Raw genomic sequence first — 106,064 nt, forward strand, 5'->3', positions numbered from 1 at the left:
ATCCTGTGTGTCACTGCTGCCTCTGGTACAGGGATGGTGCCACTCACCCTCTGTCACAGCTGACACCAGTGCCAAAGGGAGGAGAGCAGGGAGAAACTGGGCAGGTTTGCCTTTGCAGAAGTGCCACACACTGCCTAGCAGAGAAGGACCTGGGGGTGCTGGTTGTCAGCAAGCTGAACATGAGCCAGGATGTGCCCAGGTGGGCAAGAAGGCCACCAGCATCCTGGCCTGGACCAGCAATGGTGTGGCCAGCAGGAGCAGGGCAGGGATTGTCCTCCTGTGCTGGGCACTGGGGAGGCCACACCTTCAGTTTGGGCTCAGTTTTGAGCCCCTCACTCCAAGAAGGATATTGAGAGGCTGGAGCAGGGCCAGAGAAGGGCAACAAAGCTGGGGAAGGGTCTGGAGAACAGGGCTGGGGAGGAGCAGCTGAGGGAGCTGGGGGTGTTCAATGTGGAGAAGAGGAGGCTGAGGGAGACCTCATTGCTCTCTACAGCTCCCTGAAGGGAGGCTGCAGTGAGGTGGGGGTTGGGCTCTTTTCCAAGTAACAATTGATAGGAAGCTGTCCCAGGGGAGGTTCAGGTTGAACGTTAGAAGAAACCCTGGAACAGGAGGCCCTGACACAGCCTGTCCAGGTCACCTGTGCTCAGGGAAGGTTTATTAAGCCAATGGGAAGAGATGCAAAAAGTGGCCAGGGGAAACAGAGAGCAGAGAGCTCAGCTCACAGCAGGACCCCACACAGCTCCTGGGTGCACAGCCCAGCACAGAGAACAGGACTGCAGCAGGGAGGGCACCAGGCCCTGTCCATCTGGACCTCACAGGGCCAGGAGAAGAGATTCAAGCTGATGAACAAAGCTGGCACGAGGACAAGAGGGAAAAACTGGGTGTGAGCAAGCACAAGATGGTAATCAAGCAGGGTCCTACCCATGAGAGAAGTTTGCCAGGCTAAGGCAGGGGACACATGAATGTTGTCCTTGGGGAGCAGACCCAGCAGGCAGGAAAATCTGCTCCTTGCTGATGGCCTGAGAGATGGAAACTGGGGGTTCTGCTCCTCACTGCAGGAAAAACACAGGTTTTGTCCTGGCTGGGGCAGCCAAGAGCCATTGGTGCACACACCAGGGAGATTCCTACCAGAGAAAAGCTGTCAAATAACAGCCTGGGCATGTGCACAAGGTGGAGCACCCCAAGATGACCATGGGCCCTGGCACCAGCCCTTTGAAAACCCTCTCCTTGGCCACCCACATGCAGAGGGCTGTGCTAGCCCTGTCATGCCTCTGCCCTCCTGCTCAGAGCACCAACGTGACACCAGAGATGGGCAGTCCACGAAGGCAACTGTGCCTGCAGAAATGTTTGGTTACAGAGCCAATGGCACCACACAGCTCTCATGCTTGGCACACATGAGTCCAACAGAAGCCAGGAGGCCTTTGGGTTCCAGGCTGTGCTCAGCCAATGAATGGTCCCAAGCCAAAAGGGGGAAGCAGCAGATCCCTGGCTGCCCAGGGAGGGAACACCCTGCTCCTCCCTGCTCCCTGAGGCCTCTCTAACCACTCATTGCCCCACTGCCAGCCCTGCTCCCTGGCACAAGCAAAAGCTTTGGAAGAAAACTGCTTTTTCCAAGTGGCACTCAGGAAGGGCAAACAGCTTCCCAGAGAGCTGCTGACAAACCACCACCCACCACAAGCAACAGCCATGACTTCTGCTGCCCAATGCACCTGTTGGCAGGGTGGGTAACCATAGCCCAACCATTGCTGTGCCAGCTCCAGCCTGCAGTGCTCAGCCACCACTGCCCACAGGTTCCTTCCAGCCCTTGCTGCCAAACTGAGGTAGCCACAGAAATACCCCCAAAGAGCAGAGATGCTGCTCTAAGAGGGGTCACAGCTCCAGCCAGCCCTACACAATGACCCCAGCTTGTGCCCATCCAGGGGACAGAGTGACCAGGCTGTTGGGCACCTGGCTGCCTGCTACAGTGGCCACAGCTTGGCTTCAGGGCACTTGGCAGTGCCCCAGCTCGATGCAGCCAGGTTTTATTCCAGCTCAGTAAGCTGCTGCTCAGCCTTCAGGGAGCAGCTCTGCAGCTGATGCATTCCATGCTGGACTTTGGCCATGACTTGCTGCAGCCCCTGTGCCACACCAGCCAGGGGCACAGCCACGGCCCCCCGGCTCCAGGCTTACCGAACGTGGCGAGGCAGAAGGGACCTCCCAGGGGCTCAGCCGGGCGGGGGCAGAGTGACACTCTGTGGGCACTGCCAGCCTCCATGGCAGGACAGCTCCAGCGAGCCGGGAGCTGGAGCCCTCCCAGCGTGGCACAGGAATGCTGGGAGCCGTTGGAGCCAGGAGGGACAGCAGCCCCGGGCCGGGTTCCCATGGGACACGCTCCAACTGCCACAGTTTGAACAGCGTCACTCCCGTGGGCCCGCGGGGCACGATGGGCACCACGCCTGGCTGGGCACATGGGCATGGCCACAGCCAAGGGCAGCGCTCTGCCCTCCCCTGCACAGCCCAGACCCACCCCAGCACCACCCCCACTGCACACCCCAGACCCACCCCAGCACCACCCCCACTGCACACCCCAGACCCACCCCAGCACCACCCCACTGCACACCCCAGACCCACCCCAGCACCATCCCCACTGCACACCCCAGACCCACCCCAGCACCACCCCCACTGCACACCCCAGACCCACCCCAGCACCACCCCCACTGCACACCCCAGACCCACCCCAGCACCACCCCCACTGCACACCCCAGACCCACCCCAGCACCACCCCCACTGCACACCCCAGACCCACCCCAGCACCATCCCCACTGCACACCCCAGACCCACCCCAGCACCACCCCCACTGCACACCCCAGACCCACCCCAGCACCACCCCCACTGCACACCCCAGACCCACCCCAGCACCACCCCCACTGCACACCCCAGACCCACCCCAGCACCACCCCCACTGCACACCCCAGACCCACCCCAGCACCACCCCCACTGCACACCCCAGACCCACCCCAGCACCATCCCCACTGCACACCCCAGACCCACCCCAGCACCATCCCCACTGCACACCCCAGACCCACCCCAGCACCACCCCCACTGCACACCCCAGACCCACCTCAGCACCATCCCCACTGCACAGCCCATACCCACCCCAGCACCATCCCCACTGCACACCCCAGACCCACCCAGCACCACCCCACTGCACACCCCAGACCCACCCCAGCACCACCCCCACTGCACACCCCAGACCCACCCCAGCACCACCCCCACTGCACACCCCAGACCCACCCCAGCACCACCCCACTGCACACCCCAGACCCACCCCAGCACCATCCCCACTGCACACCCCAGACCCACCCCAGCACCATCCCATGGCCACCCTGTTGATGCTTTCCCCAGCTTCTGGGGAAAGGATGAAAATCTTGCAGTGCCCCTGTCCTCCACAGTGTGCCAGGCCGTAAGGAGTGCCCATGACTGCTGGTGCCACCAGCACACAGATGCCATGCTCCTGGGCTCACTCCAACAGCCTCACACCAAAGTTTCTCCTTTTGTTGGGGTTATGCCAATTGTTCCCTGACATTGCTCTTCTCCAGGCTCAACAGCCCCAGGGCTCTCAGCCTTTCCTCCTCACAGAGATGCTCCAGGCCCCTCTCTGTAGCCTGCACTGGACTCTATCCAGCAGTTCCCTGTCTCTCTTGAACTGGGGAGCCCAGAACTGGCCCCAGTATTCCAGATGTGGTGTCACTAGGGCAGAGACCCTCCCCTGACCTGCTTGTCACACTCTAATGCTGTGCCACCCCTTACCAGGAGGTGCCCAGAGCTCAGCACAAGATGTGGACAGTGTGGAGAAATGATGGGAGATGTTTTCTCTGAAAACCCCCAAACCCTCCCCAAAGACTGCCCCAGAACTCTCTGCTTCCCACCCATGGATCCATGCAGCCCTCATGGTGCAGGATCCCACTAGGGCTGTTCTCCAGCAGAGCCCCCAGGCTGCAGGACACTCAATGAGTTTGGTTCCTGTGGCACTGCTGGGAGGCTGCAGGGTCCACAGCAGCGTTGGGGGCCTGTGGTGAGCCTGGATCAGCCCCACAGAGGCTCTTTGGGTGAGAGCATGGAGGTGCCAATGTGGGTGGCTGCTGCCTGTGGTGTGCAGGCACCTTCATTGCCAGGAGAGCACATGTCCAGCTCTCCTGTGGGTGCTGGGGTACTGGACACACACCTCACCCCTGCTCCCCATGGTCACCTCTCCACACACTCATGGAGAGGATGGAGCTGCTGGCTGGCCCATAGCCCCTCACACCCCCATCCCTTACCTTTCCCCTTCACTTGTGCGGGGCTGATCTTCCTCCTGCTCCCCAGTGGTCTCCACTGCTTCTTCAGGGAGGCCCTCACAACCCCACATTGCTCCGTTGTCAGGGCTGGTGGCTGCTCCAGCAGCTGGGGACTCTGCCCTGTCCATGACAGAGAAAAGAGAAGATAGGAACAAGACATGGCAGGATGAAGAGCTGGGGGACAGACTCACAGAATGGCTCCAGGGATGGGACATCTCCCACCTCTCTGAGCAACCTGGGCCAGGCTCTCCCCACCCTCAGTGTCAAACACTTCTCCCTTCTCTCCAGTCTGAATCTCTCTCTTTGAGTTCAAACCATCACCCCTTGTCCAGTCACAACAGGGCCTGCTCAGAAGCTAGCAGACCTTTAAGCCCTGAAAGACCACCAGAAGCTCTGCCTGGAGCCTTCCCTTCTCCAGACTGAACAACCCCAACTCTCTCAGCCTGGCCTCACACCAGAGAGCTTCCAGCCTTGCCAGCATTAGTGCAGGACAAGTGTCTGATGCTGCCCTTATGCAGACTCAGTGCAAACACAACCCAAGCCCTGGAAACACAGCTCAGGTCCCCAGTGAAGCCAGCAGGGCAGAGCTGTGCCCCTCATCCCAGGACGGACTCATGCCACACACCCTAGAAGCAAAAGAGCCTGACCTGTGATTTCCATGTGAGATGGAGCCCTCTGAAGCCAGGATGTATCACTCAGCCCTGTGATGTGACTGTGCCCCAGGACACACAGCACCTAGCACACACTGCCCAAGGCCTTCAGGTACCCCAGAAGGCCCCCACCCCGAGCTCCATCTTCAGAGTCTCTGGCAGAAGCTCCTGGCACAGAGAGGCAGGGAGGCAGCCAGGCTGTTTGCTCACTGAGAAGCTGCCCTGTCCCCCAGAGCCTGGCTCCTCTGGCAGGGGCACTGCCTCCAGTCAGCTGAATTTGCACCAGCAAAACAGTCACAAACTGCAGGAGAAGCATCAGCCGGGACAGAGAGTGAGCAAGGAAGGGAAGGAAGGAGGAATGTTCTCCAGACAGCCCCATCCATCACTGCCAACAGACACCTTTTGTACTGCTGCCATAAATCACAGCCCCTCTGGGCATCAGGGGGCAGACAGATAATGTCCCAGCAGCCTCCAAAGGGCTCCAGACAAAGAGCACAGCTCTGTTTGGGCTGCCTGCCCCTGCACTGCTTGGGGCATAACCTTGGCAACCTACAGGGACCTCGAGAAGGCATCCAGCAAGCAGCCAACAAATGTCACTCTCGGTTTTCCTTGTCTCCTGAGATATTTAGAGCTTGTGCAGGCCTAGCAGGACTTTCTGCTGGCAGCTCCGACACAAAGCTCCTGGTTCACAGTGGAAAGGAGCCAGGTGCCTCCCTATCTGTGGGTGTTGGTCTCTTCTTCCTAGCAATCATCTATAGGATGAGAGGAAGTGGCCCAAGTTCACAGAAGCAGAGAATGCCAGGGGCTGGAAGGGACCTCCAAAGCTCATCCAGTCCAACCCCCCTGCCAGAGCAGGAGCACCCAGGGCAGGTCACACAGGAACACATCCAGGTGGGTCTTGAATATCTCCAGAGGGAGACTCCACAACCCCCTGGGCAGCCTGTTCCACGGCTCTGTCACCCTCACAGGGAAAACATTTTCCTCCTGTTTCCATGGAACTTCCTATGGCTCAACTCCCACCACTGCCCCTTGTGCTGGCATTGGGCATCACCCAGCAGAGCCTGGCTCCAGCCTCTGGGCACTCATCCTGCACATCTTTATCAACAGCAATGAGGTCAAGTTGCATCAGGGGAGGTTTAGGTTGGACATTAGAAGAAACTTCTTCACTGCAAGGGTTCTCAAACACTGGCACAGGCTGCCCAGGGAGGTGGTTGAATTCCCATTTGTGGAGGTGTTTAAAAGAGGCAGAGATGTGGTGCTGAGGGCCATGGTTTGGCACCAGGCTTGGTAGAGTTATAGGATGGTTGGACTGGATGATCCTAAAGGGTTTTTCCAAGCAAAATGCCTCTGTGAGTGCATGGTTCTATCCCTTCTCCACACAGCATGGCAGTGAGGCACGAGCCAGAGGGTGAGCTCTGTGATAGGAGCTCAGCCATCAGTGGAGCAGAAGGACCCAGAGCTGAGTCCACGTCAGGTGCAAGCATCTGGGAAGCACCAGCTCCAGCCCCATGGACACTCTGTTACTGCACCCAGGGGACTGCACATGAGGAGAGACCTCATTGCTCTCTACAGCTCCCTGAAAGGAGGCTGCAGTGAGCTGGGGGTTGGTCTCCTCTCCCTAGTGTCAGGTGACAGAAGGAAAGAAAGTGGCCTGAAATTGTGCCAGGGGAGGGTTAGGTTGGAGATGAGGAAAAAATCTTTGCTGCAAGAGTGGTCAGGGATTGGCACAGGCTGCCCAGGGAGGTGGTGGAGTCCCCATCCCTGGAGGTGTTTATGGCATGTGTGGCCATGGCACTTGCGGCCATGGTTTAGTGGCCATGGTGGAGTTAGGTCTATGGCTGGACTGGCTGATCTTAGAGAGCTTTCCCAACCAGAACAGTTCTAGCATTCTATGATTCCTTCACTGCACATCCTCACCCCAGCACCAAGACATTGCCTTGAGCTGGTCCTCCCCAAGCCTGCAGCTCTGCCCAGCAGCAAGTGGTGCGAGTGGCTCAAGTGCCACCCTGTCTCCTAGGAGCTCCCCAGCCTCACACAAAGCCTCCCCTCTCCAGCTCTTTATTGCTTTGAAGAGACAAAAGGGAAGGCAAACAGGGCAGAAACAAAATGCACTGTCTCTGGCTCTGGAGCAGGCACTCTCACAGGGTGGGGTAAAAAATCCTCTGGGATATGGGGGGCAGGGGAAAGGGAGGGTTCAAGTTCAAACATAAATAAATAGTAAAGGTAAAGAAGAGTCTCTGTGGGGCTCTGGGACTCCAAAGGCCTTGAAAATTATAGAATCATGGAAGGGGTTTGGGTGGAAGGGATGTTCAAAGGTCATCCAGTCCAACCTCTCTGCACTCAGCAGGGCCATCTGCAACTAGAGCAGGATAAATCCAAACAACCTGACCTGGAATGGTTCCAGCCCTGGGGCATCTCCCACCTCTCTGGGCAGCCTGGGCCAGGGTCTCACCACTCTCACGGTAGAAAATCTCTTCCTTCTCTCTCATTTAAATCTCCTTTCAGTTTCAGGCCATCACCCCTTGTCCTGTCACAGTCTGCCCCCAGCTTTCTCGTTGGTCCCTTTAAGCATTGAAAGGCCATGAGAAGGTTTCCCTGGAGCCTTCTCCAGGCTGCACAACCCCAACTCTCTCAGCCTGGCTTCACAGCAGAGGGTTCCAGCCCTGCCAGCATTGCTGTGGCCTCCTCTGGCCCTGCTCCAACATGTCCCTGTCTGTGCTGAGCACTCCAGAGCTGCCCCAGCACTGCAGGGGGGGTCTCAGCAGAGCACAAAAGAAGAGCAGAATCCCCTCCCTGCCCCTGCTGCCCACACTGCTGGGGAGGCAGCAGTGGATGTGACTGAGACCCACTGCAAAAATCATTCCTAACTCTCAGACCCAGCAGATTCAAGCCTGTTCCATCCTGCAGCACAAGGTGCTAGCAGAAAGCTCTCAGATCAAGCACAGTCCCCCAAGGATCTGGGCATCTCCAGCACCCCATGAAGAGCACATTGGAGGGAGATACAGTTCCTCATCTCCTCTGAGTGCCAGGGTCTGGTTCAGTGGTGATAACCAAGCACCTGCCGTGCCCTACTCCATCCTGCCCCACGAGACAGAGCAGCAGCCCTGCAGACCACGCTGGGGAATCCCCTGAGCACTCACCTGTGAGCCTGGGCTCTCCTGCCTGCTCCGTCATTCCCCGGGGGTGGTCACTCTCCAGCACCGTCCAAGCACCAGCGTCCTGCACCCAGCCTCTGATTTGGCTGCCACAAGCCTTTGACCTTGGGAAAGGAGTGGGGAAAAGCCCAGTATGTGAATGTCCCACGTCAGCTGCACGGCTGCAGCACTAGGGAGTCACAACTTAAATGGCACTCTGGGAGGAGATGGTGGCAGCAGCCCCTTTCTCACCTGGCTCCCAACAGCGAGCTCCCAACTCCTTCCGAGGTCCCTCTAACATTCCAGCCCCTGGGAACTGACCTCAGCTGTGTTTCTGCTCCAGTCCCCAGCACTCTGCACCTTCAGCTGGTTGCTTTTGGAGATAATGGCTTTAGTTTAAAATTTAACATGGCTCTCCTCACACACCTCAGCGGCCAGCACTCCGCTCTGCCTCTGTCTGCGTGGCCAGATCCAGACACAGGCTTAGGCAGGGTTCTTGTGACTCAAGTCACAGCATTTGGCCTTGGTCAGCCTCATCTCATCCAGCCAGCCTGCCCAGGTCCCAGGATGTCAGAGTCTCTGCAATGTCAGAGCTTTACAAGAAATTTGTCTTCACATCTTTCTAGGAGCTGGGTCCAGAGGAGGCCACAGAAAGAATCAGGGATGGAGCAGCTCCACTATAAGGACAGGCTGAGGAAGCTGGGGGTGTCCAGTCTGGAGAAGACTCCAGGGAGACCTTAGAGCAGCCTTCCAGTACCTGAAGGGGCTCCAGGAGAGCTGGGGAGGGACTTTGGACAAGGGCTGGGAGTGCCAGGATGAGGGACAATGGCTTTGAGCTGGGAGAGAGGAGATTGAGACTGGAGATGAGGAAGAAATTGTTAAGAGTGAGGCTGGGGAGAGACTGGCACAGGTTGCCCAGGCAGGCTGTGGCTGCCCCCTCCCTGGGGGTGTTGAAGGCCAGGCTGGATGAGGCCTTGAGCAAGCTGGATGAGGCTGGTGGGAGGTACCTGAAGGGGCTACAAGAAGGCTGCAGAGAGACTGTTTCAAAGGCCTGCAGTGACAGGACAAGGGACAATGGTTTGAAATGAGAGAACAGATTGAGATTGGATGTGAGGAACAAGTTCTGCACCATCAGGGTGGTGAAACACTGCAACAGGTTGCCCATGGAGAGAGTTGAGGCTCCATCCCTGGAGACATTCAAGGTCAGGCTCAACAAGGCTATGGGCAACCTGACCCAGTGGAGGTGTCCCTGCTGACTGCAGGGGGGTTGGACTGGATGACCTTTGGAGGTCGCTTCCAGCCCAGACTATTCCATGGTTCCTTTTTTAAATCTCTTTGTCCATTCCCCACACCATCACCACTCTGCACGTGCTAAAGGTCTCACCCACACAGTTCCTGGCCCCTGCACTGGTGAGGCACTGCCTCAATAGCTCAGGATGCCTGTGACTGAAAGCACAGAGAGTGCTTCTAGGGCAGGCAAAGCAGCTGTAAGAAATTCCACGTGAGCAGGAGCTGTTCCAAACATCCTCAGCTGCTCACCAGCAGTGCAGAGCACAGAACACCCTGCCTGCACAGCCACTTGTTCTGTGCCCATCTGTCAGCAGGGCCAAGCCTCAGCTCTGGAAACAGTGCATCTTGTCCCTCACCCCCTCCTACTGCTGGGGATAAACTGGGGCTGAAAGCATTCAGACTAAGGTAGCTACAACTAGGTTGAGGCTGGTGCTAGGAGCTTCTCCTTAAAGCAGCTCCTCTCCATTAGAGAGTGCACAGCAGAGGAACAGGAGGGAGAGGGAGCTCTTCTTTTTTCACTTTTTGAAGATTTTCACCTGTCTTGAACACTCTGAGACTGCAGAAACTGCCTGGCTGCTTCCCTTGCCTGCCCTGTGTCTGCTTAATGGAGACACAGAATTACAGAATGTTAGGGGGGGAAAGGAACCTTTGGAGATCATCCAGTCCAACCTCAGGCTGCTCTTTTCCAGACTAAAACACCCCAATTCTCTCAGCCTTTCCTCATCAGAGAGCTGCCCTACTCCCCTGATCATCCTTGGTCAACTCAACTTTGGAAGCCCAGCAATGCTGCCTGAGCACTCCACAAGCAAATGTTTCCTCCAGAGGCTGGCAGAGGCTTCCACAGCCACCCTCTGCAATAAGGCAAGAGCAACCCATGAGCTGTCCTCAGGAGCAGGGCACAGTCAGTTCACTCTTGGAGGGGATGCTGCCCCATGGGCCACAGGAAATGATTCTTTTTTTATTTCCCTTTTTCCTTTGGCCGTTTCTAGCCTGCAGAATAGCAGCAGGCTGGGCACACCCCTGACTCAGGAACATCACACAGGCACCTCACCATCTTACCAAGGCTTTGTCCTTGCCATTCTGTTTCTGTAAGGCACTGAGACCATTCACATGGTTCTAGGATTCTGTGACTCTCACAGCAAGGTGTTCAGCATGGACCTGGCCCACAGGCCCTAACCTGACTGACAGCACAGCTCACGACAGCACCACATCAACTCCCAGCACCATTCTTCCCCAAGCCCTCTCTGAACTCTTGCTGACACTAGCACAGAGCAGCATTATAAGACATCCCAGATTATAGATTCAGGGAATGGTTTGAGTTGGAAGAGATCTTCAAGATCATCCAGTTCCAACCCCCTGCCATGGGCAGGTACACCTCCCACTAGCCCAAATTGCTCAAGGCCTCATCCAGCCTGGCCTTGAACACCTCCAGGGAGGGGACAGCCACAGCCTCCCTGTTCCAGTGTCTCCCCACCCTCACTGCAAAGATTCTCCATCTCCAGTCTCAATCTCTCCTCTCCCAGCTCAAAACCATTCTCCCTCATCCTGTCATTCCCAGCCCTTGTCAGAAGTCCCTCCCCAGATCTCCTGGAGTCCTCATCAGGTACTGGAAGGCTGGTCTGAGGTCTCCCTGGAGCCTTCTCTTCTCCATCCATCCACCACAGCACTGCAGGCTCAGAGGAGTGTACCTCTGTATGATGAAGGAGATAGTGGCCAGCAAAAAGGACAACCTAACCCTTTCCATTGTGCCAGAATTTGATCTGTGTCTCACCCATAATAAGCCAAATCTTCTTGCTGTGCCATTACCAGAAAGAATTCATTTCCTGGGACTGTAGTGAGCTGTCCTGGCTCACTGAGAGGTTGAAGAGTGACAGACCCTGGGGGAAGGCCTGGAAAGCAGTGGCTGGGTGCATGGTGTCTGTGGCTAGCTGGTGGAGCAGCTGGCAGAGCAGCTTGGTCAGTTCATGCAGCTTCAGCCCATGCATGCAGCTCAGCCCAGGTGACAGGCAATCACTCTCTAAGCTGCTGTAACTTGATTACTTTGATCCACATGACCACACTAAGGCCACAATCATAGTTCCCAAGAGATCTCTGGCTATATTCAAACTTCTCTCTTTTATGTAAAGTGTCACTCCAATTGTTAAAGCCCCAGCTTGATTATTACATTATCTTTATTGCATTGAAATAAATCAGCAGTGGGTTAATGCTTAGCATTTGTCAGAAGCCAGCAGCACTGCAGGCTCAGAGGTGGTTACCTCCTCAAGGGTCCAGCTGTACCCTAGCTGTGTGCTACCTTGGGCTGGCTCATTTTCCCAAGGAAGCTGCTCCTAAGCAGGGTTACTGCTCAGACAGTGTGAACCTGGTTAAGCTGGGCCCAAACTGCCACGGGTCAGGGCTGAGCTGGACACCAAACAAGTGCCAGAGGCTCTGCATGAACCCCTCTGCTTCCCAGAGAGAAGAGAGGGAATGAAGGAGAGAGGCTGATCAAGTGGGAAAGAAACTGAACCAGCTGGGATGGAAATGAGATCAATCCAATGAGAGACACAAACCAATGTGGAACCCAATCCTGATGGCAATGATGGCATCATTGGCACCACTGATGCTGGGGGAAGGCACTGGGGAAGTGCCAGACTGGACTCAGCAGCAGATGGGAGCTGGATTCAGGAGCTGGATTTAGAATCAGGATCAAAGGCAGAACAGAGTCCTCTTTGGACATTGGGAATTGAAGAAGAGGCTTAACCTGGTGATCCCTCAGCTTTCTCCTGAAGATGCCCTCCATGGGCTGCATCCCTTGCTGGGCAGTTGAGGGTCACCTGTTCTGTCCTCTCCTCCCTACAGGTGCCACCTCTGCCTCCCTGCACCCCAGAGTGGGGCACAAGCTGTGGCAGTGCCCTTGGTCTGCAGAGAAATCTCAGGCAGAGCCTTTCTAGAGCCCAGCCCTTGGCAGGAACATTCCCCATCAGCTTTTTCCTGCCAGGAGCAGCCCCTGGCTGTGCAAACCTGCCCTGAATTTCATTCAGATGCTCCTTGAACTCTGATGGCTTGGTGCTGTGACTACTTCCCAGGGAAGTCAGTGTCAGTGAAGAGCCTTTTCCTGATAGAGTCCAAGAATACTGAAGGCAATAGAAGCAGATCCACTAGGCCAGGGCCAGGCTGGCAGCTCAGTGCCCTGGTTTGACAGTGGGCAGGAGGTGATGCCTAGCACAGGACACAAAGACACAGCAGGCACAGGAGGCATTTCCCCAGAACAGCTGCCCAGCCCCTGACAATTCTCAGTTTCAGCCACTGCAGCAGGGGCACTGTGACCTTACTGCACAGCCACAGAAGGAGTTGGATCCAGGTTGGGCAGTGGTAACCAGGAGCTGAGCCTTAATCATGGAATGGTTTCAGTTGGAAAAGACCTTTAAGACCATCGAGTCCAACCATCCTCTAGCTCTACGAAGGCTGGTGCCAAACCATGTCCCTCAGCACCACATCTCTGCCTCTTTTAAACACCTCCAGGGATGGGGATTCAACCACCTCCGTGTGGAGCCTATTCCAGGGTTTGAGAACCCTTTCAGTGAAGAAGTTTTTTCTCATATCCAACCTAAGCCACCCCTGGTGAAACTCGAGGCCGTTTCCTCTTGTGCTGTCACTTGTCACTAGAGAGAAGAGACCAATTCCCAACTCACCTCCTTTCATACAGTTGTAGAGAACAATCATGTGGCCACTTTCACAGACTCACAGGATCCCAGCATGGAGGGGCTTGGAAGGGACCTCTGGAGATCATCCAGTCCAAACCCCATGCTAAAGCAGGGCACCCACAGCAGCTTGCCCAAGAGCACAATGGCCAGGGGGGATTGGAATCTTTTCAGAAAAGGAGACTCCACAACCTCTCTGGACAGCCTGCTCCAGGCCTCCAGCACCCTCACACCAAACAAGTTTCTCCTTCTGTTCAGATGGAACCTTCTGGGTTCCAGTTTGTGCCCAGTGCCCCTTGTCCTGCCTCTGGGCCTCACTGACAAGAGCCTGGCCCCAGCCTCTTGCCCCCCACCCTTTAGCTCTTGCTGAGCATTGCTCAGATCCCCTCTGGGGCTGCTCTTCTCCAGGCTCAGCACGCCCAGGGCTCTCAGCCTTTGCTCCTCACAGAGCTGCTCCAGGCCCCTCAGCAGCTTTAAGCCCCCTCAGTGGATCAATTAGCATTCCCAATCAATCAGCAGAGCACAGATTGATTGGTACATAAATTGTTTGTGCTAGTTTTGGGTTAAATTAACAAGGTGTGGATTATAAAATCTGGTTATTTTTATTTTCCCAAAACCCCACCCCAAAACTCTGTACAAAACTGATAGAATTATTGACAGGTTCTATTGGGTCATGAATTCTTCCAGGATGCTTGTGGCAATTTTGATACAATTTAGAGAGTTCAGAGACTGGAAAAGCTATGACACAAATAGCTTCACCCACTGATGAACCAAAGGCCAACCAATAACCCTTAGGAAAATATGATCAAGCCAGGGTTTACTCATGAGGATTAGAGTGGGAATTTGGAGATGGTCCCTAGCTCGCTCTCTCTGCTGTCAGTTTGTAATCCACTTGCAGGCTCAGGCTTTATCCCAGGGCTCTGGAGCAGGCACTGGAAGCAAGGCAGGACACTGGAGACGACAAGGCTGGAAGTGAGGAGAGGCTGCAGCAGATGTGAGCAAGGCTTGAGCAAGGCAGAGTTGAGTGAGGAGGATCTGAGCAAGGGGATCTGAGCAGGAGCCCCCAGGCTCCCCATCCACTTGTATAGATACAAAATGCCAGAAGTCACTTGGGCCCATGGGCACTAAAGCTAACATGCAGCCACCCAATGGAAAGCCTTCTGCCAGGCTATGACTATAAAGGCAGAGGCCAGGACCTCGTCTCTGGGGGAGCTTTTGTGCTCTGACCCCAGCTGGCATCTTGTGTACCAGACAGGGAAGGGCCTGGCCCCTTTGTTCCTTTTCCCACCTTGCCCTGTTGTTGTGGCAGGAAGGAGGGGAGACAAAGGACCTGTCTAGACATCTTGAGGCCTGTCTGGATTTGTACTGGGACATGTGTCATGGCCTACCACCACATTGTTTCACCAGCACTATCTTACCTGTAGTCAGAAAGGTCTCCTCTCTGCAAGCTGTTTCCACTGTTATTAAAGCTTCTAAGGTTCATCTGTCCAGGGCACTGACACCTGACCCTGTGCAGGGTTCAGCCCTGGTCCTTGTGAACCGCAATGCAAACAGAAACAAAATTCACAGTGAAACAAATCCAAATGAACACTATGAAAGGCAACCCAGAGGTTACCCTCCAGGTTTCCTCTTTCCAAAGTGAATTAACAAGGTTACCATTAATGCAACAGTGGCTCCGAGCAGCTTAGGTCAGAGAGGAAAGTCCACCTCATCAGCAGAACTTTAGGCCAGCAGGTTTTGGATATGCAAAACTGCTGAATTAGTTTATGGTGAAAAAGGATCCTGGAAGATATTGTGATGATGAAACTGCTGTATTGGGAGGACTCAGCCTCATCCAGTCTCACCTCGAATGTCTCCAGGGACAGGGCCTCAACCACCTCCCTGGGCAGCCTGTTCCAGTCTCTCCCCACCCTCACTGTGCAGAACTTCCTCCTGATGTCCAACCTAACTCTGCCCTGCTCCACTTTCAAACCATTGCCTCTTGTCCTATCCCCACAGCCCTTCTGAACAGTCCCTCCCCAGCCTGCCTGCAGGTCCCCTGCAGATATTGAAATGCAGCATTGAGGTCTCCCTGGAGCCTTCTCTTCTCCAGGCTGAACAGCCCCAACTCTCCCAGCCTGTCCTCATAGCACAGGTGCTCCGCATTTACTTTTCCAACCTGAAAGCATTCCCAGCTGACCCAACAGGATTGGTTTTGGTGTCCAGAATGAAGGTTCTGCAGATCAAAACATCATCTTGCTCCTTCTGACATGCTTCCTACCCTATGTTCAAAAGAGGAAGAGGTTAACCCAGTTCAGCAACAGCCTCTTTACCACAGGACTTAGACAATCCTTGAGGTCCCTTCCAGACCTGACAATTCTTTTCTAGTAACTTGTATTGCACTATCCTAATGCAGCTTCAGGAATGATGGAAACAGTGAAGGTTTTAGTCTTCAGAAGAGGAGGTTGAGGGGAGACCTCATCATCCCCTACCTCAAAGGAGGGTAGAGCCAGGGTCAGCCTCTTGTCACATGCAACAGGTGACAGGACAAGAGCAAACAACCTCAAGCTGCCCCAGGGGAGGTTTAGGTGGGACAGGAGGAACAATTTCTTCCTCAAAAGGGTTGCCAAGGCCTAGCCTAGGCTGCCCAGAGCAGTAGTGGAGTCTCCATCGCTCAAGGTGTTTAAAAGCCTCATGGCCCTGGTGCTGAGGGATGTGGTTAAGTGGCAGTGGCTCAGCAGCAATGATGGGGTTGTGAGCTGTGGGTGAGTGGTTGGACCTGATGAGCTCAAAGGTCTCTTCCAGCCTCTACAGCTCTATGATTCTAAGGTGCTCTACAAGCCTGTGTGGGAAAAATAAGGACATTTTGTTATTATTTCTTTGGCTATCATGATACTGAGGTTATCATTGTCATGGAAGTCAAGTTAAGCCTGATTCAGACCCATCTGGGCTCACAGTCCTGCATAGTGTGTCCTGCATAGCACAAACACTATGTAGAGAGCTCCCTGTCTGCTGCAGCTGGACCAGAAATGTCACATTCTTGTGGAAAACAAGCAGGTTGCTACTGGAGTTCACACCCTCACTGCAGGCTTGAAGTGCACAGACAGGCTGCAGTCTAATTCTCCTGACATCAAGATCTTCCTCAGAGTTTTCTCAGAATCATGGAATTGTTTTGGTTGGAAAAGAACATTAAGATCATCCAGTCCAACCCTTAACCCAGCAATGCCAGGGCACCACTAACTCATGGCCCTCAGCACCACATCTACACAGCTCTGGAACCCCTCCAGGGATGGGGACTCCACCACTGCCCTGGGAAGCCTGGGCCAGGCCTTGACAATCATTTTGGGAAAGAAATTGTTCCTCATGTCCAACCTAAACCTCCCTCAAAAGGGAAAACTGATTCCCACCTCACTGCAGCCTCCTTTCAGGAAGCTGTAGAGAGCAATGAGGTCTCCCTCAGCCTCTTCTTCTCCAGGCTGAACACCCCTGGGCCCTCAGCTGCTCCTCCCCAGCCCTGTTCTCCAGACTCTTCCCCAGCTTCATTGCCCTTCTCTGGACATGCTCCAGCCCTCAATGTCCTTCTTGGAGTGAGTGGCCCAAACCTGAATCTAGGATTCAAGGTGTGGCCTCACCAGTGCTGAGTGCAGGAGGACAATCCTTATCCTGTGCTGTAGTCCTGCTGGCCACACTATTGCTTGAATCCCAAACACAGGAGAGTGCAGCAGAGGTGGAAGGAGTCCTAAGACACCTGCACATCTCATTACCTCCTGAGGGAGACATTGCCCATAGCATCAGTGGTACCAACGGTGCCATCATTGCCATCAGGGGTTGGGCTCCCCATTGGTTTGTGTCTGTCTCTATTTCATGGGATTGTTCTCATTCCCACCCCAACTGGTGCAGTTTCTTTCCCACCTCATTCATCTCTCTCCCTCATTCCCCTTCTCATTCCTTTGGGAAGAGAGGGAGGTTCATAGAGAGCCTCCGGGCACTCATCTGGTGGCTGGCCCAGCCCTGACCCTTAAGCACTGGGGCTGTTGACAAGCAGTTTCATCCCACTGCCTCCCATCTGCCATCACCATCTTTGCAAGCTCTCCAGCAGGGAGGACAGGGAGGTGGAATCATCTGTCTCAATACTCCGTGAGAGAGAAAATTTGTGCAAATTCACTTAGCAGGAAAAAACCCAAAACACTGAGCACATACAGGGTATGAAATAAAGTCAGGAGAACAGCGTGGTGGAGGAATGAGGTTGTCCTCAGCTACGGGTCCCTTCTGGGTCACAGTAGTGTGAGAACCTGCCCAGACATCCTCTAGCTCCAGAGCTTTTACGTTAAAACAGCTTTCTAGTCGCATGTAGCTGATATTTAAAACATGAAACATGTAGCACAGGTTTAAATCCAGCAGGACACGAGGAGCAGCTGGGCTAAGCCAGAGTGGGAAAACAAAGAGCAGGAGACAACATTGTCCTTCTGCACCTCACGATGTCAGACTCTTGTCAGTGCTGCCCAGTGACAGGACAAAGGGCACAAACTGGAACCCAGGAGGTTCCGTCTGAACAGGAGGAGAAACTTCTTTGGTGTGAGGCTTCTGGAGGCCTGGAGCAGGCTGCCCAGAGAGGTTGTGGAGTCTCCTTGTGTGGAGAGCTTCCAACCCCCCCTGGGCATTGTGCTCCTGGGCAAGCTGCTGTGGGTGCCCTGCTGGAGAAGGGGGGTTGGACTGGATGAGCTCCAGAGATCCCTTCCTACCCTCACCATGCTGGGGGTCAGGAAAACATACATTAATATTTAATAAATGTAGTTCAGTCTTCCAGGTACTGGAACTAAAGCCAAGCACATGCACACGGCCGAGACCAAAGCACCCAGGGAAGAGGAGAGCCTCGCAGGTCAGGACATGCACACAACCCCAGTCAGAGCCCAGCACTTGGTCATCAGTGGGGCACCTTGGGCCACACTGTGGCTGAGGACCAGCATCATCTGTGCTCCTGCTCCATCCTACCCTTTCCCCAGGCAGTAGCCCAAAACTCTCTTGACTTTATTCATGGATCCATGAAATCATAGAATGGTTTAGGTTGGAAGGGGCCATAAAGATCACCCAATGCACCTCCACTGCCTACAGCCCAACACACACTCCAGGCCTCCATTCTCAGCCACTACACCCTCTCAGACTCCCACTAACCCCTCAGTCACTCCAGTATCACAGAATGCCAGGAGCTGGAAGGAACCTCAAAAGCTCATCCAGTCCAACCCCCCCTGCCGGAGCAAAGGCACACAGAGCAGGTCGCACGGGAATGGATCCAGGTGGGTTTTGACTATCTCCAGAGAGGGAGACTTCACAACCCCCCCAGGCAGCCTGCTCCACTGTTCTGTCACCCTCACAGGGAAAAAGTTTTTCCTCCTGTATACCACAGACTACAGCCCAAAACACACTCTAGGCTCCTTTCCCAGCCCCTGCACACAGCAACGGGGGCCTTGCCCCTGCCCGCACAGCCCCAGGGTTACCCTCAGGCCCGGGGGCTCTCCTCAGGCCCGGAGGCTCTCCTCAGGCCCGGAGGCTCTCCTCAGGCCCGGAACTCCCCTCAGGCCCGGACTCCCCTCAGGCCCGGAGGCTCTCCTCAGGCCCGGAGGCTCTCCTCAGGCCCGGCGCTCGCCGCTCCAGGCGCCGCTGTTTTCCCGCCGCCGCGGTGCCTGCCGGGACGGCCGCGGTGGCCGCCGGGAGGGGCTGACGGTTGCGGCGCTGCGCTGGGGCCGCTCCGGCTGAGGGAGGGACTGGACCAGCAGCGTCCCGCCGGCTCCTCCCGGCTTCTTCGCCCCCCATCGCGGCCCGGGACGCGCCGCTTTGCCTCGCAGGCGGCCCAGGATGGCGGAGAGACCGGAGGACCTGAACCTGCCCAACGCCGTCATCACCCGCATCATCAAGGAGGCGGTGGGTGCCGGCCCGGGGCCTCCCGCCGCGGCCATCCGGGGGGTTAACGGCCATGGCGGGTGGGGGGATGGGGACGCGGGGCGGCTGCGAACGGGCCAGCTCTGCCCGGGCTGCCCCCGCAACGGTTCGGTTTACGTCGTATGGTTGCCCCAGACGTGCCCCGGTCCCGGGAGTAGCCTCCTCGGGAAGGCGGCTGCCGGCCAGTGTCGTGGTCTTCGAGGAGATGTGCCTCCGGTGTAGGTCTTAGGGTGCCTCGAAACCGTGTCAGGAATGTGACATTCATGGGATGAATTGTCGCAGCGATGGTGGCCAGATCTGCTGCTGGTGCAGGAGTCCCTGTGTTCCTGTGTAGCTTCTAGTGTTGGGAGAACAAAGTCAAACTACGGCTGGTTCTCAGCTGCTGTCAAAGCAGCCTCTGATAGCATCTGAGATCAACGTTTGGTTTCATGGAATCACAGAATGGTTTAGGTTGGAAGGGACCTCAAAGACCATCCAGTTCCAACCCCTGCCATGGGCAGGGACACCTCCCACCAGCCCAGGTTGCTCAAGGCCTCATCCAGCCTGGCCTTCAACACCTCCAGGGAGGGGACAGCCACAGCCTCCCTGGGCAACCTGTGCCAGTGTCTCCCCAGCCTCACTCTCAACAATTTCTTCCTCGTCTCCATCTCCCCTCTCCCAGCTCAAAGCCATTCTCCCTCATCCTGGCACTCCCAGCCCTTGTCCAAAGTCCCTCCCCAGCTCTCCTGGAGCCCTTTCAGGTACTGGAAGGTTGCTCTAAGTTCTGCCTGGAGCCTTCTCTTCTGCAGGCTGAACAGCCCCAACGCTCCCAGCCTGTCCCCACAGGGGAGGTGCTGCAGCCATTCCAGTTGTCCCTCTGAATGCCATGACAGAGCTGACAGCCAAGCTAGCCAAGTTTAAGTTACTTTCTAGCAGCAGCTGGTAAAGGTTGGATTTGTTTGTTTTGCAGCTTCCTGATGGGGTGAACATTTCCAAAGAAGCTCGGAGCGCGATATCCCGGGCAGCAAGTGTGTTTGTGCTCTATGCCACATCATGGTAAGGGATGGTTGCATGAGGTACCCAGTGCAGCTGGTTACTCACCTCTCTGCTAGCTGGGCCTGAAGATCTTTTTTCCAACATTTCCTTCCATATTGTGGGTTATATATGAATAAAACAATCCTTAATGTAGACCAGGCAGCAGCAGCTAGATTTGAGCTGCTCTTAAACTGTGAGGAAAGCAGCTTGGCTCTAGAGAGAGGTGTCCCAACCCCACTGGGGACAAAAGAGATCCCAAACTGCCATTAGCTTTAGAAAATGTCTGTGTGGCCTTTCCTGGCAAGGCAAGAGCACTCTGCTCACGTTCCAGGCCACTCACCACCTAGGGCAAGGCTGAGCCAAGCATGAGTCAGCCTTGGAAGCTGGTTACAGAGGACTCAGCAATGCCTTTAGGGTGGGTATCTCTTGGCTATCTCAAGATATGCCATGCAGGCAGTCACTGTGCTAGGGTTATGTCCTCACATGGCTTTGTGGGATTGACAGAGCCAACATTCAGGTTTTCACCTTCCTCCCCAGTTTAGAAAAGGTCCAGGCAAGCAGAAAACTAGTGTGGGAAAGCAGCACAAAGAGCCAGTGAGAGCAAGAAGGTAGCTTAAACTGCTGTTAGGAGAAGGAGAGAATCATTTTGGTTGGAAAAGACCTTAAAGATCACTGAGTCCAACCATTCTCTAACTACCAAGTCTGGTGCTAACCTATGCCCTCAGCACCATGTCTCTGTGCCTTTTAAACCCCTCCAGGAATGGGGATTCAACCAGTTCCAGGGTTTGAGAAACCTTTCAGTGAAGAAGTTTCTTCCAATGTTTAACCTAAACGTCCCCACATGCAACTTGAGGCTGTTTCCTCTTGTAATAGAATCATAGAATTGTTTTAGTTGGAAAAGCCCTCTGAGATCAGCAAGGCCAGCCTGTCACTTGTCATAGAATCATTTAGGTTGGAAAAGACCTTCAAGATCCAGCCATTAACCCTACTCTACCAAGTCCACCACTGAGCCATATCCCCCAAGCTCCACATCTAAAGGGCTTTTAAACACCTCCAGGGATGGAGAGTCCACCACCCTGGGCAGCCTGTTCTAGTTCCTGACGTCCATTTCAGTGAAAAACCTTTCCCAATTTCTGCTTAAAAGATGGAACTGGGCACAGTTTGTCTCTTCTTGGGGTTGGAGGATATGGCAGGATTCCACTTCGTAAAGATGGAGAAAATTGTTTATGTGGGCACACAGTGCCTGGCATCTCCACCAGGTGGTTCCCAGAGGAGGAGCAGCTGCAGGCAGCCGTTTTCACAGCAGAGAGGAATCTTTGTCCTATCATTTGTTCCTTGGGAGAAAAGACCAACCCCCACTTTCCTCCAGCCTCCTCTCAGTTGTAGAGAGCAATGAAGTCTTTTCTGAGCCTCCTCTTGTGCAGACTAAACACCCCCAGCTCCCTCAGCTGCTCCTCCCCAGCCCTGTTCTCCAGACCCTTCCCCAGCTTTGTTGCCCTTCTCCAGCCCTCGATGTCCTTTGAGTCAATCGCTTCCTAGTGATTCAATGCCCTCCCCCACCCTGAAGTTTAGGAGATGGGGTTTTTATTCCCCTGAAGTTGCTTGTGCCTTACTAAAGAAGCCTAAACTGGTGACAGCTAGCAGTTAACTCTCCTTTCCTCCTTGTTTTTACCCAGTGCAAATAACTTTGCCATGAAGGGGAAGAGGAAAACGCTGAACGCTGGTGATGTTCTCTCTGCCATGGAGGAGATGGAGTTCCAGCGATTCGTAGCCCCTCTGAAAGAGTCCCTGGAAGGTATCATCCACACTTCACATCCAGGGAGCCTAGTGAGCACCTCCAACACTGGACAAGCAACACTTACTTGCCTGTCTTGTTTCTCTTCTCTTTGCCCAGCCTCCTACACTGCAGTTTGCCTGGGGAATAAGTAATGTGCACCTTAACGGGACTGGGATAACATTGAGGATTGGGAAACTGAGGAGGAATTGGGAAGGTCTCACCTGCTCTCACCCCCCTAGCATGTTTATCTAAGGAAGGCCCTGGGTGCTGCCTCTAATGCCAACTCCTGCGTCCTTTTCAGCAGTTTTCTGCTGAAACCTAACCTGAGTTCCCATGGAGCTGCTCAGCACAGCTCAGATAATAGGGTGAGTTGTTGCTCTCTGAGTTCACTGCTCCCTTGTAAGCCTGCAGAGCCAGTGGACCTTGGATTTCAGCCACTGTCCTGTTCCTGCCATGGAGACACCAGCTGGCAGCGTGTCAGTGTCCTCTCTTTGTCCTTTGTAGTTTACAGGCGTGAGCAGAAAGGGAAGAAAGAAGCGAGGAAAGATAAGGACAAGAAGACAGACTCAGAGGAGCAAGATAAGAGCCGAGAGGAAGAGAATGAGGATGACGACGAAAGGATGGAGGAAGAAGAGCAAAATGATGAGGAAGAGGTGGACAACTGAGCCTGCTGAGGAGGGAGGTGTGCACAGGGGCTGGGGGTTGTTTGGAGGACTGTAAATGAGCCTTGCAGGGTCCCCTCCTGTTTCCAGGGGAGCTTTGGGCTGTTCCTCCACAGCCTTTTTGGCTCTCACCTGTACATAGAAGACTTCTGCTCACACTTTCTCCTGGAGGAACGTGTGCTCCCAGCTCACAGGGGCTTGGCACTGGTTCTGGACAGACTGGGCTGTTTATACTGGGTTGGCTGTGAAAGAGGGAGGAAGAAACATCAGGTGCTGAGTACAGAAGCAGCCAGAAGATCTTGAGAGACTTGAATAAGCTGAAACCAAGTCAGGGGCTGAACCAAACAGATCATTAAACCCCTGGGGTTTGGAATCTACACAATGATGTTGGGAGGCTTGGAAGCTGATAACTGAAGCTTTTTATCCAAGTGATTTGGGTTCTTTCTTAATTTTCTTGCATTCTGGCTGTGCCTTCTCTTCCTGCTCCAGCTGTGACAGTGATCCTGCGTCCTTCAGCCGTGCCAGCTGTGTGCAGCTGCACAAGGAGCAGTGGGCTGCTTGGCTGACTCGTGCCCAAATCAACTTAAATCAGCAAAATTCACAGCACTTGATGTAAATGAAATACCAAAAAGTTCTTGGTTTGCGTCTTGAAAGGCAGCAGAGGTCCCCTTTGACCTCTGACAGTCATTCCAGAGATGCAGGCAGGCCCCAAGAGGGTGGTGACAACAGAAGGCTCCTTCCTGGGGCCAGCTTCAGACCTGTGGATTGCAGAACGACTGCTGCCAGAAGGATGGGCTGAAAGCAGCTGTTTGTGTTCCTGGGGCTGGTGGAATGTGGAATTTGTTCTTTTATACTTGAAGTGGTGGTTCTGATGCCTTCTCTTTCTCTTATCTGAGGAAGTATCTATTAGAATAGGCTCCTTTGGGGGGAAAAATGCTTTAGTGTCTGACCTTGTGTAGGACTGAAAACTAACGCTGAGCTTAACCCAAGGCTGCTGAAGGAATCCTGAGGAAAGTTTCAGGAAAACACAGGAATTTGGCTGCTGTGCAGTTCTACAGTGGCCCTTGTGAAGAACAGTTTTTCCTTTTTTACCAAAATCTTGCTGCCCCCAAGATCTGCCCAGCCCTCCTGCTGTGGCTTTTCACACAGCAGCAGCCCAGCTCCTGGGAGGGAACTGAATCAACAGAGATTTTCTGCTGTTTAGTTTCTGTGGCATGCAGTCAGTGATAGATGAAAAGACCAAGCTGCCAATGTCTTCCTGAGGTCCCCAGTAACTGAAAGGCCTCCTCCTAGCTCCTCTTCCTCTTTTTTTCCTCTACATACCTGGGGTGCATATTTGGGATGGGAACAATATCTAAATAAATGCCAGGTTTTTGTACAGAAATGGAGTTTCTTTGGGGCACTGATTGGAGTGACCTGGGCACAAGTCCGAGTGTGCAGCCAAGGCACAACCTTCACCAGAAGATGTTTAGAGAGCAGCTGATGGCAAAGGGAGGCTGGAGGCAGCTGCAACCCAGCCTTTATGTGAGGGGAGCATGGAGACAGGAAAGAACTGGAGAGTTGGGGTTGTTCAGCCTGCAGAAGAGACCTTGTGGCCTTTCAGTACTTTAAGGAGGCCAGTGAGGAAGCTGGGGACAGAGGCAGGGCCTGTTGTGACAGGACAAGGGGTGGTGGTTTGAAACTAAACCAGGGAGATTCAGTCTGAAGAGAAGGAAGAAATGTTTGACAGAGGGTGGTGAGACCCTGGCCCGGGTTGCCCAGAGAGGTGGGAGATGCCCCATCCCCAGAAACCATTCCAGGTCAGTAGTTTTGGACGGAGCAACCTGCTGCAATTGCAGATGTCCCTGCTGACTGCAAGGGGGTTGGACTTGATGGTCTTTAATTGTCCCTTCAAACCAAACCAGTCTGGGATTCCATGATTTCCAGTTCCTGGAGGAGTGGGCCTTGGGGCTGGCATTTGTATCCCAGAGGAAGGAGCCTTTGGCTCCTGGAGAGAGGCATGGGGCTTGGGGGCAAGAGGAGACATAGGGTTGATGTTTGTATGCTGCAGCAAAGCCCTAGGTGACAAAACCCATCTGACAACCCCCATTGGGCATCTCCTGTGCTCTGACAATACCAAGGAACCACTGTGCCACCAGGCCTGCCGTAGGGTCTAGCTTCCCTCGGCCTGGCAGCATCCCCAGCACCCCAAAGCTCTGCCCCATATCCTCCACTACTCAAAAGCACTGCTCCAGTCCCACGGACACCCCAAATCCTGGCTCCAAGTCCCCCTGCAGCACACCAAAACCCAGCTGTATGGCCCCACAGTGACTGTCTGCCTCCTGTGCTACCCAGCACCACAAAACCCTGCTCCATGACCCCCACCCTGTTCCAGTGCTTTTCCAACATCCCCAGCTGCGTGCCATGCCCCTCTAGCACCCAAAGGCTGTGCCACATACCCTCCAGCACCCAAAAACCAAGCTGTGTGACCCTCCAGCACCTCAAAACCTAGCTCCAAGTCCCTTGCAGCACCCCAAAACTGGACTGCATGCCCCACCCAGCATCCCAATGCCCTGCTCCAGCCCCTTCCCAGCACCTCAAAGTCACACTCCAGCCACTTCCCTGCACCTCCATCTTCTGAGCATCCCAAAACCTGCCTCCTAACCCCGCCCCCAGCACCTCAAAACCATGCCCCGGCTTCCTCCAGCTCCCCCATCTCTGCTCCACGTCCCCCCCACCCCAAGCACCCCCAAACCATGCCCTGGCTCCCTCCAGCACCCCCATCCCCGCTCCACGTCCACGTCCCGCCCCAAGCACCCCAAAACTGAACTGCATGGTCCCCCTGCACCCCAAACCGCTCCTCCAACATCCTCATCCCTGCTCCAGCTCCCACAGCCTCCCAAAACCCTACTCCGGGCTCCTACACCCCTTAAGATCTCCGATACCACCACCCCAGCACCGCCTCCAGCCCGTTCCCGCGCTCCGCCGCGCGAGATTTCCCGCCTCCGTCCCTCGGTGGGTGCGGTTATGTTAGTATAGGGGTGGGGTTATGCAAATCACCCGGGCCCGGAGCAGCGGGACGCAGCGAGCGGTGAGTGCTAGAGGCCGGGGTCGGGAACCAAGGGGGACTGGAGCCAGGGCGACCGCCCCGGCTCCGGTCCCCCCTGGTTCTCGACCCCGGCTTTCTATAAGACCTCCCGGGAGATCGGGACGACTCCAGGGGCCGGGAATTGGGGCAGGGAAGGAGGAAGGGCAGCCCTCGGCAACACGGCAAGGACAGCCCTGTGTCTTGCTCGGTTACCGCGGCAAGGATGGCACCGAGCAGCGCCAAGCCCCTGCTTATCGTAACCCCGCTGAGCAGGCAGCCCTTTTCCTAAATCCCAGCTGGAAGATAAACCTTTCCATGACCTCTTGAGCTTGGTTAATGATAGTTAATTAACCCGCTGTTAATTACAGCTCTGCTGTATCCCTGGGGGGAGTTTGTTTTCCTAGTCAGCTCTGGGATTTGGGGAGCTTGAGAGTCTCTAGGGTGATGGTCATAGAGTCATAGAACTGCTTGGGTTGGAAAAGCCCTCTAAGATCATCCTGTCCAACCATCAACTTAAGACCACCATGGGCATTAAACCACATCCCCAAGTGCCATGCCGTGTCCCACAGGATGAGGTTGTGTCCATTTTTTATGTCCCAGAATGTTTGGGAAGCAGCTTCCCCGTGGCAGGGTGGCGAGCAGTCAGCTGGAGCAGACCTTGGCAGCTCCTCTTGGTATGTTTTGGGTCTGGCTGCAGCCTGGCCACCAGTTTTGTCTCGTTTGTGGCGGTGTGAAGGGACAGCAGCGTGTGTGTGGCTCTCGTGGTGCTTCTTTGCCCTTGTCACACCAAAGGCCCCAGGCCACCACAGTGAGATGGGCTGGGTGAAGGTGCAGGGTTTGGGTGCTGTGGGTTGGGCTGGGCCTTGAGCAATCCTGGCATGGAGGAGCAAAGGTGAAGCCGCTCTGCACCAGGGCCCTTTGCTGGGCAGGGAGCTGCAGGGCTGCTCTGGAAGTGCTCTGTGCTGAGGCTCTGGTGTGCCTGAAGAAAGGTGCTTCAAGAAGACAGGTTTGGGCCTTCACGTTGGAGGAGGCTCTGCCAGGAGCCCTGAGGAGATCTGGGCAGAAGCAGCCCAGTTCTAGGGGCTGGAGCAGCTCTCCTATGGGGACTGGCTGAAAGAATTGGGGCTGCTCAGCCTGGAGAAGGCTCCAGGGAGACCTCAGAGCTGCATTTCAATATCTGAAGGAGACCTACAGGCAGGCTGGGGAGGGACTGTTCAGAAGGGCTGTGGGGATAGGACAAGAGGCAATGGTTTGAAAGTGGAGCAGGGCAGGGTTAGGTTGGACATCAGGAGGAAGTTCTGCACAGTGAGGGTGGGGAGAGACTGGAACAGGCTGCCCAGGGAGGTGGCTGAGGCCCTGTTCCTGGGAACATTTAAGACCAGACTTGATGTGGCTCTGAGCAACCTGCCCTAGTTGGAGATGTCCCTGCTGCCTGCAGGGGGGTTGGACAAGATGAGCTTTGAGGGTCCCTTTGTGTTCTGGGGTTGTGGTGCAGAACCTCATCACAGCACTCACAGCCCTTGCTCTGCACCCCCCAGCTGGGGTATCTGGGGAGGCTCTGTGGCTGTAGGACCATAATGGCCATGTCCAACCAGGTGAGAGGAGCCTGTGGCTGATGGCAGCTTCTGCTGCACATGAGGCTGTAGAGAGGCTCCCCAGGCCTTGCAGCAGAGGAGTGCTCCCCTGGGCCCACCCATCCCTGCCATTATCTCTGCTCTGCAACTCCCAGGGGTGCCCATCTCCTCGTTCCCTGAGGGGACAGTGGCTGGAGCTGTGGCCTCTATCTGTGCCATACAGTCAGGTGCCTCTGCACCCCCCCCATCCCTCCTCCCCTTCCTCCTGGGGGATTAACAGCTTAAAGCCTTGGTTTGGATTCTCGAGGTGGGGTTTGTTCACTGAGCCCTTTGTTCTCCATTGCTGCCTGCCTGGAGCCCTGCCCAGGGCTGTGCCCAGAGCCATGCCCGGAGCCATGCCCAGAGTCCTGCCTGGAGCTGCCCACCCCAGTTCACCCAGGGCTGTCCCTTCCCTGCTGTGGTGACACTGTTCCAGGGCTAAAAATTACTTGCCCAGTGGTGCTGTGGCACTGCCAGCGTTCCTGGCAGCTGCTCTGAGCACCCCCCAAGCCCCATCTGATTTTTTATGGTGTTTGTAGTAATCAAGAGGTGCCTTTTCCCCCCATCATCAGCAGAGGTGGTTGCCAGGGGTGTGAGATACTCAGCTCAAGCTCTGGACTGATCATGATGCCCCTACAAGTGCCCTATGCACTGGGGTGACCCGATTCAGACTGAGAATTTGGCTCAGCATTAGGTCTGGAGTGTATACATTAAAGTTCTCCAGAAGAATGGAGCTGCCCAGCTGCACTGCTGACTGGTGTCCTGGGTGGCAGTGGCAAAGCTGCTGCCCTGGACTGTGTCCTGGGATGCTCTGAGCTGTGTCTGCTCCCCAGAGAGGATTACTGCTGGGGAATCCCTCTTGGGATGGGACTGAGGACAGCAGAGCTGCTGCTCCAAGAGGGGTCCCATCCTTGTGGCCACTGTCTCCCATGGTAAGCCCTGCCTTGCCCAGCTGGAGTGGAGGAATCCCACTTGCTCTTGGCAGAAGCCCATCTCCAGCTCTCCTGCCACCTGCCTCCCTCTGATTTCAGCTCTCAAAACAAAATCTGTGCCCTCCAGGAGGGCCTTTGCTGTTTGTCTGACAGGGCACCCTGGCTGCTCTCTGTGTGGTGCCGGTGGGAAGCAGCCAGCAGAGCTCTCTGCAGCTGCTCTCTGCAGCAGCCCTGCTCCAGCAACTCACAGCTCCCCTCTCACAGCCTTCTCCCAGCCCCTTCATCACACTCCCACCAATGACATCTTGGGGAGAGTTCAGTGCTGGTGGAAATAATAGAATCATGGAATTGTTGGGGTTGGAAAAGGCCTCTGAGATCATCCAGTCCAACATCAACCCAGCACCACCATGGCCACCAAACCATGTCCCACAGTGCCATGGCCACAGGTTTCTTGGACACCTCCAGGGATGGGGACTCCACCACCTCCCTGGGCAGCCTGTGCCAATCCCTGACCACTCTTGCAGCAAAGAACTTTTTCCTAATCTCCAACCTAACCCTCCCCTGGCACAATTTCAGGCTGTTTCCTCTTATTCTGTCACCTGAGACTAAGGAGAAGAGACCAACCCCAGCTCACTGCAACCTCCTCTCAGGGAGCTGTAGAGAGCAGTGAGGTCTCCCTCAAACTCCTCGTCTCCAGACTGAGCACCCCCAGGTCCCTTAGCCTACAAAAAGAAAATATTGCTGCAGTGGGGTTTCAGTTATGATGTAGCTGACTCTGGGTATGAGTTGAGTCATTGCTCTTTGTTACCCCTGAAGCCAGCCTTGCCGAACTCCTCAGTTCTCTTTAACCAGCAGTAAGTGGCCTCTGGAGCTGTGTGACCACAGAGTTTAAAGCCCTGGTGTCCTCTGGATGATCCTGCACCTCTCTCACATCTGTAACCACATCTGTACACTGTGGTCACAAGTGCCTTGTGCTGCCCAGAGCAGCCTTTAAGTACAAAACCTGTGTCAGAGTTCTGCAGAGGTTCAACAAGGCCCAAGGGCAAGGTACTGCACACGGGGCAGGGCAGTCCCAAGCACAGCTACAGGCTGCAGAGCAGCCCTGTGGGGCAGGACTTGGGGGTGCAAAGCTGGACATGAGCCAGCACTGAGTGCTGCCAGCCCAGCCCCAGCCTGTCCTGGGCTGATCCCCAGCAGTGTGGGCAGCAGGGGCAGGGAGGGGATTCTGCCCCTCTGCTGTGCTCTGCTCAGACCCCCCCTGCAGTGCTGGGGCAGCTCTGGAGTGCTCAGCACAGCACAGACAGGGACCTGGTGGAGCAGGGCCAGAGGAGGCCACAGCAATGCTGGCAGGGCTGGAAGCTCTCTGCTTGAGGCCAGGCTGAGAGAGTTGGGGTTGTGCAGCCTGGAGAAGAGAAGGCTCCAGGGAGACCTTCTGGTGGCCTTGCAGTGCTTCAAGGGCTGAGCAGAAAGCTGGGGACAGACTTTGAGCAGGGCCTGTTGTGACAGCACAAGGGGTGATGGTTTGAAACTAAAAGAGGGAGATTCAGACTGGAGAGAAGGGAGAAATGTTTGGCACTGAGGGTGCTGAGAGCCTGGCTTGGGTTGCCCAGAGAGGTGGGAGATGTCCCATGGCTGGAACCATTCCAGATGAGGTTGTTTGGGGCTCTGAATGCAGTGAAGGGTGTCCTTGTCCATGGCAGGGGCTTGGAACTAGATGATCTTTAGGGTCTCTTCCAACCCAAACCATTCTGTGGTTAAGCAAATTCAGATGATTTAAGCAATCACCACCTGGCTGGTAGAAAGCTGCTGAAGCAGAGGGGGCCTCAGGAGGGTGCTTGTGTTGAACCATGTGAACCTGGTTCTGCTGCAGGAGGACACTGCTGGCTGTAATTTGTGGTTTCACACTCAGGATTGGGAGGTTGTGTGGGGAGGAGGTGGCATCATCCCTGTTTGTGGAATGCTGTGCTGTGTGTGTCCTGCAACACTCACCCAGCACCCAGGAGGATTGGATGGAGCTGGCTGGGCTGCAGCTTGTGCTCCCCACATGTGCCTGGGGCGGGACAGGGGCAGGCCTGCAGTGGAGCCTGGAAATCAGCTCCTCCTTGCCTGTGCCAGTAGCAGCAGCTAACCAGGACACCTTTGGTGTTTCAGAGTCTCCTTCCACAGGCTCTTGGTGAAGGCCCAAGATGCAGGCAGACTCCATCCTTCACAGTGGCTACTTCCACCCCGTGCTGCGCTCCTGGCAGTGCACCACAACTACCTTTGATGCCTCCAACCTCATCTACCCCATTTTTGTCACGTGAGTGAGCCCTGGCTCCCTAGCTCAGGGGTGGCCAAGTTCAGACTGCCTGGCTTAGGCACTCCCTAAGCTCTTGGACAGGTTCTGATTCCCTGTGGGCAACCCTGAGATGGGAGCTTCCTTCTCACACCTCTGTCCCACCCACCCCTACAGTGACAGCCCTGATGCAGTGGAGCCTATCCCCAGCCTCCCTGGACAAGCCAGGTAAGACCCCAGCCCCACCAGGCTCCGTGCCAATTGCTGCCATGCCCCAGGCCTGAGCAGGGTTGGTGAAAGGCCTGAGATGAGCATGAGCCAGGGGTAATGCTTCCAGCCCTCTGCAGTCCCTGCTTTGGGGATCCCCTGGCACTGGGCAGCACAGGAGCATTCAGCTACTAAGGGGGTGGAGGGAATCACACTGGGAATGCTGGGAATATACCCAGCAGTACTGGCAGGGGTAGTGCCAGGGCCTCATGATGTCTCAGAGCTCTCACAAATGTGGGCTGGGCTGGGCACACAGCAGCTGGAAGCAAATGGAGTTTCCAGCAGCAGCCAAAATTGTGCCAGGCTGTGGGCTCCTGTCCTGCCTTAGATCTTGCTGGGCTGGCAGCCCCCATTTCCTGCTGCTCCATCAGTGTGTGCTCAGAGCAGCCCCAGGGGTGGTACTGTGGGGAGGTGAGCCTGGATCTGCAACAAGGACACCGAGATAAGGGCTCCAAGGGCAGGGCACACAGAGTGGCCATGCTGGCTGGATAAGGCCCCTGCAGTCCCAGATAAGCTGCTGGATTGTTCCTCCCAGTGTTCAGGCAACACCTCCTCTGTATCTCCAGATACTGCTTGGTGGGGATGCTTGGGGATGCTGAATCACTCCAGGCACACCTCCTGAGTCACGGAGCAGCTCCCAAGAGACAGAGCAGCTCCCAAGAGACAGAGCAGCTCCCAAGTCACAGAGGAGCTCCCAGGTTACAGAGCAGAACCCAAGTCACAGAGCAGCTCCCAAGAGACAGAGCAGCTCCCAAGAGACAGAGCAGCTCCCAAGAGACAGAGCAGCTCCCAAGTCACAGAGCAGCTCCCAAGGCACAGAACAGCTCCCAAGGCACAGAGCAGCTCCCAAGAGACAGAGCAGCTCCCAAGAGACAGAGCAGCTCCCAAGAGACAGAGCAGCTCCCAAGTCACAGAGCAGCTCCCAAGTCACAGAGCAGCTCCCAAGTCACAGCTCCCAAGTCACTCCCAGGTTACAGAGCAGAACCCAAGAGACAGAGCACAATCCAAGTCACAGAGCAGCTCCCAGGTTACAGAGCAGAACCCAAGAGACAGAGCAGAACCCAAGGCACAGAGCAGCTCCCAAGGCACAGAGCAGAACCCAAGTCACAGAGCAGCTCCCAAGGCACAGAGCAGATCCCAGGTTACAGAGCAGATCCCAAGTCACAGAGCAGCTTACAGCTCACAGAGCAGCTCCCAAGAGATCGAGCAGAATCCAAGTTACAGAGCAGCTCCCAAGTCAGAGAGCAGCTCCCAAAAGACAGAGCAGCTCACAGAGCAGCTCCCACCTCACAGAGCAGCTCCCAAGACACAGAGCAGAACCCAAAACAGAGCAGCTCCCAGCTCACAGAGGAGCTCCCAAGGCACAGAACAGCTCCCAGCTCACCCCCCGGAGCAGCTCTGCAGGGCTCTCACTTTGCTCTTCTCAGGTATGGAGTCAACAAGCTGGAGGGGATGCTGCGTCCCCTCGTCAGGGATGGTCTCAAGTGTGTGCTCATCTTCGGGGTGCCCAGCAAGGTCCACAAGGTCAGTGAGTGTGGTGCTGGCAAGGGGCCTGGGGGGGAGCAATGTGGGGCCGGGGGGGGTCTCCTGGTTAAGGAGGAGTAATTCAGGGTCTCAGCAGAGCAGGACAGGGATGGGAGACTGTAGTGACACCCAAAAAGCTCCTGGAGCACTTGCAGGTGGCCCTGAGCCCTGCACTCAGTGCTCAGAGCCACTGCTCCATTCCCTTTTCGATCTCTGGTGGCCACAGCAGGGTCTCAGCATTCAGAAATCCTCTCCTGGGCTGAACTGCAGCCATGGAGGAGCTGCTGGGAAGGCCTTGGCTGTGTGTGCTGAGACATCTCTCCTCTCACAGGATGAGAGGGGCTCTGCTGCTGATGCAGAGGACACCCCTGCCATCCAGGCCATCAGGAAGATCTGCTCCACCTTCCCAGAGCTGCTCATTGCCTGTGATGTCTGCTTGTGCCCTTACACCTCCCACGGCCACTGCGGTGAGCACAGCCTGGGCTGCTCCTCAGCCATTCCCCTGGCACTGGCAGCCTGGGAGGGTTTGCCATGTTCTGCTGAGGGGCTCCATGTGCTGGGGGGTCTAGCCAGCTCCAGCCCAAAGACTTCGTTCCCCAGGACTGGTGGAGTTGAGTCTGGAAGAGCTCTCCTGGGTTTTGACAGCAAAATGTGAGGCACAGGTGTTTAAGGCTCCAACTGCCTGCTCATCTGAATCTGTCTGAGCTCCCATCTGTGTCCTCCATCTCTGCCTTCCCTTCCTGGGAGCTCCCACCTGTTGTGTCCCGTCCCTGGAGGGCTGCATCACTGCTGTCCTGGTCCTTACTCAGCTCTCTTAACAAGTTCCTACATCCTGCAAGAAGGATGGAGAGAGACTGTTCACAAAGGCCTGCAGTGACAGGACAAGGGGCAATGGTTTCAAAGTAAAGAGCAGATTTAGATTGGCTGTTAGGAACAGGTTGCCCAGGGACATAGTTGAGGCCCCATCCCTGGAGATACTCAAGGTGAGGCTGGACAGGGCTCTGAACAACCTGATCTAGTTGGGGATGTCCCTACTGCCTGCAGGGGGTTGGACTGGATGAGCCTTGGAGGTCCCTTCCAGCCCAACCCATTCTATGAGTCTGTGTTCTCCACTGTTGCTCTGAGCATCTGTGTAGCAAGAACCATCATAGGGATGAAGGCAACCAGCCCCCAGCCCCTCACCTGACCCCAGGGCTCTCTCCCAGGCATCCTGCGGGAAGATGGCACCATCCAGAACGAGCTCAGCTGCCAGCGGCTGGCAGAAGTGGCCCTGGCCTACGCCAGAGCAGGTGAGGAGACTCCTGGCAGCAGTACCCAGCCTGACCCTCAGCCTTGCCCCCTCTCGCTCGCAGTGGGCACAAAGGCAGACTGGGCCTGGCTCCACCTGGGAGTGCTTTGGCTCTGAGCAAGGGGAAGCTCCCCACGCTGGCCCAGCAGAGCTGCCAGCCCTGGGGTCACCTCCTGCTGCGGGCAGAGCCACAGCCCGGGGCAGTGTCTGGCACCTGTGGTGTTTCCCTGCAGGCTGCCACATCGTTGCCCCCTCAGACATGATGGACGGGCGCGTGGCCGCCATGAGGAAGGCTCTGGTCTCCAGTGACCTGGGCAACAAGGTGAGCTGGGGGGGCCAGAGCTGCCAGTGCAGCACCACAGGACCTGAACAAACCCCCACCTTGCCCAGAGTGTTCCACAGGCATTGCCCTGCCCCAGCACAGACAGGAAGGGAATCTCCTTGGCTGGACTCCAGCACAGCAAGGTGCCAGGCCTCTGGCAGGGGAAGGAGTCCAAAATCCTACTGCTCTGTGCTGCTGAGGCCTCACCAGTGTCCAGTTCTGGGCTTCCCAGCTAAAGAAGGACAAAGAACTACTGGAGAGAATCCAGCAGAGGGCAATGAGATGCTGAGGGCACTGGAACAGCTCTCATGAGGAGATGTTGAGAGCTGGGGCTGCTTAGCCTGCAGGAGGCTGAGGATCTTCTCAGTGCTTACAAGTAGCTAAGGGGTGGGTGGCAGGAAGATGAGGCCAGACTCTTCTCAGTAATCCCAGTGACAGGACAAGAAGCACTGGGCACAAACTTGAACACAGAATGTTCCATCTAAACATGAGGAGAAACTTCTTTACTGTGAGGGTGGCAGAGCCCTGGAGCAGGCTGCCCAGAGAGGTGGTGGAGTTTCCACCTCTGGAGTCTTTCAAGCCCCTCCTAGACATATTCCTGTGTGACTTGCCCTGGGTGACCATGCTCTGGCAGGGGGGTTGGACTGGGTGATCTCTGGAGGTCCCTTCCATCCCCTGCCATTCTGTGAAGACAGCCACAGGAGGAAATGGCTCCTGCCCTGGTTCCAGGGTGCAGCACCCACCTTGTGGCACTCACAGCTCCACTCTCCTCTGCAGGTCTCAGTGATGAGCTACAGTGCCAAGTTTGCTTCGTGCTTCTATGGGCCTTTCAGGTGGGTGTCCCTCAGCCAGGAGTGTCCCTATCTAGGGCTGGGCTGGCCAGGATGTGTTCCCCCATGATAGTTACTTGCAAACAGGCCTGGGTCAGAGCCTGGGCCACAGCTGAAGCCATGCTGATCACTTTGGAGCACTGCCCTCCTATTTCCTAAGGCAAAAGGGAGACCTGTACCTTGCTCAGGAGAGGCTGGCTGGTGGGAAGATCAGCTTGGGTGACCTTCTGTCCCACCCCTTCAACCTTCTGTCCTGGGTGCTTGTAGCAAGGCAAGCAGAGAGGGGAGATGCAGGAGCCAGTGTTGCCCCAAAGGGAACCCACAGGTACAAGCCTCAGCGCAGTCAGCTGGTGGAGGCCTTGGCCCAAGAACATCCTGACCCCAACAGGGTGTACCTGAGGGATCTGCCTGAGAAAAGAGGGAAAGGAAACTGCCTGACATGATGTTTTCCCAGCCTCTGGGCACGGGGAGGGCAGTGGGTGTTGGAAGGACAGCTCCCAGGAACAGCCTGGGCCTGACAGACTTCCCAACGCAATCCTGAGGCAGGTCAGGAGGTTCCCCTTTTCCCCAGCCCTGGTGGCTCAGGTGCTTGCCCTCACATTTGTGAAGTTGCACAAGGTGAGAGCCATCCTGGTCCTCATGCCCTGCCCTCTGCCTGTCCCACCCCCAGGGATGCTGCTCAGTCCAAGCCTGCCTTCGGAGACCGCCGATGCTACCAGCTGCCCCCGGGCGCCAGGGGCCTGGCCCTGCGTGCTGTGGTGAGAGCCAGGGCCAGCCGTGGGGACAGTGCCAGGGGAGGGGGCGCTGTGGCTGTGGGGACTGGGAAACCACCACATGGTGCCCAGGGGACAAACATTCACAGCCAGCAGTGCAGCAGTCTGGGAGAGCAAGGTCAGGGGTGTTGGGGGTGCAAAGAGGGAAGGAGGCACATCAGCCAAAATGGTCAAGGGTCTTCTTTTTTGTGTCAAGAGGCTGGGGCCAGACTCCTCTCAGTGGTGCCCAGCTACAGGACCAGGGGCAAGGGCCACAAACTGGAACCCAGGAGGGTCCATCTGACCAGGAGACAAAACATCTTTCCTGTGATGGTGCTGGAGACCTGGAGCAGGCTGCCCAGAGAGGTTGTGAAGTCTCCTCCTCTGGAGAGCTTCCAACCCCCCCTGGCCATTGTGCTCCTGGGCAAGCTGCTGTGGGTGCCCTGCTTTAGCAGAGAGTTGGACTGGATGATCTCCAGAGGTCCCTTCCAACCCCCACTGTGTTGGTATTCTGTGATTCCCTCTCCACAAGCAAGAGAAACTTGACACCCACCAGCCTGCCAGAGAGCTGCCCCCCAGTTTGGGCCCAAGAACCCTCTGCTGGAACCTGTGATGACCTCATACCCTGCTGTGGCTTGGGGCATCAGGTTCAAGGACCTCCAGCCCTCAGCTTTTCCCCAAGGTGTCTGGTGGGGGGAGTTGGCTCTCCGTCAGCTTGTGTGGCCACTAGTTCACCAAAACCTCCTGTGATCCCTCCCGGGAAAATCAACCACCAGTTCAAACCTGCTGGGGAAACCTAACCATAGAGTTGCTGGAAAATGTTCTTGTGCCCTGAGCAGGGGGGGGGCGTGTGTGTGTTCCCCTGACAGGACCGGGACGTGCGGGAGGGAGCAGATATGCTGATGGTGAAGCCAGGGATGCCCTACCTGGACCTCGTGAGGGACGTCAAGGATCGAGTAAGCTCGTTCTGTACCAGCAAAGGCACAGGGTGTGCCAGGGGCATGGCCAGCTTGGGTATTCGAAGTGGAGGGTCTGTCATTTGGTTTTACGTTTCCGGTGGGCGCTGCTGGGAGTAGTGGGGTGTGAGGGGAAGGGACGTGGGTCACTGCGAGGGCTGTACCCCGCCGGCTCACCTCTCCCCCCGCCGCTGCCCTCAGCACCCCACGCACCCGCTGGCCGTGTACCACGTCTCGGGAGAGTTCGCCATGCTGTGGCACGGGGCCCAGGCCGGGGCCTTCAGCCTGGAGGCCGCAGTCAAGGAGGCGATGACGGCCTTCAGGCGTGCAGGTGAGGTGGCGGGCCCGGGGCCTGCTCCATCCCCGTGCCCCTGTCCCCGCCGTGGCGGCTACAGCAGCTCCTTCCTCCGCAGGGGCCGACATCATCATCACCTACTTCACGCCACAGCTCCTGCGCTGGCTCAGGGAGGAGGCGGCGGCAGGGCGGGCCTGACCGTGGGGCTTCCGGGTGCGGGGCGGGACTTCCGCTGCGGGGGCGGAACTTCCTGTGGCGAGGGCGGGGCAGTCGGGGAGCGGCGCAGGTGGGTACGGGCCGGGGTACGGCTACGGAACTGCGTGTACCTGCCCCAGGGCTCCGGGAACTCGGCGAGCCCCGTTGTGCCCCACGTTTCCCGCCTTGCACCCACGCCAGCACCGCGGGTGGAGTCCCGGCTACGCTCTGCACACCCCCCCAGCACCGCGGGTACAGGCCCGGCTGTGCCCTGCTACACGCACTTCAAGCACCGCGGGTGCACCCCCACATACACATCCTCCTAAACACCCCAGGTGCGGCCCCACGTGTGCCCTGTACACCCACCCCACACCCTGGGTACACCCCTGTGTGCCCCCCAGCAGCCCCATGCAGGGGCTCTGCTGCAGCACCCGTGGAGTGCCCCAGCCTGGGAGGCTTCCCCCCACGAGACTCAGCGCAGGGCCTGGCCTTCCTCACCGTTTCTCTATCCTAGAGGGGGCCTGAGCCACCCGCGAAGGACGCTAAAAGCAGTGGGTGTGATAAGGGCACAGGGCCAGTGCCCGCACCCCTCTGTCAACCCCGCTGAGAGCGCAGGCTCCGGGCCGAGCACTGGGCTCTCCCCCGCCTTTGTTGTAGGTTCCCCTCAGCCTGAGCTGTGCTGCAGCCATGCTTAGGCTCCGCTTGCTAACATGGGATGTGAAGGACACCCTGCTGCGGATGCGGCAGCCGGTGGGGGAGAGCTACGCAGCCGAGGCCCGGGCTTACGGGGTGCAGGTGCAGCCAGAGGCTCTGGCTCGGTCGTTCCGGGAGGCGTACGGAGAACAGAGCCGGCAGTTCCCCAACTACGGCCGGGGCCAGGGCCTCAGCTCCCGGCAGTGGTGGGTCGACGTCGTGAAGCAGACCTTCAGGCTCTCGGGTGTGCACGAAGACAAAGTGCTGACGCTGATGGCAGAAAAGCTCTACCAGGACTTCTGCAGCGCCGGCAACTGGGAGCTGCTGCCGGGCGCCAGCGAGACCCTGAGGCAGTGCCGCCAGCGAGGCTTCCGCATGGGGGTCGTCTCCAACTTCGACCAGAGGCTGGAAACCATCCTCTGCCAGTGCAACCTGCGGCACCACTTCGACTTTGTCCTCACCTCCGAGGGCACAGGCTTTGCCAAGCCGGATGGGAGGATCTTCCAGCAGGCTCTGGGCCTCGGCGGGGTGCCCCCGGGGCAGGCGGCTCATGTCGGGGACGACTATAGCCGGGATTACCGAGCAGCCAGGGCCGTGGGCATGCACAGCTTCCTGCTCTGCACTGCCCAGCAGGGTGTGCAGCCGGACGTGCTTCCCGAGCACGTCCTGCCCACACTCAGCCACCTCCTGGCTCTCATTGAGAAGGGGTAACTGCGTGCTAGAGGAGGACCAGCACTGCTGCTGAGCCCTGCACTGCTCCTGGGGGAAATTTCTCACTGCTGGTTGGGCCGGGAAAGGCAACTGGTGCTTGTGGAACTGTGCTGCCAGTGTAGCAGGAAGGTAGTGATGAAATAAAATGCATCTGGCACTCAGCATCACTGCTGATGTCCTTCAGAACTCTAAGAACACCATGGAAGAGGGGCACTGGTGGTGTCTTCCTCTAATGGAGGTAGGGACTAGGTCAAGCTGTGCTCCAGAAGGTTCATTCTGGCAGGAGGGTTGGAGGCAGACGTTGAAGTTTAGCCCTTCGTGGTCACCTCAGGAAGAAGCTCAACCATCTCCCTGTGTAAACCTAGCAGCAGGGGTGGGGTTGGTCATGTTCCAGGGAAGATCTGCTCACGTAGAGCACCCAGGAGACCTGCACACAGGCCCTGCATGCCCATGCATGTTTGTCACCTCAGCAGCATCCTCTTCTCCAGCTGTTGCAGGAGGCAGCTGTAAGCCTCCTGCTGCAGGAAAACTGGTCTAGAACTGGGCAATTCCACTTAACATACCTTAACATACTGCTAATTAAGAAACTTTACTTATCTGAGTATTATGAAATAAAGACAGATTTTAAACAGCTGCCCTTCTCCCTGACTTAGCTTCAGTCCACCACATCTACACATCTCTGAAGCCCCTCCAGGGATGGAGACTCCACCACTGCCCTGGGCAGCCTGTACCAGGCTGTGACAACCCTTTTGGGGAAGAAATTGTTCCTCATGTCTAACCTAAACCTCCCCTGGGGCAATCTGAGACATTCCCATGTTGCACTCAAACCCTCCTCACTGCCACCACCACCTTTGGCAGGGCAAAGAGTAGCTCAGGTTGGTTTCTTTCTGCTGCTCCTTGCTTCTTCCTCCTCTGCTCTTCACATCAGCCACTCCATTGTCAACAGCCCCTCAGGGGTGCCTCTGCCCTGGTGTGGGCCCCCTGTGAGCAAGAGCCCCTTCACACTGGCCTAGGAGAGCTCTTCCCACAAGTGTCTCTCCAGCTGTGTCCCAGTGATGCCCCTTTCCCTATGCCTCCTCCCTGCCATTTCTCCCAACACATCTCTTAGTATTTCTCCAGCTTCCTACTGCCCACTGGAAAGCCACCTTTGTTCAAGGTGGGGGAGTGGGAGGGGGGTGGAATTAAACGGTTCACCTAAGAGCAGCTGGCAGAGCCAGCTGTGACCCCCAGCCTTTGTCCCAGCAGACACAGGGTGGGTGTAGCCTCCAGGAGAGGAAAGCTGCTGCAGAAGGCGTGAAGAACAGAGGTAGTCTGAGGGCAGGTCTTGTCTGGAACGGTGCTGCAGGGCAGCCCCAGGGCTCCTTTCCCCACGAAGGCACTGTGCAGAGGATGCAGTCACTGTGTGCAGCCAGGCTGTGCTACTGGGCGAGCGAGAGGCTCTGGTGGGCCACAGCGAAGACAGGATAGAGAGGCTGCGAGAAGGCCTCCCTGTGGGAGAAGAGGATGGTGCAGGAATCTGGGTCATAGAACAGCAGCTCTCCTCCTGCCAAGTCCAGCAGCACCCCGATCTCGGCCGGAGACTTGAGCAGCTCCACCGGCTGGGGGCGCCCAGCGTGCAGGAACCTGAACTCCTTGTCGTAGCGCGAGAAGACCCAGGAGGCAGCGTTGAAGCCCAGGCGAGCTTCGTTGGCAGAGCCCTTGCGTGGCAGGGAGCCATAGCACACCCCCAGCTTGTAGGCACAGCTCTTCTCCACCTTGACCCTCCAGGAGCAGACCCCCGAGGTGAAAGCTGCGGCAGCCAAGGCGTTGGGCCAGTGGTCGAAGCGCTCGGGGCAGCCCGAGTCCACCCTTCCTTTCCTGGGGCTGAAGGTCAGGGTTTTCTTGTCCTCTGACAGGCTGAGGTTGGGGCTGACAGTTTTCTCATCGATGTGGATCTCCTGGGAGCCTGCAAGAGAAGCCACACGGTGAGCCCTGGTGACACCTGAAGATGCCATGGCCGTTGCAACCACCCTCTCCTCACACATCACTCCTGCAGAGCCCTCTGCTCCCCTGGGCTGACACAGTGTCAGGGGCTTGGGCTCAGGCTGGCTGGCAGCACAGCAGCTCCCCACAGCCTCCTCTCTCAAGCCAGGCCCAGAACACCACAGAGATTTCACCATTTCACCAGACAGCTCTCCAGCCTCACACTGGAAGTCCTGTGTTGCTCATCTTACACTCCACAAAACAGAACTTGGCAGGTTTGGTTCTGCCCCTCTGCTGCATTCTGCTGAGACCACCCCTGCAGTTATGGCACCAGGTCTGGGGTCCTCAGCACAGCACAGCACAGCACAGACAGGGACCTGGTGGAGCAGGCCCAGGGGAGGCCACAGCAATGCTGGCAGGGCTGGAACCCCTCTGCTGTGAAGCCAAGCTGAGAGAGATGGGGTGGTTCAGCCTGGAGAAGAGAAGGCTCCAGGGAGACCTTCTCTTCTGGTGGCCCTTCAGTGCTTAAAGGGCTGAGCAGAAAGATGAGGAGGGACTTCATCAGGGAGTGTAGTGATAGGAAGAGGAGTGATGGTTCCAGACTGAAAGAGGGAAATTTAGGTTAGATAATAGCAAGAAATTCTTTACTGTGAGGGTGGTGAGACCCTGGCCCGGGTTTCCTAGAGAGGTGGTGGCTGCTCCACCTATGGAAACGTTCCAGGTCAGGTTGGATGGGACTTTGAGCAACCTCCTCCAGTCAAAGGTGCCACTGCTGGGGGGTTACAACAAGGTTCCTTCCAACCCCAACCAGTCTATGATTCTATGATTCCCCTTTAAGGAAAGACATAAAATTTAGCTCCAGTCCTTTCCCACCCCTACTGTGGCTGAGCAGGACCTGACTTCTCCTCCCCCAGCCTGGCAAGGACACAGGACTGTCTGCAGAAAACCTGCCCAGCAGGTAATACTGGAATGAGGAGGAAGGAGAGGCCTGGCCAGGGGAAATCCCTGCCCTCCTGTAAAGCCCAAGTCATTCATCCACCCACCCTGCCCACCTCTGGAGCAGCAGCAGGTGGTGGCAGCAGGCATCAGAGATGAGCATGGCCATGATTTGGTTTCCTGTCAGTTAAGGAGCTGCCCTCGTGCTACAGACCAGACTCAGCAAGCTGCAGCCAGGGTAAGAGCCAGGATGTCTGCCTGGAGAATGTCTGCACCCACTGCTGCACCTGAGAGCCAGCAGCTGGCAGCACCCAGCATCCCTCACCCTGCTCTGGCTGCATGCTCCCCCTGTGAGAGCCCCAGCTGCAGACTGGGTGCAGTGCTGAATAACTGCAGAGGTGCTTCCCTCCCTCAGTGAATGCCCTGAGCACAGAGGTGGGTTTGATGCCCAGCTGACTCACCTGCTCCTGGGGACACCTGGGGGGCCCCTGCTTGCCCTGCCTTCCCCCACCCTCCCTTCATTCATTTTAGTTCTTAAGCCCCATGGAACAAGGCTGGAGCTGGTGTGAGTCATTTCTTTCCCAGCCCTGCCCTCAGCAAGAGCTCTCCTGCATCATGCCTGCTCCAGCCATTTCACAGAGCCATTGACAGGATCCCAGGTTGGAAGGGACCTCAAGGACCATCTGGTCCAACCTCTCTTGGCCAAAGCACAACCAAGACAAGCTGGCCCAGCCCTGGACAGCTGAGCCTCAACAGTGTCCAATGCTGAGGACTCCACCACTGCCCTAGGGAGGTTATCTCAGTGGCTGTGGACAAAACTGTGGACAGTTTTCCTCTTGAGTCCAATGGGAATCTCCCCAGCAATAACTCATCCCCATCACCCTGAGACTCCTAAAAACGGAATTTCACCTTCTCTGTCGCCACCCTTCAGATACTTGGAGATGGGTCTCCCCTGAGCCTTCTTTTCTCCAGGCTGAACCAACCCAGTTCCCTCAGCCCTTCCTCACATAGCAGCTTCCCAGTGCTTGAATCCTCTTGGTGGCCCTTCTCTGGACACTTCCCAGCTTGTCCCCATCTCTTTAGTACAGCAGGCACCAAACTGAACCCAGTATTCCAAGGGTGGCCTGACCAGCTCTGAGTGGAGTGGGCTAATGACTCTACCTTTGCTCAGCACCAAACCATCACACAGCACCCTCCCAGGCAGGAGAAGCAGTGAGGCTGCACTGCCAGTTTGCACAGCATGGAAGCATCACACACACCTGCACGTTGGGTGGAAGCTCTTGTGGGCAACAGTGAGCAGGAAGAGGAGCTGCAGACAGCATCCCCTGGCAGATGAAGCAAAGAACCTCACTTGTTTGATGATTTATTTCAGTGAGCAGCAGCCAAACACCTTGCAGCCTGCCTGCCCATCACCCTGTGCCCTCCAAAGGGCTCCACCACTGTACCTGCCCACACTCTCTGTCTGGAGGTTGACTTTCCAGGAAGTCAAAGGCAGCTCTGAATTCACTGAAAAGGGAGCAGGGCAAGGCTTCATCTTCCTCTGACAGAGCAAGGGCACTAAACCTCATCTTGTGCACCACAGCTGACCCAGGGATGCCTCATCACATGCACAAGGGAATACCACCCCAGTGGCTCTGCTGAGAAAGGGTGAAGGGTCTGGGGAACAGGTCTGGAGAGGAGCTGCTGAGGGAACTGGGGGTGTTCAGCCTGGAGAAAAGGAAGCTGAGGAGACACCTTCTGGCTCTCTACAACTCCCTGAAAGGAGGCTGCAGCCAGGTGGAGGTTGGTCTCTTCTCCTAAGTAACAAGCAGCAGGGCAAGAGGAAATGGCCTCAAGTTGTGACAGAGGAGATTTAAGTTGGACAAGTGGAAAAAATTCTGTTCCAAAAGGATTGTCAAGGCCTGCCCCAGTGGTGGAGCCTCCACCCCAGGAGCAGTTTCAAAGCTGTGTAGATGTGATGCTGAGGGGCCATGGGTTGGTGGTGACCTGGCAGTGCTGAGTTCATGGTTGGACTCGATGATCTCAAAAGTCTCTTCCAACCAAACCAGTTCTGTGATTCAAGGTTATGATTACAGAGAGGCATCTGGGGGAGGGGAAGTGCTGGCAGAGAACTAAAGCACATCAGCAGATTCCCCCCCACAGCCACCACTGACTCTGGACACTGCTGAGCCATTCCACCAGGGAGTCACCCCAAAATCTCCTCTCTCTGTGTACAGCACCCACCACAGTGCTCTTGGCCCTTCAGGAGTATGAGGATGGTGAGCAGGTGAGTTACCACAGCTGACATCTCTGCCCAGCACAGCTGTGGCACCTTTTACTACTTTAAAACACCCAAGTTCCCATTTCCAAGCTCACACAAATTAAATCAAATCCCTCATAGCTAGATTTAGACACTAAGGGGGCATCCAGACCCAGCCTGGTCGCTGGGGCAGGTGGTCACCAGGGACTTCCCAGCCAGTTGGGCCAGTTTCAGTCTGCATCACCCCTGCAGAGGGTCCTCCACCAGGTCTCCACCCAGTATCACTTCCCAGCAGGACCAACACAGGTGGCTGGAACCCAAGGTCCCTCCCAGAATGGTGCCAGGAGATTTGCATCATAATGGGCATAGACTTGAACAAAGGAAGTTCCATCTAAACATGAGAGGAACTTCTTTGAGGGTGGCAGAGCCCTGGAGCAGGCTGCCCAGAGAGGTTATGGAGTCTCCATCTCTGGAGGCATTCAGTGCCCACCTGGATGTGTTCCTGTGTGACCTGCCCTGGGTGATGCTGCTCTGGCATGGGGGGTGGACTCCATGATCTCCCCAGGTCCTTTCCAACTCCTCCCATTCTGTGATTCTGTGAGGCTTAGTCTAAGGAAGAAGCTGCCAACCCCAAACACAACCCATACAGAAACCTGGCTGCCAAGGGAAGACATCAAAGGAAGGGTGCTTGGCTTTGAGAGGGAAATGGAGGTGCTTTCACCTGCTGCTTTCCAAGATTTTGCAAACCATCAGGGCCAGGAATGTTCTTTTCAAGCAAACAAACCAGACTGCTGCCTGTTCAACTGCCTCTGGGAGGAGGGACCACCAAGTGAAGCACAACATCACTGTCCCTTAAGGGAAGCTAAAATCATGGCAGTGGATATTCAACCTCTAAGGCTAGGTCTGTGTGAACAAGGGACAGGGAGATGGCAGGGACCCCCAGCATGCAATAAGGATGTGTTAAATGTAACCACACCAAAAACTCAACCAACCAACCAAAGCAGAGTGTGATAATAGCACCAGCAGACCCACTGCTAGGACTGAGTGCCTTGAGTAATTACATTGGGTAAGGACATCATCACAACACAGAGAAATAGAATTGTTTCACTTGGAAAAGCCTGTCCAACCACTAACCCAGCACCACCATGGCCATTGAACCATGTCCTCAAGTGCCGTGGCCAAAGGTTTCTTCAACACCTCCAGGGATGGGGACTCCCCCAACTCCCTGGGCAGCCTGTGCCAACCCCTGACCACTCTTGCAGCAAAGAAATTTTTCCTAATATCCAACCTAACCCTCCCCTGGTGCAACTTGAGGCCCTGTGCTCATTCTATAACCTGACACTAGAGAGAAGAACCCAAACCCCACACCTCACTCCAACCTCCTTTCAGGGAGCTGTAGAGAGCAATGAGGTCTCCCCTCAGCTTCCTCCACACAAAACACCCCCAGTTCCATCAGCTGCTCTTCCCCAGCCCTGTTCTCCAGACTCTTCCCCAGCTTTTTTGCCCTTCTCTGGACCCTCTCCAGTCCCTCAATGTCCTTCTTGGAGTGAGAGACCCAAAACTGAAGCCAGAATTTGAGGTGTGGCCTCACCAGCATGGAGTGCAGGGGCACCATCACTTCCCTGCTCCTGCTGGCCACGCTCTGGCTGATCCTGGCCAGGAGAGTTGATGAGACACAATCTTTTCCAACCCCTGTTCTCCTCTTAGCCACAGCCAGCTACTTCAAGCCCCTGCCCCCCTCTCTCAACCCTCCTACAGTTTCTGCTGCTCGCAGGCTGAGGGGCAGGGAGAGCAGGGGAGGGCGGGATGCCCCCCATCCTGGGCAGGACACAGCACGGGGACGTTTCTTTGGGCTCAACACGGCTGAGCAAGCAGGAATGGCCTGCAGGAATCCATGCAGGCAGGGAGAGTGAGACCTGAGGCACTGACCTGTGCCGCAGCAGAGCACAGCAGAGGCCCAGAGCCGATGCAGCAGCGGACTCTGGACGCAGCTCCGGTTAAAGTTTAACCTGGGCGACTCCTGCGGCTCCAGGATCCCCTCGGCCACCTCTGTCCTAGCAAAGGAACAGGAGAGCTGTTTCAAAACACAAGGATTTGTGGGCAGTGCTGGAGGTGTTTAAGCACTAGGAAGCATGACAGAAACATGAGCTGTTGCCAGAGGAGGACTTGCTGCAGAGAAACTGCACTGGGTGGGACTGAACAAACTCTCCCCACGAGTGACACTTTTGGCTGGCTCTGATACAGCCTCTTGTGAAAGGGCCTCAGTGCTGCAAAGCACAACCCCAGCAGCCTGAGCCAACAGCTCCTCACTGGGCAGCCTCAGATTAAACACAGCTGAGAGTGGCCAGAGGGCCAAGAGGAGCACAGGCTGCAGGGCCATAGAATCAGAATGGTAGGGGTTGGAAGGAATCTCTGGAGATCACCCAGTCCAGAGCAGGGTCACCCAGGGCAGGTCACACAGGAACACATCCAGGCAGGTTTTGAAAGTCTCCACAGAAGGAGACTCCACAGCCTCTCTGTACATACTGCTCCAGAGCTCCAGCACCCTCATAGTGAAGAAGTTCCTCCTCCTGTTGAGGTGGAGTTGGACTAGACAACCTTTCGAGGTCCCTTCCAACCCCTATCATTCTGTGTGTGACTCTGTGTGTGGAACTTCCTGGGATCCAGTTTGTGTCTGTTGCCCCTTGTCCTATCACAGGGCACCACCAAAAAGAGCCTGGCACCATCCTGACACCGAGCCCTTGGATATTTACAGACATTGATCAGATCCCTCTCAGCCTTCTCTTCCCCAGACTAACCAGCCCCAGGCCTCTCAGCCTTTCCTCACAGCAGAGATGTTCCAGTCCCTTCATCATCCTCACAGCTCTCTGTGGGACTCTCTCCAGCAGATCCCCCTCTCTCCTGAATTGGGGAGCCCAAAACTCACCAACCAAGTCAGAGCAAAGGTGGATGTTATAGGGCAGCAGGTTGGGGCTCTGGGCTCCACACAGCACAGCAGAGACAGGATCTGCTGGGTTCCTGTGTGTGCAGCTCATGGCTGGGAGCAAAGGCTCCTGCTGCTGTGCTGTGGATCATTTCTCACTTTCTACAGGCAAAAGTACTCCTGGAAGTCCTCTGGGCAGCAGAGCCAGTGCTAACTAGTCAGTGCTAACTAGCAGCCCTACAGCAGCCAGGGTGCCCTCTCAAGGAAGGGCTGTCAGGAATGCTGATGCCTACATATGGCTCTCCCCATGTGCAATGTCTCTGTCAGGAGGAGTGTGGAAGTGTGGGCTGCACCCTCCAGGCATGGAGCACCCAGCTTCCCAGGTGGACAATCCTACCTCCTTGCCATCAGGCCAGGGACAGGCGTGCTCCATCTCCCAGGAGCCCTATGGAGCTTCTTAAGGAGCTGGAGAAGGTCAGTAAGCAAGAGCCAGAGCATCTGGTAGTGCCTCCAGAGAGACATTGCCCATGGAGCATTTCTAGGTGCCAAGACTTCCCCATCTCGAGCTGCAGCACAGCAGGTGAAGCAGAGACAGGAGGCCACGCTGGCATCTCTGTGCCCTGTCCCTGTCCCCAGCCAAAGCAGCGTGAGAGAGCAGAGAGGAGGTGTCAGTGCTGCCTGAGCCAAGGTGTGCTGCTCACAGCAGGAGCCACAGAGGGGACAGGCAAGCTTGGAGCAGGGGTCAGGGGAGGGACAGCAGCAGCCAGGTACTAACCTCTCGAAGATCTCTTGTTCTGCACGCTAGGGACAAGGAGAGAAAGAGTCAGCACCATGGCAATCCCCACAGACAACATCCCAAATACAGGCTGGGACACAGCAACCCTGGCACCTAGGGACCACTGTTCCTCCTGATCCACAGCAGCCACTCTGCACCCCAGCACTGGCCCTGGGGAGCAGCAGGGTTGTCCTATATCCATTTCCCTCAGCTGTAGCACTTCACATTGCCCTGCTCAGAACAGGAGTGGGGATGGCTCAGGGCCATGCATCTTCTGCATCCAGCTGAGGGTAAAGTCTGCTGTACCAGCAGGACCAGGTGACTGGGTGACAAATGGCTTGAGGAGAGCAAGGGAGCATCAGAACAGAGCTTGTCACCACTCTGCTGCCTGTGAAAACTGTGTGAGAGCAGAGCTCACAGGCACAGTTGGACCATCTGGCACAAGGGAAATGAGGGAGAGCTCAGGAAGGTGGAAGGTCTTGGACCCACAAAGAACCAGCTCAGATATCCACCAGCCTGTCTGCACCACAGCACCCTGCCTTGCCCAGAGTGTCAGAATGCCAGGCCTGAGGCCTCCCTCATCACCCACCCTGCCAGGACACCCTGCGAGGACACCTGGTGCTTGCAGTAAAGCCCCAAAGCCTTCAGTAAATGGTGAGGCTGCAGAGGACCTAAGACAGGAGTCAGAAACCCTCATGATCCACCTGCACCCACTGGCAATGTGTGTTCTCAAGGGACAGCACTAAAGCACAGTTACTGAAGTGGCAGGAGAATCACAGACTACTTTAGGTTGAAGGGACAGTAAAGGTCATCCAGTCCAACCCCTTCAGTTAGCAGGGACAGCTGCAACCAGAGCAGATTGCTCAGAGCCCCAAGCAACTTGACCTGGAATGGCTCCAGCCATGGGGCAGCTCCCACCTCTCTGGGCAACCCAAGCCAGGCTCTCACCACCCTCAGTGCCAAACATTTCTTCCTTCTTTCCAGTCTCAATCTCCCTCTTTCAGTTTCAAACCCTCACCCCTTGTCCTGTCACCACAGGCCCTAAGAAATGTCTCTCCCCAGCTTTCTGCTCAGCCCTTGAAGCACTGCAAGGCCACCAGAAGGTCTCCCTGGAGCCTTCTCTTCTCCAGGCTGCACAACCCCAACTCTCTCAGCCTGGCCTCCCAGCAGAGAGCTTCCAGCCCTGCCAGCACTGCTGTGGCCTCCTCTGGCCCTGCTCCACCAGGTCCCTGTCTGTGCTGTGCTGAGCACTCCAGAGCTGCCCCAGCACTGCAGGGGGGGTCTGAGCAGAGCACAGCAGAGGGGCAGAATCCCCTCCCTGCCCCTGCTGCCCACACTGCTGGGGCTCAGCCCAGGACAGGCTGGGGCTGGGCTGGCAGCACTCAGTGCTGGCTCATGTCCAGCTTTGCACCCACAGCACCCCCAAGTCCTGCCCCACAGGGCTGCTCTTCAGCCCTTCATACCCCAGCCTGGATTGATACTGGGGATCGCCCCAGCCCAGGGTCAGTTTGATCCCTGCCCATGAGGAGCTGTAGGGTCTCTATGTGCCTTTCACTCTCCTGTGACATGACAGACACAAACACCAAAAAACAAACCCCCAGCTGTCAGAACATGATCCCTATTTGCCCTCCACTATGTGGCAAAAGGAGAAATTTGGGGTCTCACTGTCTTCTGCCACAGGCATCTGATGCACCTTGCATTCTAACCTCTGCTCTCTACACAGAGGCCACAGCCTGGCCAGCTAAGATGCTGAGGCAAGACAGAAGCTGTTCCCACTGAAGGAACAGTGATCCACCTGTCCATGGCATCAGTTCTGCCCTCCAGCAGAGCTGCTGCCCCACTCTTCACGAAGTTGCCTGTGGCAAGCAGAGGCTAGGAGCAAGGTGGGGCAATGCCCAACTGCCTGTGTCTGCAGTGGGTCAGCTGAGACAATGTAATAGCCAGAGGAAGAACTAAGTAAAGGGCCAGCAGGGGCTGCTCTGTGCAGCCAACACCCCAAACACAGCTATGATGGAACTTTGAGAAGAGCTGCATGTGCTCCTGAGGGTCACTTAGAGAAACACTTGAGAACTGGTGGCCCAGCTGTCTGCAGTAAGAGCAGCTCTCAGCCTGTAACTGTTCTGAGCCAACAGCTTCAGGGCAAAAGCTTGGAGACCTGAACCTGCATGGTTCTGAACCCCACTGGAAGCTAAGGCAGAGAGGACGCTCCAGGAACCACCAAGGAACCATGGGGGTTTCTCAGGACCTGGTGGAGGAGGTTCTTTGAGCTAGACTTGCACACATAGATCCTGTCCAGCTCTGCCTCCTTGCTGTCAGCACAGCAAGCTGCCAAACACCAAGATTAATCCCCCTTAATGTCCATGACCAAACATCCAGGCCACTTCTGGGTGCCTCACTGCACGGAGCAGTACTCACCACCAAGTCCTGGTCATCCAGGTTGGTGATCATGTCCACCAGGTAGGTGCGGAGGGCAGCCAGCTTCTGCAGAGCCTCATTCCAGTGCACCACCTGGGTGAGGATGCTCTGGTGTGCACGCTCCTCCTCGGCCTGCACCTGCTCCAGCAGCCTCTGCTCCTCGCTCTCGCACACCCTGCCCACGAACAGCAGCCTCTGCAGCACCAGGTCCCGCGCAGCGCTGGCAGAGCCCTGCCAGAGCGAGGAGAGAGGGCAAACGTCAGCCTGGCTCAGCCTCCACCCAGCACAGCCACTGCTGCTGCAGGCTGTCCCTGGGCTCAGCTGTTCACTGAGCCACACTTATCATCACCACCTGTGGTAGTTTTGGGCTATGCCTTGACAATTTTTCACAGATCTTGAACAGGAAGCGGTAGAATGTGGCCTTCCAGTATCTGAAGGGGGCTACAAGAAAGCTGGGGAGGGACTTTTGAGGGTGTCAGGGAGTGACAGGACTGGGGGGAATGGAACAAAAATAGAAATGGGTAGATTCAGACTGGATGTTAGAAAGAAGTTTTTCACCACGAGGGTGGCAAGACATGATAAGGTGTCAAGTAATGATAGGACTGGGGGGAATGGAGCAGAATGGGTAGATTCAGATTGAGTGTTAGGAAGAAATTCTTCCCCAGGAGGGTGGTGAGAGACTGGCACAGGTTGCCCAGGGAGGTGGTGGAAGCCTCATCCCTGGAGGTTTTTGCAGCCAGGCTGGATGTGGCTGTGAGCAACCTGCTGTAGTGTGAGGTGTCCCTGCCCATGGCAGGGGGGTTGGAACTGGATGAGCCTTGAGGTCCCTTCCAACCCTGACAATTCTATGAATTCTAAATCACTACTGTGTGTAAAAAAGGAAAATAATGATAGTTCTAAACAACCCCATTGGAGAAGACAACGGACTTAAACTAGTTTGCAAAACAATCTTTCTCTCTTCTTGCTGCTTCAGCTCTGGCTGATACTTCTCCTGGCTTTACTGACCTTGACTGCATCACTTTTGTTGTGACTGGGATTAACCACAACTTCTCTCTGCTTTCTATTCTCTTGCCCCTTTGTGTACAGGGGCGTAGGGAAGGAGGCAGGGAGGGAGAAGCTGTTGCAGCTCCCCTGTTCTTTGGCCAGGGGGGTCCTTGTGCTGTTTATTAATTGTAAATACCTGTACAATATTGTAACTCCTGTGTATTTGTACATATTCATTGCATTCCATTGTAGATTGTAGTTGTGCTTGTAAACACAGATTCCATCTGCTTCCACTTGAGCTGGTCTGGCAAATTTGATGTCAGGGGGCAATTTTCAACCCACCACACCATACAAGCAGAAGCAAACAGGATCATCAGTCTCAAACCTGCCTTCTGCCTCCTGGCCTAATCTTACTACCTAAGTGACAACTGTGAGGGAGCAGAGTCCCATCCCTCAGCAGATCTTCCTGGATTCACTGTTAGCAAGAAACAGAGCCACCACGAGAGCTGTCTTTGGTGACAGCAAGGCACAAATGAAACCAGGATTCATTAAGACTGGTCCTAGAGGGATGTTTGAGGGCTGTACACCAACACCAAGCAATTTGTTTGGGTACGTTTTTTAGGCAGACCACCTGGCACATGCTGGCACTCCACTTGCACAAGCTGTGGGGTAGGAGGGGGACAACCCCTGCATACCAGTGAGCTCCACAAGAGCTCTCCTCTACTGGGAGAGCATGGGAGCACGTGGGGCCAGCACACTCCAGGCTGGGCTGGGAGAAGGGGCCAGGACTTACCAGGACGCCCTGGTCCTTGGCAGGCAGCACCTGCTCCAGGTGCCGGGCGATGGCCGCGCTCTGCAGCTGGAGCCGCTCGCACCGGTCCACCAGCTGGTTCTGGAATGCAGAGAGCCCAGGCCTCAACAGGGCGATGGGGGCCTCCAGACTCCTCTCAGCCAGTCCCCACCCAGCCCCACACCTCCTGGGATCCTTGTGCAGCACCCCAGAGAGAGCCCCTTCCCCACAGGGGAACCCTCACACAGCCCCACATCCCACCATGGCCCCACACCTTGCCGGGTTCCCCCTGGAGAGCCTCCTTCCCCACACGGGACCCCTCTTGTGGCCCCACATCCCACCAGGGGCCCCCACACCCAGCCAGGTACCCCATAGTGTGCCTCCTTCCCCCAGGGGTACCTCTCATGTGGCCCTACAAGCTGCCAAGAGCACCACGGAGTCCCTGTTCCCACAGGAGCCCACTCACACGGCCCCACACCTCAACAGGACCCCACACCCTGCCAGGCACCTCCTGGAGAGCCTCCTTCCCCACGGGGGACCCCTCAAGTGGCATTACCTCCCAGCAGAGCCCCAACCTGACCCTACAACCTTCTGAGAGCCCCACGGAGTACCCCCGTTCCCACAGGGCACCTCTCACACGGCCCCACACCCCGACAGGACCCCCACACAGCCCCACGTCCTACCAGGAGCCCCACGGAGGAGCCTCCCTGTGACCCCACAGCCCAGGGAGCCCCGCACGGCCCCGCGCCCTGCCACGTTCCCTTGAGAGCCACTTCCCCACGGGGGAGCTCCCCACACCCTGCCAGCAGCCCCACAGAGAGCCCCATTCCCACGGGTGATCCCTCATGTCCCCACATAGCCCAACAGGGACCCCAGCGGCTCCACACTCCCCCAGGCCTCCCCCAGCCCCACCAGTTCCTCCCAGCCCCGCCGCAGGCCGCCCCACACGCCCCGGGCTGCCCTCGGTCCCTGGGGAAGGGCCCCGGTCAGGGGCTGGGCTCTGCCGGGGACGGGGAAGGGCCAGGGCCCGGGTCCCGCTCCCGCTGCCGGGGCCGGTGCCCACCGCCGCTCACCCGCAGCTCCGCCGCCCGCTCCGGCAGCTCCCTCGGCCGCTGCCCCCCGCCCCGCTGGGCCATGCTGGGCGCCGGCACCTGCCGTGGGGGCGGCCCCGCCCGGGCCGCGCTCTCCGCTCCGCCCCGCCCCGCCCCAGCCAGGCCCGGCCCCGGCCGTGGCCACCGCCGCTGCCTGGCAGCCGCGCCGCGACGGCACCGGAGCGGACGGAACGGGACGGGGCGGAGGGCCTCGGCCCCCGGTGAGTGCGCGGTTGGACGGCCCCGCACGGCCCGGTCCGTCGGGTTCCCGGGGCTGGGGCTGCGCTGGGTGCTCCGGAGCCTTCCCCCGGGGCTGGCGCAGCTCTGGGGACCTATAGGGACCCCTTGTGCTCCCCAGGGACCCCATAGCCTTCCGCGGGGGGTGGCCCCAGCTATAGAGACCTGTGTTGTCCCCATACCCTTCCAAGGGGCTGCCCCGGCTATAGGGACCTGGGTTGCATCCCTCTTGCCCCCATTAGGCTGCCCCACATCCTACTTGTGTTGCTCGCTGCAGCTGCAGGGACCCGGGGTGCACCCCAGTTGTCAGCCATGGGGCAGCACCGCTGTGGGGCCAGTCTCAGCTGTGGGGTCCTGCGGCACTGCTGTGGAGTCACCCCCAGCTGTAGAGTCCTGCAACCCTCAGCCACAGGCACCTGTGTTGTTCCCATACCCTCCCCTGGGGCTGCCCCAGCTTTAGGTGCCTGGGTTGCATCCCTATTGCACCCATCAGGGTGCCCCACGTCCTATTCTTGGGGCTCCCTCCATCTACAGAGACCTGGGGTGCATTCAACTGCCACTCATGGGGCCAGACCCAGCTATAGAGTCCTGCAATACTGCTGTGGGGTCACCCTCAGCTATAGGTTCCTGCAACACTGCTGTGGGGCCAGCCCCAGCTATAGGTTCCTGCAACACTGCTATGGGGTCACCCCAAGCTACTCCAGCTTTAGGGACCTGGGTTGCATCCCTATTGCACCCATCAGGGTGCCCCACGTCCTACCTGTGGGGCTCCCTCCATCTACAAAGACCTGGGGTGCATCCAGTTGCCCCCCATGGGGCCATCCCCAGCTATAGGGACCTGCATCATTGCTGTGGGGTCACAGCTGGCTATAGAGACTGGGGGCTGCCTGTATCCTCCTCCAGGATGGTTGAACAGTCCTCTTGTCAGGGATGTTGACACTCCATGAAAGTGGGGAGAGGGCTCTGCTGCGATTCCTGTCCCCACTGCTGTGGACATTGCAGTTTCCTCAGTCCCTGGTACAGATGTCCCTGCAGAAAGGGCTGTGGCAAGCAGCAGAGGTTATCTTTTAAGTATAATTCAGCAAAAAATGGGTTTGATTTCTGTTCTGCAATGCATTTGAGGGGAAGGGGGGTGGGAATGTGAAATTCACTCTTCTGGAGGTGTAGCTTTGTATGATCAGTTGCTGCAGGAGGATCTCTGTGTTATCAGAGAGCTCTGTGGTGAGCAGGGTCGTGGAGAACAAGTGTTGAGAGCCAGCCAGGCAGGGAAACCTCAGAGGAGCATCCTGCTCTGGCTCAGGACTCAGAACAGTCCACTCTTCTTTGCAGAGGGCAAGAGGCTGGAGAACACAGACACCAGCCAGACCTCCTGCTCTTCTGCAGCCTCCCATGGTCACCAGCAGCTCTCTGCTTCATCCAGCATGGTTTGAGGTGATGAGCAGGTAGGGACAACTGCACTTGTGAGGTCCCTTCCAACCTGGTATTCTGTGAATCTATGAATCAACCATGGGTGGGGAAACGAAGGGCTGTCTGGGAAGCAGAGTAACCATCACCATGGAAACATCCCACTTTGCCTCTTAGCTTTTCCTAGAGTCTGCTTTTGCAGCAGAAACAAATTCCAGAGTTCTTCTGCTGTCAAAGACAAACGATGATGCCCTGCAGGAGAGGACTTGGGGGTGCTGGTGGGGGAGAAGCTGGACAGGAGCCAGCAATGGGCACTGGCAGCACAGAAGGCCAAGGGCAGCCTGGATTGCATCCAAAGCTGCATGGCCAGACCTGAAGAGAGAGGATCCTGCCCCTCTGCTCTGCTCTGGGGAGACCTCACCTGGGGTATTGTGTCCAGCTCTGGAGTTCTCAGCACAGGACCTGGTGGGTCCAGAGGAGGCCACAAAGATGATCAGAGGGCTGAAGAACCTCTGCTATGGGGATAAGATAAGAGAGTTGGGGCTGGAGAAGGCTCCAGGGAGACCTCAGAGCAGCATTTCAATATCTGCAGGGGACCTACAGGCAGGCTGGGGAGGGACTGTTCAGAAGGGCTGTGGGGATAGGACAAGGGACAATGGTTTGAAAGTGGAGAAGGGCAGAGTTAGGTTGGACATCAGGAGGAAGTTCTGCACAATGAGGGTGGGGAGAGACTGGAACAGGTTGCCCAGGGAGGTGGTTGAGGCCCCATCCCTGGAGACATTCAAGATGAGACTTGCTGTGGCCCTGGACAACCTGATCTAGTTGGAGATGTCCCTGCTGCCTGCTGGGGGGTTGGACAGGATGACCTTTGATGGTCCCTTCCGACCGGCTGCATTCTGTGGTTCCATGATCCTGTGTTTATTCCTAACGTCCCCAGACAGTGTGGTCTGGCTGAAAGAAGCAAACTGCCAGAGGATCACTGCCCTGGGAAGTTCATTGTGCTTCACATCTGAGCAGGCAGGTTCATGGACAGAACAGGCAGAGGTTACCTGGCTGTTGCTAATTGCTAATCACAAAGGCTGGCAGGGTAAAATTAGCAAGGGGAGGTTGTGAGGAAGCCCAAACCCTCTGGCTCAGTGCTGCCAGAGTTTGGCTTTCCAGCTCTGGGGGGGGCAGAGCCCTGAAGCAGGCTTTCTCTTTGCTGCAGCAAGCAGCTGGGGTGGGTTTCCCTGGCTTTTTGTTAACAAAATACTACTTACCCAGAGGGCAAGGATGCCAGGGCACACCTAGGACAGCACAATCCAATTAGTGTGTCTTGAGCTAAGGAGAAGCCAATTACTGTACCTGCAATTCACTGTCACTGAAACTGGTTTCTGCCCAGTCTGTGACCAGTGGGGATGAGAGGGAGAGGTCCTGCCTTGGCCTGAGCCCTGCTCCACCACAGCTCCTCCACCCCTACAGATGCTCCTGCAGGGGTGGGATGTTGTGGTGCCACCCTGGGATGGGGCAGGCTGGCTCCAACCTGGACAGCAGGTCTATTGGAATCATCTCCCAAGGGAAGCAGTGGATCCCTCTCCACTGGACTGTTTAAGACTCATCTTGCCAGGTGCTGGACCAGCTCATTTCAACTCTGCTGTCACCTAGAAAGGTTGGAGTAGATGATCCTTGGGGTCCCTTGCAACCTGGCAAGCTGGGATTCTGTTTTTGCTGAATGCTTCTGGGTTGTCAGGGTGGTCTGGATCCAGCCCCTGGACCTGGGCTTGGAGCCTGGACATAGAAGCTGCTGCTTCCAAAGTGTTCCAAAGCTATGGAAAGACCTCCTCAAGTTTTGAATTAGATCAGGCTGGTCCAGTTAAGTTGGGGCACCTGTGACTGCAGTCACCTTGGTCTAAAGACACAGTCCCAGCAGCCTGCTGTATGAACTTCATTCCAAAGATGTTTGCATTCACCAGTCTGGAGACTGGGGTCTGCAGGAAACATGGAAGTCAAGAGCAGATACTGGAAGGAGAGGAGGCAGAATTCTAGGCAGCAGCTCACCAAGCCTGGATGTGTTCTAAGCTCAGCTGTAAGTTCACCTCTGAAGCTGGCTCTGCTCCAAGCAAAAGGTCTGACTGGGGAGCTCCAGGTGTCCCCTCTTCTGAGGATTTCCCTCTAAGCAAAGCTGTAGGTGATGTTGTCAGCACCCCAGCCCAGGTATGTAAGAAGCAGAAACCTCTCTGGACTCCCAGTGATGCTCTCTCCTCACCTCCACAGGTCTGAGATGCTGCTGTGATGCCCACTGCTGTTGGCCATAGCAAGAGCTGTGCTGGTGAGCAGGGCCATGGGGAAACTGCAGAGTAAGATCAGCTTCCAGACCTTCAAATACAGGTAACACAACCCCAGGTGACTGTGTCCTGAGAACCCTGGTAGGAGGGAGTAGAGCCCAGCAGAGGCACAGAGAACGTGGCAAACCCAGGGTGTCACTTTGTGCTTGCATTGTTCAATGTAAGCATCAGGTCTTCATTGTGACCCTCACTTCTACAGCCTCCTCCTCCTGGGGACTGAAATGTGCAGTGTGCCCTCATGGACAAGAAGGTTGATGGTCTGCTGGGGTGCATGAAGAAGAGTGTGGCCAGCAGGTTGAGGGAGGTTCTCTTTCCCCTCTACTCTGCCCCTAGTGAGGCCACTTCTGGAGTCCTGGGTCCAGTTCTGGGCTCCCCAGTTCAGGAGAGACAGGGAACTGCTGGAGAGAGTCCAGGGGAGGCTGCAAAGCTGCTGAGGGGCCTGGAGCAGCTCTGTGAAGAGCAAAGGCTGAGAGCCCTGGGGCTGAAAGCCTGCAGAAGAGCAGCCCCAGAGGGGATCTGAGCAATGCTCAGCAACAGCTAAAGGGTGGGGGGCAAGAGGCTGGGGCCAGACTCTGCTCAGTGGTGCCCAGGGATAGGCCAAGGGGCAATGGGCACAAATTGGAACCCAGAAGGTTGCATCTGAACAGGAGGAGAAAGTTGTTTGTTGTGAGGGTGCTGGAGGCCTGGAGCAGGCTGCCCAGAGAGGTTGTGGAGTCTCCTTGTGTGGAGAGCTTCCAACCCCCCCTGGGCATTGTGCTCCTGGGCAAGCTGCTGTGGGTGCTCTGTCTTGGACTGGATGAGCTCCAGAGGTCTTTTCCAGCCCTCAGGCTTCAGGTCTGTCATCAGCTTCCTCCAGCAAGGTGACATAATGCAGTACCTGGCAGCAAGGTGGCCAATCTTTGCCTGGAGATGAGCAGAGAGTGCCAGCAAAGGGGGCACAAGGTGCCTGGCAAGGCTGGTGCCAGAGCAGAAAAGAGCAGCAGAGCCCTGAAGGTGTTGGTGGAAGCTATGGGCTGGTAGGATCAACTTTCCTGTTGTTCTTTGCCCCAGCATGGAATAAACATTTAGCAGCTTTGGAGCTGGGATTGCTCTACTCCACCTCACCTAGGCCAGGAGGTGCATTTGTCCATTGGTAGCTTCTCTTGAGCTTTCCAAAGTGTTTCCTGGAGTCCAAAAGCCCAAATGGAACAGATTTAGATTGCATTCCCTCTCCCTTTTTCCTGGTAGGGGAAAGCAAAAACATTAGGCAGGAGAAAAAGAGAGGTAAAATCATGAAAGAAACAGTCCAGAACTGACTTGGAAGTAAGTTTCACAAAATATATGTGGCATTGGAGGGACAGGGGAGTTACAAAGGTGTAAGGAAAAAGGGTGAATGAAAAAATATACAAAAGCAGATGCAGCAGGCATAGGATTCTCTGGCTGTGAATGTGGATTCTCTTTAGATGCAGTCCTTAGGAGCTGGCATGCAGCATGACCAGGCCTCACCACGTGGTAAGAGCAGCAGCAGGAGCAGCCTCTGGGACAAGCAAGGAGCAGGAGAATGGGACAGAAAATGGCTCTCCTTAAACAGACTTGCTGGGCAGGAATGGGGAGTGGAATAGACCTTGACCCGGGGACCCCTCCCCCTGGGAGGGGCATCCAAGTCTCTCTGCCCACCTGAGTCAGGTTTCTTTGTCCACCTGGGGCTGGGTTCTTTTCAGCCCAGCCCAGGGATGGGTGTGACCTGACACACAAAGGCAGATGTTGGCTCCATGGCCCAGGCCGTGGTTCCATCTCCCACACATCTCCTGCATCTGGGGAGGAACAACAGCAGGCACCAGGACAGGTTAGAGGCTGCCCTGCTGGAGAGCAGCTCCACAGAGAAGTGGAACACCTTGGAGTGCTGGTGGGCAGCAAGTTCTGCATGGGACAGCAATGTGCCCTTGTGGCCAAGAGAGCCAATGGGATCCTGGGGTGCAGCAAGAAAGGTGTCCAGCAGGGCTAGGGAAGTTCTTCTGCCTCTCTACTCTGCCCTGCTGAGACCACAGCTGCAATCCTGTGTCCAGTTCTGGGCTCCCCAGTTCAAGAGAGACAGAGACTTGCTGGAGAGAGTCCAAGGGAGAGCCAGGAGGATGCTTAGGGGACTTGAGCATCTCCCTGTGAAGAGAGCCTGAGAGCCCTGGGGCTGTTTAGTGTGGAGAAGAGAAGGCTGAGAGGGATCTGATCAATGTCTCTCAATAGCTGAGGGGTGGGTGTCAAGGGGAGGGGGCCAGGCTCTTTTGGGTGGTTCAGTGATAAGCCAAGGAACAAAGAGTTCAAACTTGAACAGAGAAGATTTCAGCTCAGCATGAGGAGAAACTTCTTTCCAGTGAGGGTGACAGAGCCCTGGAGCAGGCTGCCCAGGGGGGTTGTGGAGTCTCCTTCTCTGGAGACTTTCAAACCCCACCTGGATGCATTCCTGTGCAGACCTCCCTGGGTGACCCTGCTCTGGCAGGGGGCTTGGACCTGATGATCTCTGGAGGTCCCTTCCAAGCTCTGATACACTGTGGTACTGTGATACCTTTGTGTCCCTGGGCTCCCTGGCTGTGCCTTGAAGCCCCCTGCAGCCCCCCCGTGTCTGTCTGCTGCTGCAGGCCCGATGGCTCCTGGGAGGAGCCAGGACCCGCCCGAGCCGTCCAGCACCGCCCGGTGCACACCGACGCCGTCACCTCCGTGGCTGCTCTCCAGACAGACCTCTGTGTGTCAGGAGGGAGGGACAAGGTGAGTTGCTCCCTGTCACAGGGCACACAGCACAGTCACAGCCAGGGAATGGCCAGACAGGTTAGGAAAATGTGGTGTAAAGGTGAGCTGTAAACTGTCCCTGAATGGCAACAACTTGGTCAGTGTCTGGATTTAGAAAGAAAAGAAGAGTTTAGAGTGAGGGCAGAGGGCAGCCCAGAGCCATATGGAATCAAACCAAGGCTGGGAGCCCTGGGGCTGAGAGCCTGGAGAGCAGCCCCAGAGGGGATCTGAGCAATGCTCAGCAACAGCTAAAGGGTGGGAGGCAAGAGGCTGGGGCCAGACTCTGCTCAGTGATGCCCAGGGACAGGCCAAGGGGCACTGGGCACAAACTGGAACCCAGGAGGTTCCATCTGAACAGGAGGAGAAAGTTGTTTGTTGTGAGGGTGCTGGAGGCCTGGAGCAGGCTGCCCAGAGAGGTTGTGGAGTCTCCTGTGGAGAGCTTCCAACCCCCCCTGGGCACTGTGCTCCTGGGCAAGCTGCTGTGGGTGCCCTGCTTTAGCAGGGGTTGGTCTGGATGAGCTCCAGAGGTCCCTTCCAACCCTCACCATGCTGGGATTCTGTGGAATACAAAGAAGAAATTTTTGACACTGAGGGTGGTGAAAGCCTGACCCAGGTTGCCCAGAGAGGTGGGAGCTTCCCCATCCCTGGAACCATCCCAGGTGAGGTGTTTGGGGCTTGGAGCAACCTGCTCTAGCTGCAGATGTCCCTGCTGGATGGAGAGGGGTTGGGCTGGATGACCTTCAAAGGTCCCTTCCCACCCAAACCAGTCTGTGATTCTGTAAGTTTTATAACCTCTGCAGAGCTCAGATCACATCAGAAGCTCTCACCCAGGCTTGGAGTCCCTGGGCTGTCCCTCTTGTGTCCCCTGGCAGTGGGCAGGCTCTAGAGACAGTTGTATGTGCTGCAGGAGCTCCAGACCAGAATCTCTTCCCTCTCCAAGTCTGGACTGTGCACTGGTCTTGCTGTAACATCCCCAAGAACCTGCAAGCTCCTCCTCCCCCTGTGTCCTGCTGCTGCTGATGGCCTCTCCCTGCTCCCCACAGGCTGTGGCTGTCTGCAGCTGGAGATCTGGGGCTGTGCTGCGTCGCTTCCTGGGGCACCAGCGGGAGGTCACCAAGGTGAGAACCACTGAGCACTCTCTCCCTGACTGGGGAACCAGGAGGGATGGAGCCACAGTTTGTTATCCAGAGGCTCAGGGCTATCAGAACAAGTTAGGTGTTTCCCAAGGTCTCCACTGATGCTTTGCTGCCCAGGGAAGCAGCATGGAGCAGCTGCATCCAGAGCAAAGAGGGCTCCAGGAGGCTTGGATGTGGGCTTATGGAACCACACAACCACAGAGCTGCTGAGGTTGGAAGAGACCTTTGAGATCAAGTCCAACTCCTCACCTAGAGCTCACAACCCCACCCACTGCTAAGCCACTGTCACTAAACCTCATCCCTCAGCACCACATCCAAACAGCTTTTAAACCCCTCCAGGCACTAAACACATCCCCTGCAAGAGAGAAGGAATTAGGAGGAATCACCAGGGCAAGGTTTTGATTCAGAGATGCTGTTCTTCAGGTCAGCTCACACCAGACTCAGCATTATTCCAGACATCAGCCATGCCCAGGAACTTTGGGGCTGTAATTTTCCCTCTGGCATCCTGATTCCAAAGCCAGATGTGCAGGGGGTCTCCATGTGTGCATGGCATGGCTGGTGGGCATCTGGCAGGGGACAGTCCCCATTGCTCCCTTGTGCTGGGGGTACTGGAGGGCCAAAGGGGCTTATGAGGAGTGGCTAAGGGAGCTGGGGGAGGTCAGCCTGGAGAAGAGGAGGCTGAGGGGAGACCTAACTGCTCTCTACAGCTCCCTGGAAGGAGGTTGCAGTGAGGTCAGAGTTGGGTTCTACTCCCTAGGATCAGGTGATGGAAGGAAAGGAAATGGCCTGAAGTGGTGCCAGGAGAGGTTTAAGTTGTCCCTTAAGCCCAGTTTTGGGCCCTTCACTCCAAGAAGGACATTGAGGGCTGGATCAGGTCCAGAGAAGGGCAACAAAGCTGGGGAAGGGTCTGGAGAACAGGGCTGGGGAGGAGCAGCTGAGGGAGCTGGGGGTGTTCAGTCTGGAGAAGAGGAGGCTGAGGGAGACCTCATTGCTCTCTACAGCTCCCTGAAAGGAGGCTGCAGTGAGGTGGGGTTTGGGTTCTTCTCTCTACTGTCAGGTCATAGAATGAGCACAGGGCCTCAAGTTGCACCAGGGGAGGGTTAGGTTGGATATTAGGAAAAATTTCTTTGCTGCAAGAGTGGTCAGGGATTGGCAGAGGCTGCCCAGGGAGGTGGTGGAGTCCCCATCCCAAGGTGTTGAAGAAACCTTTGGCCATGACACTTGGGACCATGGTTTAGTGGCCAGGGTGGGGTTGGGTTGAGGGTTGGACTGGATGAGCTTAGAAAGCTGTTCCAACCCAGACCATTCTAGGAGTCTATGATCCCAGTGCTCAAAGCATCACACACTGGACTGCATTGGGGTTTTAGGGAAATTTTTCCCATAAAATGAATGATTTGTGAGACAGAGGATCCATGAGCACCCATCAGCTCCCTGGTTCTGAGAGGACATGGGTCCCACTGGGGGTCACACCCCCTCACTGCCCAGCATTCCCCTCCACATGGCCCCAGTGCAGGCTGCAGCCCTCACACTGGGGCTAAGCTGCTCCCCCAGCCCTGCTGTGGAGAGGTTTGCCTGTGGCAGGGCCTGGCTGGGCAGAGCCAGGGGGCCAGGTAGGGTCAGGCACTGTGGCTGTGCACAGCCAGCGTGGCCAAGGCAGAGTTTGAAGGGCAGGATCTACCCAGCCATGTTTCTGTCCCTCCTGGGCTTTGACACCACCACAGGAGTGCTGTACCTGCTGGAGAGCAGTGAAGGGGGAAAGGCCCTGGGGGTCCTAGTGGATGGAAGGTTGACCATGAGCCAGCAATGTGCTCTGGTGGCCAAGAAGGCCAAGGGCATCCTAGGGTGGATTAAAAGGGGCTGTGGTTAGTAGGTTGAAAGAGGTTCTCCTCCCCCTCTCCTCTGCCCTGCTGAGGCCACATCTGGAATATTGTGTCCAGTTCTGGGCCCCTCAGGTCAAGAAGGACCTCAGGGAACTGCTTGAGAGAGTCCAGCACAGAGCCACAGAGCTGCTGAAGGCAGTGGAAGATCTTCCTGATGAGGAGAGCCTGAGGGAGCTGAGGGCTCTGGAGCTTGGAGAGGAGGAGCCTGAGAGGTGACCTCATTGCTGGTGATAAAGATGTGCAGGGGGAGTGCCCAGAGGCTGGAGCCAGGCTCTGCTGGGTGATGCCCAATGCCAGCACAAGGGGCAGTGGTGGGAGCTGAGCCATAGGAAGTTCCATGGAAAGAGGAGGAAAATGTTTTCCCTGTGAGGGTGACAGATCCCTGGAACAGGCTGCCCAGGGGGTTGTGGAGTCTCCCTCTGGAGATATTCCAAACCCTCCTGGATGTGTTCCTGTGTGACCTGCCCTGGGTGCTCCTGCTCTGGCAGGGGGGTTGGACTGGATGAGCTTTGGAGGTCCCTTCCAACCCCTGGCATTCTGTGACTGTGATTCTGTGCCCTGCTGAGGCTCTGCTGGGCTGGCTGGGCAGCTAACTGCCTTCTCCCCCCTTGTCCTTGGCAGGTCAGCTCTGCCCCTGCCTCAGACAGAGTCTTCAGTGCATCCCGGGACAGGACGGTGATGATGTGGGAGCTGGAGGGGACTGCAGGGCCAAGCCAGCACTTCCCAGGGCATGAGCTGGTGGTCACTGGCCTGGCTGTCAGCCCAGGTGAGGGACAGCATGCTCCCATTCCCCAGGGATCTCTGCACACCTTCCCTGGACCTTTGGCTGATGTTAACCTGTGCTTGCAGATGGCTCCCAGCTCTGCACAGGCTCCCGAGACAACACAGTGTGCAAGTGGGACACAGAGACTGGGGAGTGCCTGGCCAGAGCTGCTATCTCCAGGAACCTGGTAGGAGCTGCTGGGTCCTTGGTTTCCTCCCATCCCATCGTGTGCTCCCTTGCTGTCTGCATGGAGCCATGCAGGGGGAATTTGCTCTGAGCTTGGTGCTACCAGAAGCCCTTGAGGCACTGCACAGGTTGCTGTGCACCTGGGGAGACCACAGCTTGAGGCTGGTGATTGTTCTCCAGGTAACAAAGCCAGGAGCACAAAGACACCAGGAGACAAAGGACAATTAACTGCCAGAGCTGCAGGGAAGCACATTGTGCAGTGGGGACTGTGTTCCCTTCTGCCCCAGGTCAGCAGTGCAGCTGGCATAAGTGCCAACTTCTGGTGCCCGTGGTACCCCTGTGCCCATGGCTCTGTGTCCTGCTGAGCTGTTGGCACCTCCCTGCCTGCAGATAACCTCAGTAACTGCACTGGGATTGAACCCTGTAGGGGAGCAGCATTGGTGGGAAGCAGGAAAGAACTTCATAGATTCATAAAATGCTTTGGATTGGAAGGGACCTTCAAGCTCATCCAGTTCCAACCCCCTGCCATGGGCAGGGACACCTCCCACCAGCCCAGGGTGCTCAAGGCCTCATCCAGCCTGGCCTTCAACACCTCCAGGGAGGGAGCAGCCACAACCTCCCTGGGCAACCTGTGCCAGTGTCTCCCCAGCCTCACTCTCAACAATTTCTTCCTCATCTCCAGTCTCAATCTCCCCTCTCCCAGCTCAAAGCCATTCTCCCTCATCCTGGCACTCCCGGCCCTTGTCCAAAGTCCCTCCCCAGCTCTCCTGTAGCTCCTTCAGGTGCAGGAAGGCTGCTCTGAGGTCTCTCTGGAGCCTTCTCTTCTCCAGGCTGAACAGCCCCATCCAGTATTTCCTGCTCACAACCCAGCACAAGGAGGAAGAGGCCAGGGACTCAGTGGCTGTGTATCAAGAGGCAGGCAGCAGGCTGGGCTGCAGGCAGAGCTGAGCTGAGCTTCTGCTCATCCTTTCCTCTCCACAGGTCACACATCTCTGCTGGGTTCCTGGGGAGCCCTACGTCATCCAGAGCTCAGAGGATAAAACCATCAGGTAAGTCCCTGTCTGGGCACAAGCCTGGGGCACATGGGCATGGTGGCAGAGGGCAGTGACCAGGGGCTGGTTCTTGGGTGGTTTGCCATGACCAGCTGCTCTCCTGTGCCCTGCTTCACCAGGGTCATAGAGTGTGGTCTCTTGGCAGGGGAGGACAGAGTAGGGACAGTCCTGGCTGTGAGCAGCACAGGGTGGTGACTGCAGGTGAAAAGGAGAGAAAGCTCAGCACATTCCTCTGGGCAGGGAGGGATGGATCCAGGGGAGATCCATTGCTGTGGGTAGGGATGGGTCCAGCAGCCTCCCAGGAATTGAAGTGGGCTACAGGAGAGCTGGAGAGGGACTTTTTACAAAGGCAGGTAGTGATGGGATGAGGGCTGATGGCTTCAGACTGGAAGCAGCTGGATTGGGATTGGACCTGAGGAAGAATTCTTCCCCAGGAGGGTGGTGAGGCATGGAACAGGTTGCCCAGAGAAATTGTGGAGGCTCCAAGCCTGGAAGTGTTGAAAGCCAAACTGGACAGGGAATGGAAGTGGGAGGTGTCCCTGCCCATGGCAGGGGGTTGGAACTGGATGAGCTTTAAGGTCCCTTCCAACCTAAACCACTCTGTGACTCCATGAGGCAAGTGTGAGGCTGCAGGGAGAGCTTCGGGAGCTTGGTTTGCTGGGAGGGAGGGGAGGGCCTGCCCCAGGGGGGATGGCAGCAAGGGCAGAGCCAGGGGCTGTGCAGGAGGGACCAGAGGGAAGCCCATCACAGCAACCAGAGCCCCCTTCCCCTCTGCTGCTCCTGCAGGGTCTGGGACAGCCGGGAGCTGCAGGTGGCACACAGCTTTCCAGCCAAGCAGCACATCCAGACCTGCTGTGCCGCCAGCCAGGACGCGCGGTACTGCCTGAGCAGCAGCAGCGGCTCCGCCGGCGGGGGCGGGGAGGCCACCGTGAGTGTCCTGCTGTGGTGCTTGTAGGCTGTGCCTAGGGCAATTTGCCAGATCAGAGGTTGTTAGGGGTTGGAAGGGACCTCTGAATGCCATTGAGGCCAACCGCTTCCAGAGCAGGACCATAGATTCCAGCATAGGTCACACAGATCCAGATGGGGCTGGAAAGTCTCCATTGAAGGAGACTCCACAACCTCTCTGGGCAGCCTGCCCCAGGGCTCTGTGACCCTCACAGTGCAGAAGTTCCTCCTTATGTTGAGGTGGAACCTCCTGTGCTGGAGTTTCCATCCATTGCCCCTTGTCCTATGCCAGGGCACAACTGAGCAGAGCCTGTCCCTGTCCCCTCCCTCTTGATCCCCAGCCCTCAGATATTTATAAACATTGATTAACTCTCCTCTCAGTCTCCTCCTCTCCAGACTAACCAGTCCCAGGGCTCTCAGCCTCTCCTCACAGGCAGTGCTCCAGGCCCCTCAGCATCCTGGTAGCTCTCTGTTGGACTCTCTCCAGCAGATCCCTGTCCCTCTTGAACTGGGGAGCCCAGAGCTGGATGCAATATTCCAGGTGAGGTCTCACCAGGGCAGAGTAGAGGGGGAGGAGAACCTCCCTGGATCTGCTGGATCTTGAGTATGAAAGTGGTAGAATGAAGTGGTAGAAGGTAGGGATGCTTCTTGCATGTCCACCACATGCAGCAGAGAGCAGCAGATCAGTGCCCCAAGGTCTGCTTGCTCACATTCTGTTGGACCTCCACTGGGGTCACCAGCCAGGGCTAGAGCTTAGCGCCTCCCTGCCTGTCCCTTGGGTGAGTGCTGTGCCCAGGGACTGTCTGGTTCCTCCTGATGGAAGCCCTGGGATGTTGGTTCAGTGACAGCATGGAGGAGCACAAGGCTCCTGCAGAAAGCCTCCCAAGAATGCCTTGCTCAAGGTGTTTCCAAAGCAGGGATTCTGTCCTGCAGGTTCTCAGCCCTGTGCATGAGCATCAAGAGGAGGAACCCCTTCCATGCCAGGGAGAGCAGGGCTGAGGACAGGAGCAGGCTGGAGGTGTGGGGTTCTGCCCACAGCATCTTAGCTCTTCAGCTCTGCTGGGGGTGGGCACCACTCACATGGTCATCAATGGTAACAGTCCAGGGGCTGAAGTTCTCCAGGACTGTGGGCAGGAGGAGGGGACAAGGTGGCAGACATCACACTCTAAGGACAGGCAAGGAGCTGTCCATCCAAAGCCATCTTCCCTTCTCTGCAAACCTGCTCCATGCTGGCAAGGGACAACAGCAGAGCTGGGCCCTAAGTGCTGCCTTTGCCTTGCAGCTGTGGGACCTGAGGCAGACAAGGAGCCAGGTGTGTGAGTACAAAGGGCACTTCCAGACCACCACCTCCTGTGTCTTCCTGCCATGGGGCCCAGCTCTCACCCCCAGCATTGCCACATCCTCCTGCGACAGCACAGTGAAGGTCTGGGACCGAGACACTGGAGGTAGGGAGGGTCCTGCCCATTCTCTGTCTTACCCTGGGATAATGAATCTGCTTCCTTTGTTTCAGGCTGAATGGTGATGGGCACGAAGAGGCCTGAAGTGGTGGCTTTCTAGGACTGGAAGGGGACTACAGGAGAGCTGGGGAAGGACTTTTGACAAGGGCTGGGAGTGCCAGGATGAGAGACAATGGGAGAGGGGAGATTGAGACTGGAAATGAGGACCATAAGCAATTTGGGAGGAAAATTGCCGGGAATGGCTCCAGCAAGCCCTGCAGCTCTGCCTAGTGGGGTCTGTCTGTCTGTCCAGCCATCCCTGCTTCCTCCACAGGCAAGGGGCAGAGCCTGAGTTCAGCCTAGATCCCGTGAGCTGGTCTGGGCAGTTCACAGCTCCTCTGAGGGGCTTAGGCGGGTAGAGAGTCCCTTCCAGAGGGCAGATCCTGAGGCTGTTGGAGACTCTGGGCAGTCCTGGGGTAGCTCACACACATGGGCAGAGCGGGAGGTTGGTGTGATCACCTCTCACCTCAGCAGACCGAGTGTCCTCTCTCTTCTCTCCCCAGCCTGCCTGGCCACGCTGTGCCTGGAGGGGTCGGGGCCGCTGGCCTCGCTGGCAGCCTGCGACAGCTCCACGCTGCTGTGCGCCAGCTCCGGCTCAGGGATCCACCTGCTGCGGCTGCGCGACCGCGGGGGGTTGGCCCTGGAGGAGGTGGCTGTGTTCTGACTGTACTGAGCTGGCCCTGGAGGAGGTGGCTGTGTTCTGACTGCACTGAGCTGGCCCTGGAGGAGGCAGTTGTGCTCTGACTGCTGTGACCTGGCCCTTAGAGACAACCTGGGTCAGAGAGCTTCACTGGGCTGCAAGCACGAGGAGCCCCCTGTGCCTGTGGGGCAGCATTGTGTGACCAGTGGGGCAAAGACATTTCCCAGTTGTAGGAAAACACTGGAGCTGTCCAGAAGCCAAATCATGGAGACACCCAGGCCAAGTCCTTGCTCCCGAGTAAGGATTTTATCCACAAAACCTCCACCCAGACTGGATGGGGGTGAGGGAGCAGCCTAGGGATGGTGGCCGAGATCCCATCCCTGGAGACATTCAAAATCAGACTGGGTGGGGCCCAGGGCAGCCTGCTCTAATTGGAGGTGTCCCAGCTGTAGGGGTGTTGGACAAGATGAGCTTTGAGGCTCCCTTCTAACCTGATGCAATCTGTGAGAGGAGCTAGGAGGAGCCACGGGACAGGCTGAGGGAGGGCATGGCCAGGGAGCACCTGGCCTCCTCCCCCCTGCCCCAGTCGGGTGGAGCAGAACAGGGTGCAACAAAAACCTGGACTGGGATTTACCCCCCAGAACAAGGCAAACCTAGGACAGTCACTGGTGTCCCAAATGCCATCCTAAGCCAGCTGAAAAGGAGGGAGCCTGCTAGGCAACTGCCCTCAGGGAATGGCAACCTGATGAGAAACCCCCAGAAGGAGCTTGTGCTGGCTGGGAGCCCCCAGCACAGCTGCCAGACTCCAATCCTCCTTTAGCTGCCACTTCAGGGAGAAGCAGCTTAAGTGCAGGGAGCTGGCAGCTCAGCTGAGCTGAGAGGATCAGCAATTAAAGATCCTCCTGCTGCTGGCCTCATCCCACAGTATTGTCCCTGGGAGTGACTGAGCTGGCAACCAGGATGGGGCAGATGCCAGCACGGCCCTTGGCAGAGAAACTCTCAACATTCTGCTAGAGTAGCTGCTGAGTGGCTTTGGGGTTGGTTTTCTTAAACCACCCTCTCCAGCCACCCTCTCTGCACAGGGAACAGATCTGTGCCCACTCCCAGGGACAGCTGCTCTGGGCTGGCAGAGGGCAGGTGGTCTTCTCTGCTCTCCTGAAGCCTCTCACCCTAGAAGGCAGAAATGATACTGTGAGAAGACAGAGGGGATCTGATCAATGTCTATAAATATCCGAGGGGTGGCTGTCAGGAAGGGGCCAGGCTCCTTGCAGTGGTGTCAGGACAAAGGGCAATGGACACAAACTGGAACCCAGGAGGTTCCACCTCAATATAAGGAGAAACTTCTTTGGTGTGAGGGTGCTGGAGCCCTGGAGCAGGCTGCACAGAGAGGTTGTGGAGTCTCCTCTGGAGACTTTCAAATCCCACCTGGATGTGTTCCTGTGTGACCTGCCCTGGGTGACCTTGCTCTGGAAGCGGTGTTGGACTGGATGATCTCCAGATGTCCCTTCCAACCCCTCCCATTCTGTGATTCTGTGCTGCAGCTGTAATTTCTCCACTCCTCAGAGCCAGAGGCACATTTAGACCACGAGTTGATTTATACAGAACACATCTGCAAAACCTCAATTTAAAGAATAAACAACAGAAAATCTCCCTCCAGAGTCACTCAGCCTGAAGTAGCTCCCTTGGTGTCACCTCTGGTGAGGCACAGCCAAAACAGAACCACGGGATCCCAAACAGCCAGGGGCTGGGACTGCTGAAGGAGCTGAGAGATGAGGTGGTACCTAGAGAAGAAATACTGCCCTGGCATTGAACATCTGCTGAGAGAACACAGGGGGTGCAGAGCTCCATGGCCAGAGAGGTGGAAGCAGGGTCCTGTGCTCCTCCACCTCCACCAGCTCTTTGCTCTCTTTAAATGCCAGTCAAGGCTGAAGCCACAGGCTCCTGCCCAAGGCTGCTGGCAAAGGGAAGGTAAGGAAGGCACTACAGAAGTGCTGTCTGGCTCCCTACAGATGTTTAAGAGGCTGGAGGAAATCTGGGAGCCTGGCTTGGAAGGGAGTGTGGAAGCAGATGGATCATCTCCAAACTACAGCTGAAAATAGCATGTCCTAAATGGTGGGAAAATATGACCCAAGATGGGACCCCAGCCAAGCCCAGGGGCTCCAAAACCACCTCCAGCCAAGGCCAGCCAGTGCCCACAGCTGCCCTAACACCTGTCCCAACAACTGATTCCTTTGCTCCCCAAAAAGCCAGTCTTGGTTGGAAGCCACCATGGTGTGCAGCCCAGCAGCAGCACTACTCTGCTGTCCAGAGCTTGAAGGTCCTGTCGTAGGAGCAGGTGGCGATCAGCTGGCCGTCCAGGGAGATGTCCAGGCCCATCACCTTCCCCTCGTGCCCAGCCAGTGTCTTCAGCGGGGACCAGCCGGGGTGGGTCCAGATCTTGGCGGTGTTGTCGTAGGCGCCGGTGAGCAGGAAGTTGCCGTGATTGGCTGCAGCACAGCAGGGGACAAGGGCAAACCTGAGCTCTGCCGACCCGCCCAGGCCTCCTGGGCCTGAAGGCTCCGAGCAGCCGCATCCCCTGCTGCCTCCAGCCAGGAGAGGCAGGCGGCAGCAGGCAGGAGGTACTCACGCTCAAACTTGACGCCGGTGACCAGGTTCTGGTGGGCAGGGATGGTGTAGATGCACTTCCTCTGGCGCAGGTCCCACACCTTGCAGGTGTTGTCACCGCTGCCCGTGGCCACATGGTACCTGCCCAAGGGAGGAGGAGGAGGCACAGGCTGCTGGCAGCTGGGCTTTGCACTCCCAGCTCCCAGGCCAGCCCTGCCAGCCCCTTCCTTACCCGTTTGGGGAGAAGTTAATGCCATAGATCTCCTTCAGGTGGCCCTCCAGAAACATGATGCAGCGTCCTGTGCGCAAGTCCCACACGCGGCCAAAGGCATCCAGGCCACTAGGGAGAGACCTGAGTGTGACCCACCTGAGACCTCAGCAGCTGCCAGCACACACTGAGCCTCACCAGCAGGCACAGACCATGGGATGGGTTGGAAGGGACCTTAAAGACCATCCAGTTCCAATCCCCTGCCACGGGCAGGGACACCTCCCACCAGCCCAGGGTGCTCAAGGCCTCATCCAGCCTGGCCTGGAACACCTCCAGGGAGGGGACAGCCACAGCCTCCCTGGGCAACCTGTGCCAGTGTCTCCCCACCCTCATGGGGAAGAACTTCTTAATGTCTACTCTAAATGCAGCTGCTTCCAGTGTGAAGCCATCACCCCTGGCATCAGTCAGCAGCAAACCCTTGGCAGCATCTCAGGCCCTCACCCAGTGCCCGCCAGTGAGCCGTCGGTGTGGAAAGCAATGTCATAGACCCCCTTGCTGTGCCCCTCCTGGTGCAGGATCTCCTCCTGAGCTTCCAGGTCCCACAGGCGCCAGGAGTGGTCATAGCTGTGAAAACAAAGCATTTGCATAAACAGGGCCCCTGCAGGGACAGCAACAGGACACTCCACTAACCCTGGGGGCATTTCATCTCCAGTTGGACACCAACAGGCTCTCACACGAGGGGCAGAGAAAGGGACCCCAATGACACAGAATCATAGAATGGGTTGGAAAGGACCTTCAAAGGTCATCTGGTCCTGCAGTCAGCAGGGACATCTGCAACTAGAGCAGGCTGCTCAGAGTCCTAGACAACCTCACCTGGAATGGTTCCATGGATTGGGCATCTCCCACCACTCTGGGCAACCTGGGCCAGGCTCTCACCACCCTCACAGAAACTCTTCACAGTGAAGAATTTCTTTCTATGATCTAATCTAAATCTCCCTTTTCTGTTTGAAACCATCACTCTCACCCTATCACCACACTCCCTGATAATGTGCCTCCCCAGCTTTCTGATTGGTCCCTTTAAGTACTGAAAGGCCACCAAAAGGTCTCCCTGGAGCCTTCTCCAGGCTGAACAACCCCAACTCCATCAGCCTGTCCTTACTGGGAGGTGTTCCAGCCCCTGAACATCTTTGTGGCCTACCCTGCACTTATTTACAGTGCCACAGCCCAACTGTTGTCAGCAATGGCCCACAGGCTCCTCTGCTGCCAGGCTGTGGTGCCCACTGGGCCAGCAGCTGGACAGGGAATGGTCATGTCAGAGGCAGTCACCACATCTCCATACCAGGTAGTACCCAGGAACCTCCCAGAGGGGTGCCACATCACACGTGCCACTCTCATGCTGTGACCTTCAATATCTGCCACTGGTTCATCACTGAAAAACAGGAACAGAAGTGATCAGACCCTGCTCAGAGCTGGCTGCCTCCAGCCAGGCCTGTCCAACCTCCTTGCAGGGAGTTGTGGGGAGCAATGAGGTCTCCCTCAGCCTCCTCTTTTCCAGGCTGAACACCCCCAGCTCCCTCAGCTGCTCCTCCCCAGCCCTGTTCTCCAGACCCTTCCCCAGCTTGGTTGCCCTTCTCTGGACCTGCTCCAGCCTCTCAATGTCCTTCTTGGAGTGAGGGACCCAAATCTGACCCCAGGATTTCATAGAATCATAGAATTGTTAGGGTTAGAAGGGACCTCAAGGACCATCCCTGCCATGGGCAGGGACACCTCACACCACAGCAGGTTGCTCACAGCCACATCCAGCCTGGCTGCAAAATCCTCCAGGGATGAGGCTTCCACCACCTCCCTGGGCAACCTGTGCCAGTCTCTCACCACCCTCATGGGGAAGAACTTCCTCCTGACATCCAATCTGAATCTACCCATTTCTAGGTTTTTTTCCATTCCCCCCAGTCCTATCACTACCTGAACACCCTAAGATTTGAGGTCTGGCCTCACCAGTGCCCCTGCTTCTGCTGGCCACCCTACTGCTGATCCAGGCCAGGCTGCTGTTGTCCTTCTTGGCCACCTGAGCACACCCTGGTTGCTGACCAACACCTCAGGCCTTTCTCTACTGGGCAGGCCAAAGCTGCTGTGCATGGTCATGTTCTTGGCTAGTTCATCCCCATGGACTGCTGCTTCCCAGTATCTCAGAAGTTCATTTCTTAACATGCAAGAGGGAACATTTTCTCCTAAATGAAGGGTTGGGATGGAATCATTTCCACATCTTCCTTCCACCACCCAGAGCAGTTTACCAAAGCCTAGCAGCAATCCTGACCTGATTCTGTTCAGACCATTTTCCCTCACCCTGACTCCCCTGCTCAGGAGGATCTCTTCCTGCTGAAGCAGGTGGCACATACTGAGGGCAGGAATTGCTGTGGCAGATAGGACAAGGTTGCATTTGCAGGAGAATGCTGAATGGCCAATGGTTAGTGACACAAAATAAACCCCAGAACAACAGCCTGCAGCTGTGTCTGGTATTGTTCTGACCTTTCAAGGCTCCAGAGTTTGACAGATCCATCAGCTGCACAGGAGGCCAGGTTAACATCCTTCTTGTCCAGGGAGACAGTGGATTTGGGATGGAAAACTATGGCTCCTACATTGGTGCTGTGTCCTTAGGAGAAAGGAAAAGCAGAATTCAGTATCTGCCATGTGGCCTTGGCCACCTCCTCAGCAGTGCTGCACTTCTTTGCTAACCATTAGTCAGGTGCCAGTGAGGACATTCACTGTGTGCTCCTCCCATGCTGGGTGAAGCTGCACTGACCCTCAACTCCCAGACACACAGAATTATAGAATGGGTGGGGGTGGAAGGGACATCCAAAGGTCATCCAGTTCAACCCCCCTGCAGTCAGCAGGGACATCCTCAACTAGATCAGGTTGCTCACTTTGAGTATCTCCAGGGATGGGGCTTCAACCAGCTCCCTGGGCAACCTGTTGCAGTATTCCAGCACCCTCATGGTGCAGCTTGTTCCTCACACCCAATCTCAATCTGCTCTGCTCTCATTTCAAACCATTGCCTCTTATCCTGTCACTGCAGGCCTTTGTCAAAAGTCCCTCCCCAGCTCTCCTGGAGCCCCTTCAGGTACTGGAAGGCTGCTCTGAGGTCTCCCTGGAGCCTTCTCTTCTCCAGGCTGAACAGCCCCAGCTCCCTCAACCTGTCCTCATAGGACATCTGCCCTCCCAACAGAGAAACTACATCTCCAACACCCACTTGAGAGCATGAACACCAAGTTTTGTAACCCTCAAAATGTAGTGGAAATTAAACATAGCAATCCAGAGACTGCTCCTCACATTTGTGTTTAGTCAAGGTTCATTCATGATCAGTGTTCAAAGAACATAACTGCTGGTTAAGTGTCCTGGCCCAAAATGCTGATATTTGGCTCAAAAAAGCTCCAACCAATTTTTGAAACAAGGCAAAACACCAGAAACAGAAAGAGCAAGCTGGGGTCTTAGCTCTCAGATAAATGCCAGGGCTTCCCCTGGATGACCTGACACATGCCCATGCTCTGCAGGCCTGAGTGATGCTCTCATCAGAATAAAACCTGCCCAGAGAACCCTGTGCTGGAGTCACAAAGTCATCAGACACAGAAACTCAACCCAAAGAACAGAACTAAGCAAAGAGTCTCAGCTGAAGTCACTCTACCTCGTAAGGTGTGAACCAGGTTGCAGTCAGGCACAGACCACAGCTTGCACAACCCACTCCTGTGGAAGAGAAGGAGCAGAGGAGCAGGTGTCAGTGTGGACAGCAGCAAAGGACAGATCAAACAGAACTGCAAAACCACCCAGGGCATTCTGCAGGGGCTAAAATAGCAAAACACTCCAGGCAAGCAGCCACAGGAACTGATGGACTGAGATTGAAATCTCTGCTGAGCTCTAGAATGAATCACAGAATGGTTTTGGTTGGAAAAGACCTTTGAGCTCATCCACTCCAACCATTCTCCAACTCTACCAAGGCTGGGGCTAACCCATGGCCCTCAGCACCACATCTCTGCCTCTTTTACACACTTCCAGGGATGGGGATTCAACCACCTCCCTGGAAGCCTGCTTGAGAACCCTTTCAGTAAAGAAGTTTCTTCTAACATCCAACCTAAACCACCCCTGGTGCAGCTTGAGGCCATGTCCTCTTGTCCTGTCACTTGTTACTAGGGAGTGGAGGCCAACCCCCACCTGGCTCCATCCTCCTTTCAGGGAGCTGTAGAGAGCAATGAGGTCTCCCCTCAGCCTCCTCTTCTCCAGGCTTAACCCCCTTCAGCTCCCTTAGCTGCTCCTCCCCAGCCCTGTTCTCCAGACCCTTCCCCAGCTTTGTTGCCTTTCTCTGGACCTGCTCCAGCTTCTCAGTGTCCTTCTTGGAGTGAGGAGCCCAAAACTGAACCCAGTACTGAAGGTGTGGCCTCAGCAGTGTGGGGTACATGTGGGCAATCACCTCACATGAAGAGAGTTCAAAACAAGAAAAATCATTTCTGAACTGTGAGAATTCAGAAGCCTCCAACAACATCCTTCTCCTTCTCTCCTGCTGTGCTCTCCCAGCCCCTGCAGCAAGTGCTGTAGATGAAAACCTACCAGCAGGCTGTGGCAAGGAGCTTGGAATTGGGGCTGAAGTGGCAGTAGGACAGTGGGCGGTCGTCCCCAATCTGACTGCAGAAGTTGTTCAAGGACTGCAACCAAAGGCAAAGGAAACAATAAATCATTCAGGTACAGATGACAGGGCCACACACTGAGGAGGAGGAGGTGGTAAAGGCATGGAGGAAGACAGAGAATCACAGAAGCAACCAGCTTGGAAAACACCTTTGAGATCAAGTCCAACCTGTCACCCATCACCATCCTATCAACTAACCCACAGCACTGAGTGCCTCTCAGCTAAACCTGGCACCAAGAGGCCTCTGGAAAACCACTTTCCAAGGGAGGAGCTGCCTGGGAGCCACTCCAGCTCCAAGCAGGAGAGAGCCTGACTGAGGTGAGCCAGCACAGCCCTGAGCTACCCATGTCAGCAGTAACCCCACAGGCCCTGCACACTACAGGTCTGACAGAGAACTGAACTGTGGGCTTGGCCTCTTTCTGCAGCTCCTGCACTGAATGCAGGCAGACAGCCTGGGGCAGGCAGGGAGATGGGCTAAGGGGAGAATAAATCCCCTGGCAGCTACTGCCTCTGGGTGTAAACAGGATTAGTGGCAGCACAGCATGAGCTGGAGCCTCCCTGCTTGGGTAAGCTGGGACTGGACTCAATGTGCTCCAAAAGGGCATCTGAGAGTCACCTCAAACAGGTCTTGCATTGGTTGTCAGTGCCCCTGGTGTCCTGCACTAGTGATCACCATACAGGAAGAAGAAAGTGAGAAGCCTGAGCAGTCCTTTCCCAGCCAGCTAAACCCTGACAGGGTCAGGAATAAATTTAATCACAGAATGCCTTGGGTTGGAAGGGACTTTAAGGGTCAGCCAGTCCCTCATAAATCCTTTAGCTTCACAAGGCAACAGAGGGATGTGTCTTCATCCCTTTGTCATGGAAGGGGACAACTAAAGGACATCTCTCTGCACTCCTGAAGATAGTTGGAACATAAACTCTTGGAGTGGGTCCAGAGGAGGCCACAAAAATCATCAGTGAGCTGGGGCACCTCTGCTGTGAGCACAGGCTGAGAGCTGAAGTTGGTCAGCCCAGAGAAGAGAAGGCTCCAGGGAGACCTTAGAGAAGCTTTCCAGTACCTGAAGGGGCTCCAGGAGAGCTGGGGAGAGTTCAGAAGGGCCTCTGGGGATAGGACAAGGGGCAATGGCTTTGAGCTGGGAGAAGATGGATTTAGATTAGACATTAGGAAGAAATTCTTCCCCATGGGGGTGGGGAGACACTGGCACAGGTTGCCCAGGGAGGCTGTGGCTGTCCCCTCCCTGGAGGTGTTGAAGGCCAGGCTGGATGAGGCCTTGAGCAAGCTGGGCTGGCAGGAGGTGTCCCTGCCCATGGCAGGGTGCCTGGAACTGGATGAATTTTAAGGTCCCTTCCAACTCAACCCATTCTGTGAACATTCTCAATGCACACCACAAGCAGAGAGAAAGCAGCCTTCCAACAGGTGACAGTGCAGAAAACTGCATCTGGACAGCACCTGCAGGCAGCTGAGCTCTTTCTGGTCTCTCTGGAAGATCAGCCAAATGTTGTACAAAGAGCAGCAGCTGGCAAACCTACCCTCAGGGATTTGTGCAGCTCCTGCCTCTGGGATGTCCTGGTTGCCTCTGGAATCTCCTTGAACAGCCTGGCCTCTTCCAAACGCTTCACTGCCCTGGGAAGAGACAGGTGGAGCAACAAACCTCTGGGCTGTGCTGCTCTACTGCTGGAAACAGCCCCTGCCCCTTGTCCCCTGACACTGGGCTGGTGCTGGAGTCCCTCACTGAGACCTCCAGCTCCAAGCTCACTGGACTGGCACAGGTACCCCCCCAGAGCTGAGTTCTCCCTTCCTCTGATCTGAGGTTTCCTGCACTGCCCACAGCAGCATCAGCAGCTGGGTTGTGACAAAAGGCTGCACCTCCCTCCTGCACTGCCCCATCTTCCTCACCTGGGGAGGGAGTAGTTGGCAAGCCACAGCCTTGCTGTTTTCAGGCTGCGTGGTCCTTCGTGGTACCAGGTTTGCTGATACTGGAAGAAAAACATCACAGACTGACAGCCTGCCAGGTTGGAAGGGACCCCAAGGTCTGCTCCAACCTTCCTAGGTCACAGTAGAGTTGAAATGAGCTGGCTCAGCCCCCTGCAAGGTGAGTCTTGAACTGCAGCATCCCAAAGGCTGCCAGCCCTGCCTCCTGCAGCACTGAGCAGCAGAGGCCATTACCTCCTCTTTGGATTTTTTAGACCTGTCGTCATCTTTCCTGGTCTTTTTCAAGGCATCTGTGCCAACCACTGAGAGGATGTTTCTGAGTCTGCAAAGAGACACATGGAGATGTAGTCAGTGAACTTACATTCACAGCATGGTTTGGGTTGGAAGGGACCTTAAAGATCACCCAGTTCCAACCCCTCTGCCATGGCCCCAAACACCTCACACCAGCCCAGGCTGCTCAAGGCCTCATCCAGCCTGGCCTTCAACACCTCCAGGGAGGGGACAGCCACAGCCTCCCTGGGCAATCTGTTCCAGTGTCTCCCTACCCTCATGGGGAAGAATTTCTTCCTAAGGTCTACCTAAATCCATCTTCTCCCAGCTCAAAGCCATTGCCCCCTGTCCTATCCCCAGAGGCCCTTCTGAACTCTCCCCAGCTCTCCTGGAGCCCCTTCAGGTACTGGAAAGCTTCTCTAAGGTCTCCCTGGAGCCTTCTCTTCTCTGGGCTGACCAACTTCAGCTCTCAGCCTGTGCTCACAGCAGAGGTGCCCCAGCTCACTGATGATTTTTGTGGCCTCCTCTGGACCCACTCCAAGAGTTCCATGTTCCAACTGTCCTGAGGAGTGCAGAGAGATGTCCTGATCCAGTGTCTCCCCACCCTCATGGGGAAGAATTTCCTCCTAATGTCTAATCTAAATCCAGCTTCTTCCAGCTCAAAGCCATTGTCCTTCATCCTGTCACTCCTAGCCCTTATGCAAAGTCCCTCCCCAGCAGCCTTCAGGTACTGGAAGGCTGCTCCAAGGTCTCCCTGGAGTCTTCCTCAGGCTGAACACTTTCAATCCACGATTCCCTCTCATCCTATCACTACAAGCCATTGTTCAAAGTCCCTTCCCAGCTTTCTCATAGGCCCCTCTCAGACAAGCTGACTTTCAGACACTTATTCCTCCTCAACACCCTGGGAAGCATTCCTGACTCTGGGAAGCATTCCTGAGCACCATGCAAGGACACTGTGGGAGTTTTAGGCTGCACCTAGAAAATTTTCTACAGATCTTGAACAGAAAGTGGCAGAATGTAAATAAATCACCATTGGATGGAAAAGGGGAAATAATGCTAAGGTCTAACTAATCCCATTGGTCTGTAACTAAGAGAAAGTTAATTGTGTGAACTCCTGCTCTGTTCACTTCCTTTGCTCTGGCAGATACCAGCTGGGTGCTTTTGCTTGGCTGTTGCTGACCTGGGCTGTGTTCTTTGTTGTGGCTAAGTACTAACAAGCAACTCTCTGCTTTTCTCCTTTTTTCTCTTGTATTGTGTACAGGGGAGGAGGGGGGGCAGAGAGGAGGAAGCTGTGGGTAACCCCCTGGTTCTGTCCAGAGGGGGTTTTTGTGCTGTTTATAAATTGTGAATCTGTGTAAATATTGTAGATTTTGTACATATTGAATCATAGAATTGTCAGGATTGGAAGAGAGCTCAAGACTCATCCAGTCCCAACCCCCCTGCCATGGGCAGGGACACCTCACACCACAGCAGGTTGCTCACAGCCACATCCAGCCTGGCTGCAAAAACCTCCAGGGATGAGGCTTCCACCAGCTCCCTGGGCAACCTGTGCCAGTCTCTCACCACCCTCCTGGGGAAGAATTTCTTCCTAACATCCAATCTGAATCTCCCCATTCTGCTCCATTCCCCCCAGTCCTATCATTACCTGACACCTTAAAAAGACCCTGCCCCAGCTCCCCGGGCAATCTGTTCCAGTGTCTCACCACCCTCCTGGTGGTGTGGGACAATGGCACTCACTGCATTCCATATTTCCAGACTTGGAAACAGAGGCCTGGAAACTGAGCTGTGTTTGCCTCTGGCAAATTTTACGCCAGGGGTGGAATTTCAAGGCACCACAAGACACCAACCACCCCAAGGACAAAGTCAGCAGTGTGACAAAGAGGTGCCACAGGTGGGGGCGGGCACAGCACCTCTCCCTCCTCTCGGCAGGGCCCTCTCCAAAGAGCGTGATGGGCTCCCCCAGGGCCCGCAGGCAGGCCTTGACCTCGGCATCGTCGGTGGAGACGTTGATCTGCCGCGCGCGCTTCCGCCGCTCGAACTCCGCCAGCACCTCCGCCTGCCGCTCGCTCAGGTGGTCCTCCAGGTCAAACACCTCCCCTGCACACAGAGGAAGACAGCAGCATGAGAAGGCCTGAAGGGACCAGCTGGGGGTTGGTCTCTTCTCCCTGGCAACCAGCGACAGGAGAGGACACAGTTTCAAGCTGTGCAGGGGGGAGTTTAGAATTGTAGAACTGGCAGGGTTGGAAGGGACCTCAAGGCTCAGCCAGTTCCAACCTCACACTACAGGGACACCTCACACTACAGCAGGTTGCTCACAGTCACATCCAGCCTGGCCTTCAAAACCTCCAGGGATGAGGCTTCTACCACCTCCCTGGGCAACCTGTGCCAGTATCTCACCACCCTCATGGGGAAGAATTTTTTTTCCTAACACCCAATCTGAATCTACCCATTTCGCTCCATTCCCCCCAGTCCTATCATTACTTGACACCCTAAAAAGTCCCTCCCCAGCTTTCTTGTAGCCCCATTCAGGTACTGGAAAGCCACAATAAGGTCTTCTCAGAGCCTCCTCTTCTCCAGATTGAATAGCCTTGGTCTTAGAAAAAAGCTCTTCCCAGAAAGAGAGATTGGCCATTGGGATGGGCTGCCAGGGAGGGGGGAGGGGTCAACATCACTGGAGGTATTTAAGAAGAGACTGGATGAGGCACTTAGTGCCATGGTCTAGTTCATTAGGTAGGGTTGGGTGAATGGTTGGACTTGATGATCTCGGTGGTCTCTTCCAGCCTGGCTGATTCTGTGATTCAGTGCTGGCAGGAGAGGTGCCTGTGGTGCTGCAGACTCCTCCCCGGGGCTCAGGGTGCTGTCAGCCCCAGGCAGCACTCTGCTCTTGTCTGAACGACAGCTGCTGAGAATGCAATCACAGAACTGTCTGGGTTGGGAAAAGCCCTCCTAGAATCATTCAGTCCAACCATCAACCCAACACCACCATGGCCACTAAACCATGGCCACATACTTCTTCAGCACCTCCAGGGATAAGGACTCCAGCACCTCCCTGGGCAGCCTGTGCCAATCCCTGACCGCTCATGCAGCAAACAAATTCTTCCTCATCTCCAACCTAACCCTCCCCTGGCACAATTTCAGGCTATTTCCTCTCCTTCTATCACCTGAGACTAGGGAGAAAAGACCAACCCCACCTCACTGCAACCTCCTTTCAGGGAGCTGTAGAGAGCAATGAGATCTCCCCTCAGCCTCATCTTAAAGTTTGTTTACAAACCAGCAGGGGCAGGGAGGGAAGTGAGCCTGGATAAATCTCTTCCTTTGTGCTTGCTAAATCCCATCCAACTGATTAAACTTTGCCAGGTTATTCCACTGCAATGAAACACCTCACTGCTTTCCTGTTCTCAGTCAGGTGCATTCCATGGCAAGCAGGATCCTGAATCAGGAGTCCACAGCAAGCTGCTCATCTGCAGCATTCCCTCTCAAACAGGAAGATCCAAACAAAGAGGCAACAGTCCCAGCAACATCCTCACCTTTTTTTTTTTTTTTTTTGGCCTTGAACTACACTCAAAGTTGATCAGAACCTTTGGAAACTGTCACATTCCAGAGCAAGAGGGAAAAGAAAAGGTGGTTAAACATTCTCACCACTGCTTATGTTGATGTTGCCAGCCTCAATGGCTGCCTTCATCCCTTCTTTTCCCAGCAGTCCTGATTCTCCTTTTGCCAGCCGCTCCCTCTCCTTCTCCTCCAGGCTGCCATAGAAGATGGGAGCTCTCTTGGCTGGAGGAGCATCACTCTCTTCAGCAGGCTTGCTCTTGGTGGCCTGGAAGGTAAAGGCAGGATTTCAAGTGTGTTTTGGCTAAAAAGAAGACAACAAACTGCCTGGCTGTGCCAGGAAGTGTTGCTGTGCTAGAAAGAGCTCATTCCTACCTCGTGAGACCCTGAAATTGTATGTGAGATGTTAATTTGAGGCAATAAGGCCATGGCCCAAGTGCAAAGGTTCAACAGTAAAGTAGTCTCTGTTGTCTTCTTAGGCCTCTTTCTTTAAGGCTCTGGAAGTTTGATTTTTTCCAAGATTTTCCTAAGCCTCAGACAAAGCACGAGTGGTGCTGCCCGCCAGCTCCTGCGGTCCTAACCGGAAGCAAAGGGAGGTGGAAGGCGAACGGCTCCTTCCACCCCGGAGAGCAGCATCACCCCAAATTCTCCCAGTATAATTAAAGGATTCTGTAAAAACGCGTGAAAACTCGGAATCGCTCCGGTCACGGCCCTCTAAACGGCTCCGGTGACACCACTGCCTCCCCACATCAGAGTCTCTCTGCCATGGCAAAACCCACACGCCCGGAAGCAAACGCCTGCGGCCTGCACTCCAGTAAAGGACCCAGAGCCACCTCCCATCCCCAGACGCCTACCTCCGCAGGCGCAGGGGCTCGCACGGCGGGGCGGGCGGCGCCGCCGCGGGCAGCCGGAGGCCGCACGGTTGCCATGACGGCGGCGCACCAGGAGGTGAGACGAGACGAGGCGAGGCGAGACGGCACGGGCCGCAAAGCACCGCACTACAAACTCCGCCGCCTCACGACCACTTCCGGGGCACGCCGGGAAGGGCAGCGTCCGGTCAGGGAGGGGAGCGCAGGGGACGCCGGGAGACGTGGCCTGTGAGTCGGAAGCGCAGAGCTCGCTAGCGACAGGACACACGGAGCATGCCGGGAAGCACAGTGCCCTCTAGCGGCAGGACACGCAAGGCATGCCGGGAGGGGTGTGGCTCGGGCCGCGGTGCATACCGGGAGCTGCCGCCCGGTCGGCCTCGGCCCTGGCCGGAGGCGGCTGAGGTAGAGCAGTGGTGGCGGCGACAGGTCGCGATGCTGCGGCGAAAGCCGACGCGGCTGGAGCTGAAGCTGGACGACATCGAGGAGTTCGAGAGCATCCGCAAGGACCTAGAGGTGCGAACAGGGCTGGCCACAGCCGCCCCCGGGGGGTCTGTCCGGACCGGCCCGGGAGCGGCCTGATGCGGCCCCTTTGCCCCGCAGAGCCGCAAGAAGCAGCGGGAAGAAGTGGAGGCAACGGCGGTTGGAGAGGAGGCGGCGGCAGCAGCAGCGGCGGCCATCGCTCTGGCTACAGACCACAAGAGCCGGGAGCAGATCATCAATGACCGCATCGGCTACAAGCCGCAGCCGAAGGCCGGCGGCCGCACCACCCACTTCGGCAACTTTGAATTCTGACGGGGGAGGGTGGCCCGGCCCCCCAGGCTGAGCGGGACACGGCGCCCACGGAACTAGCTGGGAAGGGTCCCTGGGCCGGGTTTCTCCATCCCTCGGTTTTTGTTTTTTTTTTTTTTTTTTTTTGCTTTGGTTTTGTTTTGCTTTGTTAGTTTTTTTTTAAGTTTGGTTAACATATCTCTGAATGCCCCATGGCCAAGAGTTTTGTTTTAATAAATATGTCTTTTATTTTTAAAAATATTAATAATAATCACACAAACTGCTTTAAATAGCTGCAGAGACCATGGTGGCAGGGCTAGAAACACGAACTCTGATGTTTCCTTTGCCTGTGTCTGCTCCTGTGCAGTGAAGAGGTGAAGCATTCACTGCCTCTGTAGAGCTTTTGATTTAATAGTTTTTAAAAAAGAGGCAGTGGAACATGTTCACATAAAAACCTTTAGCACCACAAGCTTGGGACCCCACTAAGGACAAAGCAGTGTGGAGAGTGATCAGTACCTGTGTATAAAGGCAGAGGGTGTCACAGCTCCTGGTGCAACAGGCAGTGCTTTGAGACACACAGTTCCAGAAGGCCACCTTGGAGGAGACCCCAAGCATCATCTGCCACAACCTTTCACAGCAGAGCTGCCATGAGCTGGCTCAGCACCCTGGCAAGATGAGGCTTAAACTGCCCAGTGGAGGGGACTCCAGTGCTTGCCTTGGGAGATGTTTCCAATCTCCAACTCTTCTCACAGGGAAACATTTTCTTCTGGAGCTCAGTGGGAATCTCCTCAGCAGTAACTTGTCCCCATCTCCCCTTGGCATCTCCATGGGAGAGAGTCTCCATCTTCCTGGCAGCCACCCTTTCTGTCCTGCTCCATAGCAATAAGGTCTCCCTTAAGCCTTCTCCAGGCTGACCAAGCCCAGCTCTCAGCCCTTCCTCACATGGCAGCTCTGCCAGGCCTCTGAGCATTGTTGTGACCCAAACATCTGCTAAAATCACCTGGTCCCAAACTGCTGTGAAAGGGGTTGAGGGGCTCTAGGCATCCTGCTCTAGTTGCAGATGTCCCTGCTGACTGCAGGGGGTTTGGTCTAGATGACCTTTAAGGTCCCTTCCCACCAAAAGCAGTCTGAGGTTCCATGATTCAATCACTGTCACATCTAGGATGTGGACTTGGCCCTTGGGAGGGAGCAGCTGCAGAGCTGGGTGCAGTGGAACGTTCTGACACTGGGACATGCAACGTCCTGTGTTCTCTGACAGCACTTTTCCCTGCACACTGACCAGGCTCACTTCCACTCAGCGCTGGGGAGGTGTCACCCCTGCTGCTTTGTGGCCCCAGGATGGAGTTCCAGGTGGCTGCCGGCAGGGTTTGCTGCTTGGCTCGGAGGTCACCAACCACTTCCTTGTGGGTGGTGTCACCAGAGAGCAGACTGGTTTCTGCCAGCCCGACCAGCACGTACCTGACTTACAGCAGTGGTTCCTACCCCATTCCACGGCACTCCACCAAAGGTGAGAGAAGGCAAAGCCCTCAACTGGAGGAGCCCAGCAGGCAGGAGGCATGCAGGAAGCAGCTTGTTGAAGAAGCTCTGCTCCCTCCAGCCTGCAGAGTAGGCAGAGCCGGGTGCCAGCAGCTGGGGCCTGCACCAGGAGTCCTGCAGGGAGCCAGGGGGTTGATTAGATGACTTTTAAAGGTCCCTTTCAATCCAAACCAGTGTGAGTTCAGAGATGGGACTGGACTCTATTTGCTCCTGGTTGGGATTATTCTGTGCCACCTTCCAGCACACTGACCACTTGCCCTCTCGGGTTTCAAGCAACGTTCCTGTTTCACTTCATGCTTTGTGTGTTGTAGGTGCAGCAGCTCTCAGGTCAGGCTGGGAAAATGGACAGAACTTAAATCTTTTCAGACTGGAGAAAGCCACAGTGGCCTGGAGCTGAGCTGCCTTCCCAGTCCACCACCACACGGAGTCACCAGGGATTGCTCTGCTCTTCAGGCATGCCCAGCACGCCCCAGGCCTGACAGGGAAACATCTTGGGAGGATCCCTTGGCTGTAGAGGGGAACAAAACCCAACCCAGCCTCTCCTTTCTCCTGTGTGGATGAATAAAACCCAGAGGAAAACCCCAGGAGGGAGGCCCAGATTTGCCTGCTGTACACAGACAGCTTCTGTACACTGAGGGGCTCAGTACTACAGCTCCTAAACGCCTGTGCTTTAACTTGGGAGAATTCCAGAATCCCAGCAGGGTGAGGGCTGGAAGGGACCTCTGGAGATTATCCAGACCAACCCCCTGCCAAAGCAGGGCACCCACAGCAGCTTGCCCAGGAGCACAATGCCCAGGGGGGGGTGGAAGCTCTCCTCACAAGGAGACTCCACAACCTCTCTGGGCAGCCTGCTCCAGGCCTCCAGCACCACCACAGGAAAGATGTTTTCTGTCCTGTTCAGAAGGAACCTCCTGGGTTTCAGTGTGTGCCCATTGCCCCTTGTCCTGTCCCTGGGCACCACTGAGAGGTGTCTGGCCCCAGCCTCTTGCCCCCCACCCCCTCCTTTAGCTGTTGCTGAGCATTGCTCAGCTCCCCTCTGGGGCTGCTCTTCTCCAGGCTCTCACCCCCAGGGCTCTCAGCCTTTGCTCCCCACAGAGCTGCTCCAGGCCCCTCAGCATCTCTGTAGTCTCTCCACTGGACTCTCTCCAGTAGTTTTTTGTGCCCCTTGAACTAAGGAGCTCAGAACTGGACCCAGGCATGGCCTCACTAGGGCAGAGTAGAGGGGGAGGAAAACCTCTTGCTGTGGTGCAAAGCAGATCTGGGGGGCACCAACCCTTCTCCATCAGCTTTCCCCACACCCTGTGAGTGAATCTGGACCCAAAGGGCAACTTGCACATCTGTGACCTCCCCCAGTCCCCTTCCTGCAGTTTCAGGGCTTACTGCTGGTGGCAGGGGTGGGCCCAGAGGACACTGCTCCTCACTCTCATCCCAAACCCCCTCAAGATGCACACTCAGCCCCTAGAGCAACCTGAAGGAGGAAGAAGAGCTGTGCCAGTGGGCACCAGCCTCCAGCTGAGGATGGTTCCCAGTGTACACACTCAGCACAGTAAAATGCAACCTATTTATTGGTTAATTATATACAGGAGATTGTTGATATTCACAGTAACATCAGACAAGTTACCTCCACAGAGAGCAAGAGTAAGAACAAAACCAACAGTCCACTGTAAACAAAACTGGAAATCCTGCTGGACTGGGTGGGGACTGACTCCAGACAAACTGAAAAGGCACTGAAAAGGGACACAACAGAAGCCAGCTGATGAACACAGCCTGGGCACTTGGAGGACTTCTTCCAAGATTGTAATCCAGAGACACAAGGTGTGGAAACCAAGCATCAGGGCACAAAGGACATCACATTCCAAGCATGCTACACCACATGTGTGGACACAGGAGTTTCATGTACTCAAGTCTTGTAGTCATTAGAGTCCTCATCCCCTCCAAGCACTACCCAAGGCAAGTTTAGTGTTACCTGGATACCTTCCAACCCAGCTGGCACTGCACCAGAAGGGGCCAGCAGAAGCCATCAGCAGGGAGGCCAGGTTCTGCTAGCAAACAGCAACCTGGGCCAAGAACATGGCAGCTGGTGGCAGCTGGTGGCCCAGGGGAGGTTGGGACACAGGGACTTAGGTGGCTTCTCTGCACTGTCAACGTTGAATCAAAAGCAAGCAAGGCCAAAGCTGGCAGGAAGACATGGACTGGAACTGGCCCTCTCCCAGGTGAGCCTTGCTCTATCAGCAGGGTCAGCAGCAGAGAGGACATAGCCCTCCACCTTCTCTCCTTAACCACTTTCCCTTCAGACCCTCCCTCGTGCACCTCTCCCCAGAGCCCAGCCTGGGCTCCCATTTCTAACTCCAGTACTGCCCAACTATCATTATTCCAGGTTGCTGGAAGAGAGCTGAGGTGCTTGCAGGACACCTGGGATTCTTCTGCCCAGGTTCCTGCTCCCCAGGTGACCACTTCTAGGCCACTGCTACCTTCCTCTCCCCTTCTCCTGCATGAGCATGGGCAGGAGGTGACTCTCTGAAGACAGCCTCTCATCCTTAGGGGGCACAGATGCTACATGTAGGTGAGGCAGGAGAGCTAACAGAGAACTCAAGTTGTGTTGTAAAGCCACAGCCACTGCCTGATCTCCAAGTCATCACCTCGGGGTACTTCAATCAGAGAATCCAGGTCTGGTTACTTGAACACAAGCCTGGGTGGCTAAGCTAAAAGGTGACAGCAAGAAGATGAGGCCAAGCAGAGGCTGTGTTCCAGAGGAAGACACAGCCAAGAGCTCTGGGCAGTAACTGCTGTCACCACACAGAGCCACCCTGACTGTGCCCTACAGTCAGACACCCCTGCAACAACTGCAGCTCCTTCAGGAGGAACCCAGCAGAGCAGCATTGGCCAGGTGGGCTCTGAGCTCCTGAGGGACCAAGCCCCTGTGCTTTCAGCTTTCACAAGACACAAGCAGCTCCAGCACTGACCTGCTGCAGCTCTCTGTGCCAGGCACTGCAGTGTCCTCACAGCTCCTGCAGCCATCCCAGGCTCTGTCTCCCACTCTCACAGCCAGGAGCCACTGCTCAGAGGCCACTGAAGAGTGAGTTGGTGGCAGAGGCAGTGAAGGCATCAGCAGGTCCTCTGCAGCTGGTCACAACCCCAGCTCCTGTCAGAGATCAGGCTGGGGAAGAGCTTTTCCTATCTCTCATCAGGAGGTGGCTACAATTTTTCCATGAAAATAACTTTCCTTCTTCCACCCAGATACAAATTTGCTACAGAAAGAAGCTCCTTAGCAACCTGAGCCTGCTTTTGACTCCTCTCCTTAGACTCTCTATTTTGCCCTGCCCAAAGAAAATCAGATGTCCAAACAAGCAGCTGGCATCAGCCCTGGGCAGCTGACCCCAGTGGTGCAAGTCAGGATGCTGCTGGTGGCACTAACAGATTTCCTGCTGCCTTTCCAGGAGGGTGGAAGGATGAGGGGTGGGCTCTGAGCTGGTCTGGTGGCATCAGCACAGTGAAGGACACACGTGCCCAGGGACGAGCCTCGGCCTGTAAGGCTCAAGAATTGCAACTCCTCCTCACAAAGATCAGCTCCTGGCACAGCTACTGCTGACAGGGCACCTGGCACCATCTCTGGACACAAAACTGCCACAGCACTGCCCAGATGCTGCAAACTCAGCATTCCCTTGTTCTCATGGCACATCCCAGCCATCAGCCCCAGCCTGGAAGTGGTGCCTGAAAATGCCACTGACTTCCCTCTCTGCCAGCAGCAGACACAAAGTGGGAACCCTGAGCTCCAGATTTGCACCACACCCTACAGAAGCAGCACTTTAACAAGAAGATGCCACAGCAAAACTGCTCCCTAAAGCCCCCCAGGCATGCTCTGGGCTTCAGGCAGGCAGGCAGCTGGCTCTGCCATGTCACAGCCCCTCGTGCCTGTGCCATGAGTAGAGCTGCCAGCACTCAATGGGAAGTTCTGCTGCAACACTTATGCACCACTGGCACTGTAACTCCTGCAGCTCCCAGCTGGCATGGTCACAGCATGATTCTTAAGACAAAGAGGAGTCACCTGGGTCAGGAATGCTTTGTCATCAGCCCAAGCTGCTCCAGGTGTCACCAGAGGGCACAGAAGGCTGCTGCAGTCCTGTCTTTTCTTTCTTCTCTTCTCCAGAGCTCTCCTTCACAGGCACAGGGATGTTTCACTTCCTTCACCTCGACCAGGGGATGCCCTCTTCAGCCACTTTCACCTTTTGTGGCGTGAAATCACTACTCAGCTCTTGCCTCATTTACAGAACTCCTTTTACTCAACCAAATCTCTAGCTCTAGGTCCAGCCAGGTGCAGCTCAGCATGAAATAACTGCAGCTTGGAGTGGGTTAGGGAAAACCTTTCTGCCCCATGGTTACATGATTGCTGTCCTCTGTCTGCTCCATTTCCATGATTACCAACATTGTCACTGGAGCTGGGTAAAGCTGCCAGCTGCATCAGAAGATGAACAGCACTCACCAAACCCTGACGGCTTGGGGGACAGACTCACCTACAGCCCCTGGGCCACATACCTGGGGGTCAAGGTACTCCCTTGTCAGGACACACCTGAGCATGTCTGATGTGCAGCACCAAATCTTCTTCAGAGGCTGAGTCCTCCTGCATCAGAAGGCATCACTGGCCCCAAAAGCACAACACCAGGAGATGTCCTCCCCTGGCATTATGTACACATGAGAAAAAGTCCAATCAGAGCAGCCACTGGCACATGAAGGCTCCACTGCCAGCTTGGCTCTTTCCCTACTCTTCATCAAACCCTCACAGCTGAGCATTTCCCATTGAAAAATAAAAAGAGTTTTCCTGTAAAAGAAGATTTCCTACATTGCTGTCAGCCAACTAATTTCAATCACAGCATAAATCTAAGAATAAAGCAAATCCTAGCCAAGAATGGCAACCATGGGACCCCCCTCCAAGAGTCAACCTTGCTGCCAGCCTGCAGCAAGGAGGAGCAGCTCCTCCCCCCCAGCTCCTCACATCCCTACAGCCCAGCTAGGAACCTGGTGCTGAACTCCAGATGATTTTTCTCTTTCAGCTGAGGAATGATCCAGTCCTGGTGATGACTGTGCTTCAGGAGGGCAGTGGGGTGGAGAAGTTCCTGGGCAGCCTGGGGTTAATGGCAGTGCTCTGTGATGTCCACCACAACAGCCTTCTTCCAGCTGAAGAAGAAGTAGCCTGTGCCTGCCCCCGCGGCCACCGCGATACACAGGTACCCGTTGTAGGTCATGAAGATCAGCATCAGGAAGTAACTGACCACCACCTGAATGATGTGCAGGACAGTCTGCAGGAGGTGAGGGAAGCTCAGCATCTGCTGCCTGGGAACACAAAGCCCACACAGAACAGTCAGCATCCATGGGGCGTGGGTGGGAAAATCACAGAATCAGAGAGTCATTGAGGCTGGAGAAGACCTCTAAGACCACTGAGTCCAAACATAACCCAACTGCCATCAGCACTCAACTGTATCCTGAAGCACCATACCTGCAGCTTCTTGAACACCTCCAGGGATGGGACCTTAAAGCTCATCCAGTTCCAACCCCACTGCCATGGGCAGGGACACCTCCCACCAGCCCAGCTTGCTCAAGGCCTCATCCAGCCTGGCCTTGAACACCTCCAGGGAGGGGACAGCCACAGCCTCCCTGGGCAACCTGTTCCAGTGTCTCCCCAGCCTCACTGCAAAGAATTTCTTCTTCATCTCCACTCTCAATCTCCCCTCTCCCAGCTCAAAGCCATTTCCCTCATCCTGGCACTCCCAGCCCTTGTCCAAAGTCCCTCCCCAGCTCTCCTGGAGCCCCTTCAGTTATTGGAAGGCTGCTCTGAGGTCTCCCTGGAGCCCTCTCTTGTACAGGCTGAACAGCCCCAACTCTCCCAGCCGGTCCCCATGAGGGAAGTTCTCCATTCCTCTGGTCATCTTCATGGCCTCCTCTGCACCCTCTCCAACACTTGTATGTCCTTGTGCTGGGGGCACCAGAAGTGGACACAGTCAACAGGCTTGCAGAGGAGCTTCTTACCCTACAGTCTTGTGAGTCTCCATCAGGATGGTGCCGTTGGGCCCTGGCACTGGCATGGAGTTGTAGCGAATGCTGACCTGGGACTTGCGCAGCAGGCACTCCCGGGCGATCTTCAGCCCCTCATAGAACATGGCCAGGAAGAAGACAGCCACGAAGGCCCCAGCCATTTCTGACAGGAGAGGAGACATTCTTGTACCCATGCAGCAAAAGAGGTTTCCTTCCAAAGGTGGCAGAAGAGGCAGCTTCTGACTCAGCAGCCACCTCCCCCTTGCACAGCCCACGGCTGGCACCCCTGGACGGGTGCTGAGGGTGAGCTGAGGTCACACAGTCACCAGAATGTCCCCCCTGAAGTGAAGGCAGAAATCACTTCTGCTAGTAAGACCAGGCAACTTCTCAACATATTCAAACATCTTTTTTTTTTCTCCTTTCACCCCACAGATGCCAATTAAGGCTCACACAAACATCTTCCCTCCTCTTTTCAGTGGTCCTGAACAGCAAGGCAATTCCTGAAACATTCATCACCTGCAAACTTCTTGGACAGGAGTTTTACTGACCTCCAGGAGAATTGATGGTAAGTCCAGAAAACAGCAATGGCACATTCTCATAGCTGAAGTGGAAAGTCATTGCCTGCCCAGAACAGAAAGAACACCAAGATCATAGAATCACAGAATTGTTAGGGCTCAAGACTCATCCAGTTCCATTCCCCTGCCATGGGCAGGGACACCTCACACCACAGCAGGTTGCTCACAGCCACATCCAGCCTGGCTGCAAAAACCTCCAGGGATGAGGCTTCCACCACCTCCCTGGGCAACCTGTGCCAGTGTCTCACCACCCTCATGGGTGAGAACTTCTTCCTCACATCCAGTCTGAATCTCCCCATTTCCAGCTTTGTTCCATTCCCCCCAGTCCTGTCACTCCCTGACACCCCAAGAAGTCCCTCCCCAGCTTCCTTGTAGCTCCCTTCAGATACTGGAAGGCCACAAGAAGGTCTCCTCAGAGCCTTCTCCTCTCCAGACTGCACAACCCCAACTCTCTCAGGCTGTCTCCAGAGCAGAGCAGCTCCAGCCCTCTGCTCATCCTTGTGGCCCTTCTCTGGACACCTTCCAGCACCTCCAGATCCCTCTTGGAACAGAGGCTCCAGAACTGGACACAGAGCTCCAGGAGTGGTCTCAGCAGAGTGGAGCAGAGGGGGAGAATCTCCTCCCTGGCCCTGCTGGCCACACTTCTCCTGCTGCAGCCCAGGCTCTGCTTGGCTCTCTGGGCTGCAAGTGCTCACTGCTGGCTCCTGCTGAGCTTCTCCTCCCCCAGCACCCCCAAGTCCCTCTCCTCAGGGCTGCTCTCCAGCCAGTCCCTGCCCAGCCTGTATCAGTACCTAGAATTGTCCCGACCCAGCTGCAGGACCTTGCACTTGGTCTTGTTGAACTTCATGAGGTTGGCTTGGGCCCAGCTCTGCAGCCTGAATAAGCTCATCCTGAGATGGAACTCACCCCACAAGACTCAGCAAAGCGGTTTGAATTGTCACAAGAACTTAGATCATTCCAGTTGGCCAACAGAGAGACTCAAAGAAACTCTCCAGCAAATGCAGTGTACCACACACAAGGGAGACAAGGCTAAAGCTGCTCTGGTTCCACTGCTTTAGGCAGTGCAAAGTAACTCCTGACCATCTCCTCCCCTGGAGTGGAAATGCTCAGTGTCTGCCTCCCCTTCAGAGTTTAACCACTAACAGTCACAGAATCATGGAATGGTAGGGATTGAAAGGATCCTCCAGAGCTCATCCAGTCCAATCGCCCTGCCAGAGCAGGGTCACCCAGGGCAGGTCACCCAGGAACACATCCAGGCAGGTCTTGAAAGTCTCCAGAGAAAGAGACTCCACAACCTCTCTGGGCAGCCTGCTCCAGGTCTCCAGCACCCTCACAGTGACAAAGTTTTCCCTTCTTTTCCCATGGCACCTCCTCTGCTCCAGCTTGCCCCCAGTGCCCCTTGTCCTGTCACTGGCACCCACAGCAGCTTGCCCAGGATCACAGTGGCAAGGGGGGGTTGGAAGTCTCCAGAGAAGGAGGCTCCTCAACCTCTCTGGGCAGCCTGCTCCAGGCCTCCAGCACCCTCACACCAAAGAAGTTTCTCCTCATGCTGAGGTGGAACCTCCTGGGTTCCAGCTTGTATCTGTTGTTCCTTGTCCTATCATTGGGCATCATCCAAAAGAGCCTGGCCCCTTCCTCCTGACCCCCACCCCTCAGCTATTCACAGACATTGATCAGATCCCCTCTCAGCTTTCTCTTCTCCAGGGCTGTCTTTGTTCCCAGCAGAGATGTTCAAGTCCCCCAGCCTCTGCTGGACACTCTCCAGTAGGTCCCTGTCTCTCCTGATTTGTCATGTTTGTAATCATTAGAAAAGGGGAGAAAAGCTGGAAAAGTCTCTAGAACTGGCCACACAAACACAGCTCCCAGGGTCATCTCCATGGACACCCTGGCCAGGCTCTCTGCAGAGCTGCAGTGCTGCCAGCAAGCACAAGTCTGAGCTGGTTGGAACCCAAGCAAGCAGAGCAGGACCAACACAGCCCCAGCACCAACGTGGCCAAGAGCCCTGGCAGCACTTTGCTCCCCCAAGTGAGCAAAGTTCCCTTAAAGTTCAGGTGGCAAAAGGCCCAGAGCTGGTCCCCTGCAGGTCAGCACAACCCATCAGAGCAGTGTGCAGGGCTCCCTGTGCCAGTCACAGCCATTGCTGACACCACCCTGGTGGTGCAGCATGGGGAGCTGCAGCCTCCCCTGTTCCTTGCTCTCTTGGCACTTCTGCCTTTAGCTGGCTGCAGAGCAGACACCAGGCTGGCTGCTGGAAAGGTTGTTGCAAGAAAACAGAATCTCAGAATGCCAGATTGGAAGGGACCTCAAGGATCATCTGCTCCAACCTTTCTGGGTCACAGCAGAGCTGGAAGGAGCTGGCCCAGCACCCTGGCAAGAGGAGTCTTAAACTCATGTTGGGGACTCCACTGCTTCCCTTGGCAGATGATTCCAGTCACAGATTCACAGAATTGTCAGGGCTGGAAGGGACCCCAAGGCTCATCCACTTCCAACCCCCTGCCATGGCCAGGGACACCTCACACCACAGCAGGTTGCTCACAGCCACATCCAGCCTGGCTGCAAAAACCTCCAGGGATGAGGCTTCCACCACCTCCCTGGGCAACCTGTGCCAGTGTCTCACCACCCTCATGGGGAAGAACTTCTTCCTGACATCCAATCTGAATCTCCCCATTTCTAGTTTTGTTCCATTCCCCCCAGTCCTGTCACTCCCTGACACCCTCAAAAGTCCCTCCCCAGCTTTCTTGTAGCTCCCTTCAGATACTGGAAGGCCACAAGAAGGTCTCCTCAGAGCCTTCTCCTCTCCAGACTGCACAACCCCAACTCTCCCAGGCTGTCCTCACAGCAGACACCTCCAGCCCTCTGCTCATCCTCATGGCCCTTCTCTGGGATCCAGCACCTCCAGATCTTTCTTGTAACAGCAGTTCCAGAACTGGACACAGAGCTCCAAGTGGGGTCCCACAGTCTCCAGCTGTGCTCATGGGGAAACATTTTCTTCTGGAGCCCAGTGGGCATCTCCCCAGCAGTAACTTGTCCCCATAAACCCTTGGCTTCTCCCTAGCACTCCTTAGGCAAAGGGAGGCTCCCTGCTGCCACTCCAGCTCAAGGTGCCCAGCACCTCATGCCACTCCTTCATTCCAGAAAAGCCACAATGGGGTCTGTGTTTGACACTGGACTGATTCATGCCTTGAGCATGAATGTGAGGCCTTGGGCAACCTGGGCTAGTGGAAGGTGTCCCTACCCATGGCAGGGGGACTGGAACTAGGTGATCTTTAAGGTCCCTTTCCACCCAAACCATTCTGTGATTCTATCATTCTGTGCTCAAAAAGGGCCTGTAAGAAAGATGAGGACAAACCTTCAAGCAGCCCCTGCCATGACAGGACAAGGGGTGATGGTTTGAAACTAAAAGAGGGAGATTCAGAATAGAGAGAAGGAAGAAATGTTTGACACTGAGGGTGAAGAGACCCTGTCCCAGGCTGCCCAGAGAGGTGAGAGCTGCCCATCCCTAGAACCATTCCAGCTGAGGTTGTTTGGGGCTCTGAGCAATCTGCTCTAGCTGTAGCTGTCCCTGCTGACTGCAGTGGGGGTGAGCTGGATGACCTTTAAAGCTCATTCCATGACTCTATGATTCTATGCCTTCCAAAGCCAAGCTGAACTTCCCATCCTCAAGAATCAGATATCACAGGCTCACAGGATGTTAGGGGTTGGAAGGGACCTCCAAAGATCAAGTCCAACCTCCCCCCTGCCAGAGCAGGACCATAGAATCCAGCACAGGTCACACAGGAACACATCCAGATGGGGCTGGAAAGACTCCAGAGAAGGAGACTCCACAACCTCTCTGGGCAGCCTGTTCCAGTGCTCTGTGACCCTCACAGTCAAGAAGTTTCTCCTCCTGTTGAGGTGGAACCTCCTGTGCTGGAGTTTCCATCCATTGTTCCTTGTTCTATCCCAGGACACAACTGAGCAGAGCCTGGCCCTGTCCCCTCCCTCCTGACCCCCAGCCCTCAGCTATTGATAGACATTGATCAGATCCCTCCCAGCCTTCTCCTCTCCAGACTGCACAGCCCCAGGGCTCTCAGCCTCTCCTCACAGGCAGTGCTCCAGGCCCTTCAGCATCCTGGTAGCCCTCCCTTGGACTCTCTCCAGCAGATCCCTGTCCCTCTTGAACTGGGGAGCCCAACACTGGATACAATATTCCAGGTGAGGTCTCACCATATCAAGTCACTTTGAATCACAGCCCCAAAGCTCTCTGGTTAATTAATTCTCTTAATAATAACTCTGCCACTTACCATCATGCCAGATCCATGGCCATGTGCTGGGGCTGCTGTTGAGTGCTGATGTTCAGGAGGATGTGTGGCTGACATCATGGAGTGGTTCATGTGAGGCATCCTTGCAACAGAGATACTCAGAAAGGCACAGAGGAAAAGTCAGACCCTGGAAAACAAAACAAACCAAAACACAGTCAAGAAGCAATTCTGGAAACAGAATTGGGTTTCTCTACTGAAGAAAATCTTTTAAGCCACTGAGGGCTCCTGGCCCTGGATAAAGTTGTGGAGCATCCTGCTGGTGCTGTGCTCTGCACCAGCAGAGAGCACAGAGCAAAGCCAGCAGGACAGTTTAAAGGAGGTGTGTCCCTCTGAGCTTTACATCATGGTGCTGCTGCACCACCCCACACAGCCCTGGCAGAGAAGCAGCCCTGATCTGATTGAGGTCACACACACAGGGGCAAGAGCTCAGCAGAAAGGGACATTGCTTATCTGCAGGAGGCACAAAACCACCCCCAAGTCTCCTCTCAAAGGCAGGCAAGCAAGAGGTGAGGTCCATTCTGAACTGCACATCCCCAGGGAGCAGATGACAATATTGCTCTTAATTGCCACTTCTCCATTTAATTGGGAACATGTTTAACAAAGAAATGATGTTAGGTGGTACAAGGCAAAGGTCTGCAACAGCCAGAGGCAACCCAATTTCATTTCTGTGAGCTCTCCATTGTCACATCTCCCTTCTAATCCCATTACACACCAAGAGAAACCTCCCAAGGGCTGCCAGCCAAATCCCTAATCTGGTTACTGCAAATCAGCTCTGTCTGGGCACACTGCACTGAAACTAAAACACCTCCTGCTCACTCACGGACCTGGCTTCTGCACTCTGCTCCTCAGCACAACCTGGATGGAACCAGGGACAATCCTGGTGTGCCTTCTTGGGGAAGAGTGCTTGGAAAGCTGCCTGGTGGAAGAGGGCTTGGGAGTGTTGGTCAACAGCAACTAAATCTGTGCCTAGGTGTCCAAGAAGGCCACCAGCAGCCTGGTCTGGATCAGCAATGGTGTGGGCAGCAGGAGCAGGGCAGGAACTGTCCCCTGTGCTCAGCACTGGTGAGGCCACAGCTTGAATACTGGGGTCAGATTTGGGTCCCTCACTGCAAGAAGGACATTGAGGACTGGAGCAGCTCCAGAGAAGGGCAACCAAGCTGGGGAAGGGTCTGGAGAACAGGGCTGGGGAGGAGCAGCTGAGGGACCTAGGGTAGTTCAGCCTGGAGAAGAAGAGGCTGAGTGGAGACCTCATTGCTCTCTGCAACTCCCTGAAAGGAGGCTGGAGTGAGGAAGGGGCTGGTTTCTTCTCCCAAGGAACAAGTAACAGGATGAGAGGAACAGCCCCAAGTTGCAGTAGAGATTTAAGCTGGACATGAGGAACCAGAAGGGTTGTCAAGCCCTGGACCAGGCTGCCCAGGGCAGTGGTGGAGTTGCCATCCCTGGGGAGGGACTGTTCAGAAGGGCTGTGGGGATAGGACAAGGGACAATGGTTTGAAACTGGAGCAGGCAGAGTTAGGTTGGACATCAGGAGGAAGTTCTGCACAGTGAGGGTGGGGAGAGACTGGAACAGGCTGCCCAGGAAGGGGGTTGAGGCCCTGCCCCTGAAGACATTCAAGATCAGACTTGCTGTGGTCCTGGGCAGCCTGATCTAGCTGGAGGTGTCCCTGCTGACTGCAAGGGCTTGGACAAGATCACCTTTGAGGATCTCTTCCAGCCTAATGCAATCTGTGAATCACCAGGTCCAACCATCCACCATGACTGCCAGTGCAGCCCTGCCAAAAGCAGAACCTATTCCCTGTCCATATTTCTGTTCATATTTCTTACCTCACTCCAGTCCAAACTTGCAGTTAAATCTTAATACCAGCAAAAATGTTCAGGGGGAAGAAAACAAAAAGAAAAACCATCACAAGCAGCAGTTCAGCTGCCACAAGAGAGCATTACCAAAGGATACCTGCATCTGGAATATTGTGTCCAGTTCTGGGCCCCTCAGTTCAAGAAGGACCTCAGGGAACTGCTTGAGAGAGTCCAGCACAGAGCCACAGAGCTGCTGCAGGCAGTGGAAGATCTCCTGTGAGGCCAGGCTGAGGGAGCTGGGGCTTGGAGCAGAGGAGCCTGAGGGCTGCCCTCATTGCTGGGGATGCAGATGTGCAGGGCTGGAGCCAGGCTCTGCTCAGGGATGGCCAAGGACAGCACAAGGGGCACTGGGGCTGGAGTGCCCAGAGAGGTTGTGGAGTCTCCTTCTCTGGAGACTTTTCAGCCCCACCTGGATGTGTTCCTGTGTGACCTGCCCTGGGTGATTCTGCTTTAGCAGGGGGCTTGGGCTCCATCTCCAGAGGTCCCTTCCAACCTCAACATTCTGTGATTCTGTGGCACATGGTGCAATTTGCACCTAGCACAGCCTTGAAGCTCACACTGCTCAGAGATGAAATGTTCAAGTGCTAGAACCAAAGCCCCTAAACACAAAGTTGGGAAGGGAATCCTCTGCCAAGACACACAAACTTCTGCTGCAGCAGGGAAGGAAGATCAGCCAAAGCCATTACACCATGGGATCAAAGATTAGTGTGCAGCAAGAGGAAAGAAGCAAGGTAAGAACCTCCCCTGCCCAGCAGCCCAGGCTGGTCTCCTCCCTCTCCCTTAGCTCTCTGACATTTTGCTTTTGCTATGGACATGACCTTCCCATGGGCCTACTGTCCCATTGGATTATTCTTCATGTTAGCATTTCCCACTCCTGCCCAACTCTGCAGGTTCCAACATGCTCCACAGAAGCCCTGGCTGCTCACCAGATTAAAAACTCCCTTCAAGCCTGGGTTGTGTCCAGCTTCTCACTAATTCACCATCACTGCTCCCCAGAAAGGCAGCACCTGGGGATGTCTTCTCCAGATATTTACAGCCTGTTAACAGAGAAGAAGGTCCCAGTGCTCCCAAGCAGCAGGGCCTTGGTCCAGACTACAAAGAGCATACTTGATGCTCAGCTCTACAGCTCCTTCCCCCTGTGCTACAGAGCCACAGACTGCTTTGGGTTGGAAAAGACCTTTGAAGGTCATCCAGCCCAACCCCTCTACATTCAGCAGGGCCATCTGCAGCTAGAGCAGGTTGCTCAGAGCACCGAACAACCTGACCTGGAATGGTTCCAGGCATGGGGCAGCTCTCACCTCTCTGGGCAACCCAAGCCAGGCTCTCACCACCCGCAGTGTCAAACATTTTTCCCTTTTCTCCACTCAGAATCTCTCTTAGTTTCAAAATCTCACCCCTTGTCCTGTCACAACAGGCCCTGAGAAAAAGTCTGTCCCCAGCTTTCTGATCAGCCCTTGAAGCACCAAAAGGCCACCAGAAGGTCTCCCTGGAGCCTTCTCTTCTCCAGGCTGCACAACCCCAACTCTCTCAGCCTGGCCTCCCAGCAGAGAGCTTCCAGCCCTGCCAGCACTGCTGTGGCCTCCTCTGGCCCTGCTCCACCAGGTCCCTGTCTGTGCTGTGCTGAGCACTCCAGAGCTGCCCCAGCACTGCAGGGAAGGTCTAAGCAGAGCACAGCAGAGGGGCAGAATCCCCTCCCTGTGCCAGTGCTCCAACAGCAAATCCACCTCCTCTCTGCAGTTACCCAACACTGACAGCCACTCCATGAGACCCTGAGAAGGAGTCTCAAAGGGGAGATATTAAACAGCACAAGAGGAAATAACTTAGACTGAGCCACTTCTGCTGCCTTTTGTGTTACTGAAGGCACCCAACATGTGGATTGATCTCAGAATCACAGAATTGTTTGGGTTGGAAAAGGCCTCTGAGATCATGCAGTCAACCCTCAACCCAACCCCACCCTGGCCATCAAACCATGGCCCCAAGTGCCATGGCCACAGGTTTCTTGAACACCTCTAGGGATGGGGACTCCACCACCTCCCTGGGCAGCCTGTGCCAATCCCTGACCACTCTTGCAGCAAAGACATTTTTCCCCATCTCCAACCTAACCCTCCCCTGGCACAATTTCAGGCCACTTCCTCTCCTATCACCTGAGACTAGGGAGAATTGCCCAACCCCCTCCTCACCTCAACCTCCTTGCAGGGAGCTGTAGAGACCAATGAGGTCCCCTTCAGCCTCTTCTTAAAGGCTGTTTACAAAGCAGTCACTCCTAGTGGGACACAGCAGCACAATCAGTCTCTGACTGACAACCTCAGAGGTCTATGGGGGGGGAAAAAAAAATCAGAATCTATGGCAGCAGCAGCAGCAGCAGCAAGAGGTTACTGTCTGGGGAACATTTCAAGCTGCAACTCTCTGGTTTGTTTGAGGAGAGACATGAGCTGGCTGCCATGGAGCTGGGCACCAGATGGGTGCTGGTTTGGACACGTCAGACTCCAGACCTGGAGGGAAAAAAATCCACACAGAGAAGTTTTTCTGATGGCAAATTCTTTAAATAGGTTCAGTCTTGCACAAAGGCAGCTCCCCAGCAGCAGATATTTCTGCCTGACTGCTGCCTGCCCCACCTGTTTGCACTGGGAGAGGGAGGCAGTGGAGTGGAGAGAAAGAGTCCTTGGGCAGCCTGGGCTGGTGGGAGGTGTCCCTGCCCATGGCAGGGGGGGTTGGAACTGGATGAGCTTGAGGGTCCCTTCAACCCAAACCATTCTGTGATTCTGTTATTCATGAGCATGCCCTGGACAGGAGCTTGAACTGGCTGGGGCTGCAGCAGGGCTGGGACAGGACAGAGCTGGGGCTGCAGGACAGAGCTGGGGCTGCAGGACAGAGCTGGGGCTGCAGGACAGAGCTGGGGCTGCAGGACAGAGCTGGGGCTGCAGGACAGAGCTGGGGCTGCAGGACAGAGCTGGGGCTGCAGGACAGAGCTGGGGCTGCAGGACAGAGCTGGGGCTGCAGCACAGAGCTGGGGCTGCAGCAGGGATGAGGCAGCACAGAGCTGGGGCTGCAGCAGGGATGGGGCAGCACAGAGCTGGGGCTGCAGGACAGAGCTGGGGCTGCAGCGCAGAGCTGGGGCTGCAGCACAGAGCTGGGGCTGCAGCACAGAGCTGGGGCTGCAGCACAGAGCTGGGGCTGCAGCACAGAGCTGGGGCTGCAGCGCAGAGCTGGGGCTGCAGCGCAGAGCTGGGGCTGCAGCGCAGAGCTGGGGCTGCAGCACAGAGCTGGGGCTGCAGCAGGGATGGGGCTGCAGCAGGGATGGGGCAGCACAGAGCTGGGGCTGCAGCAGGGATGGGGCAGCACAGAGCTGGGGCTGCAGCAGGGCAGCCTTTGCCCAGCTGAGGGCACAGAGCCCATGGTGGTACCACCTCCACACTGCCCTGCTAGAAGTGACACATACAGAAGGTTCCTTCTGTACTCTGCAGCAGCCTGCCACAGAGGTAAACCCACAGGGTGGGACAGGAGAGAGGAAGGAAGAAAATTCTCTCCAGGGCTTGTTTCTTTCCCTCTCAGTGCTGTTGTCCCAGGTCTGAGGAGCCACAGCCTCCATTTCATCACCCCTCATATTCTAAGGAAAACAGCAAGACTCCAGAGCTGCCCACAGGACCTCTCTGACTTTAAGCCACCATCCTGGAGCAGGACCAGCACCAGCAGACAGGCAGGATCTGGTCAGCAGAGCTTTCTACCCCTCTCCTGTAGTGCCACCTTGGCAGCTCAGCAAGCCAAGCTGCTTCAAGGAGCTCTGCAGCCAGGAGCAGGTTCTGACAACAAAGTGTTTGCTTTGGAACTCACCTTCCCCCCTCCAACAAACATTTATCCAGTGCTGCCCCATCCCATGCAGACAAGGAAGCCATGCTGACAGCCCCAGGACACAGAGGAGGGGAGGAAGGGCACAACAGGAGCTGGAGCTGGTGAGAAGCCAAACACAAAGCAGTCCTCTCAAGCAGGTCTCAGCCATCAGATGACTTCCATTATACATCAGCACCACAGTTTCCCTATTGCCTCTGCCATGTTACTCCAGAATCCTGCCCCTGCACAGTCAATCAGAGAGGCTCTCCTGTGGCAAAGCCTCCCAGACACCCAAGGGAGATCCACCTTGCAGTGCAAACACCCAGGACAAGCAGAAACAGAAGAGGCTATGGGAAGGATCTGCCATCTCCCAGAAAGTACTTCACAAATCAGCTCAGCCTGAAGCCCAGTGTGGGAAGAGTTCCCTTCAAGTCCCACTGGAAAGCACTGAAGCCCCTTTGCAAATCAGAACTTGTGACCAGGATTAACAACAGAGCCCCACATCAATGCTCAGCAGACTGCAAACTTTTCTCTTCACAACATCTTTCCCATGCCAGGGCTGAAAAAGCAAGAACTGAAAGCAGTTCCACTGGTTCTGCCCCAAAGGACCAAAGCCTCAACAGCAGCTCTTCAGTCTCTCTACACTGGCCACTTGCTCAGCAGAGATGGTGTTTGCTGGGCATGCTCCTGCACAGAAGCCTCCAGACTCCTGTCTTAACACAGCTGGAGGGATTCTTACCTAAGCTGTCTCCAGCAATGCTTTTGGTAGCAAGAGCAGAGTCAGGAGGTGAGGTTCTTCTCTTCTCTTCTCTTCTCTTCTCTTCTCTTCTCTTCTCTTCTCTTCTCTTCTCTTCTCTTCTCTTCTCTTCTCATCTCTTCTCTTCTCTTCTCTTCTCTTCTCTTCTCTTCTCTCTCTTCCTCCCTTCCCTTCCCTTCTCTTCTCTTCTCTTCCCTTCCTTCCTTCTCTCTCCTCTCTCTCTTCAAGAAGTAGTGAAAAAGCTCTGCTAAGATTTACTGTGAATTAAAATAACAGCTCCTGAGAGCAATCCAGTGGAAAAAGACTAAACCCAGCAGGTTGGAAAAGCAAATCTCTCTTCCTTGTGCACCACATAGGTCTTGAGTCCTGCACCACACAAAGGAGCACTGCACATAACCCACACCAGCGATGGAGAAGGCAGCCAGAGGGTCTCAGTGCTCTACTTACAGCAGTCCAGCTGGCAGAGCTTGAGCTCCACTGGCTCTGAACTTGTGGTCTCGAGCCCAATTCCTTGGATTTTTCTTCTGAAGTGCTATAAATGGAAGAGGGAGGGGAAGCAGGAGCCTGCAGACACTACAGCACTGTTCCCTGCCTCTAGCTGTGGTCTCCATGGAATGGTCCCAGCTTGTCATCAGACCTGGGACTGCTGCTCCTTCATTCACCTTCCTGGCAAGCTTGGCTGCTTTAATTGCTTCCTCCCCAAACAGGGGCACTTGCTGTGACCACGCAGGGATCACAGGCTTGGCTCCAGAGCTACTCAAAGGCAGAGCTTAGGGACAGACCAATTCCAGCTGCTCAGCCACAGCAGCCAGAGCCCTCCTGGGTCAAAGCTGTAGAGACAGACAGCACAGAGAGAACTTGGCTCCCTGTACTGGGCACTGATGAGGCCACCCCTTGAGTACTGGGACCACTTTTGGGCCCCCCACTCCAAGAAGGACTTTCAGGGGCTGGAGATGAGTCCAGAGAAGGGAAACGAAGCTGGGGAAGGGTCTGGAGAACAGGGCTGGGGAGAAGCAGCTGAGGGTCCTGGGGGTGTTCAGCCTGGAGAAGAAGAGGCCCAGAGGTGTAACAGGTTGCCCAGAACGTGGCTGAGGCCCCATCCCTGAAGACATTCAAGGTCAAACCTGATGTGACCCTGCGCAGCCTGATCTAGTTAGTTGGAGATGTCCCTGCTCAGTGCAGGGGGCTTGGACAAGATGACCTTCAAGGGTCCCTTCCAACCCAATGCATTCTGTAATTCTGAGAGGCTGAGGGGAGACCTTCTCACTCTCAACAACCCCCTGGAAAAAGGTTGGAGCCAGGTGGGGGTTGGTCTCTTCTCCCGAGAAACAAGTGACAGGATAAGAGGAAATAGCCTCCAGTTGCCCCAGGGGAGGTTTAGGTTGGCCATGAGGAACAATTTCTTCCCTGAAATGGTTGTCAAAGCCTGGCCCAGGCTGCCCAAGGCAGTGGTGGAGTCTCCATCCCTGGATGGGTTGCAGAGATGTGGAGATGTGGTGCTGAGGGTCATGGTTTAGCAGGGGACTTGATAGTACTGGCTTAACGGTTAGACTTGATCTCAAAGGCCTTCTCCAGCTGAAATGCTGCTCTGGTTCCATGACTCCTCAGGAAGGTAATCTGTTGTACAGACACACACAGGCATCCTCCAGTGCCAAAATTCCCTTCAGAGCTCTTCCAAGCAGCTTTAGCAACCCCAGGCTGGAAGTCAGACATCTAAGGAGGGGCTGTGCTGTGCCTGGCACACCTCTTAATTGCACACCTCTGGTCTTCCCTTGTGCAATGCTGCAGAAGGAGCTCTTAGTGCTATATTAAGAGTGGAAGGGATGTTTACAAGGTCACAGGACTGCATGGCCTGGCCTTAGAGTCCAAGGAAAAAGCCTTTACCAGAGGTTTAAGGCTTCCTAAAAGCTCAAGGAAGAATCATGGAATCCCAGCATGGTGGGGGTGGGAAGGAGATGTGGAGATCTCTGGAGCTCATCCAGTCCAAGCCCCTGCTCTAGCAGGGCACCCACAGCAGCTTGCCCAGCAGCACAATGCCCAGGGGGGTTGGAAGCTCACCACACAAGGAGACTCCACAACCTCTCTGGGCAGCCTGCTCCAGGCCTCCAGCACCTTCACACCAAACAACTTTCTCCTCCTGTTCAGATGGATCCTCCTGGGTTCCAGTTTGTGCTCAGTGCCCCTTGGCCTGTCCCTGGGCACCACTGAGCAGAGTCTGGCCCCAGCCTCTTGCCCCCCACCCTTTAGCTGTTGCTGAGCATTGCTCAGACCCCCTCTGGGGCTGCTCTTCTCCAGGCTCAACACCCCCAGGGTCTCAGCCTCTCCCTGTAAGAGAGATGCTCCAGGCCCCTACCATACCACGGCTCCAGTCCTAACACACTGGCTTGGGATTGGATGAAGAGCAAGAAAGAGAAGGGAGCAGCTCAGGAGAGGGCCTCTGATACATTTGGAGGGTTAAATTGGCAGAAGAGTTAAGTTGCATTTCCTGGGTTTTGCTCCTGTCCAGGGAAGTTTGCAAATCTGTTTAAGCCAGATCAGCAGAGTCAAGGAGAGAAACACACAGGACACATTCCACCTGTAAAGGGAAGGGACAGAGCTGAGCTATTTCTGCTGAAGGGTTTCAGAAACTGTGAAGGAAAGAGGCAGGTACTCTGGAGAATGTCCAGCTCCAGGTGCCAGAGGGTGGAGGGCAGGGAGTGGAGAATGACTGGCAAAAAAATTGCTGAGCAGGGCTACAGACAACATCTTGGGTTCAGCTTTGAGAGGGGGTGATGTCTGGGCAGACTGTGACATGCAGCCATGGAAGCAGACAGCAGGGCCATGAGGAGGGAGAGGCAGCCAAGCTGGCAGCAAGCAGAGAGCAGCTCTTCAGCAGCCACACACACAGTGCAGGCAGAAGAATGGCTTCCAAAATGGCCTGCAGGGCTGCCAGTGCTTCATGAGGGGGGAAAGCCATGCAGGAGAACCAATCCTCTGTCATCACCTCCACCAAGGGTTCACAGATTCACAGGATGGATTAGGTTGGAAGGGACCTCAAAGCTCATCCAGTTCCAACCCCTGCCATGGGCAGGGACACCTCCCACCAGCCCAGCTTGCTCAAGGCCTCATCCAGCCTGGCCTTGGACACCTCCAGGGAGGGGACAGCCACAACCTCCCTGGGCAACCTGTGCCAGTGTCTCCCCAGCCTCACTGGGAAGAATTTCTTCTTAATCTCCAGCCCTCCTCCAGCTCAAACCCATTCCCTCTCATCCCATCCCAAAAGGATCTCAGGCTGGAACCATCAGCCATGTGTGCTGAAAGTGACAGCAGAGAATGGGCCTTGCCCAGACTGATGCTGTTTGGCCAGGCTGAGCCAGAGCCTTCTCTCAAGGAGCCTCTGCCAAACCCTAGAGACAGGATATGGGTTGAGGGTGCAGCAAAGCCTCCTGCCACCCACACAGGCAGGTTTGGGGGTGAAGGATTAGGCCAGAGTTCAGCTCAGGTTCTCTGCAGCACAGGCAGATCACAGCTTGGGGCCAACAGTCACACCCTGTAGGTGTCCCTGCCACAGTGCCTGGGGGAGCTCCTGGCAGGTCTGGCTGAGCCCTGCCAAGTGGAGTCATTTGGCTGTTTCCTCACACTTAGCAAACCTCCATCCTTCAGGGCCTCTGGCTGGCTGCCACCATTTGCTTCTCTTACCAAACCCTTGTGTTTCCCTCCCACATTCCACCTGTGTCCCTCCCTATAGGGCTGCTCTGCACCCTGCACCCAGAACCATCACAGAGCACCCATGGGTATCACACCAAAGCCCCCAAAGAGGTCCAGTTTCAGACTGTGGATTGCAGTTGAGGTGCTGGCTCCCACAGGCTTCCTGGAGTTACCCAACACTGTCGGCAGCTCAGTGCAGGTATAGACTTTAATTAACTCCTAATTAAAATGAAAATTAAAGGAAGTTCATAGAATCATAGGATTGTTTTGCTTGGAAAAGACCTCTAAGATCATTGAGTCCAACCTTCCACCTAACACCAGCATGGCCCCAAGTGCCATGGCCCCAGATTCACAGACTGAATTGGCTTGGAAGGGACCCTAAAGGTGATCTTGTCCAAGCCCCCTGCAGTCAGCAGGGACTCCTCCAGTTAGATCAGGTTGCTCAGGGCCACATGGAATCTGATCTTGAATGTCTCCAAGGACAAGGCCTCAACCACATCCCTGAAAAGCCTGTTCCTGTCTTTTACCACTCTTGTTGTGAAGAACTTCCTCCTGATGTCCAACCTAAATCTATACCTCCAGGGGTGGGAACTCCACCACCTCCCTGGGCAGCCTGGTCCAATCCCTGACCACTCCTGCAGCAAAGAATTTTTTCCTAATCTCCAACCTAACCCTCCCCTGGCACAATTTCAGGCCACTTCCTCTTGTCCTGTCACCTGGGTTGATAAACTTAGCAGCAGCAATTCAACCCTTAAGGTCTTTGCTCTGAAGCAAAGCCCCCTCAGCTCTACAAGAAGGCAGAGCTGGTCACACTCACTCAGCACAATCCCCAGCACTAGAGGAGGGGCCAGAGCTCTTCCTCTCAGCATGGCCACATCATGTTCCTTTGATGGAGTTTATTTGTATAGCAAACTTGCCTGGTCACCTTCTGTTAGAGGCCCTGCTTGATCTGCTTCCCTTGCAGGGGATGGTCACTGCTAACCTCCCAGCTTCTGCAGGCTCCTCAGGAAATCTCTAAATCTTTGAACAAAGAAAAAAAAAATCAGTAAGGACAGACTGTTCTGAACAGGACAAAGAGCTGGGCTCCATGGAGCAGAGCTTCATGTCACTAGTAATGAGCCCAATGAAGTGAGAGGCAGCAGAAAACAATCCTGCAGAGCAGCAAACCCAGGAGTGCAGGACTGATAGTATCAGAGGGCAGGCTGAGAAATGCTGGCAAGCCAGGTCTAAAGGTGGAGAAAACGATGGCGAGTTAGGCAGGATGGGCAAGGGACAGGCTCCTCTCCAGACAGGCTTCTTGCTGAGCCACACTGAAACTCCAGGAGATGGAAAAACAATAAAGGAAACACAGCAAAACTGAGGGGCCCTTGCCAGTGCTTTCCTGGCTGTAACTCCATTTCTGCTGAGCTCTGACACTTGCAGCAACCTGGAACACACCAAGATCTAAGACAGAGACTCTCCTGCCTCACAAAGGGTCCCAAACTCCATCAAGCTACAACCTGACAGTTAGACCTGAGGGGGCTCCAGGA

At 55.7% G+C, this 106,064-nt stretch overlaps 9 protein-coding genes across 10 annotated transcripts in view; 5 read left to right on the plus strand and 4 right to left on the minus strand.

The window, feature by feature from the left end:
* RGS3 (regulator of G protein signaling 3) overlaps positions 1-2,254 on the minus strand; it is a 107,984-nt gene extending 105,730 nt beyond the window's left edge. Inside the window, exon 1 of the mRNA XM_054393580.1 lies at positions 2,170-2,254. Within this exon, the coding sequence (XP_054249555.1) occupies positions 2,170-2,254 (85 nt within the window). The remainder of the gene's footprint in view (positions 1-2,169) is intronic.
* Positions 2,255-18,902: 16,648 nt separating this feature from the next.
* On the plus strand, positions 18,903-22,988 carry POLE3 (DNA polymerase epsilon 3, accessory subunit). Its single transcript, XM_054393464.1, has 4 exons — positions 18,903-18,968; positions 19,936-20,021; positions 21,677-21,795; positions 22,282-22,988. The coding sequence occupies exons 1-4, from the start codon at positions 18,903-18,905 to the stop codon at positions 22,440-22,442; spliced, it is 432 nt and encodes a 143-aa protein (XP_054249439.1). The 3' UTR covers positions 22,443-22,988.
* Positions 22,989-30,237: 7,249 nt separating this feature from the next.
* On the plus strand, positions 30,238-36,758 carry ALAD (aminolevulinate dehydratase). The gene is made up of 11 exons (XM_054393465.1): positions 30,238-30,350; positions 30,504-30,554; positions 32,021-32,117; positions 32,449-32,584; positions 33,323-33,406; positions 33,639-33,727; positions 34,505-34,560; positions 35,228-35,315; positions 36,179-36,265; positions 36,467-36,596; positions 36,679-36,758. The coding sequence occupies exons 1-11, from the start codon at positions 30,238-30,240 to the stop codon at positions 36,756-36,758; spliced, it is 1,011 nt and encodes a 336-aa protein (XP_054249440.1).
* Positions 36,759-37,403: 645 nt separating this feature from the next.
* On the plus strand, positions 37,404-38,365 carry HDHD3 (haloacid dehalogenase like hydrolase domain containing 3). Its single transcript, XM_054393512.1, has one exon. The coding sequence runs from the start codon at positions 37,443-37,445 to the stop codon at positions 38,157-38,159; it is 717 nt and encodes a 238-aa protein (XP_054249487.1). The 5' UTR covers positions 37,404-37,442; the 3' UTR covers positions 38,160-38,365.
* A 1,212-nt stretch (positions 38,366-39,577) lies between these two features.
* On the minus strand, positions 39,578-52,319 carry BSPRY (B-box and SPRY domain containing). The gene is made up of 6 exons (XM_054393535.1): positions 52,257-52,319; positions 51,187-51,285; positions 49,410-49,640; positions 46,995-47,020; positions 45,226-45,350; positions 39,578-40,104 (listed from the first exon to the last, which is right to left on the minus strand). The coding sequence occupies exons 1-6, from the start codon at positions 52,317-52,319 to the stop codon at positions 39,578-39,580; spliced, it is 1,071 nt and encodes a 356-aa protein (XP_054249510.1).
* A 3,916-nt stretch (positions 52,320-56,235) lies between these two features.
* Positions 56,236-67,121, plus strand: WDR31 (WD repeat domain 31). The gene is made up of 9 exons (XM_054393514.1): positions 56,236-56,282; positions 58,852-58,978; positions 60,043-60,117; positions 62,637-62,781; positions 62,865-62,965; positions 63,946-64,013; positions 64,803-64,944; positions 66,244-66,406; positions 66,961-67,121. Exons 1-9 carry the CDS (start codon positions 56,236-56,238, stop codon positions 67,119-67,121), a joined length of 1,029 nt encoding a protein of 342 aa, XP_054249489.1.
* A 2,246-nt stretch (positions 67,122-69,367) lies between these two features.
* PRPF4 (pre-mRNA processing factor 4) lies at positions 69,368-81,681 on the minus strand. Of its 2 annotated transcripts, none has more exons than XM_054393303.1 (14): positions 81,655-81,681; positions 80,424-80,601; positions 78,695-78,881; positions 76,749-76,836; positions 76,479-76,558; positions 76,112-76,205; positions 74,506-74,600; positions 73,589-73,647; positions 72,436-72,559; positions 71,249-71,338; positions 70,411-70,533; positions 69,934-70,041; positions 69,724-69,842; positions 69,368-69,583 (listed from the first exon to the last, which is right to left on the minus strand). In XM_054393303.1, the coding sequence occupies exons 1-14, from the start codon at positions 81,679-81,681 to the stop codon at positions 69,390-69,392; spliced, it is 1,566 nt and encodes a 521-aa protein (XP_054249278.1). In that variant the 3' UTR covers positions 69,368-69,389. The 2 variants fall into 2 exon arrangements, with proteins under 2 accessions (XP_054249278.1, XP_054249277.1); XM_054393302.1 differs by lacking the exon at positions 81,655-81,681 and adding an exon at positions 81,188-81,262.
* Positions 81,619-81,994, plus strand: CDC26 (cell division cycle 26). Its single transcript, XM_054393304.1, has 2 exons — positions 81,619-81,715; positions 81,803-81,994. The coding sequence occupies exons 1-2, from the start codon at positions 81,635-81,637 to the stop codon at positions 81,992-81,994; spliced, it is 273 nt and encodes a 90-aa protein (XP_054249279.1). The 5' UTR covers positions 81,619-81,634.
* A 6,638-nt stretch (positions 81,995-88,632) lies between these two features.
* Positions 88,633-94,527, minus strand: SLC31A1 (solute carrier family 31 member 1). Its single transcript, XM_054393488.1, has 5 exons — positions 94,388-94,527; positions 91,245-91,246; positions 90,082-90,154; positions 89,528-89,696; positions 88,633-88,834 (listed from the first exon to the last, which is right to left on the minus strand). Exons 1-5 carry the CDS (start codon positions 94,488-94,490, stop codon positions 88,633-88,635), a joined length of 549 nt encoding a protein of 182 aa, XP_054249463.1. The 5' UTR covers positions 94,491-94,527.
* Positions 94,528-106,064: the final 11,537 nt, after the last annotated feature.

The sequence above is a fragment of the Indicator indicator genome, chromosome 28, assembly GCF_027791375.1.
Source record: "Indicator indicator isolate 239-I01 chromosome 28, UM_Iind_1.1, whole genome shotgun sequence".
Lineage (NCBI taxonomy): Eukaryota > Metazoa > Chordata > Aves > Piciformes > Indicatoridae > Indicator > Indicator indicator.

What these genes read in the sequence shown, in the direction of transcription:
- CDC26 (XM_054393304.1), top strand. Translation starts at nt 81,635, where the DNA reads ATGCTGCGGCGAAAGCCGACGCGGCTGGAGCTGAAGCTGGACGACATC. An exon ending in GCATCCGCAAGGACCTAGAG is followed by an intron (nt 81,716 to 81,802) that starts GTGCGAACAGGG and finishes TTTGCCCCGCAG; the next exon opens with AGCCGCAAGAAGCAGCGGGA.
- HDHD3 (XM_054393512.1), top strand. Translation starts at nt 37,443, where the DNA reads ATGCTTAGGCTCCGCTTGCTAACATGGGATGTGAAGGACACCCTGCTG.
- PRPF4 (XM_054393302.1), bottom strand. Translation starts at nt 81,262, where the DNA reads ATGGCAACCGTGCGGCCTCCGGCTGCCCGCGGCGGCGCCGCCCGCCCC. An exon ending in CTAAAAAATCCAAAGAGGAG is followed by an intron (nt 76,559 to 76,748) that starts GTAATGGCCTCT and finishes TTTTTCTTCCAG; the next exon opens with TATCAGCAAACCTGGTACCA. An exon ending in GCCAACTACTCCCTCCCCAG is followed by an intron (nt 76,206 to 76,478) that starts GTGAGGAAGATG and finishes GTCTCTTCCCAG; the next exon opens with GGCAGTGAAGCGTTTGGAAG.
- POLE3 (XM_054393464.1), top strand. Translation starts at nt 18,903, where the DNA reads ATGGCGGAGAGACCGGAGGACCTGAACCTGCCCAACGCCGTCATCACC. An exon ending in GTGCTCTATGCCACATCATG is followed by an intron (nt 20,022 to 21,676) that starts GTAAGGGATGGT and finishes GTTTTTACCCAG; the next exon opens with TGCAAATAACTTTGCCATGA. An exon ending in TCTGAAAGAGTCCCTGGAAG is followed by an intron (nt 21,796 to 22,281) that starts GTATCATCCACA and finishes TGTCCTTTGTAG; the next exon opens with TTTACAGGCGTGAGCAGAAA.
- WDR31 (XM_054393514.1), top strand. Translation starts at nt 56,236, where the DNA reads ATGGGGAAACTGCAGAGTAAGATCAGCTTCCAGACCTTCAAATACAG. An exon ending in CTGCTATCTCCAGGAACCTG is followed by an intron (nt 62,966 to 63,945) that starts GTAGGAGCTGCT and finishes TCCTCTCCACAG; the next exon opens with GTCACACATCTCTGCTGGGT. An exon ending in TCAGAGGATAAAACCATCAG is followed by an intron (nt 64,014 to 64,802) that starts GTAAGTCCCTGT and finishes CTGCTCCTGCAG; the next exon opens with GGTCTGGGACAGCCGGGAGC.
- BSPRY (XM_054393535.1), bottom strand. Translation starts at nt 52,319, where the DNA reads ATGGCCCAGCGGGGCGGGGGGCAGCGGCCGAGGGAGCTGCCGGAGCGG. An exon ending in TGGATGACCAGGACTTGGTG is followed by an intron (nt 47,021 to 49,409) that starts GTGAGTACTGCT and finishes CCTTGTCCCTAG; the next exon opens with CGTGCAGAACAAGAGATCTT. An exon ending in TGTGCTCTGCTGCGGCACAG is followed by an intron (nt 40,105 to 45,225) that starts GTCAGTGCCTCA and finishes CTTCTCTTGCAG; the next exon opens with GCTCCCAGGAGATCCACATC.
- ALAD (XM_054393465.1), top strand. Translation starts at nt 30,238, where the DNA reads ATGCAGGCAGACTCCATCCTTCACAGTGGCTACTTCCACCCCGTGCTG. An exon ending in AGCCTCCCTGGACAAGCCAG is followed by an intron (nt 30,555 to 32,020) that starts GTAAGACCCCAG and finishes TGCTCTTCTCAG; the next exon opens with GTATGGAGTCAACAAGCTGG. An exon ending in TGCTTCTATGGGCCTTTCAG is followed by an intron (nt 34,561 to 35,227) that starts GTGGGTGTCCCT and finishes TCCCACCCCCAG; the next exon opens with GGATGCTGCTCAGTCCAAGC.
- SLC31A1 (XM_054393488.1), bottom strand. Translation starts at nt 94,490, where the DNA reads ATGCCTCACATGAACCACTCCATGATGTCAGCCACACATCCTCCTGAA. An exon ending in TACCATCAATTCTCCTGGAG is followed by an intron (nt 89,697 to 90,081) that starts GTCAGTAAAACT and finishes CTCTCCTGTCAG; the next exon opens with AAATGGCTGGGGCCTTCGTG. An exon ending in GAGACTCACAAGACTGTAGG is followed by an intron (nt 88,835 to 89,527) that starts GTAAGAAGCTCC and finishes TTGTGTTCCCAG; the next exon opens with GCAGCAGATGCTGAGCTTCC.